The sequence below is a fragment of the Ochotona curzoniae genome, unplaced genomic scaffold (genome assembly GCF_017591425.1).
Source record: "Ochotona curzoniae isolate NIBS_2020 unplaced genomic scaffold, NIBS_Ocur_1.0 scaffold_2683, whole genome shotgun sequence".
Taxonomy (NCBI): domain Eukaryota; kingdom Metazoa; phylum Chordata; class Mammalia; order Lagomorpha; family Ochotonidae; genus Ochotona; species Ochotona curzoniae.
In genome coordinates, this window is record NW_024467100.1 from 4,071,590 (window position 1) to 4,215,768 (window position 144,179).

General features: G+C 40.7%; 1 protein-coding gene and 1 pseudogene across 1 annotated transcript; one reads left to right on the forward strand and one right to left on the reverse strand.

The window, feature by feature from the left end:
- Positions 1-42,354: 42,354 nt before the first annotated feature.
- Positions 42,355-45,087, reverse strand: LOC121171531 (annotated as a pseudogene).
- A 6,976-nt stretch (positions 45,088-52,063) lies between these two features.
- RGS5 (regulator of G protein signaling 5) lies at positions 52,064-107,326 on the forward strand. The gene is made up of 5 exons (XM_041003361.1): positions 52,064-52,188; positions 81,646-81,753; positions 89,097-89,158; positions 97,196-97,362; positions 102,429-107,326. The coding sequence occupies exons 1-5, from the start codon at positions 52,145-52,147 to the stop codon at positions 102,588-102,590; spliced, it is 543 nt and encodes a 180-aa protein (XP_040859295.1). The 5' UTR covers positions 52,064-52,144; the 3' UTR covers positions 102,591-107,326.
- The last annotated feature ends 36,853 nt before the right edge of the window (positions 107,327-144,179 follow it).

Here is a 144,179-nt window from a genome sequence, read left to right on the forward strand (position 1 = left end):
ATTCAAACCCCAAGGTTGTAAGTGACATTGGAAGAAAACATACTGACTACAGGCATAATTTGCCTCAATGTAGACTAAAGGTTGAGCCCTAGCTCTGCTGGGAACCCAAGGGTTGGTGGGAACGCTGCAGCTGAGGGCCAGCAGCTTGAGCCTGGGCCCCCCAGGGAGCACTGTCTTTTAAGATGCCACTGGGATCAGTTAATGAGACCAGTCTAAGGTCTGCAGGTCATGTCTGAAAGAGGAAACAACAAAATCTTCATGGGAAAATGATGCAAAAATGAAAATAACAGGAATATGCAAGGATAATCTAGGACCATAGGGAGGTTATAAGAATCATCTGGAAAAGAGAAAAAAAAAATAGTGTGGGGGTAGAAATAATGGAAAAAATTAAAAGAGAGACTGGATTAGAAGCTTGGTTGCAGCTGTGTTGAAAGAATCCCTTAAGTGTGTCGCCGTGTTTCTGAACCTCAGTTTCCTCATGAGAAGGATTACTCTCAGCTGCATTCTGGGGGTCAGTTTCCAGTGCTGGAAGTTTGTGTTGCCAATTCTAAGTAGCTTCCTTCAGTCAAAACCCAAAGCATAGACAGGTTGCATCCTGGATGAGTTGGAAGTACTGATGCTGAAATAGAAAAGAGGATCCTGTTTGCCATTCAGTCTCTAACTCATCCACTTCAGCTCTCACCTCTGATCCGTCGGCAATGCCAGTGATGTTAGACACTCAGAGGAGATTCCTCGCTGACTGCGAACACCTTTGTAATCTTACATTTCCTAAGCACCAGTGTCCCTCCTATGAGTTTTCTACTTGCCCAGACAGAAATCAGCATTCTTCCTTTAGGCTTTCCATAGTCCATGTATTACTCTCTAACCACTTCTTTAGTTATCTTAATTAGGTTTGACAAGAATGTAAGTGTCTTAATGAAAGAAAATGCATCTTGATCACCTGGTATTCTCAAGTTCTAAAACCGCACTTTCTACAAAAAGAAATGCTAAAAAACAAAAACAAAAACAAACAAACGAAAAACAACGTAGTAAATGGGACAAACAATGAATATCAAATGTTGAAAATACATTTTAGAATATTAAAACAAAAAGCAACATGACTGGCAGCAGATTACTTTCTAGGACTTTTCTAAATCTGAAATTGATATACCCATTGATCCATCTAACCAATTAGTTTTCTAAATATCAACGTGATCTAGTGATTATGATTGTCCCATCTGTTTCCTCAGAGTCTGTCACTTCCTTCTTATACTCACAGGCCTGCTTCTCTCTGCTACTGACTTTGGGTGTAATTTAGATGAGAAATTTAAATAGTTGGAGAACTAGTATGTTCATTTTAGAGCACCCTGATGTACAAAGCCTGCAGAAATGAAGGGTTGCTTCAACACTTTCATCCTATAAGTATAAAATTTACCCTCTATCTTTATTAGGGAACTATTACCAAAGATGTGTTCACTCCAAGGAGTTTTAGCCGGTAATTTAAAAACTCCCCATATTCCAAGTATCCATTTTGAGCCTTACCAGTCATAGTCATGCTGTGTTTTAGTCACATTTGAGATTTCCATCTCAACAAAATGGTGTATTTGTGCAATTCAGAATTATAGAACCCTGAATTTGCTATGGTTTCCTCACTTTTACAGATGAGTGCATTTTACTAGGGTGCAGCTACAGTGATTTATTCATAATCACACATACAGTTAGTGGTGAATCCAAAACTGAAATCCACAGCTGGTACAAAATAGACGTTTTCTTCAAACAGTTCCAGTGTAGACTAAAACTCTGATTCTGCAGATCACATGTACGCTTTATGATTTTCTCCATAAAACCCTCAGCAAAACACAAATGTACAACTGGGAGCCACAGTTAATTCTCTAGCACTTGTATCACAGATTTTGTTTCGGGTTAGCTCCTGATCCCTAGAAGAAAGTAGAACTCTGAAAAAACCGGGGTCATCAGACAGATGCACTTGGATGCAGGGAGCAGAAATGCAGAGAACAGCTGGAAAGCATGTAAGTAAGTCTGTGCTCTGGACAAAAGCTTGTGATCTATTAGGTGTGAATTGAGAGCAATTTGGAAAGAAAATCTTGGCCAACCCAGCTGAGAAATATTGAACTAAAGACACTTGAAAACACATATTTAATTTGGCCCTGCAAGAGGCCCTGTAACAGGGTTGAAAAGACAAAGTACACATAGAAAATATTTACAATTCACATTATTCAAAAAAAGTCCCATTTAGAGGCTGACCCAGTGGTTAATTCACCATTTGGAATACCTACATCCCATAACATCAGGTTGCCTGGCTAAATCCCTGGCGCTTAATGTTTCCTATCCAATTTCCTGCTAGCGTACACTGGAAATGGAGCAGATGGTGGCTCCAGTGTTGAGTTGCTGCCATTCATATGAGAGATGCAGATTGTTTATAGACATGGTTTCAGGCTAGCTCAGTCCTAATTAGAGAGAACTAATAGATAGAAAATCTCTCTCTCCATCTTTCTCTCTGCCTCTAACTCTAAAGTGAGAAAAAAAGTAAACAAAAATTTGAAAAGTAGGACTCATGTGCAATAGATGCACAACTCTCAAAAACTCAACAGTCAAAATGAATAGTATAATTAAAGAGGTAAAATATGTGAAAAGATATATATATATATTCATCAAAAAGAATATACCAGTGCATAACAGATACATGAAAAATGTTCAACATCATCAGGAAATGAGATTATTCCTGAAACGAGATACCATTATGCATCACTAGATATGCTCTGATCCAAGAGGCATGCACTATCAAATGTTGGTAAGGAGAAACTAGATTTCTCAAGCATTGCTCATGGGAATGCGAAAGAGTACAGCTGTCCTTAAAAATAATTGTCAAGTTTCTTAGAAAACTAAATATATACATCACACAAACCCCAACAATCATGTTCTTGGGCATTGATCTTAGAAAAATAAAGACATATGCTCACACAAGAACATGTCTGTGACTATCTGTAAGACAGATTTATTTGCATTAGCCAAAATATTGGACATAACTCAAGTATCTTTTAGTGGGTTAAAGTGTAAATAAAAGGCAGCACAGTTACAGCATGAAAATTAATGAGTGATTGATTCATGAAACAACTTGGATGGATCTCAAAGAATTACGCTGTGTGAGGCAAAGTCAGTATCTGGGGCTCCATACTGTCTAATTCCATTTATGCAACATTGTCAAAGAGAAAAAGTGAAGGAGCTGGAAACAGTTCCTGCTGAAGGCTAGAAGAGAGATGGCTGAAACATTACAGGGAAATCAGGGTATCTGGGTGACAGTTACAAATCTAGACTCCATTAGCATATGGATATCATTAACACCACAGAATTAGATGACACCACTTTGGAATGGTTAAAGATAGAAAGATGAAAAGTCCATGAACCAACCCCTGGCTTCTAACATATTATTGCTTTAAAAATGAAAAAAGTTACAAATACATCTTACATGATACATTTGTAAAATCCTTAAAGGCAAAGCAAATCTTCTATTAACTGTTTCCTGGATCCTTTAAGTACTGAAACTATACCAAGAAGCCAATGGTTTTCAGAGAGAAAACTTCCTAATTCAAGAAATACGGTAGCTATAACATTTCACAGGTGACAAAAGATGGACTTTATTTTGTGCATGCTTCTGCTGTCCTATATGAGGACCTTCAAAAAATTAAAAGAAAAAGGAACTAAGCAATAAAAGTATTTTTAAAAATAAAGAATTTGGGAGCCTAGCAGCTAAAGTCTCCGCCCTTGCAAGTGCCACGGTCCCATATGGGTGCAAATTTGTGTCTAGGCAGCCCCGCTTCCCATCCAGCTTCCTGCCTGTCATCTGGGAAAAGAGCCGAAGATGGCCCAAAACCTTGGAACCCTACACCCACCTGGAAGACTCAGAAGAAGCCTCTGCTTCCTGGCTTCAGATCAACTCAGCTCAGTCACTTGGGAAGTGAATCGTTGGATGGAAAATCTTCCTCTTGTCTCTCCTCCTCCCTGTATATCTGATTTTCCAATAAAAATAAATAAATCACATATATGTGTATATATATGTTATTTTTTAATGTAAGTTCCATAAAATTTCAGGCACTTTCATAAATGATGACACATGTTTCAATCTATCTATAAAGAACTGAAGGTTCTGGGAATTTTCCCATGCCAATGCAGGTATTTTTTTTATGTGAACTAAAGAAGTGGGTGGCTTTTCAGTTAACTTTTTTTTTTTTTTCACTTTGCTTGAAAGTTAGAGACAGAGCAATAGATGGAGAGAAATTTTCTATGCATTAGTTCTTTCCAAAATATTCTCTACAATCGGGATTGGTCTAGACCAAAGCCATGAATACAAATTTAATCTACAGATGGAGCCAAATTATGGCTCTAAGATGATAACCACCGGTTTCCCATCAGAACTCCCACAAAATTAATGAGAGGGGTAAGAAGAGATGTTGTCAACTGTGTAGTGAGGCGTCTTCATACTAAAGCTATGGACAACTCTCTGAAAAACCTTTCTTAGGCAGCAGATATTATCATTGTTTGGCCTTCCAGAAATTCAACAAATACTATGCCTTCAATATTTTCAACAAGCCTATGACCTGTCTGCTCCTGCTGTGGCTGGACCACTTGCAGTTCTTGGTAGCTGCTGTTGAACTTGTGTTTGTCTTCAGATGTATGCTGGTCAAAGTATGTTTCCTCTCCCATTTTTTTCAAGGAAACACTTGAGCCGTGATCCCATCTCTTTCAGATTTGGATTGAAGGCGCAGAAGAATCTGCAGATCTTGGCACATCAGTATTGGCACCGATAGGGTACAATATTTGCTTCAGTTTAATTTTTCAGTCACAATTGTGCAAATTGAACCAATTGAGATATTTATGGTTTGGGCTGTTGTTTCTGCTGTGAATTGCAGATACTTTTCAATCAGGAGACAAACAAAATTAATTATTTTCCCTGCGAACTGATGTGAATATTCCATTGTCCTGTGTTTTGTCTTAAAATTGTTCTCATCCATCCTTAGACTAGTGTATTAACTTGTAAACTGAAAGTCTTTTGGCATGCTGTCTCATAAATTATTCATCAAATATCAGTGCTTGCATCACACTTCCACTCATGTTTTACCATAAGTTTATGCTTATTCTTGCTTCAATTTTTATCAGGACCCATGATTCTCTAGTAGGAGGAGATCATTTCAAGCCGATCATCCATCATGCCACAACTTAGATTCTAAGCAGACATATTGTAAAAACTAAGTAATGTTATTTTGGTGCCAAAAATTAAAATTCTGATACAATTTTTTATAATACACATTTGCAATGAGCTTTCAGAAGATTCTTCCTATAAATGTATTTAAGAAAATAATGGAAAATCCAATATTTATGTTACTAGGAAATATTCAGCATTAAGTCTTTCCTCTTTATATTTTAAGCTTAATCAGACCAGGGACAGTGTCTATCTAATTATTTGTATACTTTCTTCCACTTAGCAAGGTTTCATAGTACTTGGAACATTTAGGATTGTTACAAACCCAGAAATACTCAAATTTTACCTTCATGAAGAATTTGCTTGTTAATAACTAAGACCTGGAAAGAATGCATCTATATTTTGTCCATGCCTGGTTCTTTTTCCTTTTATGGATGGAATTTTAAATATCGTAACTGAAATGTTTGCAGAACATTAAACATGATTTATTCTTGCCTTCTCTAGCAATCCTCTTTCACTGAATTACTGACTCAACAGAGCTTAGCTGATACTGGCAGTTTTCTAACACTAATAATATGTTCTATTTTCAAAGCCCCGCTACCAAGAGCTTTAAAAAAAAAAAAGTGAAGTAAAAAAAAAAATAAGACATTTGCTTTCTGAAGGCCAAATCTTGAGACTTCACCCTGTTATCAACCCTGGAAAAACTTTCTGTATTCCCAGCACACCTGCCTTCAGATGCTTTCTTTAGTAGAAGTTTGGAGCACATGCATTTTGTTTGTAGAGACATGGTCTTAATATCAAAAACATAATAACTCCATTACCATGTTTGTCACATGTCCCATCATTTACTGTCTCATTGGTTCCATGGAAACATTTGAGATGGTATTCATGAACAGGTTCAGAATATTTGATGGTTAAAGACCAAGAACCTCAATATAAATATTCTTTGCAAATTTATCTTTAATTCTCTTGTTTTGTTTTTTGCATTCATTTACTGTAATTATAATGATTGCATCCAAAAGCTCAAATTATTCACCTGTGTTTCTCTGTTGTATAAGTTCTAGGTCATTGGCAGATACCTGTGACATGCTAGAACCTACGTCATGTTTGTGAAAGAGTTAAGACAAGTTTGCAGGAGTCCAAGAATCATCTCTGGGGGACCTGAGAGAAGAGAGAGGAGCACTTACGTAAAAAGGAAAATAATAGCTATCATCTATTAAAACCTGTGGTGTTAGCTTGTCAGGTGCAAAGCAGCAAAGAAACTGACTGCCTCCATGGCAGTTACCCTGAACCTTCTTTTGCAGAATAGAAGAATATATGACTTTTTAAAAGATATTTCTGAGATTCTTCACGTAGCAAGCAACACAAATTAAAGTAGTGCTGAAAACTTACTAATCTAGAAGCTATCACCATGGCATAAGTGGAACATGATGAAGACATAAACTAAGTTTCCAGAAGTAGAAACTCCTCCCATAGGAGAGACACTTCCATTCTTCTCCCTATGGGTGAATCTTTCATGCGTCTCCCTCCCCACCCATATATTCCAATTTAGACAACAAGGGTAGATATTTTAAAATTTGAGAGTCTCATGTCCTGTGAAAGTAACCTTGTTTAAGGCAAGTTTATTCAATTCAGTGACAACATCCGCATATTTCTCTTCTTACAATCTGTATTGTCTGTCCGCGCCTTGTTTAATCATAGTGGGCCAGGCTTTCTTATCCTTTCCTCAATCATGAAGCAGGAAATCAAAGCAGTTGTTTCTAGTTGACAGAGATAGATCATTTTTCAGCTTCCCTCTCGCGAGGTGAATGAGTAAACTAGACCCGCCTTTACCCACTGATGGATGTCCATGCCTACATGCAAGGTGACATGCTCAGTCGTGGCAGGTTGGTCCAGGCACAATGTCATATTCATATTTAACAAGAAGCTTTGTATTTTGTGTTCAACTGAACAGCCATCGATAGGGCTGTTTGTTTCTGCATTCTCTATCTCTTTCCGTGCCTATTAGGATCAGATCATAAGGAGAACAGGAGTTAGCATTTAAGATTCCAAGAGAAACACCAGTGGAGTGAAAAGTTAAGAACTCATATTCACAAAACTGCTTTTCCAGGGAAATGCCTTGTAGTTGATACTTTAAGAATAATCTGCTTCCCACTTACTGAGTGCTCAGAACCAGGAAGTCAGTCTCTATGAGCTTACAATCCTTATCTCTTAATAAGCATGGGGATGGCTCATTGTATTTCATTCACACCCCAGATAGATATATGCAATAGCTAGAGCTAAGGAAGAGGCAAAGCCAGAGGCAAGTCGGGAACTCTCTCCAGGTCTCCCAGTTGACTCTCACGGACTCAACTGCTTGAGCCCTCGCTGCTGCTTTCTTCAATCTGCATTGCCAGAAGCTGGAGTCAGATCGAGCCAGGAATCCAACCCAGGTCCTCCAGTGTGGGATGTGGGCTCTTCATAGGCTAAATTCTGCCCCCCCCCCGGAAATTAATTTTAGATGAGGGTGAAGCTATTTCTTATCTGTCTTCAGATTTATGTGAGAATATATACCAGGACAGATAAGTTTGGGTTTTTTTAATCGTTCCATCTTGAATGATGATCAAAGCCCCTTCTAGGCTTCCAGGAACACTCTGATGGCGTGTCAGAGAGCATTAATGTAAAAGCTTAAAGATAAACAGCAGAGATCCTTGATCCCTGTGCCTGGCCATCAGCCCGTGAAGAACATTGAAGGTGAGGTCGAGCCATGCTCTGTAAACCATATTAAAACCAAAGCAGATCTGACTCCCTTTATGTTCTGGGGGCCTGTTGGCCTCACTCAGATCTAATAAAGAATACAATTTTATCTCTGTTCTTACTAACACTGTCACTTTCTATAAAAAGGGAAGGAATATGACCAAGAAGAAAGTGAGACCAGGAAAGCTGTGTGTCTAACTCACTCACTGTATCTAAAGTTTGTTTTTTGTGGAAGAAACAGACAAGACCTGTAGAGGTTGATTTGTGCACAGAGTTGTAGGGCAGGCTAATTATGGTGTAGGAAAAACAGAAAGCATGTGTGATGACTGAAAGGACATTCATTGACTGTCTACCCTGTGCCATAGGTGCTAAGTCCTTGGGACTTCGCATTAAAACTTGCTCCCTACCCACCCTCCAGAGCAATAAAGTATTGATGATGATAGAAAAAAAACTCTGTAGAAGATATATTAGGATAACTACGAGGGAGCCTCAGATCATTTCAGAGCAGGCATCATTTTTCTCAGAAAGCAGAGTCAGAAAAGCTCTATTAAAAATGTATGTGTGTGCAGTACTATATATCAAGAAATCAGTTGTATTTTTGTGCAAAAATGTTTTGAAATCCAAGCATTGTAGGTATAAATAGATAAAATCTTCTTCAGTAAAACTGCAGCATAATATCCCTAACTAAAGAAACACAAATAGGTGATGTGAAAATGTTTTTAGTAAAGTTACATGAAATTTATTTAACTGTGCTTGTCTGACAGTCAATCTTATTAGTTACCGATTACATATTCCATTGAAAGAAGACAGCAGATCACCAGGCCTGAAGGTCTAAGAATGCCATACAGAATGGCCGAGAAGACCTATAAAAGCTCACCAGTTCACTAACTGGATCAAGAGTCACATTTCGTTAAAAAATGCTTTCTTGAACGTATCTAGATGACTACTTAATGCATGATAGAAAAATTTTCTAAATTTTGAGAAATTTGTCACTACAGTAAATCCCAGTGGGATCAGCACTAGAGTCATGGTAAACTTTTCGCAGACAAGCAGGACTGGTTACAATATGGCCCTGTAAAAAGAGCTATTCACGCTGTGACCTAAGTTGTTATTAATGCTTAGGTATGCTTGTTCACCAATAGCTGCTTTGTTTTTACCTGAAGGACAAGCTGAGAGCATAATGTGAGCCGGTTATGTGGAGAAGGCAATTATCACACTTCAACTCAGCAGAACATAGAATTTGTGTTAAAGTACCTTTTATTGAGCACACACAATGAAGCCAATGCTATTTAAAGTGCCTTAGATAATTATGTAGTTAATCCTAACAACAAGCTTTTGAATTATCTGTGTTGTACAGACACATTATGATGAAGGCTTTCTGGTTCATTCGAAGAGCTAAAATAATATACCAATCTGACATGGATAATAAGTATTGAAGCTAGGATTTACTTTTGTGTTCTCAACAGTGATGCAATAAACATCATGTCAAGCGTTCAAGAAGGTATAATAAGAAAACAGCTTTTGTTTCGTATTTCTAGGATCTTGCAGCATGCTTAGGGAACCTAACATTTGTGATAGCATCAGTGCTAAAGTATAGGAAAAATTCTAAAGTTGTGTAATGAACAAAAAGAGGTCCCTGGCATGGGTTCTTGGAGAAGGGAGTTTTATGGAACTTTAAAACTTTTATCTGTAAGTAATGAGGGAAACAAAATTCTGAGTTTGTGCTGCACACAGAGCTAAGAGGGAGGATAATGCTGCAAAAAGAGAAGTTGGTAAAAACAATGGGGCCACAAGCTCGCATTCAAGGAACAGAATGGAAAAATTCTAAAGTTGCAACAAAGCTTTCTGCCTCTCAAGATTTCTCAGTGGATGACATATTTTTCATTGTTAACATTTTCAGAAGATCTACTCAGCTGAGAATATTCAACAATGTCATCCAAGGCTTTATTGCTCAGTTCTTCTTTTTCCAGTGCTCATCTCTCATATTGACCAGGGAGTTGGCAGTTTGGGAGAAGAAAGTAAGATCAACGGGAATAGGGCAAGAGAAAAAGAGGCAGAGCTCTGTGCTCTGTGTATCTTTCATAGGTCCAGGCCTTGTCCAGCATCCGTGGGGTCTGGGACGCTGCACCCTGCGAGGTCCCTGCCATTGGACTTGTAAACGAGCTGCTACGATGAAGGTTTTTGGGGAAAATTAAACCCTTTGAATGATTCTGTATGTGGCTGAGTTCTGTGATTCATACCTGAGCAAGGCTTCAATCTTGCTTTCATTGATTGCTGTTTCCAGTGAATAGGTTTGGTGGTTTATTCCTGCTTGGTTCCCAGTGAGTCAACAACCAGAATTGTGGACAAATTATCTTGATCATTTTCTGAGAACTTTAATTTGCTTTATTTTTCACTTGTTGCAAATGTCATTGTTTCTGCTGATAGTGTTTTTAAAAATCACTTTAAGACTTGTAGCTTTTTTGTCTCCTTCAAGCATGGGAGCTGTCTTAACATAAGCTTCAAGAGGCTGGGAGCAACATGTTTGGTAAACTTTACTGGCTTAAATACTTTTAACAATCGTTCCTAAGTGAGAGTAACCTGATGAATTGTAAGAATGTCGTGAAGCAGCAAGGGACATGGAGAGTGGTTTACTTACTGAAGTAACTTCTCGAAAAGAAACGTGGATCACAATTTAGAGGCTTCTATGTTCTCCGTCCAGCTCTTCTGTTACAGTAGCAATGCCATGGTCAAGATGGGCATGGACTTACTTTCCTGACTTTGGAGACTTCAAGCTGCTTTTGGTAAATGCTCCTGACAATAGCATTTGTTGTCTTGGGGTAGGTCTCAAATCAACAACCACTGTTAAGAATGGTACACTGATAATGTTAGCTCCCAGTTGTGGCATACCTCACAGGCCAAAACTGTATGAAATCCTGCACGTAAGTTATTGTACTGATGCTTAGCAGAATGGTAAAGGAACCATTTTAGCTCCATTTTATTTTAGAGGATTTAAGTACATTAAGCAAATTATATATCCAGGGTCCAGACTTTCATAAAATTCTAAGGATCACGTCCTGGCCCCTGCAGTAGTCACTGCTTGCCATAGCAGTGTGTGTGTGTGTACCCAGATGCCACCTTCTATGTAAAGAAGATACCATATAAATGTTTTTCTGCTCGTTGAAGTATAGAATGTTTGCTATCACAGAATAGAACCATTGCTATTCATAGAACACTGCAGCTGACTATAGAAGCAGCCTTTACTTTCTTGGTGTATGAGTTTATTTTTTTAATTAAAAAAATTTTAATACAGTTTAATGCACACCCATGTGGCTCTCTGGTTAGGGTGGGGAGGGTCAGGGTGTGGAGGAAAGTGTGGGATAAATGTTTCAGTTCTTTTTTTCTCCTATAATCCTCAGGGGGGGAAGGGTAGAGGGCAGCTCCTTGCTGTCATACTGCATCAGTACCTGGGGATTGGACGATGTTTTAGTGGGTGCCATGGCCCAGCCTGTCACAGTCGTCCTTTGCCTGGACACTTGCAGGCAAATACTGCAGCCTAACCCAGCCAGGCATATCTCTCAGTTTCAGCTATTACGTGCAGTGGGTGATGCTATTTAGCTCAACCAAGGTCTCCCAGGTGGGCAGGTGCCTTGTCATAACAAAGACATGTCCTCTGATTTCCCCCCATTTAAACCACTCTGTTTCAGCTCCCTTACCTACCTGTGAGTACAGTGGCTTATTCCATGAAAACCCCAGAAGTCATTCCTCCCTGTCAAACATACCCTTATCCACTCCCGCTCCAATAATCCCCTGACCCACTTCCCTCACAATGCAGCTTGGAGGCCTAGGAGGCATGTCACAGCCTGGGCTCCCAAACTTCCTCACATATCATTACAAAAGAATAATAGAATAGGCAACTATGTTGACACACTGGTATAAGTAACACAGATTTGCTATTAATCAGATTCAGAATGCACACCAGCTACTGGCTGCTTTTCTCCCAACAGTATAAACTTAGCTACAAGGCAGCCTAGGCAGTTGCATATATGTAGGGCATTTTCACTTCACTTTCCACACATATACATTTTTGAAAGCACAAACCAAACCATGTCTCTACTATCTTCAGAAAAGTTTAGTATTTCCTATGGAAATATAGTAAACAATAAATTCTTCAACTTTTCATCAACATTCCCCTACTGTGCTGTTCAACCTATTTCATTACGTAGTCTCTTGCATTCCTAGTTTTGTACATAGTAGACTAGCACCAATCTCATGGATGCACATGGCGTTTCTCAGCTGTGCACCTCTTCTCTTGCTGTCCCTTCTGCCTAAAATTTTCTACCAGTGCTGATGCAAACATTTATGATAGAATCTGCTTTTTCATGCTCTAATTCTACACAGAATTCAATTATGGTGTGTTTGAAATTCTGCCTGAGAGTATAATATTCATTTGCATGTGTCTGTTTTTGTACTTCTCTTTCTCCTGTGTTTCTTTCCAGAACAAGAACATCTGGTTCATTTTACATACCCGGTGTCTTGCATCATGCTTAATATGTACTCATAAGATATGGTTAAGCTGAATGAAACAGCTACTACTGTGTATCTATTTCTGTACCTACTCCAGTCATGTGTAGAAGGTACTTATGCCATGAAACAACAAAAATGCAATTGTGTTCCAATATTTTGAAGAGCATCCCTTCCTCATTCCCACATTCTGGTAATCGGCAAAAACCAGGGCTGGGGAAGGGCCTGGTGGATGTTATTGGGGCTCTTCTCTATGAGTGTTCACACCCACTGGTACACATAAGGACTGGGTCGGTGGTAGATGGGTTGGGCTACTTGCAGTACCTGTCAGTTTGTGTGAAAGGTGGGCTGAGGGTGAAACTGACTAGGCAACTGCATTCACCATTATGTGCATTGGCTGGTGCAGGTGAGGAACCAAATAGGACTTTATGCTATCTGGCACACACAAGAGTCAGGTCTGAGGTCATCCCAGGCGAGGTTTCTTGGAGGACCCCCTAACTAGACTGCTGGACTCCAACTCTGGCCACAGGGAAAAATCACAAAATGTGTGATCTGGCCTTGAAGTGCATACACAGGTTCACATGGCTGACATGACAACAAACTCATCTAGGCCAGAAGAGGATATCAAGCACCTTGTCAGAGGATGGAAAACAGAACAGGATGAACCATAATCCTGGCCAAACTTTATAGTAAAAATGTTTTTGGATCTGTGAATGCACTAAGGCAGATTAGGTAAATCAATAGACCTTGGAAATGTTGCCTTAACTCTAGAGCAATAAAACTGACAACATCTTAGAAATCTCAAAACCACTCAACACTCAAATAACATCCTCGTAACATTCTTCCCCAAGGAATCACCTATCCTATCCCCCATCCCTGGTGCTCAGTTCACAGCAAGGAACAGTCCCCTCCCATTCCCAACTTGTCTTCCAACAGATATGGAAGAAAAGAAAAGAAAATTGAAACATTTATGCCACCCACCTTCCTCCATATCTTGATAATCCGCACCCTAATCAGAGGCCCACATGGACATACATCCATCTCAACTACATAAAAATATTAAAAATAAAATTAAAAATTAAAAAAAAGCATGCCATGTTTTATTCATTATCTGTCTTTATGAAACCACTAATTCAGATGTTTGGGTCAAAACTTCTACAGAACTCTTCTGTACATGTGAAATCAAACTTTTACAGTCACTACATTCCCAGAAGGATCTTCCATGTAATGAAGTCCAATTCTATGTCTCATTTCTTTTAACCCAGAAACAAACTGTGGAGTATGGAGAAGTAGACTGAGATGAATACCCTATGAACAATTTACATAGCTTAGTCTTCAGCATAGAATACTTGTGCGGTATTCACAGTCATTCATTCTCCTAACAGTGACTGAGCATTGCCAGGAGGTCAACCAACATGCAACATCAATCATAACCACTGGCTGACTCTGTGGGTCTAGTGAAAATATTGGATCCTTCTTTAGTCCAACTCCCTTGACTTATTTTTATACATGAATGTCCATTTGCGTCAATGTTTCCTCACAAAGGAGACATGTGAGAAAGGAATGGTCGTGCCTCAGTCTGGTCAGCTTGTTCATTTCAATCATTTTGACTTAACAAGTGAATTGAATCAACAATTTAGTCATTTGTTTTAGGTTACATAGCTGGTCTGGAATTCAGATAATGTGAGAATATTTGTGTCTGGTTATGTATGCATGACCCAAATGTTTCTGGAAGGATATAGTAAATTATTAAAACTTTAATCTAAAACATATGGTGAAAGAACAACTTTGTGATAAGAAGATATTTTAATACTGGTTCTATAGAAAATGGAGGTACTTCTAGAGAGGGACAACATAACTATACTGGAATAGTTTGATGCAAGGAGAATAAATGCCCTGGCCTTATTTAAATTAGCAGATAAGGTATTTCCAAGTAAAGCTAAAGAAATACACATTCCTTCATTCAGTAAGTCTTCATTGAGGTCTATTCTGTATTACAGATACTGTTCTAGGACCCAGGAATAATGTAGTTATCAACAAAGATTCCTGCTATCTATTAATTTATATCCTAGAATGATAAGAGAGTAAACTCGTAAATACTTAATACATAATACGTATTAGAGAAGAAAAATAAAGTCTGGTAAGGGGCAACAGAGATAAGTCAGCAAATAGATATAGTTTCAGAGAGTGGCCAAGGATCTTTCACTTCATGTAAAAGAAATAGATTACATAATAATCTTAGAAAACTGTACTAAGTGAAGAAAGCATGAAGTATAAAGAGTGGATGAGCATATTTGGCAGGCATGAGCAACAGGAAGGTCATGGGTCTGGAGCACTAAGACCATATGCAAAATCAGACAAGGGGATGATCCGCCACTAATCAGACATTCCAGGAGCAGTTTCTATTTAGTCAAGATAATATTATGCAGAGTTAAGTGTATTCAGTCCTGGAGCTATCATCTCAAATAAGGTACCAAATCTCCTCTTCATCTCCTCTGAAGATTTTTTTCATCCCCGCTAGGCAACACCCTGATCCCTGCAGCACAAAACCCAGTATTTCCCAGTATAAAAGAGTTCCACTCATTCTAGAACTTCATATTAACAGAATCATAGAGTATGTATTTGGTGGGGTAACTGTTTGCATGCTTGTAAGAGTCATTCAGATCTTTTCAAGGATGAGTAATCTATCTATTCCAGCTGATTAACTAGCAGTACCACGTATGAACATGCCACAGCTATTTGTTTCCCTGCTTGCCATTCATTTGCATTGTTCCTACTTTCTGATACTTACAACTAAAGCTACTATTATGTATATATCATTAAGCTGGAACAGCTTTTTAAAATATTTAGGTATTTGAAATAAGTCACAGAGAGAGGAAGATCCTCCTTTACTGGTTTTCTCTTAAGATGGCCTCCTTGGCTGGGGCTGGGCCAGACTGAAATCAGAAGTCAGGTGTCTCCACTGTCTCACATGGGCGGCAGGGCCCATCTTCTACTGTTCTTCTCAGGCCATTAAGAAGAAGCTGGATGAAACTGCAGCAGCCACAACTTGAACTTGTGTCTATATGGGATGCCAGCATCACAAGTCACAGCTTTGCAGGCTATACCATGATGCCAGCCGCATGCTGACACGCCTTTGTATATTCTTGTGATGGATGCTTAGAGAGGAATTGCTGGGACATACAGCCAATGTATTTTTCTGAAACAGAATATCTAAAGAGTTTTCCAAAGCGATTGCATCACTTCGCAGTTTTTTCGGCAGCACATGATTTTTGGTTCTTTCACATAAACCGCATTTGGTATTGTCCTGTTCATTTCATTTCATTTTTAGCAAATGTAGTGGGGAGAGGGAACTATGCCATTGTGAGTTTAATGAGCATTTTTCTGACATCTAATGATGTTGAACCCTGCTTGAAGTCCTTGTTGGTCATTTTGTGTGATTGTGAATAGTTTATGTAGTGGTTTCAATCATTGTGTTACTAAGAGTTGCTTGTATGTTCTGCCGGCAAGAAGATAAAAAGTTTTAATTTATGATTTTGTAATGGTGAAAGGAAACCTTCAGAAGGTTTTGAGGAATGGTATTTAGCCTGTTAAAACACCCATGTTTCAAGTTGAAGTTCATTTCCTGGCTCTTGTTCCTAACCACTTTCCTGACAGTGTATAACCTGGGAGGCAGAGGGGATAGCTCAAGTAATTGAGTTCCTGGCATTGTATGGGAGAACTAGACTACATTCCTAGCTCCTGGCAGTGGCCTTGGCCCAATTCTGGTCACTGTGGCATTTAGGGAATGAACCAACAAACGAAACCTTTTGTCTCACTGTGTCTCTATTTCTCTTTCCCAAATCTTTTTTTTTTTTTCAAGAAGAATTGAAGAATTGAAATCATTCTATATAAAAGCTTCCCAAAACAAAGCAAAAGGAAACACCTCACCACTAGTTTTACAGAACTAGCAACAATGTAATAGAAATAATGAGAAATATACTTATTAAAAAGTGAGATTATTGCTCATGAATGTAGGTACAAAAATCCTGAAAGAAATATTGTAAAACAAAATCACCAAAATTTCAAATGTAAAAATATGTCACTATCATTTTAAGAATGTAAGATTAAGTCATAAAAATCAATGATAATATATCTTAAGATAATAAAGGAGAAACATGATCTCAATATATAGATATTAATTTGAAAAATCAATACCTCCAGACTAAAATGTAGAAAAATAATAAACAACAGCTTCAAAAACCAGACAGCTGATAGTATTCTTTCTTTTGAAGATCTGAAACAAGGCAGTAATGTTTGCTCTTGTCATCATATTTATCACATATTATATTTGAGATCTGTGTCAACAGCGGCTTCAGAAAGAAAAATAAAGATTTTAGGAATAGGAAATGAATACCTATTGGTCAACCACTGAAAATGTTTATTTTAATATATCACAGTAGATTGCACAAAGATCTCCAAAGTGTTTTGCTCTCACTGGGAGTTTTCGAAGCAATGACATATCTTGTCTATTAATTATCTATGGAGGGCAATTCTATTTAGTGACCGTTTAATAAATAACAGGATATTTACATCCATTAAAAATATCTCAGGGCCCGGTGCGGTGGCGCAAGTGGTTAAAGGTCCTCGCCTTGCACGCCTGGGATCCCATATGGGCGCAGGTTCTAATCCCAGCAGCCCCGCTTCCCTTCCAGCTCCCTGCCTGTGGCCCGGGAAGGCAGTCGAGGACGGCCCAAAGCTTTGGGAACCTGCACCCACGTGGGAGACCCGGAAGAGGCTCCTGGCTTCGGATCGGCATAGTATCGGCCCGTTGCGCTCACTTGGGGAGTGAATCATCGGACGGAAGATCTTCCTCTCTGTCTCTCCTCTGTGTATATCCGCCTTTCCAATTAAAAAAATAATAATAAAAATAAATCTTTAAAAAAAAATAAAAAATATCTCCTATTACTGACCATTTGCTAATGGTAAAGAAAAATGGCTTGGAAAAAAGTTGCTATGGGAAAAAAAAAAGACTTCACAGAAATCATTTCACCTAGTAATCAAAGTTAATGTCGTTAATAAAGACCACATAATGGAACAAAGTTAATGTCACCAACCATGTGCCTCCTAATGTGATGCATTAAGGACAAAATATCATCCACATGGTGTTCCTGTTCAAGATTCAGAAGCTTAATTTATTGATGAGGAAATAGTAAAGAAATATATCAGAATAAATGACATTCTAAAATACGACCTGTATTCTCCTAAAATGTCAAGGATTTTTAGGAATGACAGAAGTAGAGTCAAGAGAAGGAATAAAGAAACGGAGTACAGAGAGGGAGAGACAAGATGGTGGAATAGGGTGAGAACACATTGAAACAGATGGAGAATTATTAGCCAGGGTGAAGCAGAGAGGCTGTGATCCTGGGGAATGAGAGAAGACACGCCAGCACAGATGGACACCTGTGGACATGGGGAAGCAGCAGAGACAGCAGAGCCATGTTGCAGGGATCAGATGCCCCAACAGTTGCCAGTGATTGATAATCACCGGTGGCCAGGTGGGAAGGAAAGTTCAGGAGGTGAACCTAGACTCACAACTGTCCATCTTACTGATTTACTTGCTTCCATCAGGAGCAGAAGCAGAGTGGCAGAGACCAAGCAGGCTTGACATTCTGCATTGGTCCCACAGGGAAAACAGTATTAACTTGGCACCCGACATGTTCCACACAAAATAAGTCTGTGTGGGTGCCAGGTTTTTGACCAGCAGGCCCAGACCTCCAGCAGTGCCACAATGGATGTCATTTTGTGTACTGATGGAAAGACTCATTGAAGGAACCACAGTGACCCTGTGCAGGCACTGAGCCAGGAGAAAAGTCACTTCAAGCTCAATGCATTGTATTGGTCTCACAGGGAAAATAGTACTAACTTGACATCCTATGGGTTCAATCCAAAATAGGTGTGGGTGACTCTCAGACCTAATGGCCAGCAAGTTCCAGTGGGACTGACACTACTGACAACCAACGATTTAACACAGATACTGTCTCCCTAATCCCAAGCACTCCTTGAACTTGGAGTTGGAGAAAGACTGTGCAGGCAACAGTGTGGCCATAGCACAGAATCAGAGAGGGTGGAGAGTGGTGAGGCAGGAGCTGGGACTACAGAGACCATGATGAAAGCTTAGCACAAGAGCCTGGGACTGAAACTCACTGGAGGGGGTCGCACAAGTGACTTGCAAACAAAGAACTGGGTACTGAACATAATCAGGAAAATTGACCTGTATACCTATGGATAGCACAGCTTAGAAACTGTCCCTAAGGAGAGGAATCTGCTCATCAGAATAGCAATGACTAAGAGTGAAAGAAGAGGCAAAGGTACAAGCAATGTTACTGATGTCTCCACTTGTGCAAAGGGGGTGGGGGGAAGTCCTTGTCCACCTCAGAGTTAACTGATAAAGACATTGAGGAAATCAGGATAAATAATTTTTAAAATGTGTTACAAAGCTTCTTAACAACAATGAGAAGCACATACAGGAGTTTAAGGAATTTAAGAAATGTGTTATGTAGGACATAACAGCAATGAATCAAATGAAAGCAGATATATTAGAAATCAAGAACACAATAGAGCAAAATAAAAAATTTGGTAGAAAGCCTCAATAATTGAATGAGTGAGGCAGAGGAAGGAATCGCAGAATTAGAAGACATTTCCCTTAACAATGGGGAAACAATCAAAAAACTGCACATGGAATACTGAAAGTATTCAAGAATTAAGAGATACTACTAAAAGCCCAAATATGAGTTATGGGAGTTCCAGAAGTTACAGAAAGGGAAGCCACATATAAAATGTATTCAATGAACTAATAAAGGAAAACTTCCCAAATATGGAGAAACAATTGGGAAATGAAATACAGGAGGGGCACAGAACTCCGAACAGGGTTGGCCAAAAGCGATTTTCACTACCATGTGATAAACAAGCTCTCTTCAACTTAACACATGGAAAAGATCATGTGTTAACATGTGTTACACACATGTGAAAAATCAATTAACATTTAGAGAAGCCCCAATAAGACTCACTGCTAACCTATCAGATGAAACTCTGCAAGCCAGAAGAGAATGGAGTGACATATTCTATATTCTAAAAGGAAAAAAATAGCTCAGAATAACGTACCCAGCAAAGCTTTCCTTTATCTTTGAAAATGAAATAAAATTCTTCCACAGTAAAGGAAAGCTCAAAGACTTCATCTTTTCCACACCTGCCCTACAAATCATACTTAAAGATGTTCCCATTGACAGAGAAAAGTAATAGTAGCTACAAAACCAAAGGCAAACATAGAGAACATCTCAATAAAATAGCAAAAAAAGACTAAATCAAACAGTGAACAACCCATTGTTAGAATGACAGGACCAAATTACTACCTGTCCACATTAATCTTGCGTGTAAATTGCTTACACTCATCAACCAAGCCTCATAGATTAGTGGACTGGATCCGAAAACAAAACTCATCTATCTGTTGCCTGTAGGAGATGCAGCTCATCAACAAAGACATGTGGGAACTGAAGTGAAACAATGGGAAAAGATATTCCAGGTTAATGAAAAGAAAAACAAGCTGTTGGAGCCTTTTTTATATCATTTAATATAGACTTTGACATGAATGATATTAAAAGAGATGAACTAGGACACCACATAAGGATCAAAGGATCCATTCAGCAAGAAGAGATCACCTCACTAGTTCCCTAGGATATTTTCTTTTTCATCTCTGATTTTACTTGGCTTTTCCATCTTGCTTTTCTTTATTAGTCTGGCTTAATGTTTGTTTTCCAAATCTTTAAAAATGGCTCTTGTTGCAATCTGTAGTTTTTTAGTTTCAATTCCATATTTTTGCTGTGATTTTTTTTCATCATTTCTTGCTCCTTTCATTTTTTCTTTTTATTAGATCATTTATTTGAAATATTTCAATTTTGTGTAAGAAACTAATATGAATGTCCCTCTCAATACTGTTTTTGCTGCATCTCATGGGTTTTAGTGTTTTTGTTTTTTAATTTTCATTTTTCAAAAATGTTTTTATCACTTTATCATACAGTAGCACCATTTTCTTCGAGAAGGCTTTTGATTTTCTTTTTCATTTCTTCAGTGACATATTGGTTATTTAGTAGCATGTTATTTAACTTCATGTTGTAAGTTTTTGATTTATCTTCCCATTGTTATATTTGTTTTATTGCTTTTCATTTAAGGAGATGTACAGTAACTGTAATAGAGACTGCCATATCCAGATGTAAAGATGCATTGCAGTATGCATCTCTACTCCTTAATAAAAGGAGGATTCCCAATAAAACTGTTAAATATACTTTGAAAATTGGATACTAGGCTTTCTACCATTGTTTATAACTACAATGTCAATGTACACTTAAAAAGCAGAATATTGGAATTGTGTGTGTGTAGCTGAAGGATTATTTTTATTGCAACAACATGGGGGAAAAAGATCAGCACGTCCAGATGCACACAGGGGACATGACAGCCAGCTCATCTAGCCCGGAAGAGACTCGCGTATCTCATCAGAAGATGGAAAGCAGAGCATGTTGGACAACTCTCCTCGCCAAGCTTTGCAGCATGTTCCTAGGCCTGTGGACGTGGTCAGCCAATACACCTTGAAAAGATGTTCTCAACTCTGGTACAACAAAACTGATGATGTATCAGAACTGTCAAAACCGCTCAAGGAGTACCATTGAAGCACACTTCCCCCCATCCCATCAGGGTCTCTAAGGCACCATCAAATGACTGTCCGCCATTGCTGGGTGCTGGTGTAGTTTGACAGCAAAAAGTAACCCTACTCCCCACCCTATTCTACCTGCAGACATAATAGGAGGAAAAAAATTGAAAAAAACCTATCCCCCTCAATTTCCACCATGTTTTGACCTGCCCCACCTTAATTGGGGACCCACAACTATGTAAACAATGCCAAAAATAAAATATATAAAAGAGGAAAAACATTATGGTTATGAGTAGACATTATTGAATTAAAATCAGCCTATCCCCTGACTGAAGAGGCAGGCTTCAGTCCCTGGCATGGTTTTGGTTTATAGACACTGAGTACCCTTGTTATGGACTTCCATTCTCCCAAGGATCAACTTATTAGAAGAACATGCAAACTCAAAATCATAGCCAATATTACATCTGGCTTCACTGAATGCAAGGGACTTGGATGCAATAACTTGGATAACCAGAAATGTATCAGAGTCTCCATATTTTCAAGGTCCAGGAAATTTCACCAAGTGTGAGCACAAGTAAAGAGATACCAAGGTGTGTATCTATACTCTGAGCAAACAAACAATTCAGAAAAATGTGCTTTAACTATTAGAAAAATGGATCAATCTCTATCTCACAGCTTTCCAGAGGAAAAAAAAAATCTGTCAAAAAATGGTGGGGTTGCATCTTAACTCAAATGAAGCAGCCATCTGATTTAGTACCTACACAGTTGTCCTTGCAATTTGCAGAAACGTTTCTACATCAGGGGACACGGTTGAAGATAAAAAAAAAAAAATAATTCTTTATGGACAAGTACTTGGTTGGGTATTGTTACTCCTGTTTATTTTCCCTCTGATTATGCCCTTAAACAGGAAAACTGTATTTTTTAGGTTTTAGCAACTACTGTAGTTGTGAAAGAGCTCAACTTTTGCACTTGTTCATTAATAAGGAAAGATGACTAAAGCCCCAATTCTTACCTATAAGAGAAGAAACTTCTGATTTAGCCAGTGTTTGGCGTTACCTATTGTTCCTTCCTGGTGCACTGGATAAGAGAGCCCTCATAAGCATTTATGGTGCTGGGAACTGTGGACAAGGGTATGGACCAAAGGAAACAATACCAAGTAAGTTCAGCTTGTGCCCTACCACACAAATCACATTCCTTCAGGCCTACCCTGGCCTTGTGCAAACTGTGGCTCAAAAATAGACCGAAAGTTTATTCCAGGGACATTGTTTGGTTTCCTATTGTTAAATCCTCAGACAAAATATTTTTTTCACAGGAGATTACAAAAGCTGAAGTTCTCCTGGAGTTACTCCTACAAAACCAAGTTCCTCTCTTGTGTCCTCTAACCTGAACAAAGGCTTCATTAGTGCACAAACTTCAGCAAGTCAGTTATGACTTTCAAATCTATTTTCTTGCCTATAAAATGGAAGCAATGCCAGTAACAACTGCTTTATTATTGCCACAGGTTTGTGCAGCTCAAAGTACAAAGCATTTTATAAATTTTTCAATTGCTTATGCAAATGCACAGGATTACTTTTTGTAATTATTTTTGCTTTTTAAATGATTTTATATAGTTGATTAGGATGATAAAGATTAAGAGCTAAGGAAGGTAGATGAAATCACCATTTCCACATTTTCTTTTTTCCTTCCTATATCTGGGGGAAGTGGGGAGACAAGGAGAGAAGCCACACCCAGCCTCTCAAACACCTCTGTACCCTGGGATGGAGGACAACCATCCAGCACCACTCCAGAGTCCCTGATGTGGGGCATGCTCTGAGAGTCCTGCTCAAAAGGTTTTGATAATTCAACAATTGTGAATTACCACCGATCTCCAAGCACTACTCACAGCCCCTCTAGCGGGTTCTCCCCCTCCGTCCCTGGTCTCATGTGTGCTGGTTGGGTGCTGTAGTCCCTCTGGCATGGTCTGACCTCTCCTTGACATTTGACAGTGGGTGCTCTAGCCTGTCCAGGCAAGGCCCACCACCAATTCCAATTCACACTGGTGGGGGTTACAGCCTAGTTCAGCCCAGCCAGCCCCAGTACTGGCCTTCACATGAACAGGTTTGTGTTATGGCCCAACCCGGCCTGACCCACACTCCATGCTGGTGCTAAGATTTGCCAGTGGGTGGTATTAACTGGCCCAGCCCGGTATACCCCAAACCTGAGCCAAAGGTATGTCAATGGATACTATTCCTGTGGCCTGGTCTTGGCTGCCTCCCTATCGTGATACTTAGTCCCAACAGAGGAGTTCCCCAAGCTCCTCCATCAGAAACTCTCCCAATGCCAGATCTCATGTCCATCATTGGGTCCGTGGGTCAGCCCTACTTAGTCCACCTTCTGTCCTAGCAAAAAGATTGACCTTTCCTGACTGGCATTCACCCATTCTGATTTTTACTGTTGGTATTACGCCAAGACAAGCCTGTCCATACTAAGATATAGCTCACATATGGCTCAGCAGGCGCAGAGACCTAGCCCAGTCCATTCTACACCCACCATGGTTCTCATGAGTACCAGTCAGTGCTGGAGTCTAGCCATACCAGTCCCCATCCACCCTTGTGCCAAGGGACACTGCAGCCATGTCCAGAACAGACAGCAGCCCTCACTCTGACCCTCATACTCACCAGTTAGAACCACAGCGCAGCTAGGGTATCCCCTTTGCTCCCAAGCCAGGTATGTTTCCAGCTGTAGATCTCGTGCATGCCAGTAGTGGCTCTGACCCAGATTGGCATAATCCCTCACCTGTCTTGGCCTTTGCCTTTGGATGTTGTAGCTGGACTGACCAGACCTTCCCCAAGTCCCAACTTTCACTGGTGAATGCTAGAACCTGACCCTGCTCAGTCTGCTCCTATCCCTGGCTCATGCATGACACCAGTAGGTGTCATAGCCTAGCCCAGCATCACCTGTGCTTTAGCCTGGTTTCTGTACTTGCCAGCAAGCTAAGGTTTGCTCAGCCCTTCCTGGTCTGCCCCCTTCCAAAACCAACCTACACATTTGTACAAACTGGCATGGAAGAAAATGGTTTATGTATGGAGAAAATTATAAATAATTTAAGCTGGTAGAATATGTGTCGGGTATACACATCTTTACTAGATTAAGAAAAAAGGAACATAATCTTGACTTGGATGGCCTTGTGGATATGAGTTCTCCTGCCAAATATTCTGGATTATAACTGGAAATAAGTTCATTTGGTGGATTAACTGAACTTTGGGCTATGTATAAAGAGCTGGGCATGTAAATTTGTCCTTGGTTTGATGTAGAAGCAGAAAGTTAAAAGTTTGGAGATACAGCAATGTTGAGGTGGATTTACCATTTGTGACCTACACACTCACCAACTCCTGTACTGTATTCTTGCAAACAGTCCAGAGAGCAAGTCCTTTCTTCAGACATGCAGAAACTTATTAACAGACAAGCACTAGTGCTCCTATAGTTAGGCTATAGTCATTCTCTGATATGTCATTAAGATGGTGGAAGGACACACTGACATTTTGATTTATATAAAAGGGAAATCTTCACTTTGTCGCTCATTTCAATAAAGAATCTTTGTCTTATACCCAATTCAGAGTCCCAGTCTTTCAATTGAAGAGGAGGTCAGAACTCCTTTAGAAGTTTCTCTGTGGTCATTTCACATGTAAATACTGTAAAAATTATCCCATGTTTGCCATAAGGGACTTTGTGGCTGTTGAATAAAATTGTGAGATCTATAGGGACAAGGAAAAAGGATAATTCAGTTATTGCAGGTATTACTAAACATTGCCTTTTGAGACTCTATTTGCCATTTTCACCCACTAGTCAAACTGACTAGTCAGGTAACGTGTGATTTTTGTCAAGTATATCATTTGACCCACATCATCATCATGTCTTCTGGTACCTGAATCTAAATATTTAAAAGAGATATTGGCAACCGGCAGACATCCCACGTGCGCCCTCTGACCCATTATAATGATCATTATGAAAGGAATAGCCAGTTGAAACCCGTGCAGTGAAGTCTCCCTTGTCTACCAGGATAGGAAACCACAAATCATACTGGATTTCCTAGGGAACTGCAGGAATTCTCAACATCATCAATGACTTGAAAGATACAGGGATATTAACAGCTACTTCTTTCTCATTTAGCTTAAATAATCGGATCATTACTCCAACTGTAATTGCCACTCTCAATGTAATGTCTTCACTAAAGTGAATCAATACAGCTCTTAGGATCCTTATCCTTAACTTAATTCCATCTGCAAAATCCTCTTTTACTATGTAAGGTGACATGCTCACAAACTCCAGGATTTAAGATCTGGTCATTTTTCAGAAGGAAATGATCATTATTCAAACTGCCTCAAGACCATTGCATTAATTTGTAGTTTTACATAGAGTTGTCCATCTAAAAGTACCATGTGGGTTATATTTGAAAGTCACCATAGGGACCAGCACTGTGGGGCAATAGGTTAAACCACTATATTACACCAGAATCTTAGGTTGGAGTGTCAGGTGAAGTCCTCTAGCCACTCTACTTCCAACCTAGCTCCCTGCTGATGTTCCTCGGGAAGCAGAGGAGGATGGCCCATTTGCCTGGGGGTTCTTGCCTCTCACATGGGAGATGTGGAAGGAGTTCATGGTTCTGGCTGTGGTCCAGCCCAGCCACAGCCATTTTACCCTTTGGAGATTCAGCCAGCACATGAAAAGTGCTTTCTTTCCATCTCTCCCTCATTCTGTCACTCTACATTGGAGGAATAAATAAAAATAAATACATTGAGCAAAAGTAAACTAAATAGATTTTTAAAAACTCACCATAAAGAGTAAAAGAGGTAAACTATTTATGAATGTCAAGGGCCTAAAGGAGAGGAAAAGAAGAAATATTGCAGATTGAAGGATTGATAAAAATACAATGGCTATATGCAACACACACTATTGGATAACAGTATGTTATCAACATTGATTTCTTCATTGGGAGGATTAGGTGATGGTAAAACAGAAAAGAGTCTTTATTTTGGGTGACTTCATGTGGGGAAACACCTACAATGACAGGCCATAATTTTGGAAAGAAAGGATGAAAGGAGAGAGAAAGAGAACAAACTTGGAAGAATGATAATTAGAAAACCTGAAAGTAGGTGGGGGAAATCCCTTGAATTGTACTGTATCACAATTTTTTACAGGATCAAAACTATTTCAAATAGGATTATATTAAGTAAAAACTACAATGAAATACATTTACACATTATAAAAATATAGGGCTCAGAGCAATGGCTTACTGCCTAAATTCTCACATTGTAAATGCTGGGATCCCATATGGGCACTGGTTTATATCTTGGCTGCTCTTTTCCCCATTCATCTCCCTGCTTATGGCCTCAGAAAGCAGTAGAAGATGACTTCTGATCCAGATCTCTGTTTGTGTCTTGGGAAAACAGTCGACGACAGCCCAAATCTTGGAATCCTGCATCTGCATGCGAGATCCAGAAGAAACTCCTGGCTCCTGGCTTCCGATTGACTCAGCTCCAGTCATTGCAGCCATTTGAGACATGAACCTGCAGAGAGAGGATCTTTCTATCTCTCCTTCTACACATAAAAATCTGATCTACATTTTCAATAAAATAAATCTTTAAGGAAATAATAAACTCATCTTGCTGATAGAAGTTAATATTCCTACAGATTACATGAATAGCAAAAATATTTAAAAAGGATATTATAAACATTTATACAAACATACTTGATAGTTTTCATACAATAATTTCCTTAAATACAACTTACTCAAGCAGACAGAAGAATAAGTAAAAAATCTGAATAGTCTGACATCCACTGAAATGATGTTATTTAAAATTTTCCTATAAAGAAAGCTCCTAGCCTGGATAATTTAGGGAGCAAATTCTTTCTGACATTAAAAAAGATAATAGCACTGGGTTGCTGAAAATAGAAAAAGAGGGAACATTTTGCAGCTCATTTTAGCAAGCTAGTATAACCTTGATTACAAAGGACAGTATCGAAAAGTACAATCATAGACTAACTTCTGTCAGCAGCAGAGAGTCTTTGGAATTTAGCAAATGAAGTCCAGCAATATGTAAAATTAGGTATGTTTCCTTATCGCTAGGACTAACATAGGTTTTCAAACATGATTTAATCCTTAAAAACACAACCCATTTAGAGCACATGGTTGAGAGAAAGAGAAGGGAAAAAAATGCTCATTTCAATAGACACAGAAGATAATTTAAAAAGAAAAATACTTCCTAGAACTCTATAGAAAAGGATATACAGCCTAATAAAGAAAAGAACAGAATAAGTAAGCAATTCACAAAAGACCAACTAATCAATGTACACTTGTAATGGTGCTCAGCTACATTGTTATCAGAAATTTAAAATCTTTGTATAACGTTGCTATGCGACTAATAAGACAGTTAAAGTGATAAACAATCAACAAATAGTATCGGTTAGATAGTAGATCAATTAAAAACTTTGTAAATAGCTAGGGGGAGTGCTGGTTGTTATAGATATTCTGGAAAAATGACAATATCTACCAATCCTAGGTATTTACACACCTGATATACAAGCCCCCAAATTCCCCTGGGAGCATATTTATCAGCAGCCCCAAAATAGTGAAAATCCCAGATGTTCATCAACAATATGATGGAAAAACGAACTGGGTTACAGTTACAGATTTACGGTAATGATTCTGAAGCTCATTGCTCTAAGAACCTCTTTGCTGGGGCCAACATTGTGATGCAATAGGTTAAGTTATCAACTTTTAATTCCACATCCCATATGAGCACTGGTTCAAGACTCACATACACCACTTGCAATTCAGCTCCCTGCCAATGCATCTGAAAATACCCTGAAGATGCCCCAAGTATTTTGGGCCCCTGCAACCATCACAGGAGACCCAGATGAGCTCCTGATTCCTGTCTTCTGCTTGGCCCAGCCCTGGACATTGAGGCCATTTGAGGAATGTACTGGGGGATGGAAGAATTCATTGTCTTTTCTTCTCTCTCTCTCTTTCTGTAACTCTTCTTTCCAAACTAAATTGAATAAATCTTTAAAAAGAACTTCTTTATTAACAATTACTGCAGCATTCAAGAAGCTATTGTTTGTGATTTGGATTTCTTAACATTTATTCCATTGAAACCTAAAATGAGAAACATTTCAGAAACAGGAATATATGAACATCATCATGTAAGACATAGCTGCTGGAAAACTGTTACACATTTATGAGAAAATGACAATGAAGAAATAATATTGGCAGCTTAATATTATCAGCTCACTGTGCTGGTCTCTCACCACACAGTTTAGTTTTGCTGATTCGTTTTAAGTCTTATGCAAATGGTACAATACAGTATCCAGTAAAGCTAAACTGTGTGATGAGAGATCAGAATAGGAGAGTGCTCTGAGAATGGAGAACAAAGTCTCATCCAGTGCTTTCTTAGTGTTCTCCCTGTGTGTTGGTTACATAGGTGTGTTCAGTTTATGAAAATTCACAAAGCTGCACACTTATAATACTTTTGTGCACGTGCACATTACATTTTAATGAAGCAATTACAAAAAGTGCAATAAGAATTTAGTGAGCTTGTAATTCCTTTATTTCACCCATAGATGTAATTTCTTTTTTTTTAAGATTTATTTTATTTTGATCGCAAAGTCAGATATATATATCTAGAGGAGGAGAGACAGAGATAAATATCTTCCATCCGAAGATTCACTCCCCAGGTGACCACAAGGGCCGGTGCTGCACTGATTCGAAGCCAGGAGCTCTTGTGGGTCTCCCACATGGGTGCAAGGTCCCAAGGCTTTGGGCTGTTCTTGACTGCTTTCCCAAGCCACAAACGGGGAGCTGGATGAGAAGCAGGGCTGCCGGTATTAAAACTGGTGCCCACATGGGATCCTGTCACATTCAAGGGGAGGACTTTAGTCACTAGGCCACAGCGCTGGATCCGAGATGTAATTTCTTTGAGTATGAGAATCCCAGACTCCCAGCAACAAGCTTCACTGCAGCCCAGTCTTCTCTCCTTCACTACAACAAACACTGCTATGGTTGCGGAAGAATCACCGTAGTCTGCCCCATGGTCTCCAGCTGTTTTCCAGTTACATCTTCTCTATTACTACCTTTGCCCTCTTTGTGGGTGAGCAGTTGTTAGGAAGTGCTAGGAAAACCAAGAGGCAATTGTCACTCACCAGAATCCCATTCCTAAATTGTATGTCTCACCATCTCTTCTCTAAACAATGTTACCTTGGGCAAACATTCTTAACTTTTTTTTAATATTAATGTCTACTTTGGAATTTTGGAGAAGCCTAAAAGACAGTGAGAAAGAGAGAGAGGGAGAGAGACAGATGTTCCATCCACTGTTTCATCTAGCAAATGGGTACAATGGCCAGGAGCTGAGTTGATTCAAAGCCAGGAGCCAGGAGCTTCTTCCAGCTCTCTCACATGGATGCAGGGTCCCAAGACCTTGGATCATTATCCACTGCTTTCCCATGCCAGAAGCAGAGAGCTGAATTGGAAGTGGAGCAGCCAGGATTAGAACCAGCACTCATATAGGATGTTAGTGTCACTGGTAGAGGTTAAGCCTACTCTGCCACAGTGCTGCCCCCCACCTCATGGCTTGTGCTAAGTCTCCCTCATTAAACCTTTGTTACCTTTTGTATATGAAAATGCCAATTATCTTTCAAAATGAAGTGTACAATTTTGTATTTTCACAAGTAGTAAATGAGTATTCTCTTTGCTCTGCCTCCTTACCAGCATTCGCCGTTTTCTATGTTCTAGATTTTTAGAGGTCTCTCCTTATTTTATTTGGCATTTCCCCCTAATGATATTTGATGATGAGCATCTTTTCATATGCTTATTCCCCATCTGTATGGCTTCTCTGGTGAGGCGTGTGTTCAAATAGTTTTCTCAATTTTGGAATAGGGTATGTGTCTTCCTGTCATTGAATTTTAAGAGTTACATAGGTTGTTGCATACATAGATTGTTCTGCTAGAAAAGAGAATCAAGAATAATGTCCAGAATTATTCTATGTCTATTCTATTTCATGGAATCTGCAGGCAAAGTACTTCAAGTGCACAACAGTGATGCCATTGGAGTTTGTGAAACTCACTGTAATATGAATATCTGGAGACTCAGTTGACAAAGCCCATCAGAATATATTTCAAATTGAATTTCCTTAGAATATTTTTAAAATGAACTTTATCCACATTTGTGGGGGGGGGGTCAGCTGAGAACTCTAAATTATGCTCCTGAGGAAACCTCTAAAGCTATCTGCAAAATATTTGATACTTCTTAGTTCTCACTTGGTAATACCTTTCATGAGTCTAGTGCTACAATCATCATTTTTATACGCAACACAATTGTTATGATTGTTTACCACGATCGTGGAAAACCTCCTCAAAGGATTTTGCTGCCACATTATAAATCTCTATTGTGTTATTTTTCAAATTAGTCTGCTATGAACAGTATGTAATGAATTCCTGACAAGGCAAAATGTTTTAAGCATAGATTAATGGCTCTTAATTAATTGTTTGTTCCACAAGACAGTGAAGGAAATGTGTGAAAATGAGGGTCCATCAGGTTTGTCAGTCTTGACTTGTCACTTTTCACTTGATTCAAATTCCCGGAGCTAAGAAGTTTCACCAGATCCCTCAAGCTGCAGGAGTTAGAGTTCTAGTGATGTCTGTCTGACTCTTGGCTCAACTTTGAAAGTCTTCAGGACACCTTTCTCCTATCTCCCATTGAACTTGCTCAGCATTGGACGAGGGTAAGTAAGGTGGCTTTGGAGAACCATTCCTGACTCCCACATTAGCACAGTTAAAGCTCTAAGACATTCTGGTGGAAGAACTGCTTACTTTTAATGACTGTTCCTGGACTTATTTGCCAAAAAACTCACCAACTCCTTACAGATCTAGTGCGCCACTGACCACACGTTTGCAAATATTCATTGACAGCAGACAGTAAGGAGGTCATTATTACTTGACTTCTATCCTGAGTTCCAGTTAACTTTCTTTAAAGAAGCTTAGAAGTCTGCATATGAGTGTATATATAAATTCTAAAATATAACTTGGGTATAAACCAGATGTCCAGCAGTAGTCTTTTTGGAAAAAGAAGGGAAATAGACTGAGTAAAGGAGCAGAGTGGGTTTCAATTTACTTCAAAGACCTTACACTTCCTCACTTTACTCCTATAATAAATGATTTTGAATTTACAGGGTGGGATACATACAGCACTTACAACGAACAGCATAGATAAATATGAATCATTATGAATCGTTTTCATTCGTAATCCATGTGTAGCATTTTTCATAACACTCATTTATCATAAGCTTTTTAAGTGCATGCATGCACTTCAAGTTTTTGAGTGTTAAGATGGGCATATATTTAAATCCAGCCTCCATGAACTTTAGAAACTATCTTCACATATGTATGTGTGTATGTAGTAAAATGTAGAAGATTATCTGGATACAAGCTAAACATATCATAAAGATTTTCTTGATAATGTGAGGAGACACATATAGCAGAGAGCAAAAGAAAATTGAATCTTATATGGAGTTATTTATTTAAAAACCATAAAGCGATGGAGAAGCTGGAAAAGAGAAAATTCAAGTCATCATTGATTCTGTCATGAGTGCTTGCGTTTTTGATGGACCACTCATTGCACTCAACGAGCACCGTCAAAAAGTCAGTCTTCAAGAATGAAGAGTAATAGCAATGAAAGGGTTAAAAATCAAAACTGGTTATACTAAATAGGGGAGGAATATATGAAGACAGAATATGAAGGGAACTTTTAAAAATATTTTGGCTGTGAAAGAAAGGAGAATTACCATAATGGCCATGGTAGGAGGTAAGTTGGGAGTTCTCCAAGAGCCTGTGGTTCTATGATGACTGAGATTGAGCCAGAAGAGAGAGGTGATGAGAGGGAATGCAGGGGGTGGTCCTTAAAGGAGCAAGACCTGTTGCTTGTTTGGTGAGAGGAGATACAAGAGGGCTCCAAAAAGTGCATGAAAAATCCATATTGTACACAAGTTAAGCATTGATTTCAAAGGTCTATTGAACCAAAATATTGAACTTCTTTTAATTCAATTTAAAATGAATGTTTTTGAGACACCTTTATAAGTGTCACCTATATATGTAGATAAAAATGTGAAGTTAAGGATCAGCATTGTGGTGTAGCAAGTTAATTTGCCACCTGCTGTCCTGGCATTTCTCGTGGGTACCAGTATCTGTTCCTGCTGCTACACAGCTCCCTGGTAATGTGCCCAGGAAAGCAGTGGAAGATGGCTGGAGTACTTGCACACTTGTATTTGTGTGGCTGACTTGGATGAAGCTCCTGACTACCGTCTCTTGGCTTCAGGTTGGCTTAGCCCTGTGGTCATTTGGGAGGGAAACCAGCAGCTAGATCTTTCTTTCCCTTTTCCTCTGTCTCTTTGCCTTTGATATAAATACATACATCTTTTTAAAGGGGAGAGGAGAAAGGATTTTTGAAAAATCCAAGTTCCTGATTCATCTTCAAAAAAATAAGTTGCAAACATTTGAGGGTGTAGTTATTTTAGTAAGTGGGCAAATGATAGGGGAACCTGGTAGAAAGACTGGCAAAGATCAAAAACCCGTCCAAGTGGCTGATCATGAATTCAACATGAAGCCTAACTCCTCCACATGGAAACTTGTGTGTCTCTCTTCCAATAAGTTTAACTGCTTGGTAAAATGAGACTTCAGTTTTATCATGAGAACACATAGGGGAAACAGGTGTCCAGGATATCAAAAATGCTTCCCAAAGAGTAAATATACTTCAGTTTCATGGAATCTAACTTGGAAAAGTAGGTAAGCAGACACAGATTGGACTTCAAGGTTTCTGAGAAGGTATAGTTCAGAAGATTGATTACAATGATGGGATTATGATCATGGGATCAAAGGGTGTTTTAGTGGAGTTATTTGATCAGTCCATATTGAAGAACAGGAAAAACAAAGCTTAGATTTGAAGTAGGAAAATTTCTGATAATGACAAAATCCTGAGTGAGTCTTCGCCTGAGTAAAGCAGAGCTAGCTACAAATGAGCCATTCTGATTTTTTTTTTTTTAATTGAAGGTAGGGTTTTTGAGTAGGGGATGTTGATTAAAGTTTCCTTCTGGATAATAGATGTCATGCTGAATAGAAAAGTGTCAACCTGCAGCTGATGTTCTGAGGGAAGAGGAGGAAAAGTTGGAAGAAAGTCAATTTGGTTTTGTATAGCTTCGAACATGGGTGAACTAAATAAAGAATTCTGTTTTTCCTGCATGACAGGAAGGATATCAGGGTGTATGCTTTCCGGGCTGATCCACCAGCCATGTGATGCCATCAGACTTCTTTTATCTTTCCTTTAAGCAATCTCTGTTTTCTGTTTTTTTTGCCTTCCCACTTGCAGCTTCACATTGCCAAGATGAAGCACCAAGGCAACACTGCATGCACTTGGATGGGAAAGAACAAGGACAAAATCAGAGAACCAGCTGAAATGAACTGTTTTTCAAGTGAATTCCTATAAATAATTCCCAGTAATTCCTGCTTTCATCATATTAGTCAAAACCATGAGACTTGACTAATTTTAGCAGCAAATACAAATGGTTTTTAAAGTCAGGATATATTTTTGCTCCATAAAGAAGATTTTTCTGCTTTGGAAACAAAGAGAATAAGTAATATATAAGCAATTAGTTATATCTTCCATGTATTATATCCAGGAGATGTAAGTCTTTTTTGAAATTAATTAATTATTTAATTTGAGAAACATAGAGATCAAGAGAAAGAAAGGAAGAGAGGAGAGAATTTCCTATCTGTTCATTCTTGAAATGGCTGCAACAGCCAAGGTGGGGCAAGGCCAAAGGTCAGAGCCAAGAATACCATCTGGGTCCCCCAGACAGTTGTCAGGAGTCTGAGGACTTGGACCACTGTCTTTTACCTTTCCAGGAACAGTAGCAGGATCTGAATTGGAAGCGCAGTAGCCTGGATTGAGACCCACACTCTAATACGGGTTGATGGTATTGCTCCAGTCCCCTGCACCACAATGCTATCTGCCCTCCCCACTCCAACTTTTAAAAGAGCAATATATTTGAAAGGCAGAGTACAGAAAGAAAGAGACAAAGGAGATATATAAACAAAGTAGATAAATTAGTTTCTTGAAAAAAAAAGGAGACTTATTCTTGTAGAAATAATTATGGATGATATATACCGAGTGGGAAGGCTAAATTATCTCCTGATCCTGAAAGCCACACATTATTATATTAAAATAGAAAAACAAATAATAAAATGTCCTCTAACTTGAGGTACAGATTTCAGTGAAATCCAGGATTGGGTAGGCATTTTAAGAATCTAAAGACAAGGAGAGGCTCTGGGTTCCTGGCTTTGGATCGGCTCAGCTCCAGCTGTTGCGGTCACTTGGGGAGTGAATCAATGGACAGAAGATCTTCCTCGCTGTCTCTCCTCCTCTCTGTATATCTGACTTTCCAATAAAATAATTAAAAGAAAAACTAAAGATAAGGGGAGAGAAGAGATTGGTTCAGAACCATGTGAGGTTCACCACTCGTTGGTGAGACTTTGCTTCAGGAGGTCGATGAGCTCAACAGGAGAATACTGGTGCGGTCCATAATCATATTTCAGAGGACTGTGGGCATTTCTATGGGCATTTCTATGTGACTGTGGTCTGGATGCTGAGACTAGTGAGTTGGTGGCTCCAGGACAGTTGTCTCCTCCAGTTCCACACAGACCTGAACGAGACAAGAGGTAGCCTGCCCCCCAGGACTAACCTGGGACAAGCTTCTGAGTGTCAGGGTGTGCCATGCCCAGCATTGTTGGATCCTGCCCAGAGCACAGGCTCAAGAGAGGGAGCAAGGGGCTGGCCATCAGCCAGCGTTCCACTCCTCAAGCCGGGCACTTAGAGGCTTTGTCCATTTAGAAGTGCCTCTTCTCTTTTTAAACTTATTTACATGAAGTGAGAATTTTCACAATACAGATGGAGAGTTATAGTGATAGCTCTCAGCCTGCCTGCCCTCCTGCCTGTGTTCCGCAGCCACCTCCCCCTTCATTCTTCTTTTTTGAAGTGGTTACACTGGCATGTTTCCATTTCACTTCGCAATGGCACGGTTAACCCTCCATTAGGTAAAGATTTCAAGGAGATAAGAAAAATTTCTCCTCAAGGGTATATGTACAGGCTGTAAACAATGATCCAATCTCAGCGTGTTATTCTCATTCATATAGATGACATTTTCTTGTATTCGGCATTAACTACTACAGATCAGGAAAAACATGATAATCCTCTTTTTGACTGGTTTATTTCATTAAGCCTAATGATTTCCATTCACATCCACTTTGTTGCAAAAGACAGGAATTCATTCTCTTTTATGGCTGAGTAGTATTTCATAACGTCTGTATTGCCACACTTTCTTTATCCAGTCATCCAAAGTGTATCTTCTCTCAATCATATTAAGGCAACATTCTTGGCTAGTACTATGATATATGGAGGTATTGCCATGTATTTATCTCACATTTTTTTATAACAGAGGTTTCTTCATACAGGCACTCTATCATATGCACTTTGGGAGACCCAAAGACAAACATGTTATCTGGAAGCTTAACATTTGCTAAGGTAATAAGACATATGTAGCTGATGTCCCAGGACATCGGAAACCAAAGGGAGCTGAGAAATCACCCATTCAACTCCTTCATGCAGTTACAGAGACCAAAATGAAGTGGAAAAAAGCATTTGGGAAGGAGATGAAAATTATGACAGTAAAGAATAATCCTCAAAGCAAACAATTGTATTTGTTTTATGGAAAGGAGATTAAATTTACTAAGAAAGATAGAAAATGACTTTGTTTTGAACATGACCTTCAGGGCTACAGTGGCTAATATTTGGAGTGAGAACATGGACTCACAGAATGTTCTTCCAGCAGAAACTATTTGTCAGGGTGGACACTGTTCTCCAGGGAACAGGGCATGCTTTTCAACAGCTACTAGTGACCTTCAAGATAAACACTGTGTTAGGGTCATTATATCTGAAACTCAGCTCTTACAGAACAGTGTGACCCATGTTCCTTGTAGAGACAAAGCAAGCCTTCTTTGTTTGTTTCTTCCAGAGGCAAAAAAGTATTGAGGCTGATCCCAATGCCACCCTACTCTGAGTTAGCACATGTGGTGAGATAAATCTGCAATTTCCATAAGAACCATCTTGTGTTACAGCACACTGATGTTTGGATACAGAAATGTCATTCCCCAACGAGAATTCCAGTTACCAAAATATTTAGTGATTTAATAGAATACGAGTTTTCCAGTAGGAATTCTCCCACAAGCCAAATGGAAAGAGTGGGAATCCTTCTGAAGCCACTGGGACTTGTCTGCCTCATTAGTTAAGACATCTAGGACTACCAAAGAAGCATGGCCCTATTAGTCCCTTCACCAGGAATTTTCTCAAACTTGTAACTCCTCAGACTTTGCTAGATTAGAGTTATCTCATCAACTAACTGGAACTTGGAGTAAGGCTCGTCCCTCTTGCTCCTGACACAGTTCCTGATTCCGAGTGGCCTTAGCATGGGTATTCCATATGCAGGAGGCAGAGTTAAATAGGTCAGTCTTTTCACCCCTCTCTCCAGGTTCCAGTCAAGACACAAACGTAAGAACTGGGTGTGCATCTCTACTCCTGAATAAAAGATGAATCCCCAATGAAACTGTTATTATAGCTTGACAATAGCATGCTGGACTCTCTGCCATTGTCTATATCTTCAATGTCATGATACACTTAAATAACAGAATGATGAAATTGTGACTGTTGTTGAAGGGCTATGCTATTGGTGTAATGTATGGGAAAACAGTGTGGGGAGGGTCATTGAAGAGGGTGGGAGGGGAAATCCCTGAGCCTATGGAACTGTATTACGAAACATAAAAATTAAAAAAAGAGAAAGAAAGAAGGAAGGGAAGAGAGAAAGAGAGAAGGAGAGAAAGAAAGAAAGAAAGAAAGAAAGAAAGAAAGAAAGAAAGAAAGAAAGAAAGAAAGAAAGAAAGAAAGAAAGAGGAAAGGAGGGAGGAAAAGGGGGTAAGGAGAGAAAGAAGGAAACAAGAAATGAATGAAGGAAGGAAGGAAGGAAGGAAGGAAAAAAAGCCACGTGAAGAAAAAAAAAAAATATTCCATGCCCCCTGTAGAGCCTGGAGCAATTGGTATGGAAACTCATTCTCATGTAGTCTGTGAATTCAGAAAAGAATCCTAGAGAGAATACCGGAAGAGGAATCAGTGTCATGAACAACTTTAAAATATAAGTTAACTTTAATAGCGGAAGTCACTTTGCTACACATTTCAGGAATCTTGTTTTCTTCAAGCTGTTCTTGTTTTTTTTTTTTTGTTGTTACATTGTATTATGTGACACAGTTGCTAAAAAGTTCGAATGATTTTCCTAGTGTCAGTCAAAAGTGGACGGAATGGTGCTTAAACTGAGATATCTCTGTATCTTCAGTGTGTATTCATAACTTCTTAAAAAGTCACTGAAACTCTTTAAAACCAGTGTTTTTCAAAACTTCAAGTTTACTCCATTAGACTAGAACAAACATGGTTATTTGAAAGAAGTGAAAGTACTAGGAATGAAGTTTATAGCCATTAATTTTAATCTCATTTTAAAAACAAATAAAATCCTAACAGCTAAATTCAAAATTAAAGTGCTAAAAAATAGCATCAAAAGAATCATGCAGAATACTACTCAGAACTTTCTAAAGAAGAAAATGAAGTTAACAGAAATCGAATGTAGTGTTCAAAATTGTCAACAAGAAGCCCTAAAGAATAGAGACAAACAGGCACAGAACTGATGGGGAACATCTGAGAACTTCTGAAACTGAAGAAAGACATTAGGTCTCATATTGAAGACATTAGGTCCTCAAGTTCAAGGGGGATCAGGAGGAGGGCTTCTCTCATACCCATTATCTCAAAAATGAATGAAAATCCTACCCATTCCCAGAGATTTCTCACAACACAGCAACCATGGAGACCTAATTTACATCAGTAGCAACAAACCTGAAAACAATAAAGCATCTCCAGAGTGGTCAGTGAAAAAAACACTGCAAACTGAAAGTCTGTCCTTTTCTTTTTTTTTTAAAGATTTATTTTTATTATTTTTTTATTGGAAAGGCGGATATACAGAGAGGAGAGACAGAGAGGAAGATCTTCCCTCCGATGATTCACTCCCCAAGTGAGCGCAATGGCCAATGCTATGCCGATCCGAAGCCAGGAGCCTCTTCCGGTCTCCCACGTGGGTGCAGGGTCCCAAAGCTTTGGGCCGTCCTCGACTGCTTTCCCAGGCCACAGGCAGGGAGCTGGATGGGAAGCGGGGCTGCCGGGATTAGAACCGACGCCCATATGGGATCCCGGGCGTGCAAGGCGAGGACCCTAACCACTTGCGCCACCGTGCCGGGCCCAAGTCTGTCCTGTTTTTAAATACAGGATTTGCAAAGTCTACCCTATCATTTATGGGGGATAGAGAAAAATACATAACTATTAGAATATTAACACTCAGTTAATATGCATGTCATAAACACTGCATGATATTTGCCGAATAGACTGTATACTTTCTAAATGAATAAAGTGTAATCAAAAGAATAAATGTAATATTCAGTTATAAAAAAGGAATGAAATTCTATGATTTGGAGCAAAATATTTAGAAGTACAAGACATTATGTTGAGTGAAGTAAGCCAGACACTGAAATACAGTTACTGCATATTTGCTTTTATATGTGGGAGCTAAACTTAAAAAAAGAAAGAAAAAGAAAATGCTTCTGTGTATCAATTCTGCTGTAAATAAAGTATTTTGCAAACTTTGTCCTAAATCTTTGTCAAACAAGCTGATAGAAATAATGTTATACAGTAGTTATAATGATTTGTGTTATTTTAAAACCTACTTTGAGTGAAATTGAATGATTATCTTTGATTGTTATTTATAACCCTTTCTTATTTTCATGCTGGACTGTGGGCTTTTTATTTTTTATTGTTGAATTTTTATTTAGTGGAGCTACTAAACTTTTGATTATAATGCAGATTAAAATACGCTCTCTCACATTTTGAAAATAAGCACAAAGGAAAAAAGAAAGAATACACAAACCAATTTAAGCAGAAGGCTCAAAAGAAAGTGTAATCAGCCCAAAATATGATTGTGATGGTAGCCTTGAGTATATTTGGGGTCACAACAAATGAAAAAAGCCTCTGTTAGGGTATACACAATGTGAGATTTGGAGCATGAAGAAATGCGTTATTATAACGAAGCGAAATGGATCCAGAAATGATGAGAATAGGCAATTACTAATCAAAAAATTAAGGTAGAAATGTTATTACACAATGTCTAGATATTCAGAGCAAAATTTTCTGAAAGGTGCAATGATAGCTACTATATACACATCAAACATTTGCAAAGTGCTGCGAACACTTGCAGCCATACAGCAGTGCAGCGTCACCACATACAAAGCAAGCATCACTTCCTTCCATTGCCAGAAGAAACGTTTAAACATTCATGTCATACTGAGAAATGTGAGAAATGTTAACATGTATCCATCAGGAGCTCACATATGGACATAGTGATTTGAATAAATGAATAATTACAATTGTCCAGCTCTGAAAAAGTATAAAAATATACTTTTCTTCTTATATAAGGCATATTTACGACTAGTGGTTATTAAATAACAAGGTTTAAAATCTGTAGATCAAGCACAAGCATCAGGCACATCATCTAAAGCATAACTTGAAACCTTCACCCCAAAAGTAGTGTCTCGTTGCAAGTTTCGGCTCTATCCTAACTCCACTTTCCTGCTGATGAGCGTTCTGGGGACACCAGGGGATAACTTGCTAGTTGGTGACCCGGTCACCAACATGGGTCACTGGCTAAACTCCCAGCTTCTGGTTTAATCTGGCCCAGTGTTGATTATTGCAGGCAGATTTTCCTCTGCCTCTTTCTTTCTTTCCAATAAGTGTAATAAATATAAACCCACAAGTTTAGAATTGCCTTAAAACTTTCAAAAGTAAGATATGAAATTAAAATTCCATACTTCCAAGAATGGATTGAAAGCATATTCTGGTGACCATCATTAAACATGTAGACTATTAGAAGATAATTGATGACTTCAAATGACAGAAAAGTTTAATATAAAGTATCAACCAGCCTAAAATATAAATTAGGGTAACCGCTACAGAAGCAGAAGACAGGATAGAGTGAATGTGCTGGCAAGAAGTCATAAAGAACCTAACAAAAGACTAATTTTTACACTCACACAAAAATACTCTTTGACAAGGCTAACAAGTAAAAGAAACTTTTGAAAAGACTAGTAAAGGCTAAAAATTAAAAGAAAAAAACGGCAATAGAATTAAAAAGAAATAAAAGCACAAAGTATTTTTTGTTTTTTGAAAATCAGGCAATACACAATAGATCTGGAGATTAATGAAATGGAAAATTTTGGGGTGGGAAATCACTTTCAAGTGCCATAACTGACCCAAGCAAACAAAATTAAATTCAATTTGTAGACAATAATGAAACTAAAATGGTAATATAAAACATACTCTGAAGAAAAAAAAAATGCCAGACCAAATAGTTTCCTAGTTTTAATTTATTGAACTTGAAAAACATTTTATTTATTATTCATTTATGTATAACACAGACAGAGAGACAGAGATACAGATGTGCAGAATACTTCCATCTGATGGCTCACTCCCTAAATGTCCACCTGAGCCAGGAAAGAAACCCAAAGCTGGTCACCCAATTCAGGTATTTCACATGTGTGACAAAAACCAGTCACTTGAGCTATTCCTGCAGTTTTACCAGTTTCAATTAGCAGACAGTTGGAGTCAGGAGAGAAACACAGTTCAAAATTAAACCCAGGTGTTGCAAGGCAGGGACATGCACATCTTGACTGGACACACATTTGCCCCAGTGAGAATTCATTTTGAACGAGGGTAATGCTTTTCCTATCTACTCCAAGATCAGGATAGGACATAGATAGAGCTAAATGGGTTTTCTGTCATCTTTGAACACAGACACACACACACACACACACACACACACACACACACACACACACACACACACACACAGAAAGAGTTTCTATCTTCTGGTTCACTCCCCTAAATGCCTACAAGAATTGAGTCCAACCAGGTCCAGAGCAGGAAACCAGAAATCAACCCCCTCTTCCTGGAGCAAAAAATTACATCCAGGTTTTCTTTGTGGGTGCTGGGGACCCAGCTAATCCAGTCACCACCTATCACTTCTGAGAGTGCACATTAGTGGGAATCTGGTATCTGGAGCAGAGTCAGGATTTGAATCAGACCCCTCAATATGTGTCCCAAGTGGTGTCTTATGTGCTGCAGAAAATGTCCATCCCTCAAATGTACGCTTTTTGAATTAATCTTATTTTATTTTTTATTATATATGTACATTTAATTTTATACAGCTCCATAGGCTCTTGGATTTCCCCATCCCACTGCCCCAAATCCCCTCCCTGCACTGATTTCCCCTATATTATTACAATAGTACAGTCTTTCAAAAATAGTCATAAGTCCACATTGTAGGTATGGACAATGGGAGAGTGGCCAACATCCTGTTGTCAACTTATATATTTAGCAGTTTCATTGGGAGTTCATCTTAAATTTGGAAGTAGAGATGCACACTGAATTCTATATTCACAACTCAGTATGATTCTATTACACAGATCTTCTAGATGACTATATGTACATTCATGGCTACCTATCTATCTATTGATCTTGTATTTTGCATGAATATTGCCTTATATCAAAGAAAATGTATGATATTTGTTCTTTTGGAATTGGCTTATTTCACTGAGCATAAAGGTCTCTAGTTGAGACCCTTTTATTGCAAGTGGTAGAATTTCATTCTTTTAAAGGGATGAGTAATATTCCGTAGAGTAGATGTACCACAGTTTCCTTATCCACTCTTCTTTCAATGGGCATCTGGATTGTTTCTGTGTCTTTTGCAGATTGTGCTTCTGCAAATACAGGAGCACAGGTCACTTTCTCATATGTAGATTTTATCATTTTTTGGGAAGGGTGATCCAATGGACTTGATTGATGGTGACATGACAAGGTAGGGCTTCTGAAGACCCTCTCCTTCTTCAGGGGATTTGGGGTGGACACTGTGAAGAGAATGGATTCTCAGTGTGGTGAGGGCTGAGTGGGCGCAGGGACTCCCCAGCAGCCTTACTCTTCAGCTAGTGCTCTTGCTGAGGTTGGTGGTTGCAGGGGCTCTTACTCCTGGGAGCCCAGGTGCGCCATAAGTTCCACCACTCTGTTGCCGTAGCCAAATTCATTGTCATACCAGGAGAGGAGCTTGACAAAGCAGTCATGAGGGCAATGCCAGCCCCAGCATCCAAGTTAGAGGAATGGGTGTCACTGTTAAAGTCACAGGAAGCAACTCGTTCCTCTGTGTAGCCCAGGATGCCCTTCAGGGGGTCCTTCGACATCTGCTTCACCATATTCTCTATGTCATCATACTTAGTAGCTTTCTCTAGGTGGCAGGTCATGTCCACAACTGACATGTTGCAGGTGGGCATGCAGAAGGCCTTGCCAGTGAGCTTCCTGTTAGCTTGGGATAAGCTTGTCTACGGCCTTGGTGGTGCCAGTTGAGGCGTGGGATAATGTTCTGGGCAACCCCATGGTCATCATGCCACAGCTTCCTAGAGGGGCCATCTATGGTCTTGTGGGTGGCAATGATAGCATGCACTGTGGTCATTAGTCTTTTCACAAGTTGTCATGAATGACTTTGGCTAGGGGGCCTGAACAGCTGGTGGTGCAGGAGGCGTTGCTGACAATCTTGAGAGTTTTCATAGTTCTCAAGGTTCATGCCCATCACAAATATGGGGACATTGGCAGAGAGAGGCAGAAATGATGACCCTCTTGGCCCCACCCTTCAAGTGAGCCCCAGCCTTCTCCATGGTGGTGAAGAGACTAGTGGACTCAACCACACACTAGGCAACACAATCACCCCCTTCACTGTTGGTGGGATCTTGCTCCTGGAAGATGGTAACAGCTTTCCCATTGATGACAAGCTTGCAGTTCTTGTCCTTGACCATGCTGTAGAACTTGCCATGGGTGGAATCATACTAGAACATGCAGACCTTGTAGTTGAGGTCAACAAATGGATCATTGATGGCCACAATGTCCACTTTGCCAGAGTTGAAAGCAGCCCTAGTGACTGAGCGTCCTTCACTCTGATCTTCACCATCCTGTCACAGGGCTGCATAGACACTGCAGGAGATGCAGGGGCTGTCAGTCCAACTTGAAGTAGAAAACTGAGTTGTTATCCTTACCACACACACTCTTAGGTCTGTTTCTGGGCTCTTCTACTATACCAGTATATTATTTAATCATGGTCCTGTTTTTGTATTTATTTTTCATTATATTTGAAAAGCAGAGAGAGGGAGCAGAGAGAATCTCATTCTCTAATTTATTCTGCAAATTGAGCACACTATATTGAGCCAAACAGAAGATGGGAGCTAGGGACTGAGTCTTCCACATGAGTGGTCGACTTCAATGAGTTGATCATCACCACTTGCCTCCTAGAGCGTGCAGTAGCAAGAAGCGGATCAGGAAGCAGAAGACCCAGAACCCAAACCATGCATTCTCATGCTTGACCGGGGTGTCTCAAGCAGAGTCTTAAGGATGTTGAACACCTGACCTGCATAGTTTTAACTATGTAGCATCAGAGGCATGTTTAATGTGAGGGGTCTCATACTAAGTCACTCTTCTACCAGGTGAACTTTGGCGCCAAATTGGTTTAATTTCACAGAAAGTTAGAATTTTTATTAGGATTGTATTAAATTCGTAAATGAATTTAGGAAAAACAGATATATTTCTAAAGTTGAGCCAAGCCATTCAAGGGCAGGCATGTGTCTCTATCTGAGCATATCTGTGTTTGCCAGGAATATTTACATTTCTTTCCTTTTATTGCTTTTGTGCATATCTTGTTACATATATTCTTACATATGTGATTTGCTTGGAATTTTTGCTAACATTATATCCTCTAATTGATTTCTTGCTATGTGCATAAGACCATACTGAAATTTTTATTGCTGAAGTTAATTTTAAAATTCATTCTCTAGAATATCTGAAGTATGTTATCATGCATTCTTCACGAGATTTATTTTTCCCTATTATCACCAATTCTTAGACCTTGAATTCATTTCTCTTTATTATGTTATTTAATACTTCTAGCATAATACTGAAATGGACATGTTTTTCTTTCTCCTGATACTGGTAAACTTTTTTTTCTGTTTTTTTCCTCTTTAAATATTGCATTGATTTCATTGATTTAAAAAAAAAAAGAGTTATTTATTTTTATTGAAATGGCAGACCCACGGAGAGGAGAGACAGAGAGAGATCTTCAGTCCATCGGTTCACTCCCCGAATGGTCTGATCATAGAGTTGGAGCTGAGCTAATCCAAAGCTTGGAGCTAGCAGCCTCCTGTAGACCTCCCACATAGGTGTAGGTTCCCAAGGTTTTGAGTCATCCTCTACTGCTTTCTTAGGCCTCAAATAGGGAACTGGATGGGAAGTGGAATGGCCAGGACAGGAACGGGGCACCCACATGGGATGCTGGCACTCATTAGGTAGAGGATTAGCAGATTGAGTCATCATGCACACCCCTAAATATCACAATGGCTTTAACACAAAATATGTATTTTTTTTCTTAAATGTTTTTATAGTCATCCCAAAAAAGTAAATTATTCTTAATTTCTTATCAGTTATGTAAGTTAGCACAGGCTTTTTAAGTAGCCATGACAAAAATATTAATTTTCTATTTAAATCTACTAGTATAATATTAATGAGTTACCTAGTATTAAAGTCTTTCATTCCTGCAGTAAATACTGTTACTACAGTGTTACTCTGTTAATGTTGATTATGACTGCTAATATTTAGTGTTCTGGTTCTTACATTTCTAAATGATATTTGCCTAATTTTCTTCTTTATTGTCTTCATCATGTTTACCTGTTAATACTAAACATAAATGATAAATAGAATTTAGAAAGTTTTCCTTCCTTTTCAATGAACTGGAAAATTCACAGAGCATTGTTGCTATCTACGCGTCGGAAGATTGACTTTCCCTGGGTAGTAAACTTGCATTGCCCTTACTTTCATCATATTTTTCTATAAAAATTGAACTGCCTGAATTTTCTCACTTCAGTGGTGTCTATTATAACCATCTGTAGTTCATTTGAAAATTATTCATTTCATCTATGCTTTTAAATTTGTGCAGGGGCCCAGTGTCTCAGTGGCTAAATCCTCAGTTAGCAGGCGCCATGGTCCCATATGGGCACTAGTTCATGTCCTAGGTGTTCCATTTCCCATCCCTGCTTGTGGCCTGAGAACGCGGTGGAGAATGGCCCAAGGCCTTGGAACCCTGCAACCGCATGGGAGACCCAGAAGAAGCTCCTAGATCCTGGCTTCAGATAAGCTCAATTCTGTTTGTTGCAGACAGAAGATCTTTGTATCTTCTTTTCCTGGTAAATCTGATCTACTTTTCCAATAAAAATAAATTAAATATGATGAAGCTCTTTGGGCTAACCTACTGCCTGTGACACTGGCATCCTAAATGAGCTCCTGTTGGGACTTGGCTCTTCCAGTTTCAATTCAGCTCCCTGCTGATGCGATGGCTCTAGCACCCGTGTAGGAGACTCATTGGAAGTTCTTGGGTCCTGGCTTGTTCTGACTCAATCCCAGCCATTGCTGCTGTTTCTGGTGTGAACCACTGATGGGAAATCCTATTTATATTCATTAACATATGTTACAGATTTGGCCTCAGTCCTTCACAGCATTATATAGTTACATTGTATTTTGTTGTTGTTATATATGGAATGTGTGTTCTTCTGATATTTATATTTAAGAGGGCTTGCTTATAATGTTCTTTGAGAGATTATTTTTGTTCATAAATCTTTGTTCTCCAGTTTTCAATTATTATATAATTTATCTGGTTTTATTCAATGGTTTGTTAGTTTTCTCCTTTCTTGCATTTTGTTTAATTACTATATAAATAATCCTTCATATCAATAGGGAAAAGTCAAACAGCATAATAGTAGGATTGATTAAACATGAAAGCATACATTTAATGGAAGAAAATTTTAATAGCGAATATGAATACATGTTTAAATTTATACGAAATTATAGTGGTACAAATTAATGACATGACTTCTTTTTTTTTTTGCCTGTTACTAACAAAAATTAAAGTCTAGAAAATGTTTTATACAAGAAAAAGCAACTGGGAAATAATGCTTTCATTCATTTCTGTTGTGAGTTGTCATGGTTTGAATAGTTGTCCTTAATACTCATGTGGAATTTTAAAGCCCAGAGGCTTAGGTTAACAGTATTGACAGGTGGAAACTGATCCAATAATGATGTTTGCAGGTGGAGCCTTACACAAGTGATTGTGTTAGAGGGAGTTATCACAGTGGAGCCTAGATTGAATCCTAATGGTCTAATACGAGAAAAAAAGACTCAACTCTTGGTTCTTGGTCTGGAAAACTGAACCTCCAAACAATGAGCCAAAACAAATCTCTTTCTTTTATCAAGTTAGACTGCCTGAGATGTTTTATTACAGTGATGAAAAGTTTACTGCTCAACTCTACATGAGTCTGATGACTTTATAACTTTGTCATAGAAGATCTCATGATTTAGCAATTCCAGTTTATGAACTACTTCATGGAGAAGTTGGTCCAGGAGACATATATGGAAAACAAGTTTAAGTAGTTTTGGCAGAAGCAAAAAATTGTGAATGAACTAAATGTTCATCATTGAGTCTACTGAGAAGTGCAATTGTATTTGCAGGTGATAGAAATTAAAAAACATAAATTGGGCCCAGCACAAAAGTGAAGTGGTTAAAGTCCTCGCCTTGTACACGCCGGGATCCCATATGGGCACTGGTTCTAATCTCGGCGGTCCTACTTCCAATCCAACTCCCTGCTTGTGGGCTTGGAAAGCAGTGGAGGATGGCCCAAAGCCTTGGGACCCTGCACCCATATAGGAGACCTGGAGGAACTCTGTTTTCCTGGCTTCGGATTGGCTCAGCTGCAGTCGTTGCACTCACTTGGATAGTGAACCATCGAACAGAAGATCTTCCTCTCTGTATATCTGCCTTTCCAATAAAAATAAATAAATCTTTAAAAAAGCATAAACCAAAGATACAGAGTAGGCTCTCTAACTCACCAAGACAACACTCAAGAAGTTTATGCTCACTAGGACTCCTCTTTGGTCTGGAACTGTTTACTATATCTTGACAATAGGATGCTGGACTCTGCCATTGTCCATGCCCGCAATGATGGACATATGACTGTGTATGAAGAACTATACTATAGTAATGATATAGGGGAATTCAGTGAGGGGGGAGGGAGTTGGGGAGGAGATGGGGGAAATCCCAGGGCCTATGGAACTGTATCATAAAATTATAATAATAATAAAAAAAGTAAATAATTAAAAAGTTCATCCTTTTTTGGAAAACCACAATGTTCCCTCATTTAAAAAATAATAACAATAATAATAATAATATTTACCTCATGATTGCATTGTGAGAATTTGTAAATATGCAACTGTACATAATTATAAATAAATACGTGAGTATATGAATAGTGGTTTAAAATGTTCTCAGAATACAGGAAATGTTCTATAGTGTTAGCTATTGTTTTAAGATCAGAATTTTAAAAATTATTAGTTTTATACAAAAAGGTAAGATTCAGATCATAGTATTCATACAAATCAAGATAGGTATAATTATTAGATCTTTTATGAATCTGTTGTTTTAGACTATTTGTGCTACTATAACATGATATCTGAAGCTGGCTGGCTGATTTTCAAATAATTTGTTTTTTGTAGATCTGAAGGCTGGGGCATCCAAGACCAAGGATCCAGCAGGTGCTGTGTCTGATGAAGCCTGCCCTCGCTGCCCTCTATTTAAAAGATGAATCTTTGTGCTGAGCCCTCACACAGCGGAAGGGCAGGGGCGGGTTAGTGGAGGTGAATGCTGTGTCCTCATGCAGGAGAGTGGAAGATAACGAACTCACCTCAAGCCCCTTGATAGGGGCTGAATTCCATTCCCCAGTACTCCGCCCTCACGGATCAATTACAACCCAAATATCCTGCTTCTTACCACTATCACATTGATGGTGATTAAGTTTCTTTCTTTTTTTTTTTTTTAAAGGTTTAGTTATTATTATTACAAAGTCAGAAATACAGAAAGGAGGAGAGACAGAGAGGAAGATCTTCTGTCTGATGATTCACTCCCCACGTGACTGCAACAGTTAGAGCTGCGTCAGTCCAAAGCCAGGAGCCAGGAGCTCTTCTGGGTCTCCAACGTGGGCGCAGGGTCCCAAGGCTTTGGGTCGTCCTCCACTGCTTTCCCAGGCCACAAGCATGGAGCTGGATGGGAAGAGTGGCTGGGATTAGAATCGGCGCCCATATGAGATCCCAGCGCATGCAAGGCGAGGACTTTAACCATTACGTTATCGCACTGAGCCTGGTGATTAAGTTTCAACACATGAATGATGATATTTAAAATTATCTGGAAGACCACTCACACAAACCTTAACAAGAGCTGAGTATGATGAAAGTGGGAAAAGAATGGAAATAAAGAGCAGCCATTTAAAAAAGCTTTTGTTTCATCTGTCGCCTATTCATTTCTTTAAGAGAAATGATTGTAAGCGAACAATAATATAACGTACAAACTTGTATATAGTTTGAAACATTTGTCAGAAAGAAAGAAGGGAAGATGTGAGGCTGTTTCCTGCGTGTGCTTCTCGCTGGCGTGGGGTGAAGCACTCGGAAACGATCAGGGAGATGATTAGTGAGTAAACACCTGTTCCATGTTGGCTAATTTGTCTTGGAGGTCCTCAGCAGGTAAGTTACAGAGTGCATCTTGATAAATACATTGCTAATCATAGTGGAGGAAATATATTAATGATTTGTTTAAGAAACTGAGTTTAAAAAGAGTCAAAGCAGATGCGTGTGCAAGAGACCATTTCATTTGATAAAGAGTCTGTCTCCATAGCTAGCTAACTCCTGCCTTGTCTGTACTGGTACTTTGGAGTCCTGACTCGGTGGGATTCTCCAGGACACAAAGGTCCCTCTTGAGAGCAGCCTCATAAGTCTTCCTCTGTGTTCTTAGTTACCCCTCTACCCTTCTTTTTGCCCTCTGTGAAGAGGTGGAAATCACTCAGGTGTGGTGGCGGTTATCCTGTTTGCTCTTGCAGCTTTCCCCCATTTTTTTTTAAATACATTTTAGAGGTATGTGGAAGGCAAAGAAAAATGTTAGATGTAAAATTTATTTCATAAGGGTGTGTTCTGTTCATACTGGGTTAAACACATGGCATGGAAATCTACCTGCTAATTATTCATGTTGTAGAGCAGAGCCCTAGGGGTTGTCACCTCCCATAGCTACACCTTCATTCCCGTTGAAATTAACCTCTCAATTTGTCCTCCTGCCATCCCACCATTTTACTTTTTCCTTCTAGAATGTGCTCTTTGTACATCTCTCTGGCTAGCTCATCCTTAGGAAGCTAAAATGTGTTAGATTTAATATTTATTTCTGTTGAAGTTTCCATTTTTAGTCTTAGAGCATCCTTTTAGGATAATTTTAATTGATGCAAAGTCCTTCACATGAACTCTTCTGCAACAATCAGAAATCTGCTTTGATTTTTCAGCCCTGAGCAAGACAGCCACTTTCATTGTCTGCATTGAATGTAGCTGTTTTGTGTTTTTGGGTATCAAACACTGGCTTGGGCTTTTATCCAAGGTCTTCTTTGCCAGATTTATATTCTCACTATTAGATTCAGTAGTCAATAACAGCATTTATGTCTCAAAAGAAACATGATGAATTGATGTTCTGAGGTTTACATAACAATAAAAGACAAAGCCTGAACTGCTGTATTTAAAGCAAAATATATTTATAAGTGTATTCTCCATCAACCTAACATTATGCTTGCTACTAGGAGTGTAAAAGTGAAGAATGAGAAACAACGAGGCTTTGAATACTTTTTATTATTATGTATCCGAAAGATGGAAAGGCAGACACAGAGACAGGCAGAGCGCCCATCTTCTGACTCACTCTCCAAATGCCACAATAGCCAGTTTGGGCCAGGGACAAAGCTGACAGCCAAGAATGGAATCCATGTCTCCCATGTGGGTGCCAACAAGACTGATTGCTGGGACCATCACTGCCGCCTCCCTAGGCATGCAGACCAAGGAACGCACTAGCAGGACGCTCAAATGAGGAACTAAAGCTCTATTTTTTAAAAAAATTTATTTATTTTCATTGGAAAGGTAGACTTACAGAGAAAAGTATAAACAGCAAGATCTTCCATCTGCTGGTTTGCTCCTCCGATGGCTGCTAGAGCTGGAACTAAGCCAATAAAAGCCAGGAGCTAAGAACTTTGCTCAAGTCTCCCACGAAGGTGCAGGGTCTCAAAGGCTTTGGGCCATTTCCCACCTCCTGATCAGGTCATAAGCAGGGAGATGGGTGGGAAATGGAGCAGCCGGATGCAGATCTGTGCCTGTTTGAGATGTTGGTGCTTTGAGATGGAGGATTAGCCAGTTAAACCAATCACACCAGACACAGGGAGCTAAAATGCAGAAATGAACACAGGCACTGCCATGTGGAACACAGGTGTCTTGGTTACTGGGATAAATGCCTACCCCCTCAGGTGGCTTGTTTTATAACCTATAATAAGAAATGCAGTTTACCTAATGACCCTGCGCATGTGCAAACACATATCTATATGACTAAAGGTAAAATTTTAGAAAATGATCTATTTTGTATGTACTTGTACTTGGAGTATTTGTCCATTTTATTTACATAATTGCAAACATTGGCTCATAATATGTTGAATTAACCCCTGAAGCTCATACCTGTTCTTGACTGACAGTTTGAATCAAAGAGTGTATGGGGAAAGGGTCATTTAAAGACAAATGTTTTCAAATAACAAGGAAATTATGGGAATGATTTTAAATTCTAAATGCAGACGTTTTCTCACACCTTATTCAATGCTACGTATCCTGAGCATGGAATCTTATATTAACATTTAAGTATCAATTTACCAGCACTCCAGTCCCCCTAGGATGAGACATAACTTAGGCAGAGATACTCCGTGAATGATAATGACAGGATACAAGAAAAAAGTTGCTGAGGAAGGGAAGACAAGCATAGCCTAGATGGATGTGAGAATGAAAGGATGGGATGTGGATCCCAGGAATAGCCTAACTTAGCCATCAAAGTAAAAAATAACCAGAAGACCACTTACAGAATTGAAAAGGTTTGTGGATCATACCTTATGGCTAGACTCATCTGTTATTTTCCCTCTTTCACCATGCTTGAACTTTATTAAGGTTTTAATGGATGACCTTGCAGGTCTTTTCCTAATACCTTCACACATACAGAAATTCATAAACCTTACTCCTACGTGTTTTGATTTATGTGAGCAGTCATTTCTTTACTCAGCTCCAGAACGTCATGCTGGCTGCTCCTTGGAGGCTCAAGGCATCCGGGGCTGTCTACACCTCTCCCTCCCATTGTTTCCATATAACATGTTCTTGGGTCATGAGAGCAGGGGTCGCTCTTTGAATCCCTAACACCCAGTAGGTGTCTGGTACAAGGTAGGTACTCACATACGCATTGTATAAATCCCGTTTCCTCCCCCCGCAAAAGTCTTTGATGTTTTAGAGTTTTTTTCCAACTCTTCCTTGTGGCTGGTCTCAGATTAGGACTTCCAACATGATTGAGCTGTCCTGGACAATGCAGCAACAGCAGGCAGTGATAAGCAGTTGAAAGCCTGATGTTCCAGCTGGGACTGCAACAGGGGAAGATTCCAGCCTCCCTCTTATGCCCCAAACAGTGGCTCTGCAGCCTGCAATTTCCTGCCTGGCTCTGGATTGGTCCAGAAGGGACAGCCTGCTGGGAAAGATCCTCTATATATTTGTGAGACAGTTTTAAAGTTTCCAGAGACTTGTTCTGCTGTTAAGAAGTTGTGCTCAAAGCCGAGGAGCCAAGACACTTGCCAAAATGTGCAAAGGACTTGCAGCTTTGCCCCACTCATGCCTGGAAAGGTGAGAATAAAGTTATTTTGGTTTAAAAGATGCAGAGAGCGCTCCGGGGAGCATGCCAGCGTCAGTAGAAGCTGTTTAGTTTGTAGCTAAACTGAAGTGAAACAGGTGCATTTTGTCTGTAGCCTGGGAATTGTCTGTTTTTGTTTTACAACAGAGAATTTGAAAGATTTGAGCTGAGGACTGACACAATATGGGATATTTAATACACATTTTCTTCAAGGAGATGCTTTCTAGCTGCTTATTCAGAGTGGAATACAAATACATCATTAAGAATGTAGATTCCAACATCAAACTGTCTGGGTTTGACTCCTGGCTCCCCTGTTTTTTGTACATGTGGTTCGGAACAATTTATCTGAACTCTCTGTATCTCAGATTTCTTTTTTTAACTGCAAGGTGGAAATATTAAGAGTGTATGTCAATACCAGCTGGTTAAAGATCAAATAAATTCTTGTAAACAAAATGCCCAGAATAGTGTCTGGCACAGAGTAGAGCTAAATAAATATTAGCTGATGTACAGGGAATAGGAAGAGAGGACAGGTTTGCACTGTCAGAAAATTTCTCATTGTTTCTTGTTACCATGACCTCATTAGATAAAAGGACGGTGGGACCTAGGGTTATTTTTATCTAGCATTCTAAGAATCATTCTACAATGAGCAACACTTTTGTGACTCCCTGGTTGTCTTCAGGTTGGTCAGTGTTGTGGACAATGAAAAAGAAAGAATAAATATCTGATTTGTGAGAAATTCATTATCTGATGCACAGAACTGAAAGCGTTTCTCTCCCTGTTAGAAACTGATTGATTTGATTCCATTTGATTTGATCTCTTCTTGCTAAAAAAATAAATGAAAGTGAGCCTTGCCCAGTCTGTTTCTATCGCTAAGCAATGACTGTCCTCATCTAAGAGAGCTGTGTTGTTTAGTGATCCTCATGTTTTCCGTCCTTTTAGAAACTCGGGTTTCTTTTTGATGATGTCTCTCCTAGAAAAAAAATCCTAGGATGTTTTTCAGGAGCTACTGTTGTAATTGTTTCTAATGACACTGTTGGTGACTAAAAAGGAAGCCTGTGAGGGACCTTATTCCTTCCTGTCAAAAGCATAAATCATTTTGATTTTTTTTGTTTTTCCTTTATTCGAGAGCAGATATAGACATACCTGCATCTATGTGTAGGTCTAAGTATGTAAGGTGAGAGCACTCCCATCTACAGGTTCATTCCCCAGATGTTCAGAATGGCCAGAGGCTGGGCATTGCCGGAGACAGCAAGCAGGAAGCCAGCTGCTGTGCCATGATTACCATGCCCTACCAATGTATGCATTGGCAGTACATAGACTGAGACAGTAAAACTGGGAACTCAACCCAGGCACTGTCGTATGGGGTGCAGGTATCTCAACACCAAGACTAATTCTCATTCCCGTACAAACCTGTGACTGGATTGTCCTTGGCCCAGCCTTGGGGACTAGCACTGGGTTTAATGCTGGGCTCTATATATTGATATTGCCCTATCCTTCCCTCTGAAAATTAGGGGTAGACGGAAACTAAAGAGAACTGGAAGTGACCTGAAGTTCTTTAAATAAGATGATGAATTCCTTTTTTCAGATTTGCAACCGTAAGAATCACAAATTGCTCAACCTTAATGGATGTTTTTGGTTCACTTGTCCACACACTCTCGTACAGTAGATAAATTCTACATTATTAATTGGCGTACAATTGGTTCTAGAATGATTCTAACATTAGTCTTCCCATAATTTTGTGGCTCTGTGACACCTGGTTTTGTATTTAGTGTGTAATTAATGAAAAAAGGCATGAGATTTTGGCAGGGTAACTAATTTTGCCCTTACAAATTCTTGTAAATATGCATAATGTTTACAGGGACATCTAAATGGAACATTCTTTCAATGACTATTATTATTATTTCATACCTGATTCACTATCAACCTCAATATTGAATTTTACGTATCTTTTAATGCACAGTCAATTCTTACTCTTCAGAATAAAGCCAATGTTTATGTGGGGTTTTAAAAGTGGTGATAGAGCAAGTTTTGGTGTGTGTGTTAACATGAATTGAACCTTTTAATTTTCTGTAAAGTGATAATGTCCTGCAATTATTGAATGTGATTATCTTTTACATTAACCGCTACCATATTTTGTATTACAATAGAACCTAGGAACTTTTTTTTTTTAGAGAAAGGGAAGTGTGATGTTGTGACACTGCCACAGTATACCAATAGAAGGAACAAAAAGTACTCGAATGTTCTCAAGCCTGATTCTATGTTTCCACGCTAGTTCTCAACTCTCTCGCTTGCACAGGTTCCTAACCTGTTCAGTTCTTCTCTCAGATCTCCAAAAGGAATATGGAATGCTTCAGTGCTTAAAGAGATTCCAACAACCACATAGAAAACATTAGGGCAGCATGCATGCATTAGAAAGCAAATGTGTTTCGAATGCAAAGCTCAACTAAAGAGTTCAATTAGAACTTTAAAAAGAAAGACTTAACAAGTTTTTATTTAAAAGGAGAGAAGAAAAAGAGAGAGAGAGAGATCTTCCATTTGCTGGTCACTCCCCTGATGGCCACAATGGTTTGAGCTGAGCAGACCCAAAGCCAAGAGCCTGGAACTTCTTCCAGGCCTCACACATGTAGAGGCCCAAAAACTTGGTCCATCTTCTGTAGCTTTTCCTGGCACATGAGCGGAGAGCTGTATCAGAAGTAGAGCAGAGGGGATTCAAAATAGTACTCCTGTGGGAGCCCACACAGCAGGTAGAGATTTAATCTCCTATGCCATCGTGCTGGCCCCAAATTACAATCTTTACATTACATTAGAAATAGAATTCAGTTATCAAAAATATGGCTAACATACTGTCATTGAGCACAAGGAAAGTACGTTGGTTAGGAGGAAGAGCAGAGCATCCCTGAGCAAGCTATTTCTTCCTAAGGCCCTCAAATGAAATAAGCAAACTTTGGTTTAGTCATTCTCTAATGATCCTTTCTAGTTCTAACACGGTATGAATGAAGTGCAAGATACTCGGGTTTCAGGGAGAGATGTCACAAAGGGGAATTTTTCCTCATTTTTTTTCCTATGAAAGTTTCAAGGCAGAAAATATTTCAACCATGAACGCCAACAAAGATCTAACCCTGGACTGGAACCTCTGAGTGGAAACAAACCACTCAGTGATTCTAACACTGGTTTACAGGAAAGCGTAGTTTAGTTCTTGCAAGGGGGAACTTCAATATTCTTTCGCTAATGTCTAGGGAAACATTATGTTAGCATCAGCTTTGGCATAGTTACAGATCCTTGTCTTTATTTATTTAGATTTTTAGGACTATTTTTCATTACAATTCAAACTAGTTCTCATTTTTTAAAATATTCATGAAGACCAATAATTTAGACGTTTAAGGATAACTGGTCGCCTCCATGCAAGTACCACAGAGCTTGGGTTTCTGGTTGGAGGCACAAAATGAAAGTGTTGAGTCAACGGAACACCTTATTTTTACATGTGTGTTTCAATTTTAAATTTCAAGATTCTGTTTAAAATAGATTTTATTTTCAGTGTCCTTGAAATTTCATTAGGCGAGTTGAATGCTTGGGTACATATTGCTTTTTTGGGAAAAGTTAGAAGTAGTCTCAAATTTTAAAAAATACATTATGATTCCCTAAAAGTTTTTCCACATGATATCCAGCACCCAGTGTGGTGGTTCTATTTTTGTTCATGGGTGTTGACTAGTTTTAGTACCAGGTTCCTAATCTGGAATAAACTAACAAAGGCAGTTAAAGCAGTACTAAGACTCAGCTGCTGACAGTGCGTGTCAGCGGTTTAATAGCAAAGTGTCACAAGCCCCGTGCTGCTGTTGGTGTCTGGAGTAGGTCTGGCTCTGCTTAGGACTGTTAAGGCTGCTAAGGGTATAACATGTTTAATCTACAGTTTATTTGTGGTTTTCCGGTCTGTAAATATTTATGAAAGCTGAGGACTTCAGGGATTATAGAAAGCAAATGTGAAAGATAATCTTTATGATGTATTACATTTGTTTTTTAAATATTTTTATCTGAAAATGTCTCCTTAACGTTCAAACTCCCCTGCCACCCTGCTCACGAGTATTCTCTAACTTAAGTGGATCAGTTGTGGACAATCTGAGTAGAAACTAAACAAGGTCAATAATCAGCCCAACTTCTTTTCAAAATTGTTAAATCTTTGGAAACAGAATGGACCAAGGTTCCTGAGTCTATCATTTGGTCCATTGCAGAGAACAGATAAACGGCAAATGAATTAAAGACTGTGTGATGAGCAACTGGAACCAGCAATGGTTCAATCAGAATGAATACAGCTGACGCTAAACATGAGCATAGATCGTTGGCTGAGGCTCTAGCTGGAGGCTTGCTGGAAATAAGCGGGGATTTAAGGCTCAGTATCATAGTCCAGCATCTGAAACACTTTCAGTGTAATATTATGGTGTTAAGAAAGTAAGTGAGCTAAATGATAAAATTTAAAGGAGGGTAACTATGAAAATCTTTTGGGTTCTTTATTGCTTATTTCTCTGGGTTACTTTTCAGATCTGTGTCTGTGACACCTACAACTGACAGTGTTTGCCCTGTTCCCAAGGAAATGATAGAGCAGTTTGGGAAGTAAGCAAGAGGGGGAAAAAATGAACATTCGGTATTGCCATCCTCTATGATGAAATAAATGCATGGAATGATAAGACTGGAGTGACAAGAAATATATGATCTGGGAGAGTGACTGGGGCTCAACAGGCTTTTGGTAGTGAAGCCAGGCATTGGAAGATGTTGTCAAGATTGATGCTTGAACTGAGTCCTCTGGGACAGAGGAGTTAGAAGAGGAGAGATAAGGAAGAGATTCTTGGCCAAGGAAATAGGTCTGCATGTGTGAAGACAGGGAGGTGAGAGAGAAGTCTGGCTGTGGTTAAGACTTCTAAGTGGATCTCCCTGAACTCAAAACCTCTGAGTTTTCAACCACAGTTGATCTACTGGGTTGTCAGTCTTACCTAAGGTCCCCAGGGGGACTTTCCAGCGCCCATCCACTCCCCACTGAGAGCCCTGCAGAGATTTGTTCAGGGGAGAGAATATTTCCACCCATTGCCTAAAGAATTCAGTTAGAGAAGATAATTTGTCTGGCACGTGTTAGTACCTAGTAAATATCCCTCCAGGAGAGTGCATGAATTAACTCAGAGCAAGCGGGGACAGGACTGTTTGCAGCCATGGTCTTCACTTCCCAAGGGACTTGAGAAGAACCTTACTGGCAATGACCTTGCAGGCCACAAAAAAAAGAGGGATTCCTGCTGGGAGGGTGGGGAACTGTGGCTTAGGAGACGGAAGGCTCAAAGAGAACAAGCCAGGATTATTTCGATTTCATCAGTAAAATTTTAGTAAAGAGGTCAAGTCTTTGGTTTCTCCTGGCGATAACCACCCTTGGCTATTGCCATAGCACAGGAAACCTTACTATTTGTCACGTATTTATTGTGGGATCCTCTCCAAAGAGTCGCATTCCATGTTCTAACAGGATGCCTATTTTGGTTCTTTCATCCAGTCTGCCTATGTTTAATCACTGCTTAATATCAGTTTAAAAAAACTTCTAAATCCCAGACACTTGCCTTTGTAAGGGTCCCTGAAAGGTTATCTGATTTGTTTCTCCTTGTACATACTGGCATGGGTTCGATGGAGTCTAAGGAGGTTGATTATTTATGTTTCTGGGGCCAGGGTTAATGACTTCTGTCTGTTTCTCCGAAAGGACGGTCCAGGAGCTGCGTTTTAATGAACTCAGTCGGGATCAGTCATTGCTAACAGGAACCAGAGTACAGCTTGAGGCCAGAAGATAAGGGGTCCCTATAACAGGTCCCTATCTCTCTCATCCTTTGAGGTTCTAATCAGCTCTCAGATAACACTGGATCTGCACTGTGTTTGAAAGGTCACAGAGCTAAAGAATGAAAGCCCGATTGTTTCTGACTGCTTGAGAAAGTTATCCCAAAAATGACACATTTTAAGGTTACAAAAGAAAATGCAAAGCAAGGAAAGACGGAAGTTAAGAGGCTGTCTCCTGACTTGACATCTGCATCAACTAGCCTCTGCCGCTTTCTGACAGTGACCTGGCAGTCGCAAAGTGGCTACAGCTTCCTTGCCTCCTCTGCAAATGAGGATATTTATCTCACAGGATAAATTGCCATAAGAAAGAAATGAATGAGCTGGTATTTTTAAAGCATTTATTCATTTTTATTGGAAAGGCAGATTTACAGAGAGAAGGAGAGAAAGAAAGATCTTCCGTCTGCTGATTTATTCCCGTACTAGCCCAACAGCTGGAGATCCGTAGCCAGGAGCCAGGAGCTTCTTCCGGGTCTCTGACATGGGTGCAGGATCCCAAGGCTTTGGGCAGTCCTTCACAGCCCTCCCAGGCCACAAGCAGGGAGATGAATGAAAAATGGAGCAGCTGGGGTAGGAACCAGCTCCCTGTGGGATCCTGGCATGTGAAAGTCAAGGGCTTTATCTACTAGGCTACTGCGCTGGACTCGGATCTGATTTTTAATAGCCAGTGCTCTGTTGAACAGGTTTTTCTCCATCCTTCTTTGTAGATAATCAAGAAAATATCATTTAAGTTGTTGCCAAAGCCTTGAATAAAACTTTTTTTTTTGGTCCCTCATCATTGTAACACATCATCATTTCTAAGAAATAGTCTTGATTTATAATATAGTCTAGGAGATTTTTAACCATTTCACTTGATCTTAGCCAAAAGGCCAAGAAGTGATTTTTTAAAAACCATTTTCACCATGGATCTCTCAATATGAAAAGTTTAGAAAACAATGCCTGCTCAACAAAACAGTAGAATATACACTGAAGGTTGAGATTGTACTTAGAAATTGGCAGTTTCTTATTTCCAGTAACTAGCCCAATAGGCATTCAGATATCCCCAATGGTCTGTTTGTCATTGAAGCATTTGAATCAAGATCCAAACAGCTTTGCTGGAATTGCATGAGAGGCTTTTGAATCTCACTAAGTAGGTTTCCTTTTTTTTTTTCCCTCTTTAGAATTTGTAGAGCACAGGATTGTGTATGTGTGTGTGTGTGTGTGCGTGTGTGTGCGTGTGTGTGCGTGTGTGTGTGTGTGTGTGTGTGTGTGTGCGTGTGTGTGTTTATTCAGAGACTAACACAGAAATCTCTCACATGTTATTCATTCCCCAAATAACTTCAAAAGCCAGGGCTGAATTAGGCGGAAGCCAGGAATTCCATCTCAGTCTCCCCAACACGGATGACAGGGACTCAAGCATTTGAACCATTCTCTCCTGCTTTCCCAGGTCCCTTAGAAAGAAGCTGGATGAAAAAGAAAGCAGTCAGCACTCAGAGGTCGCACGCTGGTGGTAGACTGGTCTGTTTGTGCCATGACACAAGCACTACACAGCTCGTTTAGACACGGTTATCAGAAACATTTTAAATGTGTAAGAGGAATCCTAGCATCGTAAACTATAAGCTTATTTTAGATTAATTTGTTTGTTTGAAAGGCAAAGTTATAGAAAGAGAAAGGGAAACCAAAGAGAGAGACCTTCCACCTGCTAGTTCACTTCCCAAACCACAATCAATGCTGGGCCAGACCTAAGCCAGAAGCTTCGTCTGAGTCCCCCACACGGATACAATGGCTCAATTCTTTGGGCCACTTCCTGTTGCTTTCCCAGTCACATTAGCAGGGAACTGGATCTGAAGTGGAACAACCAGGGATTGAACTGGTTCCTGGAATTGCAGACAGCTGTTTAATACTCTGTGTCGCAGTGATGGCCTCCTGCCATCCTGTTATCTTAGCCTCTACTAAATAACTTAGGATCAAGTATGAGCCAGTTTTTCCTCTGAGTATAATGCTCAGGCCATCCTCTGCTGCCTCACAGGAAACTGGATTGGAAGTGAAGTAGTGGCAGCTTAACCCACTGCACTACAGTACACAGCTATTACTGTCTTTTTAATAGTGCTTGAGCAATTCCATGAAACTGAGTTTTCCTGTTTCTACCACTGAATTATTCTGAATTTAAACACGCTGTGTTTTAGGAAAAGATTCGGTTTTCGTTGTAATGGACATCTTATTCACACCGCATCAGAAGGCCAGGAAACAAACTTCTGGGAGTAGATAAAGGCAGTAAGTGATTAAAGATGGGCAGTTATATTTTTACCACGTCTGATATCAATGGGCTTAATTAAAAAGCTCAACATATTTTTTAAAGGATTATTCTGTTCAGTGTTTCTAAACTCTACCAGGACAGATTTCGTTTGGCCGATCATGTTTTTCAGGCACAAAGAACAGTGTTTTCTTTGGAATATAGCCAACAATGAGTAAATGATATTGTTTTGAAGGAATTTGATCATCCAGTAGGCACAAACCGAGTCTATATTATTCCTGGTATTGTGTGGATGCCATGGTAAATTGTGGAACAAACCTCTTGTTCTTAGCCAGGTTGGAGGCTAGTGGCAAGCGGGAGACAGCCTTTACGCCCACTGCAGTGAGTTCTCCAGTTGGTTTTGATTCTCACATTTCACGATTTTTTTTTTTTTTACTTATAGAAATGAGCAAACTTCATGTATTTCTGAGAATACAATATTTTTCATCCTAATTGCCCTCCTTCTCTATCTTCCTTCCTTTCTATCTTTCCTTAAATTTTTGCAATGACACACTATAAATTTACGAGAGCCTCGTATTTATTTGAAAGATTCACGGAAAGACCGTGAAAAGTGCATATTCACCCGCAGTGACCAGAAATGTTCACTTCGGTAAATTTCACCCAACAGGTGAGGTAAACGTTGGCCTCAGCGCCTTGAGTGGGTGAATAAGATAGAATCTACCAGTTTCTGATTCTAGTAGTATGCAACTAGATGACTTTCCTTGCAGTTAATCTAGTTCTTTCTTGTCTCAAGAGCATGGATTCTTTGACTCAGGGAGGAAAAAAATAATTAAATCCAGGACACAAGCATATCTGGGTTTGGAATTGTAGCACCATTGACTACTTTGACATTATGGCATGCCATTTTCCAATCCATGGGAGAGTGGACCCCCTCCAACCTCCCTGAGGTAGAATTGTGTTTTTCTTTAGCAGTGAAAGGTTTTTCCTTTCTTCAGGCTGAGATTGGGTGAGTCAGATTTCCTAGGCCCCTATGCAACTCCAAAATTTTTATCCCCCAGCTGGGAGGGTCCTTGAGTGCTAACAATTCCTGGAAGTGCCACGAAGATTGCTTCTGGCTGCATGAAATCCTGTCAGGCATATAGATGCATAGCAACTGTAATTTCAAGCCAGAGCATAAACATATGGCTTGCCTCTAGTTCAGGCATTAGAAATTGGGTCTTTCTGAGAAAATCTGTTGGTGTGGGCAACCTAATTACAGGAAGCATGTGTTATCGGCACAGCCAGTGCACATGTGTCTTTAAGCCTTGCCACAGAGCTCTCGGAAGGTCTCAATTGTCCATTTCTCAGCAAGGTGTCCTAGTTACCAGCGATGCACAGGTGGAATAACTTAAACTGGTGTTTCTTTTTCTCACCTTCAAAGGAAAAATTTCAGTGTTTCAAGGATTCAGCTAAGGAGCTTTTGAATATTTTGAAAGGGTAGATACTTAAGGATTGCATTAGCTTCATGAATAGCAAATGAGACTCAGACCATTATTCTATATTCTCCATGTATCCCTTGCCAACCCCCCCCTCCCCAAACACTTCTCAAAACAGCACGTAGCCCATCTGGACAGATTCTCACTTGGAGTCTTAATATTCTAAATTCTAGAAGGATGCTAGAAATAGGCATTTTGCATTAGAGTCAGAGGAAGAAATGCAACAAAAAATAGAGTGTTTATTAAAATGTAAAGTGCTCTACTGTGCAAATGTTTATTATTAGTAGTAGAGTGTGTGGAGCTGTTTAAGTCAAGCTACCTCTTTTTGATATTTTCCTGTGAAGAACATCTGTTTCTTGATGAGGCACTTGTCTATGGAAAATTGAGAAATAAGCAAGATGTACTATTAAAATAAAGCTTCCTGCATCTCCACGACTGGTTTTAAGCGACAGTTTATAAGAGTACCTGGGTCAATGGGAGTGTGGGACAAAATGGTTGGGACCACTTTGGACCAAGGACAGCACAGAAGACTTTCTTAAAGGTCTGGGGGTCTGAGGCTTCCTGGATTATAATTTTCTAGCATTGTAGAATTTGCTCTGACTTCCTTAAGTCTAAGATAAGTACATCATTTGAACACGCACATGCCTGCATGTGTTTTCACACTTACACACGTGTGGTTCTGACTGTTTTATGACTTGGAGAATAGGTGAATGCTTATTCAACTCAGAGATCTGTGCAAACTGAAGGTATAGCAGCACTTGTCTGGAACAAGCAAGTCCTCTTCTACAAAGATAAATGCAGACTGACACCTTTTTTACTTTATAGATAAGCACTTATTTGCTGCCTTGATGGCCTGCCTTTTTCAGTAAGGGAGAAAGAGAAACTTTTTTCCACATCATACAATTTGTCACTTCTGATACAGATGTGAGGAACTGTTCACGTGAAGAAATCCTGATTTTCTGCAGGCATCAGTGGGGCATCTGTCTTAGCCCTTTTGTGTGTGCACGCGTGTGTGTGCTTAGCACATCATACCTGAGGTTAGGTAATTTGCAGAAGGAAGAAGTTTATGTTGGCTCACTGTTTTTGATGCTGGCAACTTTGAGAGAAGGCCTCGTGCTGTGTTACGAAAGCCTGGTGAGGCAGCAGAGCGGCGCGTCCGGGAGGAGGGCGCAGAACACAAGGAGTGGTCAAGTTTATGACAATCTTCTGATGCACTTGATCTGTTCCTGTGCTAGGGATCCCTCTCACTGACTGAACAGCCTCTTAAAAGCTCCACGCTGTCAAGCCCTAGTGGCTAAAGTCCTTGCCCTGCATGAGTCGGGATGCCATATGAACTCCAGTTCTAATCCTGGGGTTCTAATCCCAGAGGCCCTGATTCCCATGCACTCCCTGCTTGTGGCCTGGGAAAGCAGTCAAGGACCGACCCAAAGCCTTGGGACCCTGTACCCATATGGGAGACCCAGAAGAAGCTCCTGCTTCCTAGCTTTGGATTACCACAGCTCTGGCCATTGTGGCCACTTGGGGAGTGAATCAGCAGAGAGAGGATCTTCCTCTCTGTCTCTCCTCCTCTCTGTATATCTCTCTTTCCAATAAAAATAAATGCATCTTAAAGCTCCATGCTATCTCTCAAAGCTCTGCATTCGGGACCAGGTTTCAACATGGTCTTGAAAAATTCAAAGTATGTATGAACCACAGCGGTGCTTTACAATTCAGTTCATTGCTGCCATTATCTATTTGGAGTTAGTGTCAGATCCCACAGGTTAAGGGTTCAGCACCACAAGCTTTCCTGCCCTTCAGGTACCAATTGCAAATCTAGTTATACATTACTGGCCGTATCCCCTTTCTCGGGTTCAGTAATGTGGTATAATGGCTCACAAATTTCAATGCAAAATTTACTAACATCTACTGTTTATACACATATATAAGCAATATATATATATGTATATATATATATATATATATATATATATATGTAAAGGGCATTTCACAGGCTGCAGAAGAAGTCAGTGCAGTGAAGTCTTTGGGGAGAGCAGCAGAGGTGACACAAGCTCATGACACAAACACAACTCCAGCATCTCCATGCGTGTTTGTCCATCAACCTGGAAATTCTGTGAGTTTCATCACATAGACATGATTGATGATTGACTCCATCTCCTGCATTCTCTCTTCCCCGGAAGGTGGAGTGGAGCTGGCAGTCTAATCATGGCTTAAACTTTCTGTTCATCAGCCTATGTGTAGGTGGGAGTCCACCACTTCACCCCTTTAGAAAATAAGTCACTCCTGTCATTTATGAATCCCTAAGGGATTTTGGACTCAGTGTTAAGAACTAAAAAAGTTACAAACCAAATGTTTTTTGTTTTAATTTATTTATTTTTATTGGAAAGGCAGCTGTACAGAGAGGAGGAGAGACAGAGAGGAAGATCTTCCTTCCGATGGTTCACTCCACAAGCGGCCGCAATGACTGGAGCTGTGCCAATCCGAAGCCAGGAGCCAGGACCTTCTTTCTGGGTCTCCCACATGGGTGCAGGGTGCCAAGGCTTTGGGTCAGTCCTTGACTGCTTTCCCAGGCCACAAGCAGGGAGCAGGATGGGAAGTGGGGCTGCCGGGATTAGAACTGGCACCCATATGGGATCCTGGCATGCAAGGCGAGGACTTTGACTACTATGCTATCGCGCCATGTCCACAAACCAAATGTTAGAATAAAAGATATTCCCATCACCTTGATTGCTCAGGAAATTAACAGAATATTATGAGGTTCACACCAAAAAACAGACTAATTCCTGACATAGTCTAATCCCTGTTTTCTAACCATGAACACATAATGGTCCCTTTTTCCAAAAGCCACCAGCATCATTCGCACTTTTCAGTTACATCCTGGGCCTTCCTAGCAGTGAATTCCCCACATAGTGACTGGGAGTCTCTTTCTTGTTCATAAACTGAACAACTCATTTCAACATTTTGTACATCAGAATAGGCAAGAGAAGCATGTCTGTAGCAGTCATAGGAATCAGCATGCTCACATCTCTTCATGTAGTGGTCAGGTAACTACCACCAGTAAGCACTGCTTGTTAGTTCCATTCACTTTCTCAACCTGGAAAGGAGTTATAATAACCATTGACCTGCCCTCAAGTACATATCAAATTTCCATGATGTTGTGCCCATATCTCGCCCCTCAATAGGTGAGGCTTCTGTAGCCTTTCTGCTTGACCACATGGACAAGCCATTGGCCACTGCCCATGCAAGAGTCAGTAAAAAATATATATATATGGCTTTTTATTATCTATCGATTCTTCCATGATTGCTAGGAAAGCAGCACCTCAGCCCTGTGGGCTGATCTGTTTTATCTTCTTTGATCTGGGTGTCAGGCAACTTTCTAATAGGGTCTGCTCCACTCACCTTGGAACTTCTTTTCCTAAACCAGGAAACCTTTTGTCAATTGAACCCCATTTATTGGTCACTGTGCATATAATAATAGAATCCAGAAGCTCTTCATGCAATTCTAGAGTCTGTTCTAGAGAAAGGAGGCTTCTAGCTCATTCCCTTGCATCCCCCTTGCAGTGGTCTTTAATTAACCACTTCCATTTTATCATGGAACTACTCTGGGGCACCATATTCCATTACACTGCTTCTTTGACATTGCCAAGACATGGTGGTATTTCAGAATGCAAGGGAAATTTTTGACCTTGAGGAGTAATACAGGCAGTTTCAGTTAATGCCCAATAGCAAGGTAATAATTACTCCTCAGTGGAAATTTTCTAGTCCAAAGTCCCCATGGTTGTGAGTTGGAGATATCCATAGGCTTTTGTTATAAACCCCAATCTAGGCTGCTCACAGGTGTGCTGGACACATAGGTTGTCCGTGCCAACAGCAAGCTTCATCTTACCAGTTTCCATCTGACTTACCCATTTAGCTTTGCTTAGAGGACAGATTTGCATGTGTTCTATTTCACACTACTCGGGAGAGAGAGCATTTCTCAGTCAGATACAAAGATAAGCCCCAAAGCATGAGATAGTAAAAGCGAAGTAATCACTTCGTATGGAGCCTGTGGAAATACTGCAGCTTATATAATCCTATCGATTCTATAATTTATGTTCTCTAATTCTGATTGTTGTCCAAGTTAGGACTTCTCCAATGAATTCTGATATCAGGTGAATGTGACTCCAGGAACAAGCAGTCCAGAAATGTTTCTTCTCCACTCTGTAATTGTTGTACCTGCTCATGCTCAAGAGACGTTGGATTCCCAGCAGAGCGTGAGCCCAGGGGTGATGGCCCCCTTTTCCATGTTTGTTCGGATTGAGTGAACCGACTTGCTCCAAGCCATTCCAGGTCCGGGTTGTTGTTGTGATCTTTGCTTTCTGGCTTTTTCCCTCTGAACTGGAGTAGATAGAGTGGGTTTTGGATCTTTCATGTTGGAGAATCAGGGCTGACCCCTTGAGTCATCCAACCTTTCATAATGTGTGTGTTAAGAGCCTTGTCATAGCCACATCAGTGTCCAAATTTACTTATTCCATTTCATTTTTTGAAAGATTTATTTATTTTTTATTGGAAAGGCAGATATACAGAGAGGAGGAGAGACGGAGAGAAGTATCCTCCGTCTGATGATTCACTCCCCAAGTGACTTCAACGGCCAGTGCTGCGCCAATCTGAAACCAGGAGCCAGGAGCTCTTCCAGGTCTCCCACGTGGGTGCAGGGTTCCAAGGCTTTGGGCCGTCCTTGACTGCTTTCCCAGGCCACAAGCAGGGAGCTGGATGGGAAGCTGGGCTGCCAGGGTACGAACCGACACCCATATGGGATCCCGGCACGTTCAAGGCGAGGACTTTAGCCACTAGGCCATGGCGCTGGGTTCTCCATTTCTTAATATTTGAAAGATTTCACCGTGTTTGAATACGTTCCTGATACATCTCATTTTTTCTCTCTATTTTGATCTGTCAGTGTCTCTCTGACTCAATTTCAGTAGCTGGCTAAACTTTTCCACCTTGTTTAGAGGAATCCCTTGACTGTCTCCCTCGCGTTTTCCAGTCTTCTTCTAAATAATCCCCTTTGTTGATTAACATCTGTAAGAACCATGAGAGGAAGGCACAGCAATAAATTCAATCAGGCTTCCCATTGCTGAATTTCACGGCCATGAAATGCTAGTGAGCAGCCACGCAGAAGGGGTTCCTTGCCCACAGCGCTTGTATGTCAGGGATCAAATCAGTATTTGTTGAGTAGTTATCACAATAGAGTCAATGGACATAGTCGGCATAGGAGCCACCTATTCACACGTGACCCACTTGACGTTCATAGGGGAAAGGGGGCAGCGCCCCTCTCAGTGCAATCAGTCACTGCAGTGGCGTTTCTCCAGTTGCACACGCTTCCTCCCTCAGCAACAGCCGGGTGTCCGTGTCGTCAGAGCCGCCCCCTCTGTTTGCAGTGAAATGTGCTTCAGTGTCAGCCTGGGATCTATTGGAAGAAATGTTCTGAAAACGGAGGACAGGGATCTCCAAAGTGTGATAACTTCATGCCCACGGCGTCAGCGCTTTCTTGATTTTGCCTTTGCAGTATGTTGACTGCCTTTTTGATCATCAGAGGTCTTTTTGGCATTTTCTGTTGCCTGAAGAATTGTTCCCCGTGCAGGGAGCTGGCTCAAACCTGAGAAGAAATTTCTTTCTCTCGAGGTGTTACACATAGCAAACATCACGTTTGCTTCTCAGCCTGTTGGCTAAGATCACGTGCAAGTTACAAACATTAAGGGATTGTGGGGTCAGCATGCTCACTCTTTGTTACATACTAATGAATGCATGCTTCATGGGATGGAGCTAGCATTGTTTTAAAAAGATTTATTTATTTTATTGGAAAGGCAGATGTACAGAAAGGAGGAGAGACAGAGAGGAAGATCTTCCGTCCAAAAATTCACCCCCCAAGTGACCACAACAGTCACCGCTGTGCCGATCCAGAGCTAGGAGCCAGGAACTTCTTTCTGGGTCTCCCACACAGGTGCAGGGTCCCAAGGCTTTGGACTGTCCTCGACTGCTTTCCCAGGCTATAAGCAGGGAGCTGGATGGGAAGCAGGGCCTCTGGGATTAGAACCAGCACCCTTATGGGATCCCAGCATGCTCAAAGCGAGAACCTTAACCATTACGCTATCGTGCCAGGCCTGGTGCTATCATTTTTAAACTCCCCTGGCACCACTGACCCTCGGTAACTGACTACAGCACAGCTACACTTGTCTGTGCCACGAGACTAGGTAGCCATATACTTCCTGTTATAGCTGACAGCAATGGAGGTTTTTCTCAGAAGCCTCATCTGAAAACTTCAAAACATTTTAGCTTCTTTTTTTTTTTTTTACTCCCCTCTAATATTTTATCCTGATCTACTAAGTATAGCTCAGCTTTTATCTCCCATTTTGGTCTTGACAGGCCCTGATGTTTATAATTATGCTGTGCTGTGAGTGCACATGGCTGCAGCTCCGGAAAAGAAAGTGGCATCCTCAGCCATCAACGCCACTTAGGTAGCACATTCTCCTAAATGGATGCTGCCTAAGAGCCTGAAGGAGGTGAGGGCACCGAAGACAAGTGACGATCGTGACAGTCTAGGAAGGAATTCCGAAGCACAGTTTGATCACACTGAGAGTCCCGGCAACAGTCTGAGAATAGAGGGATGAATTCTGCCTCTCAAATGGAATGAGCCTCCCCCCACCCCCTTCCTAATACAACCAGCTTAGAATCACTGATGGACCCGTGGTGTAGGGTACCAGACCAACCTCTTCACTTTTATGTAAGAGAAAAGAGATCCAAAATGTTTTCGGTAACTCATGCAGAGTAACATAGCTACTTAGCAAGGGAGCTAGCGCAAAGTCTTTGGATTTACTGGTCACATTACTCATACTTTTTATTCCTAATTTTATTTCTCAGTTTTGGCTATGTAATCCTAACTCTGTGTGTCTTTTAAACATATTTACTCTTCCACCAACACCATGTTTCAAAAGGCTTTGGTTGGGCTAGGCATTTGGTGCGGCACCAAGTCTACGGCTGGGATGCATCCATTCCATCCTGGAAGGCCTGGGTTTGAGTCCTGACTCTGCCTTGGATTTCAGCTTCCTGCTGCTATGCAGCCTGGGAGGAAGCAAATGGTAGTTCAACCACGTGGCTTCCAGCCGCCTGGGGAGGTGGTCAGGATTAAAGCTGTGCTGCCTAGATTTGGTCTGGCCCAGTCTTTATTGATATAGACAGTTGCGGAAAGAGCAAGCAGTTCTATGCTCTCTCTCCTCTCTCATTGCTCTGTGCATCCCTCTTTTACAAAGAAATTTTTTAAAAAGTACATGGTTTTTAGAATTTTCAAAAGTTTTGATTACTACATGGCAAGCTTTACAATTTTTTTTATTCTGATAATACTTACCAAGTACATATAACTGCTCATCAGAGTATCAGAACACCTTTAGAGAACAGCTTTTGCATAATAATTAGCAGGTCAAATATTAAAAATAAAGTGGTTTTGAATCCTATCCATGCCAAATATGAAGTGAATTTGAGGTGCTAACCCCCATATGTTTCAGCTGCAAGATGGCGTTGGTAGTCACAGCTCCTTCGCAGGCTTGTTGAAAATACTGAGTAAGGCTACACACTGTGTGTGTTGAGTGAACCATTTCGCTAGCTGGGGACTCTCTAGTTTCTTATAATGTGTACTTTTTTTTACTATTATTATCTTCGGATTGGGAGGTACTTGGAGCAGCCTCAGGATGGATCTAAAACAAAGAAATCGAAAACAGAAGCAACTGTCTTCATGCCCGAACAGCGCTGAATAGAAGTGTGACGATTAGTCAAATAAGGGGGCCTATGGCAAGGAGTTGGAGAGTGCCTGAGAGCGCTAGGGAAGAGAAGGGAGGCTCAGTGGCCACAACTGAACCCTCAAAAAGAATACCAGTGTTGTTGTCACAACAGGGTGGCCTGGAGGTTAAACTCTTTGCAGGCAGAAGTTTTCTGAACTCTGACCTTGTTTTTCGGGAATTTTTGGATGCTATCGGAGCAGAGAATCTGTTACTCTGACCTTACTAGACACTTTAATAGTTGCTCAAAAGTTCCTAGCCATCAGTTTGATTTAAAAATTATGAGTCACTCGCCTATGCCTGATTTACAGGGGATTATTTATATATTGCATATAAAAATGAAGCTCACATACATGTAAAATAATATACACAACAGCACTTAATCTTTAGTTTGGGTTTTGGGGTCTAAGAGAGAAGAATTGTTGGAATAAGTAGCTAGTTCAGGGAAGGGAGATTACATAACAAAAAAACTGAGATGAAGATCATTCAGCAAAGATTAAGATAACTGATATTATCTGTGAATGGAAACCATCACAACAGAATGAAACTCAAATAATCTGACTGGTTTTCTTTTTAAACATTCATTTATTTTTATTGAAAAGGCAGATATACAGGAAGGAGGAGAGACAGAAAGGAAGATCTTACATCCACTGATTTCTCTCCCCAAGCGGCCTCAATGGCGATAGCTGAGTCCGAAGTCAGGAGCCAGGAGCCTCTTCCAGGTCTCCCATGCGGGTGCAGGGTTCCGAGGCTTTGGGCCATCCTCCATTGCTTTCCCAGGCCACAATCCGGGAACTGGATGGGAATCATGGCCTCCAGGATTAGAAGCAGCGTTCATATGGTATTCCAGTGCGTGCAAGGAGAGGACTTTAGTGGACAGGCTATGGCACCGGGCCCAAATAATCTGATTGGTTTTAAGTCTCTCTTCTATAAACAAGAAAGTTCAGAAAGTAAACATTAAGTACAAGTGGATTAACTTTTATTGCTGCTGTTAACAGTGGCCACAAAGTTAGTGGCTTAACACCAATTTGTTTTCATGTGATTCTGAAGGTCAGAAATCAAATTGGGGTGGGGAGGCTGTATCCCCAAGGAAGGCTCTAGGAGGAAACCACTTTTTCCCTCTTCTTCTTCTTCTTCTTTTCTTTTTTTTTAAAGCTTTTGCCCTCCTCCTCCTCCTCCGTATTCTGCTGCAATGTTTATCTGTTTTTATTCAAAGACAGAACAACAGAGAGAGAGAACAGAAAGATCTTCTGTCTGCTGGCTTACTCCCCAAATGGCCTCCAAATGGCCAGAGCTCAGTTGATCCAAAGCCAGGAGCTTCATCCGGGTTTCTCACAAGGTCCCAGGAGCCCACTCGCTTGGGCCACCCTCTGCTGCTTTCCCAGGCACTTTAGCAAAGAGTTGTGTCCCAAGTGGAGTAGCTGGAACTCCAACTGGTGCCTGTCTGCCAGTGCTGCAGGCAGAGGATTAACCTCAAATCAGGGCGTGGGCCCCATGCTTGGCTCCTTAACATCTGGAGGTCATCTGCCTTCCACGCGGAGCCTGCTCCTTCATCCGCAAGGTGGAGCACCACATTTCCAGTGTGGCTTTCTGCTTCCATCCATGGGATTAAGCCTCTGACTCTGCGGTTCTGGTTCCATCGGGTCCATGTGAGATAATCCAGGATAATCTCACCTCAGGATTCTTAGCTTCCTCACATTTCCATCGTTGCCTCTGGCACACAGGTTCACACCTCCACACTCATCGCAGGGGTTAGCATGCAGGCCTCTTGGGAGGAGCACTGCTGAGAAGATGAGAGAATATAACGTTTGCCACATGACACACACCCCCTTCCTCTTTTGCATTTGCTTTTCGATCTTGCTAACTCCTCTTCTGGTTTATTCTAATTTCTTTGAAGAAATTACACAGAGAGAGAGAGAGGGAGAAATAGAGTGACCGGCCATCTGATCATTCACTCCCCCAAATGCCCGCAACCATCAGCACCGAGCCACAAGGAGCCAGCATCCAGGAGCTTCATCTAACAGGTGTCTCACTTGGATACCAGGGCTCAAAAGCTTGGGTTATATTTCATTGCTTCCCCAGATCCATTAGCAGAGAGCTAGAAAGGAAATGGTACAACCATGATTCAAACCGGCGCCTATATGGGAGGATGGTCTTGCACACAGTAACTTCATTTGTTATACCACAACTCTGGTGCCTTTTCTGTCACCTAAAGTGGAAATCTGTTGGTTTTATCAAAGGCTTAACTAGATCCTTTTTTTTATTGATAAGCTACTGCTTATCCTCTCCCCTGCCTCCTTCCTGTGGGGTGTCAGTAGCACTCTCTCCAGGTATCCTTTTGCAAGTTTTCAAGTCATTTTTTCCTTTTGGGGATGGTCTCTTGTATTAATGACAACCTGTATTATCAATATATAAAATTACATTCTGAATTGTCCAAGATGACACAGGTCTAAGTCTAGAGGGATGTGCTCAGCCCCAGGACTCTGGCTTGGCCTCTGTCTGCTGCTAATTGGGTAAGAACCTACTTGGTTCTTGAATTCAGTTCCCTTCCTAAGACCAGATCTCTACCTACGTAACTTCCATCTCAGTAACCACATGACTTAGGGTGTTTCCACTCCTCAGGTCTTGCTGTGTGAGAGCCAGGCAGGAAAGCGGGGACTGTTTTACGATCACTGGGGAAGATTTTCCAAGAGTGTGACCCTGCAGCGTATTCACATGCCAGGAAAACATCTTTGATATTTTGAGGAAACAAATTGAGAAAACGTGAATGCCCACAGGAAACTTTTGTAGGAAGCCCTGGGGAGCTGGGAGGAAGAGTAACGGAGGGCACAGCCTTTGGCATCCAAACCAGCAGCCCTACTCCTCTGGCACGGAGCGCTAAGCTGAGTCACCATGCGCACGTGTCAACCCTCTGGGAAGTTTCCCCTAGTGCTGCGTCAGGGAAACCCCATCCCTTCTTTCTCGGAATGCTCACAGAACTTTTTTCCTTCCTTAAAATTCCTTCTGCCTCTCAGCCTATTTTGCTCAAATTTCAACTTGATTGGATACTTAACTTTACTTGATCTCATTTTTCCTTCAAAAATTGCTTAGTTATTGAGGCCAGAGCACTGGTGTGGAGCAGTAGGTTAAGTGGACGTAGGGTCCCAAGCACTCGAGCCATCATCTATGCTTCCCAGACACATTCTAAAGGAGTTGGAAAGGAAGTGGAGCAGCCAGGACTTGAACCTGTACCCACATGGGATGCGGATGCCATAGGCGGCACCTTTATCCACAACCCACAGCACCAGCCCCTTTTATTAGTTTCTTAAAATATCTCCTTTGTATTTATGCAGAAGCTGACAGATGGTAGGGTTCTGTTTCGTCTGACAAATAAGCAAACACACAAAAATGCGTGAATCAATACCTAAATCTTTAAAGTACACATCTTGGGACTATGACCCACTGGTACAACATTTGTAATTGATTTCTGTGCTTCAAAGACACTGTTCATAGTCCTCATGGTTTTACTTAGAAAAATCTTTTAGGAATTGGGCAAGGGTAAATATTTTTGCTCAAATGTTTGATTACTGGAGATCATGCGTTTGCATCTACCACATACATGCATTGGAGCACATGTTGTCATAGGGAGAGTGGTTGTACTAAGTCATGTACGAGATGTTATTGGATATTTGGAACACAGCGAATGTGCTTCTTTTTGTGCTCCTGCTATCACTGGCATACTTCACAACCTTCTACATTTGTTTCCTTGGTGCTCTATCACTTGAGTTCAAGGTAGGGGGTATGTAGAATAAGAAACGTTCAGTCCAGAAAGTCCTCCTTAATTGAAAGCAGAAGGCCCTGAAGATGCTCAGTGGGTGACACGTACTGCTCGGAGACGCTCCCATGGGAATCCTTTCTGACCCCTCCACCTTCAGAACTCAAAATAAACCCACATGTCTGTTTTCCTCAACTTGAGGACCATTTTCCCACCATTCATGATGTGGCTTTCAAAATGAATTGCCAAGAGTCCAGCAAGCCTGCCAACAATATTTTGAATAAGATGGGGAATGAAAGGTCAAGAGGAAATAAACTCCTTCTGTCCTGTCCGGCTTGTCCCTCCACTGTCTCCTCCGTTACCCCCAATAACCTACTCCGCATGATGAGTGTGTCAGGGACAGGCCATAAAAGCATGGGAAATATTTCAATTTCCATGGGAATCTTTGAGCAAGGAGTGGCTACTCTTGGGAAAAGCAATACTCTTTAAAAAAATAAAATAAAAGGGAATTGTTTTCAAAAGGCTGATGTGATAGGGGTGCAGATATTGCGCAGGAGGACAGAAATAGCAAGGTGGATGGCACAGAGTCCAGGCCTGGGGGAAGGTAGTAAATTTAGATGGGCAGGGGAAAGAAGCACAGGGTTGACATATTTTCTAGGGAGAAAGAACAACATTTGTGACACATTAGCTCTTGGGAGTGAGGAAAATAAAGAATTGAATGTGGATCTGAGCACGTAAATTATATAAGATAGAAATACAAATTTGTGACTACAGACAAAAATGGGTTGTTGAGAAGGATGGTTGAGTGAGAAAGGAATATAAGGTACCCTTCACAGTTCTGGGGAAATCTCACAGTTTTGATTCTATGGTTCATCTACTGCAAGGGTTGATCATGATCATCTTAAAGTCTTTGTTTATTTTATCCCGAGGAGATAGGGAGGCTTTTCACCAAATCTGTTTCCTTCCTTCCCTCCTTCCTTCCTTCCTCTTCCCTTCCTTCTCCTCCCTCCCTCCCCTCCCCCCTCCCCCCCTCCCCTCCCCTCCCCTCCCCTCCCCTCCCCTCCCCTCCCCTCCCCTTCCCTTCCCTTCCCTTCCCTCCCCTCCCCTTCCTTTCCCTTCCCTTTCCTTTCATCGAAGACAAGAGAATTTGAATAACTTGTCCAATTTGAGCCAGCAAATCAAGTGCTGAGCTGACAATAGAATTCAGTTCTGTTACAAAACATAACAAAGATGTTATGCTTTTGTACTTTCTCCTGTTTCCAACTGTTATATTCTAAGTGGACAGCTATTTATTCCCACTGTGGCTTAGCTGTACATTTCCCCCTCATTAACACTATAGTAATAATAATAACAAAAACCTATCATCTGTAGAGTCATTGGAAATACTTCAGTTATATTATGTAAGTGTTTCATAATAGTAACTCATTCAATCATTAGAAGAGCCCTGTGTGGGTGAGGTACTGTTATCGACTCTATTTCACAAATCCGAAAAACCAAAGCAAGGTAAATTTTGAATATATTCCAGGATCACACATGTAACAAGAGGAATTTGATTTGACTTTAGCATTTATGTATCAATCAATGTGGTATCCTGTCACTTTCCTTCAAGGAGAAAGAGCTTACTTTTGGTATTGTATTATCTAGGTAAGCACCTGCTGCCTGCCCCCGTCCCTTCCCTCTCCCCGCTCCCCTCCGCTCCAAGTACCTCTCCAGGGACAGCTGTTCTGACCTGTATACTAGCTGTTCCACAGACTCTTCTGGTTATAGAACCTGAGATGGGATTTCTGCCACTGTTAGAAACGGGCCATTTTCTCTGCTGAATGTTATTTGTGACTGTAAAAAAGGAATATACCTTTGGAAAATATCTCATGAAGTCATGTAAACATATTTAGGTGATCAGACTAGCTTGTTGCTAGTCTTCTTTTGGTATACTACTGGAAACTTTCTGCACTATTAGAAGCGTCATAGTATTTATTGTAGCTATTGCCTTGGCTCCATCACAATTATGGATAGGAAGTTCTCCGGGACTGACTCTCATAATTTAAGCAATCTGTGCGTTTGTGTGTGTGCCTCTTCTCAAGGTGCTCATTTATCCATTATTTTAAAAGAAATAACTGTTTTAAAGAGATGCATTGTATCCATGATTTTAAATAGCTACACTGTATCCATGATTTTAAGTAGATACATTGTTATTTATATTCCTGTTGGAATCTCCGTAGAACCTCAGAGGCGCACCAGAGGTCTGTGGTTGGAGTGTGGGTATCATCTTGAGTGAGGCTGGGGTTCTGACACTTGCGTTCAGATCTCATCGTGGACATTGATGCCTGCCCCCTGCGGCGGTTCTGTCATTCCCACGAGGTCCTGTCAAAGTGTGCGAAGGCAAGAGAAGTAAGGGTTTCATTCATTACAAGTAAAAGAGGTCTACAGACCTCTAGACCACAAGCCCTCTTGATCATGTCTCAAAAAGCAGTCTGTTCTCTGGGAGGAAGCCAGAGTGTATCTCTTCTCAGAGTTTGGGGTCTGAGAAGACTAAGATGCTGCTTTTAATTACCATCAGTGTGTGTTCCTGGAAAACCATTTGTCACGTGGAAGAAAGTGCCGATGCCTGGCTGCATCTGTAAAGAACGTTAGAGACCTGCATGCAGGAAGATGTGAATTGATGCCTTAGGGAGGTGGCAGCTATAGAAGTTATTTTTACTGCCTGGAAGAGTTGCTGCAGTTCCCCTGTTTGCTATGAGAAGCGATGCCTGCCTAACGATGGTGGAGTCATTGAATGTCCCTTGACCTCAGGTGTTCTTCCACATTTATCCGTGTGAGGGGTATGAGGCGACAGAGTGTGTTTCTCCCAAGGTGGTTGAGGAAGAGGAGGCACCGACAAATGGGAGGATACTTTTTGAGCTACACAGTGGTAACCTTACACATGATCAGCCTTGGACCAGCAGTAAGCGAATAGAGAGGAATGTGAAAGTAGACCTTTCCACCCTGAGTTGAAGTCAATCTGGGTCTCATTTTCGTTTGGTTTCATTCATTAAAACACAGAGAGACCCCCATGGCTGGTTTACAAACTAGCAACAACAGAAGCTGAGCGCTGGGACACCAAGGCAGGTGCATTAGCTGGGTGCAGTGACTTCCGGCACCATCGGTGCCTCCAGGATCTGTGTGGAGAGAAAGCTGGAATCAGGAGGCAGAGGCAGGGGTCAAACCCAGGTATTTTGATGTGGTATTCCTCACTTTCATTATCTGATACTTGTTTTTGTCATCCGATGCCTTCCCGGCTTTCCCCTGTCTTCTCCAGTGTGTGTTCACAGGGACAGCTGAAGTAAGAGTTTACAAACAAGAATCGAAATAATTGTATTTCAGAGAATTTCCTGCAAGGAAGTATGAGACCTAGAAGGCTATAACAGATGAATTTGTTTTATTTGGTGTCATTTTGAATTTTTCAAAAACAATTATTTCTTTGAAAGTCAGAAAGAGGGACAGACTGTGAGGTCTTAATGCCCATTGATCCATTCTTTAGCATTCATTAGCATGGACAAGACACGAATGAGTCCCCATAAGGACACCTGCAGGACCCGTGGCAGGTGTGCCTGCCGTACTTCACACTGGCCCCATATTTGACATCAATTGTATCTTTTTCATAGTTTCAAGTGGATTATTATGTAATTAATCTTTCATGAGCAAAGGCCTAAAGCACTACCAGAGAAGGATTTGCTCGCAATTGGAAACAGCTGTTGTTTCTGGAGTCTTATGTCACAGTAGTAATTATAATACCGAGCATTCTTCAGTATTTTTTTCATCCATCCTTTGGACCACCGAGAAGTATTTCATATTCATTAACCGCAGAGTCATTTTCCATAATATATAGTATGCTCTTTAACCAGATAAGAAACTGAATATGTATGTTTTTAGTGTCATTGTCACTTTCCATCAATAGAGTGTTCTTTCAGATTCTGTAATAACAGAAGCAATAAACAGATTTTGCTTGACTCCACCCTGAGGTAGGCCAATTCAGGAACAAGGTAAAGGCCAAGGTGATGTATTCTTTCTTTCCCCCGCTGCCTTCCCGCTGCCCTAGAGGGTCAACCTTGATTCAGAGATCATGTCCAGAGGATTCTGCCGAGCAGCTCGGCCCAGGTCTTCCAGGACACGTCCGTACACTCCACGGAGGGCTTCTGAAATCGCTTGGTGCCTTTGTCTCTGCACTTCTGACTCACTCCTTCCCACGGCCAGCAGGGGTCACCTGCAACACGGATTTCAGTGTTGGTAATTCACATTGCACGGTCTTCTGGAGGTGGGGCGGCGCGGGGAAAGGGGACGGGGAGACACAGTGCTTTGGGGGAAGCCCACCCAGTGCTCTCCAGGTTCCTCCCTCTCTTGCTTATGGCATACCTGCAGTCTACAGCTAATCCGCCCGGGACTGTCAGTTCTTCCAGCCTTCCTGTCAGACCACGCCTCAGACCTCCTCCCGTTTCTCTCAAATCCTGAGAAAGGATGGCCTCGTTTCTGATCCTTTTCAAATTGTTAATGTTTGCAATTAGCTTCAATGAGCCTCACGCTTCTCCGTATGAAGTGCGTCTTAAGCGATGCGAGGAGCTGGCTGAGTTCATGTAGTCACTCTGCCTCTCCCCAGCTAACCAAATTAGGGCTGTCCTTGGCCACCCCCCCCCGCAAGATGCCACCTACCCCACATCAAAACACAATGTCACTAATAGCTTTTCTGTTGACCTGATTCATTCATTCACTCTCTCACATAGGAACTATTTATCGAGTGCCAGGTCTTGGGTGAAGTACTGAGGGCTGAACTGTAGCCAAAGTTAATAGGCACCTGCTTTGTGCACCTGCTACGAGAATGGGAGAAAGAAACAATAACCAAACATTTATCACGCATGTAATTTTCACATCGTAAGGGATCCAAAAGTGCAAAGATTACTGGGGATGCGAGGTCCCGACGGTAGGGGGCAGTGTTTAGAACACCTCCGTGTCTCCTACCCGTCGTCTGCGCTGGGATCCTGGTGCTTTTCTGCCCACTCCAACCACGCTTGGGGAGAAAGCTGCTGAATGGCTTACATCCGCAAATACATACAGATCTGTCGTACACTCAGTTGTTTCTGAATTCTGTGGCAAAGAAAGTCATTGTAACCCCGTGAAACTTTCTATGTATAGGTGGTTCTCCATATATTTTGCCTGGATATAATTGTATTTCTAGAAATCCAACCATGTTTCTGTGTTGGTAGTTGCTTGTGCTGGTTTCCATGCCAGCTCATCCTCAGGTCATAACTTTTACATGTTCAAAGATGTACATTGAACATGTGGTTTGAGCCTCAGCGATTTGTCAGTTCTTCAGACTTTGAAATATCACTCTTTTACAAGGCTGCTCATTAAACTTCATGGGGTAATTGGTGCAAAGGTTTCTGAAATCCATGCGTTTTTCCCGCAAGGCACAGAACTGCAATACTGCTGATCATTTTTGTGGATGATTTCGCCCTCCTGTTTAAGTCAAATGAAGCCACAGGAGGAAGCATTTTCCGAAGCTCTGACTTCCCTGTCTACATGCCAAGAACAGACACGAGGAAGACAGCGGCCTAGTGTCCCGTGTTCTCTGCGTGCTCCAAGGAAGTGCAGTCTGATGTTCTGTAAGCAGTGTTCTCAATAATGGTTGAGTCTAGATCAACCCCACAGCAACACACTGCGAGCAGTGACAAAGTGGTACTAGGGTTCTGATTCATGTGGCTTTTCAAAGCTTTGCGAGATGCCTGGAGAATCTAACCAATGTTTGTCAACAGTGCCCTGGGGGAACCACATCCTGCAATAGTGAAAGAAATGTTCGAAACCCACGGAGCTGAGAAGATGCTGTCGCCTTACCTGCATCTTTCACCCTCTGAGGCCCAATCTGCTGCAGGCTGGGTGCTGCACGGGCCCTTCTCCACCCAGAAGGAAGCCTGGGAGCTGCCATCACGCAGCGTGGCTCTCTGGTCTCTCAGCCACGCTCGCGCACACTCCAACAGCACAAACTGCCTCTGTATCCTCTCCAATACCCTGTGCCCATCCTGGTCTCTGTCCAGTAGGCCCAGTCTTTTCCTCTCCACCGGACTGGTCACTCCCTTGTTTGACACTAGCCTCCTGAGAAGTACCTCTCACACACGTGTGCCCCTCCAGCAGTCCCTGGCTTGTCTCTGGCCCTGCTCCTTGTGGCTACTTCTAAGCCTACCATCCTGCGGAGTCCACATGGACCTCCTGGCGCTTCAAATATGGACGATGAGGAAACTAGGAAGGAAAAAATGAATGCATTTTCATTTTCAAACATACCTGTTTCTTTATCCTAATGACCCCTTACTATCCAACTTGCAACTAATAGCCACAAACACAATTCTTTCTTTTAGAAAAGACTATGGCTCAAGTGGGGCTACAGGGGATAAGTAAAAAGTAGGTTTGGGAGGCGGGGAATATATAAATAAAATCAAAAGCACTCAAAATGAGACGTTTATTAGATAGTGTTCATCCAACTGTATGTTGACACCTGCTGCATGTGGGTGGGAAGTGTGGGGCAAATGGAGTCGGGAGGAAGGGCATTGTGGATGAAGTTCGGCGTGACCTGTGGACAGTCTGCCCTACTGGGAAGACGAATGGTGCATCTTTAACTGTAGTACTAGCCTTTCGCCAGCAGAGGGCAGGCAAGCTATTACGTGCATTTTCTCCCCACTGGATGTTTTTGTACTTCAGATACATTTAATTGACCATTCTTCAGAGTTAGGAGCTGTGACAGGCACAGCGATCTTTGTTAGTAACATTGTGGACAGTTTTTTCGATATTCTAGTTTGGTACTCAAATCTAAAAGAATATGGGTCTTGTTTAGCGGGGGCTGGGGGAAATGATTGTGCAGTTTAAATGTTGAAAAAGGAGTAATACATGCTAAATCCCGGGCCAAGTGACTCACAGACGTTATCATATTTAATCATCACCAAAGTCTTAGGGTGTTGTGGTTCGTTAGTCTCAGTTTTTATGCTGACAATGAAGGCACCTGCTGAGTCTTAGGCCTCCTAGAGTGTCCTGTAAGCTCACTCACGGGAAGGCAGCCAGTTTCTGCCTTATTGCTGTGCTTGGAGTGTGGGATCCGTGCTGGCTTTAGTCCTGGAGAGAAATGGAAGCAGAAGTGGGAACACCGTGTGCAGGTGACTAATTGTAAACCCTTGTTCAGGATATTTACTGTATTATAGAAAAAGATAGGATTGTTGCATATGTTTGCAGTTTCTGAAAAGTGTATCACAGATTTCCTTCACGTTTTATCCCTAATACCCATGGCTGCTAATTTGGGATATTGTATTTGCTTAAGTTTCCTCTTTACAGTCTCTCTGGAAATAAATGGAGAAAGTGAGTTTACAAAATCCTCCCACCCGAGCTCTCTGCAAACTTGGGTTTTGTTTCGTATCAACCAGGGGGTTAAATGTTAGCAGAGCTGCAAGAAACAAAATGAGGGTATTTTTAGTTCAAGTTGGCAACTCTTTTTTTTTTCCATGTTTGCTATGTTGCCAAGCATTGGGCCAAGGACAAGGGTGAAAATTTTCGAGACTCCATTTCTTATTGGAGTTTAGTAGCCAGCCTGGAAGGCAAAAACATCCAGCATGAACTTTAATAGAACACCCTAAAGTCGAGTACCAGGGTGGGAGGAAGGCTGGAACTCTGAGTTTCCCCATCTACAACAGCTTACGCTGTAGCTTTAGCGGTTGAGGTTTGCACGGTGCTTCTACATTCAGAACCGCAGTCAAGTGATGCAGGATCAGAAAGGGGCTTCGAAGCTGAGCAGAGATGCAGCTGCATTTTATGGCCGAGCAGTATCCAGAATTCAGATCATATCTACTCACTAAGTCAATGTGGTATCACAGGTGCGTTAGCAACCAACATCCCTTGCCCGAAGGTTTCCTGTGTGGGAGGCACTGCAGCTTCTGCACTGTGGGACAATGGCAGAAGGCTGGAAAAGAAGACCGTTAGAAAGCTACATCAGCAAGTAGAATGATTTGATGTTGTAATCACCAAGGGCTGAGCAAACCACCAAGGTCGTTCTATTGTTTCGTGGCTAAGGGAACTGACATTTGACAGTCAATAATGATCACTGTTTACTATATAGTATGTGGCATCTATAAAACGAAGAAAAAGCATAAAACAGTTACTAAGATGGGGGCAGAATTGGTGAACGCTAAGTGGACGTGTCCCGGTTACTGGGTTAACATTTTCCCACCACAGCACATGTCTGTCTGTGATACAGGTGGAAACACCTCCCAGCAGTCTAAATGCCTGTGTGGTCTTCTCATTATCCCGTACTTCTCTTCTCTCAGGGCCAAGGAGATTAAGATTAAGTTGGGAATTCTGCTGCAGAAGCCAGACTCGGCTGATCTTGTCATCCCTTACAACGAGAAGCCTGAGAAGCCAGCCAAGGCCCAGAGGTGAGTCACAAATTCACAGCCTATTTCCCTCCAGAGGGTGGCTGATTTTCAAGTGCAATGACTCTTGAGGCCCTAGACCCCACAAGGAAGTGCTTTGTCAATAAACATTTTTGAACGTCCGTATGATTTTACTATTCCACGTCTGGAGCATCATCCTCAATACCGGTTGAATAACAAGAAAAAAAAACCCCACAAGACAGAATTTTGCGTTGTTTCTGGGAAGGTGGGTCGTACTGTAAAAGGGTTCTGGCCAGCTCCTCAGTCATTTACCATACCACGTGATCAGCAGACCGTATTGTTGCCTACTGCCCTCGGTTAGGAAAGCAGCTCTCTGTCATTCGTGGGGAGCGTGGCCTGTTCGGACCATCCAAGGTTGTGATTTCCGCAGGGAGATGCAGTTGAGAATATCTCACTTGCAGATATGAAGAGTAAGGCATGCTCTTTATAGCTTTATGTCCAGGGTCACCTCACATCCAGGTCAACAAGGAACAGAAGGCTGTGATGGGCAGGCATTGTGACTGAGGCAACCACAAGAGAGGATGATGACTGCTTGGCCGGGTGGGATGAGAACATCCCACAGCAGGGTGCTGGTTCGAGTGCTGCCTGCTCCACTTCTAATCCACCTGCTTACTAATGCATCTGGGAGTAAAAAATTAGGACTCAGCTACTTAAGTCCTGGTCACAGACGGGGGAGACACAAAGGGGGTTCCTGGCGCCTGAACATGGCTGCCTCAGCGCTGGCTATCATGATTTCTCCATAAACAGACACAAACGGTCTCTCTCCCTCTCTCTTTCTCTCAATCTGTCTTTCAAAGAGATAACTGATTCTTAAGGGAGAAGTGACTACTGGACCAGCAGTTTTCATCTAATGCATGTAAAGTAGTTTTGCCAGTCCATTCACTAATATTCTAGATTGTTTCTGCAGTCCTTCCTCTCTCTCGTCCCTGGAGACCCTGTAATTCTAAAGAAACGAAGTGTTAGGGTCATGAATTCAACTCCTGCAGTTTATACCACCCCTCCTCTCACCGAACTGGTCACTGGTAACATTACTTATAACATTCTCATGTTTGTGTTGGTTCCATCAAATCCCTGCATTGTCATGGTCTTAATACACATACATCATCTTCCTACCCCACCTTTAAAACATATTATTCATTTGAGAGATAAGAGAGAAGGAGAAATGAAGAGTGGGGTGGAGAGAAAGAGAAAGAGAGAGAGAGAGAAAGCTTGCATCTGCTGGCTCCAAAAGCTTTCAAAGACCAGGGTTGGGTCAGGTGGAAGTGGGGGTGCTGGGACTTAATCCAGATCTTGCCTGTGGATGAAAGGGGCAGAATTATTTAAGTCTTGACCATCTCCTCCCAGGGTGTACAACAGCAGGAAACTGGAATGCAGTGGAGCTGCACTCCAACATAGACAAGGGGAGATGGGGTCTGAATGTGCAAATGGACGCCCACTCCCACCTTTCCTTTAAAAATACTTAGGAAAGAAAAGGGAAAGAGGAGAAACCTTATATGTTCAAACTCTTTCACTTTGATCCTTAAAAAGATCTCGGAAGTGTGGTAAACACTGAGGAGTCTCTTGAAGCCTTCATTTCTCTTTTAGCCTGTGTAGAAAGTTGAACAACCCTCCTGCGACCAAATGACCTTCAACTTAATATAATTGGGTTGGTTGGGAAATAGAGAGATGGGTCATGCCTTTTTAAAAACTCTTTTGCCATCAACCTAAGTGGATATTTCCATTCTCTTGCTTTCATGACTTCAAAGTGATCTCAAACCGGAAGTGAGGCATAATTGAGTTTTCTCCATTTAAAAAGAGGAAGCTAATTCAATGTGGAACAGCAGACACCGAGCACTCCTGGGGAAGCGAACCATATTTCAGAGCAGTTGCAGATCAAACAGTCTGTTTTGAAGCAAACAATGTGATGGTTATTGATCTGCTTGAGTTAACTTAAAAAAAGAAACCACGATAATACTACATTTCCTGCTTCGATTCCTGGCTTGACCGCCACACGTGGACACTTGAACTGTTTGGCTTAACAAGATTCAGAGAAAATCTGGGAGAAAACCTGGGGCTGACATTTCGTGGACGACTTGCCTCTCTCTTCTGCCATCTCTTTTCTCCTTTGAGAAGTTTGAATGCTTTTTGGAAAAATCTTCTGTGTTTCTATTGAATTTTTACCAGTGAACACTAAAAGTGATTCTCAGCCTCTTTCAAACCTGTCAACCTCATCCCACCTCCTCAGGTGTGGCAAATTTCTGTGAGCTTTTTTTTTTTTTTTTTTACTTGACAGCAAAATATTGTCTTCTGCCTACAGTTGATCCATCATTTTTGCCTCCACTTTAAAATCTCTCTGCAATTTTTTAAAACAAAATATGTCATCCTCCTCCTGGGGACAAAATAAACCTTATTTTTACTGAAGGTATTTTTAAGCCCTCTCATCTTCTTTGGATTATTGGACATCAGATTCCTATCTCAAAGAGTAGCTTTCTGTTTTTTTTTTTTTAATATGATTTAAAATTTTTCATTTGGTAGAAAAATCTGATGCTTAAGAAAGAGAGAGAGAGAGAGAGAGAGAGAGAAAGTTTCTTATGTGCCCAAGCCAGCTTCTGTTGCTATTTTGGTATCCCCATTGCTTTTTTTCTTTAGCCTTTCAAACAAGGAATAGACAAGACCCAGATTTCACAGTAAAATATTCTCCCAGTCCTTTCTCCCTTCTGCTTCCAGCTTTGTTCTCTTACTTTCCTTGTTAACTCTAGGAAATTCACACAAACAGAAAGTGGAGAGGCCAGTTGCTCGCTTTGATTGATTGAAAGTACCCATATGTCTTGAGGTATTACACGATACCCTATAAAAATGAACAGTAGTAAAGTTAATAGAAAATCTAGAAAATTAAATAGAGGAGGGGAAAGACATGTTTAGATATGTGATAGGACTGTGTACATTTCAAATCAAACCACAGTAAATAAAAACCAGGACCAAACAAAAACCAAGCACTGATGCTTAGAGAGGTTGAAATACTCTTCTGTGGTTAGACCTAGTGTCAGCGTTGCCAAAAGCATGGTGATGGTTTGTGAAACTGACCACTGGAATCCAAGTTTGAGGAGGCAAGTGCTTGGCACAGCAATCCAGCATGCTGCTACGATACGTGCAGCAGGTAATGGAAGTAGCGAGGTTTCAGTCTTGATTTTTCTTGACTTTACCTCGTACTCTGGGAGGCAACAGGTGATGGCTCCAGTCCCTAGATCCTTCCTACTCACCTAGGAGATCCAGACTGACTTGCAGGCTCCTGGCTTTGGACTGGCCCAGTCCTGGCTGTCCTAGTCTTTAAGGGGAAGGAATTAGAAGATAGGAGCTCCCTCTTCTCTTCTCTCCCAATTTTTTACCCTTCAAATATATATGATGACATTTTAAAATATATAAAAATAATGTCATTATATAAAATGTCATTATGTAAAAATAATGACATTTAAAAATATATATATTTATATATTTAAAATATATAGAATATTTCAAAATGTCATTATTTTTAATGGTACAATACGATAGGATCTGGGATTTCCCTTCCCCATTCCTCAAATCCCTTCCCCTGCACTGATTTTCCCTATGGTTTTACAATACTATATAGTCCTTTTTAAGCAGTCCTAAGTCCATCATTCTGCTATTTAAGTGTTTCCTGACATTATAGATATGGACAATGGCAGAGAGTCCAGCATCCTATTGTCAAGATATAGTAAACAGTTTCATTGGGAGTCCATCTTTGATCTGGAAGTAGAGATGCATACTGCATTGTATCATCACATCTGGATGTGGTAGTCTCCATTTCACAGTTACTGTACATCCCCTTAATTGAAAAGCCACAAATCAAAATCAACAACAGGAAGAAAAACAGAAATTCACAACACCATGAAGTTAAATAACATGCTACCTGAACGGCTTATGAGATCATTTGTAGCTTTCCATAACCAGGTTAACCTGAACAAAATGAAGTGCTGTTTGTTTCCTTATCAACCTGATATCTATTGTGTGTGTGTGTGTGTGTGTGTGTGTGTGTGTGTGTGTGTGTGTGTGTGTTTGGGTTGATGCAGAGGAAGACATGGAAGAGGATGGGATAGAATGGCTGATGCTTCCCATGAGTCACAAGCGACACATTTAGGTGGAGGGTAGATCATTGCCACGTGGGAGACTCAGTGACTCAAGGTAGTGACAGTGCAGAGAGAGCACGCTTGCAGATGGAATGGTCACTTCCTGAGCTGGGGGGCAGTACAGTGAGCGTCGTCAACCATGGACTTAATCATCTCCATCAATTTTATTCTAACTTTCACTTAAACTAGCTTTCTCTCTCCCCCCCTTCACATTCACATAGAAAAACCACTCGCCGTCAGTGCTCAGCTATGACCTTATGAGCATTCAGATCTACATCTATTTAGTTTCCAAAGAAGTCACACTTTCTGAGGACTGGCAGATTCTAAGACTAAGGACAGAATGAACCTTTGTTTCCGCCTAGGCTGATAGTCACAACCCCAGGATCCATGCTGTAGGGGAAGTATCCTGCTTAACTTACGTCAGTTTGGGTCAGCTTCACCTCCACATGGGATTTGCCCATGTCCTTTGAAAAACTGAATCTTGACTGCAATGTGCTGTTGATATTGATGATTAGCTTGCCTTGAACAAGCATCAGGAACAAATTGGATCTGGTAACCTAAGTTTGATATATCTACTGTGTCATTTTTTCTTCCTGGCCCCTCTGTAGTAGTTTGAAGAAATGAGGAGTGAGGAGGTGGTTTTTTTAAAAGGGTCTGGCGCCATAGCATAGCCGTTACAGTCTTCACCTTGAACGTGCCGGGATCCCATGTGGGCACTGATTCTAATTCTGGTAGCCCTGCTTACCATCCACAAGCTCCCTGCTGGTGGCCTGGGAAAGCAGTCGAGGACAGCCCAAAGCCTTGGGACCCTGCACCTGTGTGGGAGACCTGGAAGAAGCTCCTGGCTCCTGGCTTCAAATTAGAGCAGCTCCAACCATTGCGGCTGCTTGGGGGGTGAATCAGTGTATGCAAGATCTTCCTCTCTGCCTCTCCTCTCCTCTGTATATCTTACTTTCCAATAAAAATAAATAAATCTTTTTAAAAGGAAAATAATATGATTTTTTAAAGGAGAATATTTGTAAAAAAAAAAAATGGAATAGTCATGGAGCGAACCAAGCCCTTCCTTTTCTGAATCAGTTTCTTTTAGCCGATAGTTCAGTGCCTGGTAGCTCCCGACAACCATTTATGGGCACTGATTGTGTGCACACTACTGAGTCCCTGGTAATGGAACATTAAAACACTTAAGGCTTTATCTAAAAGTATGTATGTGTGAAGCAGAATGGCCATTGGGAAGGACCTACTGTATAAGGTAAAACAGAAAAAAGAGTTATTGATTGCTAGAAAAACAGATCCTTTTCTCATTAAAAATAGAGTAATATAGTGGGCAAAGCTTCCCGCTGCTATGCCAGCTTCTCATATGAGCTTCAGTTTGTGTCTCAACTGCTCCACTTCTGGCCCAGCTCCCCACTCACGGCCTGGGTAAAAGAACAGAAGTTGACCCAAATGATTGGCTGCTTCCATGTGGGAGACTAGCTCCTGGCTTTGGCCTGGCTCTGTCTTGGTTGCTGCAGCTGTCAGGCAGTTGATGAAAGATCCCCATGTGCCTCTCCCACTCTCTCTGTATTTCCTATTTCCAACTCTCAAATAAATAAATCTTTTAAAGAAATAAGCATAAGACGGACATGCTGGGGATACATTTCATCCCCTGTTGATGCCATTTCTCCTTCCTGTGCTCCGAGGAAAAGGGGGCAAGGGAAGGTAGCTCAATTGGTACAACGGAATTTCCAAGGAATTTCTATGTTTGTAGTCGAGGATGCCCATGTTTCCAGCAAGGAAACCAGAAAAAAAAATTATCTTGCCAGGGCTAGTATCTCACTTTGGCCAATGTGTGACTTTCAGTGAAGGAGCGTGTCTATAGAACTCAGAATTGGCAACCGTTCTGTAGTAAGGACTAGAGAAATGAGGGGATTATTCACAGTACTTTAGGCAAACAGTCCACTGACTGCTGGACTCCTTACATAAATAAAGTGAATTGATTTACATAGTGACATAAATAAAGTAAGGCTGAATCTGAGCCTGGGACAAAAACAAAAATGAGAAGCACAATAAGCAGTTGTCTAGTCAACCTCGGCTGCTAATATAAATAATGCAAATAGTATAAATATTATTTTATATGAACTGGAAGCAGGAATATTCCTGGACTGTCTGAGACATTAATAAACAATCTAAGAGCTAATGAAATTCTGATATGGGAAAACATTCCCCTTGGCCTTAATATTCTAATGAATGCCTTGTCAGTCTGTTTTGACTCGATAGGAACACACATCATAATGCAAAAGTTCAAGCGGGGTGAGCCTGGGAGGACGCAGTCAGCCATTTTTGCCAGACAACAACCATTCCACTTGAGACATCCTGCTGTGCCAGAAAGATCTGTGGTTCAAATGAAATAGCCACAGGGTTTCTGCATATATAAAAGTTAAAATAAAAACAACCTAAGGGGAAATGATCTAGTGGCTCTTACCTTCCTCTCTCTGAGTCAGCGTCTCAAGTATTTGTGTAAAACATTTCTATTTAGGATATATTATGCACATTTTTTGCTCACCAAAAATATGCACTTGTACTTGCCTAGACACATATAATCCTGTCCTAATTGGGCAGGAAATAATTAAAATATATATATATATATATATATACATGTGACCATATGTGTGTGTATATATATATATATATATATGTAAACACATTTCCTACATAAGGCAAAATGACACACATACCTTCTTCCACTCAGACTAATCAGATGGCCTTGGGCTGTGAATATGGAACTCAATGTCATCTGCTGATTAAATCAAATGGTTTAGCATAGCGTCGGTGAGTCATGATTGAACATGAGTTCAATCCCTGTAATGGGAAAACTGGATTTCATTAAGTTATATTTGGAAAAATGACCACAATTGGAGCCACTCTCAGAGGATATAAAAGAATATCAAGACACTGTTTCATGACAAGTAGACGGTTTCTAGAACAGAACAGATTGAACCCAATTATACAGGAACTGATGAAGATATGTGATATAGATGTAAGGAAACAAACACAGTTCAACACAACATAGTTGTAAGAAAAAAAATAAGTCAACCATCCTTGCTCTGAGCCTGGGTCCTTGGCTGTCTTGTTTAGATCTGTGATAAACAGGGCCAAGTCGTTCTTGGTGTATGCGCTAACTCTCTGTGTCATCAACCTCTTCTTTCCTTATTCTTTATTCAGACCCTCGCTGGATGAGGCCCTGCAGTGGCGTGATTCTCTGGACAAACTCCTCCAGAACAATTGTAAGTCTGCCCTGTTTCTTAATAGAACACGAGGGAGGGAGAGACACACAAAACACTCTAAGAGTTGTCACGTCTTTCTTCCCGAATGTTGTTGTTTCTTCCAGTTTTCAGTGATCTTAACAAAGAAAGGATATTATGAAATGTGGTTATCCGAATCACAGAAGAGGGAGGGCAACATATTGTGGAGAGCGAGAAAACAAGGAGTCCTGAAGACTTATCTTGTAGATTGTGTTTCTAACCACCCCAGTCGTTTGGGTGAGCCAGGAGAAGCAGTTTGAGTTGTATGCTTTCTGAATGTTCTCACCAACAAAAAAGAAAAAAGAAGCTACTTTTCTTGGATCAGCTAGGAAAATCAGTTGTGATAGAATTGGGCATACCAGTGTAAAGATCACTGGGCAAGTCATAAGTAGTGCATCCTAGTACAAATTGTTCACACTTGCTCTTGTCACTTGACATACATATTTATCTCCTCCTATTATGAGGAATTCAGTACAAAAAGACTACAGCAAAACTCAATTTTTGTCTCACATGAAAGAAGAATTTCCATGCAGACAATTTCAGTGTGCCTAGCAAGATTTATTTAAGAGAGCAGGAGAGGTTGGTCTTCTGTCGTAGTGACAGAAGGGAGTTGCAAGAGAGGAAAGACATGAGAAAATGGTGTAAGTGGTGTCATTTAGGCACCATCTCAGGGAAGAAGGCAAATGAATTAAAGGGGAGAGGGGAGCCCATTCACAACGGGCAGAACTCCTACCTACGTCCTTCCCAACAGGGTGAGACTGGCCACCCCTCCTCCCATTTTTACAAGAGATTTCAAAATCAGGTACCATCTCTTTGCTTTGATCATCACCACAACTCAGATGGGGACTGACGGTGCCCTTCGAAGGACAAAATGGGGAAGAAACAAGACTGTATTTTCAAAAAGTAGCTTCTCTAGGGACCAGAGACCCTGTCTACCTAGTGGCCCAGTGAACTCCTCCCACTCCAGCTTTTGTCTTCTCTTTGAAGAGCAATTCTTTTACGTCTTCATCCAAGACATGGCCAAGTTGTTGACTAGTCGGGAGCTCTTTTCCAAGCTAATAGCAATGTATCAATGAGCCCTACTTGCCTTTGCCCTATGATAGAACTCTTAGTGTTCACCAAGACTTAAAGTACCAAGTTTATCATGATCAAGCTATACAATGATAACAATGTAGCTGGTTGTGATTCAGTTTAAAATGCTTAGTCCTTCTTTCTCCATCTTCACAATCTGAATGAAATGTGAAAGCTGCTAGTGTGTTGGTGAAAACAAGCACTTCGGGGTCCTTCACGGGGCCATCATGATTAATGGGCACAAAGTCAGTAACAAAGAATACATGTTGAATCGCTAGACAAAACAGCAAAACCTCTCATTTGCGATTCAAACATTCTCCCTCTCTCAGTTGTTTATTTGAAAGTCAGAGTACCTCAGAGATACACAGAGGTCTTCAGTCTTACAGTTCTTCCGACAGCAAGAGATGGGGCAGGCCAAGGCAAGGAGCCTAAAACACAACGCAGGCCTTTATGGACGGAAGTAACCCAACTACCTCAGCCATCAATCTCACTTCCCAGAGTGTGCATTAGGAGGAAAACAGAAGTTCAAGAATTTGAACTCAAGCATTCTTTCCAATACTGGATGTGGGTTTCTCAAGTAGGTTCTTGTGCCAGTTGCTGTGCCAAATACCAGCCTCTGCTTGAGCATATTGGAGATCACTCAAATATATGCACACCAACGAGTTTGCATATGTCATAGGCAAGCACAGTGTATGAGTCAAAATATTTTAAATTGTATGTCACATATACTTCTAAATTATATGTGTGTACATAGTGAGTATATGTGTGTTTGTGTGTATAAATATGCATATGTATATAATCATCAGATTTACATAATTATCCTCTTACATAAGGAATATATTTTGGTGGCACCTGCCAGCATGTGTGTGGACTGGACAGTAGGGCTGGTTGGGTTGAACTAGGCTTCAATGCCCATTGACATGTACGAGAGCTAAATGGGATGTGGGACAGACTGGACAAGTCTGCGGTACATACTGGCAAACATGGTAACCAGGGTAGAGGGTAGGCCTGGTGGGGGTTATGAGGAGGCGTCCCAACTAGGCTGCAGCTCCCACTGGTTTGTGTGAGGGCTGAGCGTGAAGTGGACAGGATCAGGCTGGACTGCAACACCCATTGGTTCAAGTGGAAGACAGGGCTGGAAACAGAACTGATCCAGCGATTGAAATGAGAAGCATGTGCATAAGCCCTGTACTGGCAAGCACATACAAAAATCAGGTCTGGGATCACCTCAGACGAAGTTTCTTTGGAGATCCCTCCAACTGAACTGCTGATCTCAGAACCTCAGCCATGAAGAGACTATGTCAGCCAGTGAATTCTGAATAGATTTCATCGTGCTTGGAACGGCAAGATTGGCAGCAATTCAGAACTGTTGAACTATCAAATTTGCTTGAGCAGGACCCTTGGAGCATGCCCCACATCGGGGACCTGGGATGGGTGGGAGGTTAGGTGGGGTTTCTCCCTTTGCTTTTCCTCTTACCCCAGATACAGAAAAAAAGAAAAAAAGATATTCATGTGGAAAAAAGGGGGGGAGGGTGAGAAGGGGGTAAATATTATATTCTTAAAGCTGTGTCTATGTATTAAATGAAATCCTTCTTTAAAATAATAATAATAATAAAAAGAAAGAAAATGAATCTATTTTTATTTAATATATATTTGGGAAATTAGTTTCTCTAAAGCAACACATAGAAAAGCTTTTGATAACTACACTGTCAGTTCTTTCCTTGAAACAGACATGTTTCCATTTAAACTAGTCCAAGTATAAAAAACAATTGATGTTAGGGATGCAGAGGTGTCAGAGAGCAGAGGAGGTCGTGCCCTGCAGGAGGCAAAGCCGTGGGTTAAAGACAGTTCACCTCCAGTTCGATTGGTCAGTTCTCCTTCTCCCTGGATGCACATTATCTTTCTTCTTCCCTCATTCTATTGCTGTCTCTTCCTAACCAAATCTCTTTGTTCCTAGAGAATAAATGGAATAATAAATGAGCCCCCAAATCCTATCCCAGAATTATAAAGCTGAAGGAAGAAGATTTGAGCCATGACCTCAAACATCAGATACTGTGCATCACAAATAACTGGAAGTTAAATTGATGGCTTTTTATGAGATGTTCTTATTTAAGTCGGTGCAAACTAATATTCTGTAAATCAGGTAATGAAGAATGACATGGCTGAGTAATATATGCATTTAAAACTTCAAATACAGGGGCTAGCATTGCGACAGCAGGAGAAGTTTTCTTTGTTGGCAACCCGTGTTGGAGTCCTGTTTCATTTTGTAGCTGACCTACTTCCAGAATAGTTTCCTGCTAATGCATTGAGCTATCAGTAGAAGATGGCCCAAGTGCTTTAGTCTCTGCTGCCCACATGGGAGACTCAGATGGGATTACCAGCTGCAGGATGGGGTCTAGGTGCAGCTTGAGCCAATGTGGCCATTTGGGAAGTAACCCAGTAAATTAGAAGCTCTCACTTCCTTGCTCTAACTACAAAATGTACAATAAAGTTTAAGTCCTCTTTTAGTCTCTTCTTGAATGTTTGCTGTGATCGGTTTTTAAACATTTAAACTTGGAGAATGGCATTTTTGTTGATTTACAAGCAATATTTTGCCTCCTTTCACTGTAATGTAGGATGTTGACTCTTAAAGTTGATACAATTCCCCAAGTCATGCTGAAATCCACTTTTTTCTTAATTTTTCTTGAGTAGGCATGAAATTGGCTCAGCCCCTAAAAACCCAAAGCAGTTAAAATGAAACCAAATCTCTTTTTCAATGATTAGGGGACCTATTTTCTTCAGTTTAAAAATAAGTTTTGATCATACAATATATTAGAATCTTGACATGTTTTCCTTTCAGGCCTATAGGAAGAGCCATCTGTTTTCATTTGGTAGGTCCATGGGGCGTATATTCCATATATTGTCCTTTGAACACAGAAATAAATTACATGCAAGAATTTATGAGACAGAGACATTAAATAATTTCCAGATTTGACCATTTTTAAGGGTAGAGGAAAATAACCTTTGGTCCAGTACCAGCAAGGGGTTACATGGATCTCCTTTCCCAGAAGTCCTGAAAGGTCAGAACATTTTCTGAGCTAACACTGGAGATTTTAATTCTTCCATGGGGAATAAAGCATCTTGGATCCAGGCCCAGTTTTAATCCCCATCTTTGCATTCCCTTTTTTGCTTCTTTCTCCTTGGTTGCCAAATTTTTCTTTCTCTTTTTTGGCTCTTACTTGATAATGCTTTCCTCTTTGAAAGTTGCAGTTTCTTTCAAGAAAGTGTTACAGAGAGAGAAGGAGTCCCCTTCGCCCCTATTCCCCCCAACTCCTCCCCACCCCACAGATCATTTGTCCTCTTCCTCACAGCTCCGCTGGCCCCAGGGGCTGGTACTAAGCCAGATTGAAGCACTTGGGCCATCTTCTGTTGCTTTTCCATTAGCAGGGAAATGGATCGAAAGTGCAGATGCTAGGACTGAAATCCTATATGAATGCCAGTGTTGCAAGCAGCAATTCTATTGGCTACACTACAACACCTGAGCCTAATAGTGTTTTAATTTTATTTTTTAATTGTTTGTATTATTTTCCATGACACAGTTTTTTAGGCATAGGGATTTTTCCCTCTCCCTCCCCTTCCTCCCTCCCCAATCTCACCTCCTACCATCTCCTGCCACTATTTCCTGACTACAGTAGTATAGTTCTTCAGCAATAGTTCCAAATCTGACATTCTGCTATTCCAGTGCATCATAGTATTACAGGTATAGACAAAGCAAAAAGTCTGGTATTGTCAGAGATATTTAACTGTTTTACTGGGAGTCCTCCTTTTATTTGGGAGTAGAGATGCCCACTGCAATGTATCTACTTCCTGGTATGCTAGTCTACCTTACACAATTCAGCTATGAACATATATGTATATGTTTGTTCACATAGAAATCTATGTGTTGTATCTTTTCCATAAATGTTGCTTTGTATCAGAGAGAACAATTCCTTTGGAAATTGACTTATTTCACTAACATAATTGTTGGGACCATTTTGTTGCAAATGGTAAAATTTGCGTTCTTTTAAATAGCTATGTAGTATTCCATGGAGTAGATAACGGCCAGTTTCTTTATCCATTCACCTTATATTCCCAGGTTACAGCTGTCACTCTATGAAAGATATTCAAAAATTTGATAAAAAAATGTGTTTTGTGAAGAACTATGCATGAATTATTCACAACTTTTTTTGAACTAAAATAAACTTATCTTTTTAATTCCTTGCGATTATTTAAAAATACCTATCTACTTATATGAAAGTTTCAGGAGAAAGCAAGAGGCAAACAGAGAGAAATCCTCCATTTACTGATTCACTCACCAAATGGCCATAACAGCAGGAGCTATACCAGGCTGAAGCCAAGAATCAGAACTTCCTCTAGATCTTCCATATGAGTGATAGGGACCCAAACCTCTGGGTTATCGTCCGGTACTTTTGCAGGCCAGTAGCAGGGACCTGGATCAGAACTGGGGCAGCCAGGTAACAAATCAGTTCCCACATGGGCTACAGGTACTTCAGCTCAGCAAGGAGGAACATGGTGGTTCATGAGTGATGTTTTCCAGAGCTCTCCTGGTGTGTGGTGGGCAGGAGAATGGTGGTAGAGCGAAGGAGACATGTGTGGTTTTGGCAAAATACACATCTATACTCTGATTTGGACCCAAGAAAATCTCCTCAGGAATCATGGGAATTCAATCGAGATTTCTGTGTAATGGCAGGAGTGCGAGCACTTAGAATATCGTACGCTGTTTTCTCAGGCACAGCAGCACAAAGCTGCAGCATTTCAGCCTAACCTGTGGCCCAAAATATCAACTTGCAAAAAAAATTTTTTTAAAGCAATTCCTCCAGTTAGTTCTTCTAGAGAAAATTCTTTATCATACCTACCATTGTTCTTAGATTAGGTGTTGATCAATTAGAAAATGTTAAATACAAGGAAAGAAGATTAAATTACGAATTGTCTCTTTTGGATCCTGCATGACGATGACCCTAACACAAACTAAATACCATTTGGCTATTTTTGTCTTTATAGTTAAATATCATTGTAGGCGTACCATGAAGAGCATAAAAGCAGTGAAACAGTATTTATCTCTGGTTTAATCTTCACATGTATTTTCTACTTATTGCATGAGATCCAGGTGGCCACTGACTGTAAGGTTAGTCTAGAATAAGGGACAGAGAGAAATATTCAAGGAAGGGAAACACATTGAAATTAGGTCAAAGGAAAGGAATTTGGAACATGAGTAAGTTCTCTAAGCAAAACTCACGGACTGCAGAAATATTTCCCGGAAGGAACAACACAGATCCAAGATGCCATCAGTCCTGCCTTCTGCCACTGGAGGCGAAGTGACCAGCCAGCAATGCTTACGATTTCGATGGACCGTGTACAAAACAACTTGTTCTCCCTCTTTCCTTTACAAACCCTTTCTTTTCTTAGATGATAGATGTGGAGTAATACACGCTTTTTACAGATTAAGTATAAGAAATTATATATAATCAGGCCTGGCATGGTAGCCTAGCACCTTAAAATCCTCGCCTTGACCGCACAAGGATCCCATATGGGTGCCAGTTCTAATCCCAGCGGTCCTGCTTCCCTTCCAGCTCCCTGCCTGTGGCCTGGGAAAGCAGTCGAGGACGGCCCAAAGCCTTGGGACCCTGCACCCATGTGGGAGAACTCAGAAGAGGCTCCTGGCTCCTGGTTTCAGATTGGCTCAGCTCTGGCTGTTGCAGCCACTTGGGGAGTGAATTAATGGATGCAAAATCTTCTCTGTCTTCTCTCTCTCTCTCTCTATATATATATGTATGATTTTGCAGTAAATAAATCTTAAAAAAAAGAAATTATATATGATCAGTATGTATAACTTCATGTGATGGGTTCATTAGCCCCTTTCTGTTTTCCCTTCAGGTCTCAAGTTGAACGTTCCCTCATCCTCTTTCTTAATCCTACAATGAAATTAGGACCCCTTTTCCTCCATGATTTTATGACAGTCTTTGAATTAGCTTTTCCTTCGTTGTGCATAGGTAAAACTTTGCTTCTTCATCTTCCTCTGCTTCCTCGAGAATCCACAAACTCTTTCAGGGTAGAACCATCTGTTTTTCTTTTTATAGCGCCTGAAACATGGCAGTTTTCAAAAAATCGTTTGTGAAAGGAAATAAAAAGGCCTGTCTACAATGTGTGCATGAGTCTCAACATTAATGCTGCTCACACAGACCATGCAAATTGGACAGATATTTTTCCCTCTTGGGTGGCGAGTGTTCAGAGAGGTGTTAATGCTGAAGGTGTTACTTGGCTCTGCAAACAGCTAAACGTTCATCACCTAAGTATATTCAGGGGATTTGGAAGTCAGTGTGGCAAATCCTCAATCCAGTGCCAGGTCTCTCTGATTCTTCATGAGGACCAGGGCTGCATCGCTGGGTTCTCAGCCATCTTCCTATATCTCTGTCCCATCCCTCTTTTGCTAGAATAAAGGCGAGCGTGGAGTGCAGTCCTTAATAAAGTTATAGTTTGTCAGAGAAGGACACTGGCAAGCCTCTTCCTGTTCTTTCATGAGCATGGCATTAGTACTGGCCTATGTTTTTCTCTCTGTACAAATGTAGTCGAAATTCTGTTCTAATAAGCTGAATCCTTGCACCTGTTGGGAAGCAGTTTATGCAAATTGACAGATGCATGGCTCTTGAGTCAGACTGCCTGGGTTTGAATGGCAGCTTCTACAGCAGTTGGTAATCTATGGGCAGGTTATTTGATCTTTTTAATCTCATTTACAGTGTGGAATATTCATACCAACGTCCCTCTTAGCTTTGCAGAAGTTTCGCATTTGGTTAATGTTTCTAAACGAAATTGCTGAAATACACTTGACAGTAAGCAGTCTGAGACTATGATACAGGATGTAGTGTTTGTTAAATCAAAACATTTTCTCAAATCTCTTTTCTTCCCGGCTAGATGGACTTGCCAGTTTCAAGAGTTTCCTGAAGTCTGAATTCAGCGAGGAAAACCTGGAGTTCTGGATTGCCTGTGAAGAGTACAAGAAGATCAAGTCCCCTGCTAAGATGGCTGAGAAGGCCAGGCAGATTTACGAGGAATTCATCCAGACGGAGGCTCCTAAGGAGGTTGGTCCTGGTGGGTCGGGGGGTGAGTGTGGTTAACTGAGGCTCAGCTTGGCCGGTCTGCAGGAAAGGTGGACATCTGCGATAAAGGCCAACGTGTGGCCCTGACAGCTGCTCCTCTGAGCACTTACTAAGTACAAAGCAAGTGTGAATTTGAATCTGTTCAGACCACACACTCACTAGAAGGGTGTCGCTCCACCGCTGCTAACCTTCACATGAGAAGGACACCTACGTGTTCTGGAATGTACTATTGATTCTCCTTGATGGTAGTTTCTTTCTTCAAAAGAAAAGAGAATAAGGCAAACTATTTTGTACAGTTGTTGTGAAGATTAAACAGAGTGAATTTACACATGTGCTTCTGTGTCTGTATTAACAATGCCTTTAAATTCCTCTACTCCCCTCTCCCTTCTCTGTTCTTTTTTTTTTTAAGGATATATTTATTTTTTGAAAGGCAGAATTGTAAAAGGTTTTCTTGTGGGGAACACACACCCACAGATAGAGAGAATGAGAGAGAGAGAAAGAGAGAGAGAGAGAGAGAGGAGAGAGAGGAGAGAGAGGAGATTGGACCATCCTTTGCTGCTTTCCCAGGTGCATTTGCAGGGTGCTGGATCCAAAGTGGAGCAGCTGAGACTCAAACCAGTATCCGTGTGGAAAGCAGCATCACAGTGACTTACCCCGCCATGGCACAGCTCTGCCCCCCGCCCCCTGCTCTCCTCTTACTTCTCATTACTGGTCTCTGCTACTTACAGTTCAGTTGGGGCAGCAAGAGCTCTAGTATGAAAAATAAGATATTATAAGAGAGTAGTGCTAAATATATTCGAGTGAATGTCCCATGGATTCACTTAAAGGGCAGCTATGTTGACATCAAAAAGTCTTGGGAGTCATTAGCAGCTCCTTTCTTGGACTGGAGTGCCATGGGATGGTAGAATGCAGAAGAGCCATAGCAAGACATAGTCCTCACGTTTTAGTTAGATCACCCTGATTCCACACTGTTCCCTTGAATCTGATCTGCATCTGAACGTTTCATCAAGGTTTGGAGTCAAAGTGCAAATGGAATCTGAACAAGCCCTGTGGGTAGGCATTAATCTACTTAAATCCAGAGAACCCACAATATCCCTTCCTTCCCACAAGTCTGATGGACTGTGGAACTTCTACCATTAGATACCTAGTCCAATGGCTGAGAGTTACCCCCAGCTCTTTTGAAACAGTAAATATATTTTAGTGGATACTGTATACCTTGAAACCAGCAAATATATATGGTCCCTCCAGGAATTAGAGAATAGAACTTAGGCATGTGGGAGTGTGCAGGTTGGTGCCTGAAGTCAAAATCATGAATATGAGAATAGTCTTAACGTGGAACTAGATTTAGTCATTCTGTGGACGTTCAGTATAGCATTCTCTCTGGATCTTCATACACCTCAACCTCCCAGCCCCAGCACATGTCAGCTTTTCTTTACGTGTGATGACCTCAAGCTTACCAATCCTTTCTCCTGGAAAAGTGCCTATGTTAACAAGTATAATGTTAATTATATGCTAATTTAGTATTAAGTTGGACACTCATTTCCTATTTTATGCTGATTCCAATTCCTTTTTTTAAAAGACTTTCTTTTTATTGAAAAGTCAGATTTGCAAAGAGAAGAAAGAAAGAGCCTCCATCCACTGTTTCACTTTCCTAGTGACCACAATGGCCAGAGCTGAGCTGATTCAAAACCAGGAGACAGGAACAGCCTTGGTCTCTGTTCTAAATTGTCTATACTCGTGGAGAGGTATAATAGTGTATGTAAGACCTTCCAATGCAGGTAGGCCAAGGTGATGTGCCTGAACTTGCCATTGTGATTCCTGCTCATTGCATGTAAGTATTAAGTAGATGTTTGTTAGGTAAATGGGTACAAATATCTAACTCCAGATCATCCTATATATATATGTGTGACTTTGGCCAAGTCTTCAATCAAATTTTTATAATCCTTGGTTCTGTTAATTTTATGTTCCATATGTCAGAATTCAATAAATGTGCCTCTGCAGTGTGTCTAAGAAATTTTCCAGCTTCTGTGTCAATCTAAACATTTACCATTTCATTTCAATGATATTGACTTATGCAGTAAACTGATCTAGGAACCTAAGGGCTTTTTTTCCCCCCTCTTTGAGTATTTATATCAGCTCTTCAACACAAAAAGACTGACTGAGAGAGAAAGTTAGAAGGACTGCAGGGCTGGTGTGATGGCTCAGTTGGCTGGTCCTCCGCTCGCAAGCACTGGTATCCAGTTCTTGTTCTAGCTGTCCTTCTTTTCATCCAGATCCTTGCTTGTGACCTGGGAAAGTGGCAGAGGATGGCTCTGGGGTCTTGGGACCCTATGCCCACATGGGAGGTTCCTGCCTTCAGGTTGGCTTATTACAGGGTGCGAGCGAGATCACACTAGACATATCTAAGGTTTTTTTTAAGGAGTCTTTATTAATCAAGCTTGGTGGTAACAGAACATACTAAAACAACAGATCACAGGTCCAATCAAAGCAGTATACTGGGACCATGCTCAGGGGATTACCTGTCCTGGATCAGCCAAGAGTCAAGGTGCCAGAGTAACTAAATACCTGAGAAGAAAGAGAGAGAGTGAACCTCCGTTTCTCGGGCCTTTGAAAGGGGCGTGTGAGGAGAGTGGTTACACAACAATGCAATACCGTCCCCTCTCAGTTGATAGGTGAGTCACAGGTGGGCAGGAGTGAATACCTACGTTTTGTGAGTTAAGGAGTTAATTGGCGCTCATTGGGAGGGGCAGGAACAGGAACTGGCCTTGTAGCTAAAAAGACTAATTGAACTCATCTGTGTCCAATATCCCAGCCGAACTAGGACGTGGGGGAAGAGTATACAAGGAGAGCTGAAGGAGCAATCACTGGCTGCACTCCATAACATTCCCCACTTCTCTTCACTTGATCTTAGCCAAAACACCTGAGTCAAATCATTGACTCAGTCACGAATAACAGGCTCAGGTGTAACCATTACAGCCATTCAGGGGGTGAACCAGCAGATGGAGTATCTTTTTCTCTCTGTTTATTTTTCTCTGTGTAGGTCTGCTTGTCCAACAGAAATAAGAGAATCTTTTATAAGATAAAAAGATTCCGGACTGTGAGTCATAAAAGGAAAAATGGGCACATGTAGTTAAACAAGCAGATCATTTATTCCTTGCACATTAATATTTGGTCATACTGAAAGACAATGAAATAATATTTTCCTGTTTCAGCAAACAGATGCATAAGTACCAGAATGATTCATTAGAAGAGGCTGTTATTTCTTGGTGTGCACTATTAGAGGACTTTAAAAAGTTACGTTAGTAGATATTTACAATTATTTTGGAAATATCATCAGTTGTAGTAAAGCTGCCTAACTAGCTTAGTATATAACAATATCTACAATAAGAGAAACAAAACACATTGTTTTCATCTAAGGGGAAGAAAATTGGACTTGACCATAGAAAAGTCCTTGTGGCAGTCTCACCTTTGCCCCACCCTATCTGTTTCTGGGCCGGACCTCAGTCTGACCAAGGCAAGGCAGACATTGGACTCCATCACCTCTGAGGCTGTTCCACTCTACCTGCCTAAGGCTCATGCTCAGGGCTTTCAAAGATGGTTCAGGCTGGCCCGGAACTCTGCAGTCATGCCTTTCTTTGTGACCCTATAATGCAGTGACAGGAGTGGAGCATGTTCCCCATTGGAATGCCTTGGTTTGAGTTCCAGTCCCAGGTCTGCATTGCACCTGCTGACTGACACACAGCCTACAAGGCAATGGAGCATGGCTCAAGAAATTCGTTCTGTGCCAGTTGAACTCCCAGTCTATGAGTGCAGCCCCAGTCCTGTCCCAGCTCCAATCGTTGTGGTTGTTTACAGAATGAATGAGCAGATGAGCGCATTCTGTGTGTGTGTGTGTGTGTCTTTGCCTCTCACACCAATCTGTTTTTAAAACCCAGCTGTTTGAATGTTATCTGAACCAAATAACTCCTTTCAATAAGAGCTTAGGAGAGAAGTGAAGCATCTTCTAATGTTCTGATGCAAAATACTTGCTTCATTTGGATTCTCTTTCTTTCTGTTTCAGAGTTGGACTGCTTCACAATTGTGAAAGCATATGGTGTAGAGTATATGTATTTCTCCTGAAGGGTAGTCAAGAAAATGCATACAGGCTGTACCCAGCCAACTCCAGGGAAGCCATTAACCTAGATCCTGATATAATGAGATCCTTGGGGATTGTGCCAGGCAGTAGCCCAGTACTCAGGACTCAGAAGCCACACTCGCTTCCAACACAGATTGAAAGCTCAGCTACTGCAGACACATTTTTGGGCCTCTGAGCTTTATGCCTGCCTCTAAGGACTTTGAGTGGAACACATAGCATTTCCCATGCCCCAGCTAAGAAATACACGGGATGGTATCAACTCCATAGAGTTGTAACATTAAAGAATGTCATCCTTTAAAGTCCTCAGCCAGGCATCTGGCATAGACTAAACACTCAATAAATACGAACATCTGCTAACCTCCATATTATTTTTTGAACTATTGTTTCTGCAATTAGATAAAAGGTCATGGATGGTGTCTGTATCTTTTGCTGCCTTTCCATTCCCTTCACTAGACACAAAACCAAATGCAAGGGTAGAAAAAGAGTGGAATCAGGCATCATTACACTTGGACTCAAAATCTAATTCCTGGGTTCAGAGTCATTTATTAGCTCTCTGACCACATAACTTTCTGCGCACGTGGGAGTGTGCGTGCATGTGTGTATGTGTGTGTGCATGTGTGCACACACTCACAAAGGCAGCGTTATTCTTAAAGCAGTCAGGATTAAATAAGATACGTATGAATTTCTGGCAGAAGTTTTGATACTTGGTGGGTATCTAATGTTGGCAATTTTAATCTGAGTCATTTATTTATTGGAGTATCAGTTGCTTCCCCAGATTTCCCATAAAACAGACGTGTCATTTCTCACCGTGAATTTCCTCCACGTACGTTACCAGCGAGAATTTCTGCTCGCCCCTACTCCCTTGTCAAAGTCTGCTGTCCGTGACTCAGTGAGCCTGTCTCCTGCTCCACAGGTGAATATCGACCACTTCACTAAAGACATCACGATGAAGAACCTGGTGGAACCTTCGCTGAGCAGCTTTGATGTGGCCCAGAAAAGAATCCATGCTCTGATGGAAAAGGATTCCCTGCCTCGCTTTGTGCGCTCTGAGTTTTATCAGGAGCTTATCAAGTAGTAACTTGGTGGTCAGGCTCTGAAAGTCAGCCAGTGGGTTAGTGCCTCCGTCATCACCCCAGGTTGCCCCCTAATCCTGTATCTTTCCATAGTAGCTTTGCTTGAAGATAACTAAGAAGAAACTTCCCAAGAAGTGTTGCTTATGTTTCCCACCTTGTGTTGGATGTTTGCCCATGGTGCTCATGCTCTGTTGTTCCTGCCCCATTGTTAATTAAACTCTATACAAGTTTGAAGGTGAAGCACAGAAAAACCGTGTCTGAGGCAGAGAAATGCTTATCACAAACATGCTATCTTTGGGTTTAGCATTAAATCTCCACCTACAACGGTTTTAAAAAAGAATGGGGATGAGGGATGATCACCTGATTCGGAATGTTACTTCTGCCCCCGGGAGACCACCCTCTGATTATTTCTGGAGTAACCTTACTTAAGTTTTAAGCAAATTCAGTATTTAAAATATAATCTTTCCATTAAAACATCTTCATGTTGGCTTGGGCATTAGGATAAGAGTTATAAGAATGAATCTAAATGCAAATTCATGTTGATTGTAATCATTTTACCTCCTACCCTTATGTCCCTGTTTAAGTCCCCAAGCTGTTTTCAAAACCAATGACCTGAGACCAGCATGACAAATGTATCTTTGCCCCAGAGTATGTAGGCCAAAGTTTTATTTGTCGTATTTGAAAGCTCGTAAGTATAAAATCCACAGATTTCTAATTCCCATGATGTAAAATGAAAGTATCCACAGAAGTGTTCATAACCTTGATTATAGTAATATATAAAAAAGGGAAAATCTCATCAAGCTTAAAATGACTAACTATTCCATGAGTCTGTCATCTTTTTTTCCATAATGAGCGTTCCTTTCAAAGTACAAAATCTCTTGGGAAAAGTTACTGAGGCTCTGTGTAGAGGCTTTTTAAGTGAGAGAGTTTTAGAGTCCTGCTTTTGCAGAATAATAACTTTTAGCAACACCATCTTCCCTCACTATTTTGCTTCACGCAATATTAATTTGTACTTACAGAAAAAAGTGCATATTCCTGATATACCTTATGCACAACTCATTATAAGTCACATTATTTTCTTAGTAGGTTTTAGCCTTTAATTCCTTATTTCATGATTGTAAGTCTTAGAAACTGTTAATTATCTTTAGCACATTAGGTTAAGGTAGTGATTTACAAAACTTAGTCCTATATAGAATTAAACTAAGCCATGTGTAAAAGTAATCAAGGTTAGGATACAGGGTGATTCAAGAAGAAAGAAGAGGTATTTTAAAGGACTAATAAAATTCCACAATATCAAAGTAGAAGACAAGATTGTCTAGTCTTGAATTTCCTTTTATTATTTTTTTTAAGTTTACATATGTAGTTCATGTATTCAGTTATATCCTAACAATATCAGAAGTAAAACATTTATGTTACTCTTTTCTTTTTGGGGGGCAGGGCTCACACTGATTTTAGTCTATTTGTGATTTCAAAAGATAACACTCCCTTCCTGAATACTTGCCATTTCACACTACGAAAGCAGATCCAAGTGACTGGGTATGCTGCCAACTGTGGCGGGAGGTGGTCCAAGAGACTCCACCACTGTAAGCACAAAAATGTTCCTGCCACTTCTGTTTGTGTGAGGTGGATAAAGAACTCAGACACAAACCCTCCAGGGTACACTCTGCCTCACCTTTTCAGCCTCTGTCTATTGTGGCCCAAATTAGTAAAAACAAACAAACAAAAAAACACAAATGTTCCAATTTTTCATTTGTATTCGAGCCAGAAATGATAGAAACCTTAGAATCCATATCAATTATTTTTTTTTCTTGAATGCCAAAGCATTTTCAAGGGAGAAAAATAAACTTAAAAGTCAAGTATTCACATGATTTGAAATACTTGTATATTTGAAGAGCATTAAGTGGATACATATCTTCAGAGAGTAGATGATACAAAGACTCCAGCTGCTCCTCCCCACATTGGCTGCATACCCCAGGTAACTGTGCAGACCTGTCCGTGGAGGAGGACCTCCCTTCACCTTCATGGGAGCTGGATGCAGGAGACCAAGTTCAGGAAGGCATCATGAGGGAGGACAGGACCGTGAGGCTACAAAAAGAATGAAAGAAGGGACATCCTCCAGGGGGTGGCATTCTGCCTACCTTCATCTGTAGCATTTATCTCTATCTACCACCCATACTTTCAAATTTAAAGAAATATACACGCCCATAATTACAAGCTCTTCCAACATGAGAAGTCAATCAAGAAATCAAAAGGAATAGAATCCTTCTAGACCCAAATTAGAAAGCAATTATATTAAAATTACCCAAGGGATTTCTTTGAAAGTTTTTCTTTGAAACATACAAACAATGAAACAAACTGATATTGCTAGTAGTTTCCATAGCAACACAAAGAAAATACCATTCTTTTCATTCTGGGAAACTAGAAAATTTGGGAAAGACCTTTCCGGGAAAAAAAAAAGTATATAACTTCTATTTATGACTCTCCTTCCCTTGTCTTGCCTCCTCTCTTCTTTCCCTTGACTCAATGGCCTGGGAAAGTATGAAGGGTTATGCAAGAGCCCTGGGCTGCTTGCATGTTCCTTCCCTGTGAAAATGTAATTATCGTTGTAAGTGGACTTGGGAGACAGAGGTGTTGGAACCAAATTGTGGTCCAAGGAAATGGGAGTCTATACGCTTCTCACTCTTGAGAGTTTTAGCCCACGATCTAAAACAGAACCTAAGTTTTTCTGCCTCGGTTTCATCTAGTAGGGGTCGGGCTCAAATGAAAATCTGAAATAGACCAGGACAAAGAGAGAGAGTAGCACCTCTGGGGAGAAAGAATAGGTTATGGCCCCTGTGTGCCTGCCACAGCAATGCTTGTTCAAGCAGTGTTTCTGCACCCCTTGCCTCCCTACTCCCACACACAGAAAATTTTTTCCTCCCACATGCCACTTTTTGAAATACAGAATTGAGGCATTGCAGGAACGTTGCTTTCAAAACAGCAAAGTCAATTCATATGGAAACATTTTGTGTTTCCTTCCCTAGATGCTGTTAGGTTCTGAGTAAATTTCAGTTTTTAACACATAAAAGAAATAACTTGGTGAAAAATAATGCTTTTTTATTTGCAATCTGCAAAAGCATGCATTTTACTTGCTTGATGTGGTTGTTTTTTAACACCAAATCTATTTGAATAGGACAAAACTGTGAATTTTTCCAAAAAATAAGTGTCTAGAAGTTTCAAGATAAGTTTGAGCATTCACAAATAAGTAGCTAAATAAGCAAGCATTACCCTCTCACACACTGCAATCTTATCACAAATTTGAAGGGTTGAGATTCTTTGGAAAGCACAGTTAGAGTTCAGGGAAATGATTTTTTTATTCCTGACACTGTTTCTGCTAGCAGGTCATTTTCCCAGTTTTTGTGGAATTTGTTGGGAAGAAAGTGGGTCATGAGAAAGCAGGGAGGTTAGGGGAGAAGTGGGAAGAAGCAAGTAAGTGCTCAGAGCTGTGAAACTAATTCACTCACTAGGGGATATTTAAGAGCAGCTCAGCCTGGTTGGAAATCACACTTCCTCATGTTCTTCCAGACTTGCAAGATGTCTCTTGACTCGCAGTGCAGCTGGATGGAAAAATATTATCTCAGTGACCTAGAAAGCCTAGAGAAAAGGACATGGAAGAACCATCTGATCTCCTCACTGGGCTTGAATATGCAGGAAGCAGAGAAGGAACACCTCCAAACCCAAGTGCTGGGAAACTCTGTGGGTTTTGGACATGAAGTCTAGGTGCATGTTAGCCAGTTCCAGCTGATCTGCTGGTTGCCTTCTCTAGGTTTGTGCCTTCTTCACTGTATTAGGCAAACACATTTTTTTTAAATTGTTCCCAGTGGAAGGCTCTTTGGTTAACCATTCAGTATCTGCGGCTTTTGTTAAGTTCACATCTCACTGGCTTCTTCAGCAAAGCAGACCATAATTTACCCAAAAAAGAATTTCCCAGAATTAGTTAATCATCCTAGAAGTGAAAAGGTCAACTCTTCCCATTGAGGAGATGTGCATGGCTTTGAACAGAAATGCACAGCAGAGTGACAGGCAGGGAAAAAAAAACCTGGGATATTATTCTCAACTTACAGTTCAATAATAATCTTACTTTTCTAATATAGTAGCTACAAGTCAACCAGTTAACATTTACAACTAGTTAATTAAGTCTTTCCAAGTTCTCTCACCTAAGGTATTTCTTCCCCCTTCTTCTGTACCTCCCCTTTTCCTCTCCCCTGAAGTAGGCAATATTTACAATGGTTGAGTCTAATTATCATTCAAATATTCTAAATATCAATCAAATAATTACAATGAGCACACTGAAAGCATTTAACTTTCTAAGAAGGAAAATGTAAAGATTAAAGCATCAAAACAGAGAAAAAGAGAGAAATGTGAGAATTTGCTAGTGGAGAACAGTAATCAAGTTAACTTTTACTGGAGTTTCTTTTTGTGCTATACAGGATCAGAATTTGGGGAAACAACTTGTTGGTAATACTACAACTTACCATTTGCTATCAGAAGACACAGCAAGCAGAAATGAAAGGTCTGTGAATCCATTCGTCTGCATTTATTCCATAACTACTAAAGTCAGAAATAATGTATTCATCTTCTGATTTTTGTATTCAATACATTTGTACTATGCAACTCACCCTTCTTGATAAATAAAGCACCAAATATGGATCTGTAATCGTGATCACATGTTACATTAAATATATATCCATATCACTCTGTAATAGCCTCATATGAGTCCTTCTTCTTGACACCCAAGTGTTTTTAACATGCAGCTTCATATGAAGTTCAAAATGCTTCTCATACCAGGTAAATCTGTTGAGAGGATCTTTGGTTGGTGCTGATTTTAGCAGAACTTGACGTGCAAAACTCAGGAAAGAAGATGCAAAGTGGCCATTTTCAAGCCTGGCTTCGGGTGACAATAACTCACTTTTGGGAACTTACTGAATACATTTGGATCCTACAATATTCAACAAGGATGGTAGGTAATTCCTTTCTCTTCCTGCACTGATGAGAGATTGTACTTTAGATTTGCTACTAGGATTATTTAGGCAAGGCATTTGGATTATACAAGTAGTAGGAAGCTTACATACAGAGAGAAGTACAAACAGGTACAGATTTACAGTGAGAAACAACCCTAAGAGTCCATGTGATAGACATACATAGGCTTGGACAGGCTGTCAAGCATTTAGCACAGTAGTTAACATACAAATTAGAATGCTTTTATCCCACACTAAAGCATCTAGGTGAACATGTTGACCCTGTGCTGTCCTGCCAGCTGACACCCGAGGAAGCAGCGGGTTCTTGGCGTTTCCAGCTTCCGTCTCCTGCCAGCCCAGCAATGTCAGGTGTCTGGAGTAGACCACTGGGTGAAACATCTCTCTGTCTTTTTGTCTTTCAAATAAATGGAATTTCCTTCTATGAGATGTTTCTTAGTTTGCTATTCCCATAAAGTGCGGCAATATTTAATATAGATACATTACTCCTGAATTATCTAAATACATCTTACTCTCTTTAGTTTCATTACTGAGTTTCCACCAACAAGCACTACCAGAGCAAAGATCCCTGACAGTTCCCCATCTACTTACTATGCAAGTTCCACGGTCAAATGGAACTTAAGAGATTGCCTAGATTGCCCCTTCCAACAGAGAAACCTTATGTGGTTCCAAGGTACGAGCACTACTGTCTCTGACTTAAGGACAGTTGCTAAATGAACCCACTCTACCATCTCTCGGCTGGGTAGGCCACACTCTCCAAGCATTAAGATCACTAAAGCACATTTGCTAGTTTTACATGTTCCAAATTCAGCAAAAATTTGAACATCATTATGGTCACAAAGCATTTTTTGGAATATATTGATTTTTTTTTTCCCAGATGACTTGCTAACTTCCCTACAGCATTCTGAATTCATCTCATCTGGCACTCCCCATATGTTTCCACATTTCATCAAATCCTGGATTTTAGTATTATAGTATGTTAAAATAAAAAGAGATAAGGCTAACCATTTTATGAAAAATAATGCATGAAAAGCAAAGTGAGGAACATGCAGTTTTCTCAGCATTGGCAGGCATGTTCCATTGCCAGATAGCCAGATCTCTGTTAAGGTTCCATGTGGGCCTCTTGCAATGATACAACTGCCTAAGCCTCTTGCTTCAAGTGCCATGAGTCCACGTGGGCACCCATTCATGTCCCAGCTGCTCCACTTCCAATTCAGTTACCTGTTAATGGTCTGGGAGAAACAGTGAAAGATAGTCCAATTGCTTGGGCTCCTGCACCTATGTGAGAGACCAAAAAGAAGTTCCTGGCTTGGGGCTGGCCCAACCCTAGTCTTGCAGCTATCTAGGGATTGAACCAGTAGATGGGAGATATCTCTGACCCTTCCTTTGTGCCTGTAATTCTGACTTCAATGAAATAAATCTATTAAAAAGAAAAAAAAGCACCAACTAAAAAGAAAGTTCCACGTCTAAGTCACAGCCTCTGCCAGATAATGCTGCTTATCACAGGCCTGCTGAGAGTGTACGCTTATCGATCAATGAAGCCTTACGGATGCCTTGAAACAGCAATGTCTTGTGACTACTGTTGGAAAGAACTTCCTGTGACACAAGAGAGAAACAGATGCCTGCCTGGTCTGGATTGCTCATGGGCAAAGCCTCTTTGCTTCCGAGCAGAATTCGTGGAAAGCATTAAGGACAGAGTGGAACTGGAGCCTCAAGACCTTAATTAAACAGCATGAGGGAGATGGATGCCCCGATATCTTTCTTAACCGAATATTTATTTTGATTGTTTCTTAATTTGGCAATGAAACTTCAGCTTTGTTCTTACTTAGCTTTCTCTATAATTTGACAATAAGCAGGGAGAAAAGTGTCTTTTGTCCCTGAATGAAAATTCACTCATCCTGTTTTCCAAGATCCTCCTTGCCCAAGAGGCCCACCCCTGCAGAAAGGACACAATTGAAACCTGGAGAACAAAGGGGGCACTTGGTAGCCATCATCAGACACAAAGATGCACTCCTATATCCTAAAAGATTATTGTACTTAAGATCCATTCTTACAATGAAACTTTAATAATGAAATGGAGGCTCATTAAGGTAAAAGGATTTGCCCAAAACTACACACCTGGAGAATGTCATGATTCTATGGATTATCAGATTCCTAATGTAGAACAGCATTTCTTTAGAAAACACTTCGTGTTTTGCCACAATCAAGTCTGTAGTAACATAATAACAGGTGGTCTTAGAGTTGATGTCAAAGATCTCTAACAGAGAAATGGGAGGGTTGGCTTAGAAAAACCCTGTATTACACAAATAGACTCCTCTCTCTTAACTCTGTAATAATTTTCGTAACTACATACCATCAGGGACTGAAAAAACACTTCTTTAAGTGTGAACTATCCTATCAGCTATCCCTACTTTGATGCAATCCCAATAGTATAATAGATTTATTTCGTAAAATTCTCCCTGAAGACAGCCAGAGGGTTAGGTGTTCTGATGGACAAGAATGATATGAAGGAGGGAGAGAGAGAGAGATCTGTTTCATGCCATGATATTTCTTGATTTGATAGACAATGTGCTATATATGGCTCCATTCTCTGAAAGCATCAGAAATAAACATCTTTGTATGGGCACAGAACACTGCTCCATCCGTATGTGACTAAAGCAATTATGCTGCATCCCTTCAGTTTTTTTCTGGGATTTGGAGAGCCAAAGTAATTGTGAAATTTGCTAATTATCCATTGCAAATTACTACTGACAATTATCTCATTTTCTTAGGTATTATCCATTATTGAAAAGTTTTCCCTTTAGCAAAATTCTCCAAAAAAAAAAAAAAGGGGGGGGGGAGGCCATACAGATCTCTTAAAAAATCAGTCTGGGCTTCGGCGCAATAGTGTAGCCGCTGAAGTCCTTGCCTTGAACGTGCTGGAATCCATATGGTCGCCGGTTCTAATCCCGGCAGCCCCACTTCCCACCCAGCTCCCTGCTTCTGGCCTGGAAAAACGGGTGAGGATGACCCAAAACCTTGGGAATCTGCAACTGCTTGGGAGACTCAGAAGAAGCTCCTGGCTCCTGATTTAGTATTGACTCAGCTCCAGCCGTTGCAGCAGCTTGGAGAGTAAGCCATCAGATGGAAGATCTTCCTCTCTGTCTCTCCTCCTCTTTTTATATCTGACTTCCCAATAAAAAATAAATCTTTAATAAAAAGATCAGTCTGAATTATAAAACACTGCTGTACTTCAAGAATTTTTATTGCCATCTTCTAATAGCATCCTGAACCTTCAGCCTGATGCACAGAGGCCTCTAAACCACCCAGAGAAGTACTGGTGTTTGCACAATTTTAAGTGCATCATGCTTCCTCATATTCTAGACCTTTCACTGCATTCTGCAAATTTCACTTGGATCACATCTACACAGGCTTTAAACAGTAGCAACCAGATACCCTCTTCAAGAAAACGTCTTTCCCAGTTCACCAGGTACAATGAATAGAAACAGAGACCACCTTCTAACTTGGTATGCCTCTAATAATATGTCCCTGACAGTTATATAGGGTAACTGTGTGATACAGTTAAAGGATATCCTTTTAAGATCTCACATTTTAGCTTTTGAAATATTTGGACATGAATTTCCAGATATCAAACTCTCCTTAAATTGCTGGGCAAATAGGCCAAGAGAGGAAATGGAAATTCCTGTGGAAAGAAAAAAAAATATTCCTTCCACATCTCTATGTTGTCCAGCATCATAAATAACAAGATAGAGGCAGTGGGGGAGGAGGATGAGACTGATACCAAGGCAACTGTGAGGCTGGTGAGACTATAGATAAACTTGGACCCCTCTCTGTAAATTACCATCTACCCTATCTGTTTCAAATTAGCTATGCCTTGAATGTTATTGGTTCTGAGACTTCGTTCCTTTCTGGAAAAGCAGGTCAAACATGTGTCAGGGTCTTTACCCTGCACATCACCAGCCAATTTTCTAACTCTTAAAAAGTGGAAAAAATAAATGCACTATTCTTGAGGATGTCTTGGTAGATAGCATTTGATTTTTTTCCAGTAATACATTTCTGTTTCACTTTAGGAGGTAAGCAGGAGTACAAGGCTAATCATACTCCTTTGAAACTGCACTTTATTCTTCTTAAAAGGTTTAATGGCAGTTAGCAATTGCATGACTCTCATCTGGCCCTGTCTTCCCAGACTAGTCTTCTAGAATGACTCAATACAGAGAGAAGCAAAGTGTATGTATTTTTAGCTTGTGTAAGAGACTTTCTATTTTATTAATCAGTAACCTACAAAGTGACTGCATCTGAGGATAAAGATAATTGAGACCCAGTGATGCCATTTATTTAATATCTTAGCTCCTCAAGACAGACAACAGATTGAAAAGACATCTCAAAGATACAGATGGCATGTTTGATAAAATCTAAACCTATGACTCTTTGAACTATTGGCAGATAAATCAGCAAAACATTGAGTGTTGGTAATATTAAGCTTTTTGAAATGACTTTTATAGTTAAACCTTTGATTCCCTCTAGTTGACAGGATTACCTGACTTAGAGACAGACTATGAATCATAAATTAGGCTTTTCCTTTATACGATCTTGGGTAACACAAATAACCCTGGCCCCCCTTTTTTTGTTATCTACAGAAATAGAACAATCCAGATTATTTTTATATAAAATGGGTGCTAAGGAGTACATGAAATGAGACTGGTTTTTTAGATCTGCATCCAGGCAATTGGCTTCCTTTCATTTTGCTCCTAGCATGAATCATTAGGAGACAATCAGAGAAAATAAGTACATCTTTAGGCATTCCCAGGAGAGAAATCAATGACATGCCATTGTTTCTACAACGCCTTCTCCTTTCCTCAGTTCCTAACTGAGCTTAAAAGACCAGGGCTAGGTCTTCAACCTTAGCGTACTCTTGTGTTATGGAAACATTGAGGATAATTAAACCAACTTATGCAGATTCATGAGCAGTTAACTGGCCTACCAGCCATTTACATGGATTCTTTGGACTATTCAGCAATCCTAGCCTAGTTTTCCCTTGTTTTACTTCAGCTGATCATCACCATAATGAAGTTATAAAGTTATTTGTGAAGTTATGCAAAATAAAAAAAAAATCTCTATTTCACCCATTAAATATTTGGAATTCAGAGAGTCTGCAGGACTTGGCAAGACTACACAATTGGTATCAGTAGAGCCGAGCCTAACGGAAGGGTCTTTTGGCTTTATTTTGGGTGCTCTCTTGTGGTGTGTTGCTCCTAAACTCATCACCACAGCATCTTTGCAGGGTTGGCGACATAGAGGGTGGACTCCGAATGATATATGCATACTTTATATTGAAGATCCTTGGCATGAAGTGTGCATGCATAAAAATACAAGTGTTTTCCTTTTTAAATCTTTCTCATTGAAGGGTTGACATGAATAGGTCCACAGTTCATCCAACTGGATATGAAAAAGAGAAGGGCATAGGAGCACAAGCATAGATACTGTTTGCAGCCCTGGTTTAGGGCTGTTTGATCTCAGATTACAGTATCTATGCTGTTATCTTTTGTTTCCATTCCAACTCTGAAGCTCTTGGCCACCATTTAATGTTGTGCTCCTGTGTCCCCTTATGGCAGCCTGGTGTTGACTTGTTCTGTCATGATCATATTCTTTTTGTATGTGTGTTAATGACTCCTACAGATCGATGTGTCCTGAATTTCCAAAATGTTTCTACGCCTGGCATTGCATTAACTTCCCACATTCCAGTTTCTCTTCCTTCGGAGTCTTTGTAACATCTCAGATTTCCAAAATTCCACTTCAGGAGATGTTAATATCATCTATTCTTGCAACATTTCCTATCTTTTCTTAAATCTATTTTCCCCTATCTTTTGATTCCTTTTCATTATTTCCTTTTGGTTTGTAGAGGTTCATTCTTACTCCATATTAGCTTGCTTATATTCTTGCGCAATACCATTCCAGAAGTTTCACACATATGATTTTATGATATGAAGATTTTAACCCCTCTTTTCTCAAATCGAAGAAAGACTCAAGGAAGTGAGGGATGCTGGCATATTCACGACAGTTGAAGTGTGCCAAGCTGACATAGGGGAAGATATTAGCACCCACCTCTTCTTTTCCTTTCTCTTCCCTCCCTCAACCTCCTTTCTCTTCCTTTTCAAACTTCATACCACGTTGTTTTACTCTGAGAACGGCCTGGATTTTCTCTTTGACTTTTTCAGAGGCATAAGATTTCCATGTTTAGGGTACCTCTTCTGTTTACCCCACCTTCCCTCACATACACTTTTCATCAATATGCCACACCTTCAAATTTTCATGGAAGCCTACACACCTTCAAATCCACTCATATCAACCACCATGTTCCCTGAGGTACACATTCCTGGACCCTGAGGAATTTGCATATCCTCAGAACCCCAGGGAATAACAGGAAAGGTGAATAATAACCAGAAATTAGATTTTTTTTTCCAAAACCAGTTTGCATTTCAAACAATCTATTCAATTTTTTCCATAAGTACATTTGTCAAACTCTGTGTTCTGGTTTCAAGTTTAGAGAATATGATTTTTTGCAGCTAAGTTGTAACTCAGCCCAGAAGACCAGCTTTATGTAACCTTAGTTATGATAGCAAATCAGCAGCTACACAAACACATATTCTTCAGCTTCAAGAGACAGCTAAATCTTCTAGGTCCTGAGAGGTCACTAGAGCAAATCATATTATGCTTAAAAAGGAAACGTTCTTCTAGAAGGACTGTACTATTGTAATAATATAAGGGGAATCAATGTGTGTGTGTTGGGGGGTGGGGAGGGGGGATAGAGAGAATGGAAAGGGAATCTCTAAGTCTATGGGACTATACCATGAAAAAAGTTAATAATATGGGGAGAAACAGTGGGGGATGGGGAGAGTGGGAGAGGAAATCCTTGAGCCTGTGGAACTGTATCATGAAAAAAAAAAAAAAAGAAAAAAGAAGAAGAGGAGGAAGAAGAAGAACAAGAAGAAGAGGAGAAGAAAGTGGCAGTCCAACAGAATAAACCTGAAGATTCCTAGCTGATCCTCGCGGATACTACTGTGGAGGCATCTCTGCCAGCACTTAGCAAAGTCCGTTGCTCTCTGCTTCTCTGCACTTGAATATTTTGTCCACATCTGACTGCAGCACTCACCATAATTGTGCAATATGTACAGTGATGCTGACTCTTAACAATGTGCTGTATCCTATCATAGTTAGGAATACAGGCACAAAACAAATCCTAATTTCTGTTCTCTGAGTAGCTTAGGTCTGTTTATGCAGAACTGTATGGTATACTATCGTATGCTTTCATTATATAGGGGAACTCAATATGTAGGTGGAGGGAATTTTTTTTTTTTTTTTTTTTTTTTTTTTTTTTTTTTTATTATTGTTGCTTACATTGTATTGTGTAGTACAGTTTCATAGGCGCTGGGGATTCCCCCCACCCCTCCCATACCCCTCCCCCCATGGTGGATTCCTCCACCTTGTTGCATAACCATAGTTCAAGTTCGGTTGAGATTCATTGCTTGCAGACACATGCCTAGCATAAAGTTCAGCGTCTTATTGTCCAGATAAGTTCAGTGGCCTCTTGGGGAGACCTTCTATGGTCTGAAAATAGGTCTAACAGAGTAAAGATCCAGTCAGTTAAAAGCCCCAACGAGGCCACAGTATCAATATACAACATTATGGAATTAATTGACATAGTATTGGGTAAACAATATGTTAAAAATAATGCAAGTTCCCTTCTTCGAAACATCTGGGTTGAGACAGTATCAATGACAGGTTCAAAAAAAAAAAAAAATAACAAACAACCAAACAAAAAATTACAGGTTAAATCAAGGCAAACATGTGGTATCTAATCTTTTGGGATTCGCTCATTTCCCTTAGCATTATAGTTTCCAGTTGTACCCATTTAGCCACAAAGAACTGCATTTTGTTTTTTTTAATAGCTGAGTAGTATTCCATGGAGTAGATGAACCAAAGCTTTCTTATCCAATCTTCTGCTGATGGGCATTTCGGTTGCTTCCATGTTTTTGCAATTACTGATTGTGCTGCAATGAACATAGGGATGCATGTTGGTTTGTCGTAAAACAGGTGTTTTGGATATATTCCTAGGAGTGCTATTGCTGGGTCATATGGTATGCAGATTTTGAGTTGTTTGAGTGTTCTCCAGACTGATTTCCATAAAGGCTGTACCAATTTGCAGCTCCACCAGCAGTGGAGTAGGGTTCCCTTTTCCCCGCATCCTCGCCAGCAAGCGTCGTTGGTGTTCTTGTTTATGTGGGCCAATCTTACTGGTGTTAGGTGGTACCTCATCGATGTTTTAATTTGGATTTCCCTTATTGCTAGGGAGCTGGAACATTTTTTCATATGTTTGTTTGCCATTTGGACTTGTTCCTTTGTGAAATGTTTGCCCATTTCCCGTGCCCATTTCTTGAGTGGCTTGTTTGTTTTGGTTTTTTGGTTGTTTTGAAGTTCTTTATATATCCTGGAAATTAGCCCCCTATCGCCTATATCGTGTGCAAAGATCTTCTCCCACTCTGTGGGTTGCTTTTTTACTTTGTTGATTGTTTCCCTTGCTGTACAGAAGCTTCTTAGTTTGATGAGGTCCCATTTGTTTATTCTGTTCTCAACTGCTATTGCTTTTGGTGTCCTTCTTAGAAAGTCGGGACCTACTCCTAGGTCTTGCAGGGTATTTCCTACATTTTCTTGCAAGAGTTTGAAGGTTTCTGGATGTAGGTTTAGGTCTTTTATCCATGTAGATTGGATCTTAGTGTATGGTGATAGATGTGGGTCTATTTTTTTGTTTCTACAGGCTATCAGCCAGTTGTCCCAACAACATTTACCAAAGAGGCCTTCCCACTTGCTTGAGCTGTCATTGGTCTTTTTGTCAAAGATTAATTGGCTGTATTTGTGTGGGTTCCCTTTTGGTGCTTCTATTCTATTCCATTGATCTTCCTTTCTGTCTTTGTGCCAGTACCAGGCTGTTTTGATAACCACTGCTCTATAGTATGTCCAGAGGTCCGGGATTGTGATTCCCCCTGCTGACTTCTTATTTTTCAGGATGGTTCTAGCTATTCGTGGTTTTTTGTGCTTCCAGATGAACTTTTGAATCATTGTATCCAGTTCCGTGAAGAATGTTTTGGGCAATTTGATTGGAATTGCATTGAAAATGTATATTGCTTGTGGTAGTATAGACATTTTAATGATATTGATTTTGCCTATCCAGGAGCACGGGATGTTATTCCATCTTTTGAGGTTTTGTTCAATTTCCTTTTTAAATAGTTTGTAGTTTTCTTCGAATAGGTCTCCTACGCTTTTGGTTAGATTTATTCCCAAATACTTCATACTTCTCTCTGCTATTTTGAATGGTATCCTGTTGGTTAGATCTTCTTCCATCTTGGTGTTATTTGCGTACACTATGGCTGTTGATTTTCGTTCGTTAATTTTGTACCCCGCCACTCTGCCAAACTCTCGTATAAGTTCTAGCAGTTTCTGTATTGAGTCTCCTGGTTTTTCTATGTATAGGATTATGTCATCTGCATATAGTGAAAGCTTGACTTCTTCGTTTCCTATACGTATGCCTTTGATTTCTTTTTCTTGTCTTATGGCCTCTGCAAGTACCTCTAGGACTATGTTGAATAGCAGTGGTGATAGCGGGCACCCTTGTCTTGTTCCAGATCTCAGTGGGAAGGGTTCTAGCTTTTCTCCATTCAGTATGATACTGGCGTTGGGTTTTTCATAAATTGCTTTGATTATGTTGTGGATTTTCCCATCTATGCCTACTTTGGCTAGAGTTTTTAGCATGAAGAGGTGTTGGATTTTGTCGAAAGCTTTTTCTGCATCTATTGAAACTATTATGTGGTTCTTGTTTTGCTGTTTTTGGATATGGTTTATAACATTTATGGATTTCCGAATGTTGAACCATCCCTGCATCCCAGGGATGAATCCTACTTGATCCGGATGAATGATCTGTCTGATGATTTTTTGAATTCTATTGGCTAGGATTTTGTTGAGAATTTTAGCATCAATGTTCATCAGAGAAATAGGTCTGTAGTTTTCCTTCTCTGATGGTTCTCTGTCCGGTTTTGGGATTAAGGTGATGTTGGCTTCATAGAATGAGTTTGGGAGGGTTGCTTCCTCCTCTATTGTTTTGAAGAGCTTGTAGAGGATTGGGGTTAGTTCTGTTCGGAATGTTTTGTAGAATTCTGTAGTGAAGCCGTCTGGGCCTGGGCTTTTTTTCGTTGGGAGATCCTTGATGACTGTTTCAATCTCTACCTCGGTTATGGGTTTATTTAATTCTGCAGTTGCCTCCGGACTGAGTTTTGGTAAGTGGTGGGAGTCCAAGAACTTTTCTATTTCTTGGTGGTCCTCAAATTTGTGGGAGTACAGTTCTTTGTAGTAATTTCTAATTATTTTCTTAATGATTGCAGTGTCTGTTGTTATGTTGCCTTTTTCATCTTTAATGCTATTAATTCTCACTTTCTCTTGTTTTTTTTTGGTCAATCGGGCCAGTGGAGTGTCTATTTTGTTTATTTTCTCAAAAAACCAACTTTTTGATTTGTTGATTTTATGTATAGTTTTTTTGATTTCTATTTGGTTTATCTCCTCCCTTGTTTTGATGATTTCTTGTTTCCTATTGTGCGTGGGACTCTTCTGCTGCTGTTTTTCCAGATCCTGGAGGTGTGAGGTTAGTTCCTGTATTTGGCGTCTTTCTTGGGCCTTGACATGCGCTCCGATTGCGATGAATCTACCTCGTAGCACTGCTTTGGCGGTGTCCCACAAGTTTTGGAATGTTGTATCAGAGTTTTCATTGGTTTCCATAAATTTTTTGATCTCATCTTTGATTTCTTCTCTGACCCAATGTTCGTTTAATAGCATATTGTTCAATTTCCAAGAGTGCGTATACTTCTTGGGGAGTTTTGAGTTGTTGATTTCCAGTTTCATCCCATGGTGGTCTGAGAGGGTACATGGTATGATACTAATGTTTTGGAAGTTGTTTAGATTCGCTTTATGTCCTATCATGTGGTCGATTCTGGAGAAGGTGCCATGCACCGCTGAGAAGAATGTATAGTCTGTGGCCTTAGGATAAAAAGTTCTATATATGTCTACTAAGTCCAGTTGTTCTATTGTTTGTGTGAGCTCTGTTGTTTCTTTGTTGAGTTTTTGTTTCGTAGACCGGTCCATTGTTGTTAGAGGTGTGTTGAGATCGCCTACAAGAATTGTGCGGGTGTCTATGTCTTCCCTTAAGTCTGTAAGTAATTGCTTTACGTAACTAGGTGCATTAAGATTCGGTGCATAAACATTAATGATGGTGATTGCTTCTTGATGGATCATTCCTTTCACCAGTATAAAATGGCCTTCCCTGTCTCTTTTGATGTTAGTTAGAATGAAATCTATCTCGTCTGAAATTAGGATAGCTACCCCAGCTTTTTTTTCTCGTCCATTAGCGTGAAATATCTTTTTCCATCCCTTCACTTTCAGTTTCTTTGCATCCTTTCTGGTTAGATGCGTTTCTTGTAGGCAACAGATGGTTGGGTCTTGTTTGATGATCCATTCTATTAATCTCTGTCTTTTGATTGGTGAATTTAGACCATTTGTGTTGAGAGTTAAAATTGAGAGGTTGCAATTTTGCCCTGCCATGTGTTTGTGTTGTGTATGTGTTGTTGCCTATGTAGTTGTCTTGTTTGTGCGGCCTTTAGTTTGGAGACCTTCTTATTTGCCAACTTTGTTTGTGATTTGCCTCCTTTTTGTCCGGGACTAGCGCATTTCTAAGGAGACTTTGCAGGGCTGGTTTTGTGTAGACATATTCTTCTAGTTTTTCTTTGCTATTGAAGTATCTGATTTCGTTCTCAAATACAAATGAGATCTTTGCTGGGTAGATTATTTTTGGTTGACAGTTGTTTTGTTTCAGGACTTGGAAGATCTTTGTCCATTCTCTCCTTGCTTGTAGGGTCTCTTCGGAGAAGTCAGCAGTAATTCTGATGGGTTTTCCCCTGTATGTGATCTTTTCTCTACTTCGTACTTGTCTCAGGATTCCTTCTTTGTCTTCATTGGAGTAGAACTTGAGCACCGTGTGTCTGGGTGAAGATCTCTTTGGATCATGTCTGTTGGGAGTTCTCTGTCCATCCTGTATGCGGGGTGGATTCGTGTTCCAAGTGTTTTGGAAGTTTTCCTGTATAATTTCATCAAGCACTGCTTGCATCCCAGATTCTCTTTCTACTCCCTCGGGGAGGCCGATGATCCGAATATTCAATTTTCTAAGGTAATCCTTCATCTCTTGCATCATTTTATTAGTTTTGCTGAGGTTTGTCTCTAGCTGTTTAATTCGCTGGGCACTTTCATTTTGTGTGTCTTCTGTTTCAGAGATCCTTTCCTCTGCCGCATTTATTCTGTTGATGAGGCTTTCAATTTTATTCTCTTGGGCATCCAGTTTGGTTTTGATTTGTTGTATTTCGGTGATTATGCGGTTCTGGTAGTCTTCCAGCTTTGTGTCCACGTCTCTGAGAAATTTTAGCATTATTTTCATCAATTCCTTTGCTGGTAACACGTCCATGTCTTCATCTCGCATCGCCGATATTGATAATGGCTTTTGGCCCATGTTTGGTGGGGTGCTGGCTCTTTCATCTGGAGCACAGCTCTTTCTAGTGGTTTTTCCCATTGCGTTGGTGTATTCTGGTAAGGCAAATGGACCCGTGTGTTGAGGGGCTGTCAGGTGCTTTCCTGTAGAGATTGGAGCCTGCAAGCGTGGTGTTGCCGGGCGTGGTAATTTTCAAGGCACCGTTGGTGCGTTCTCAGGGCCCGGGGCTGTAGAGCACCACCTTGGGGGCCCAGTGGATTCCAGGCACACTCTGGGCACCTCTTCTACAGGTGTGCCACCGCAGGGCGTGGAGGGATGGAGGCGCTCTCTGGGCGCGCCCCCTGCACGGGAATCCACAGGACGTAGAAGGTTTTATGTGCTTTCTCCCTGCGTTCTCCTTGTCAGGGACTGCAGGGTTTTTCAGAGCCCGCCTGGTGTGTCTCCCACACACAAGACTGTGGTTGAGGCACTTTCTGGGCGTGGCTCTTGTGCAGTGATTCCACCACTCGTGGTGTGTGTGTGGCTCCTCCTCACAGGACCGTAGAGGAGGTGTGACCCAGGCGCCCTGTTAAAATAACTTCTCAGCGGGATCGCACAGTGCCAGTGTGGCACAGGAGATTTCAGAGCTCTCCCGGTGTGTCGCCTACACTCAGGACTGCGGGGTGGGAGGCGAGGAATGGACAGTTCACACTATGGGAGTGGCATCTGCGTGTCAGGGACACACAGCGCTACACTTCCCAGTTCAGCACCCTCCTGACTCCTGCGCTACGGAGGCGGCTGCTGCAGGCGGGACCGCCTAGCCCAGCCCGGCGCGGCGCTCAGAGTCCTCCTGGTGCTGTCGCCCACCCACAGGGTTTCAGGGTGTCGGGGATTCCAGACTCCCACCAGCAGCCTCCGCGCGCTGAGATGCACTGGCCCACTTAGCGCAGGAAGATCTGAGGCGCTTTCCCGGGACCTTTTCAGCCACCAACACGCACCGCTGTTCCCAAGGCACAGACCTGACAGTTTCAGGTTGCGCCCCTTGTGTTCTCAGAGGCTGGAGCCTCAGCAGGGGGTGGGGAATGCGGAGGCTGCCACGTTAATCCCCAGCTCACCAAAGTCCGGCTGCTGCAGTCTGCTTCTGCTGTTGTTGAAGAATTCCGCCGGCGACGATCCCTCCGATTTCCCTGTCTCCAAGCTGGCCGCGTCTCCCGTCAGGCCGCTCTCAAAGGTGACTCAGCAGGTCTGGAGTGGGATGTCGGCTTCTCTACCTTTGCCCTGCTCCGTTCTCGTTGTTCTTCCGAGTTGTGTGGAACTTTTTGGCTCCACACTGTCCCAGGGAGTTTCACGGACCTCTCCCTACGGTTTCCTGCCGCTCCTCTTCGCTGCCTCTGCAGCACTCTAACCTTCTCTCACTGAACTCTCCCTCATAGCCTTTCTCCTACGTCGGCCATCTTCCCTCAATCAGGTGGAGGGAATTTAGGGAAGGAGTCAGGAAAATCCAAGAGGCTATTGAACTCTATTATAAAATAATAACAATAACATGGATTAAAGAAACAGTATATTTTGCTAACATATGAAGTCACTTTTGCTTTTCATTTTATCTTTATTGCTTTCTATATCTTAAATTTTCTTTACAAACCCAAAGTATGAAGATTTTTCATATTTTGTTCTCTAGAACTCTTACAGCTTTTATGGTCTGTTTTGTGTAGACATCAAAGTTCATTCTTTTCCCATAGTGATTGACACGCAGTTTCCCAAGCAGCATTCATTGAAAATACTTTCCTTTTGTAATGAATTTATTTGCTATATCTGTAAAACAAAAGCTTATACAAAGATCAGCTCTAAACTGACCAAGGACTTTAATTTACACCCAGAAACCAACATATTATTAGAGGAAAGCATAGGAAGTACTCCATAAGATATAGACTTAAAAAATCACCAAATGCACAGGCAGTCAAAGCCAACATAGACAAATGGAATTACTTCAAACCAAGAAGCTTCTGAACAGCAAAGGAAAGGATCAACAAGGTGAAGAGGGAACCACAGAATGGGAGAAAATCTCTTCAAACTACACAGCAGATAGGGGACTAATATCCATGATTTACTCAATGACAGCAAACCAAACAACCCTGTGAAGAAATGGGTGCAGGAAATGAGCAGGCATTTTTAAAAGAACAATTTACATGGCTAATAGACATATAAGACAATGTTCAGCTGCCTAGCTATTAGGAAAATGCAAATAAAACCACACTTGGGCTCCATGTAACTCTAGTGAGATTGGCCTACAAAGAAATCAACCAACAGCATCTACTGGCAAGGTGGAGAAAAACATACTCTCCTTCACTGATGCTGGGACGTAGACTAGTACAACTACTATGGAAGTCAGTGTGGCGTGTGCTCAGACAACTGAGAATTTGTCTGCCATATGACCCGGGTATCCCACTCCTGGGAAAGTATTCAAAAGAAGTGAAATCTGCATTTATGAGAAGGTCATGTCCAATCCTGTGACTAGCAGCATAATCCACAATAACAAAGACCCAGATGCCCCTCGAAAGAGGAATGAATAAAGAAGCTGTGGTACGTCTACTCCATGGAATACTACTTGGCCATTAAAGAGTAAAATGCTGCCATTTGCAAAAATAGGATCCTAATTAGAGATCATTATGCTAGTGAAAAATATATATGTTCTCTCTGGTATAACAAAACCTTCATGCAAAAATACAAAACAAAGGTGTACATTTTTATAGATGAACTGTATAATGGGGACTAACATGTCAAGAAGTGAAGTTATATTGTAGCATGTATCTCTAATCCCAAATAAAAGGAGGACCCTCAATGAATCAGTTAGATATACCTTAACAACATGATATTGGATTTTCTACCATTGCCTATACCTACAATGCTATGAAACACTTAAATAGCAACATGGTAAACTCGCATTACTAAAGGACAATATTATCATGATAATATGGGGGGGAAATGGCAAGAGGGGCATGGAGAGGGTGACAGTGGAGGAGGGAGAGGATTCCCTTAACTCACCAAACTGTATCATGCAAAAAACTAATAACAATTTAAAACATCTCTAACTATAGAAATTTGTATATATTTATTAATTTGTTAATTCTAATTTGAGCAATCTGTGTATACTACTCCACCAAAGGTGCCATTGTGCCCTGCTCGGTAATTTACAAATCATTCCTGAAACTAGAAAAAAAAATCCTTTAACATTGTTGAGTGAGGAGCTGGGATCTCAATTCAGGATTCATATGCGAGCAGCTGGAACCCAATTACTTGAGGTATCACCACTGCCACCCATGGTCTGTACAGATGGGAAACTGTAGTCAGGAACCAGCGCCAAGAAACATCATCTGATGTAGAAGAATGGCATTGTCACCAGTAAATTGACATCTCTGCAATAGTGAGTCCTCCAAGCCATTAACAGGGGAATTCAAAAGCACTTGTATCGCTTTTCTTTAATGTCTTTCAGAATGTCTTCTAATTTTCAATAAGGGTGCTACTGGACTTAGAATAAATTTTGTCCCAATTATCCTTGTGTGGGACTTGGTATATAGCCAAACAGCAACCTGCACTTTCCATCCAGCTCCCTGTTTGTGGCCTGGGAAATCAGTGGAGGATGGTCCAAAGCCTCAGGACCCTGCACCTGCATCAGAGAACTGGAAGAAGCTCTGGTCTCCTGGCTTCAGATCAACTCAGCTCCAGCCTTAACCATCTTAAGAGGGAACCAGCAGATGGAACTTTCTTTCTGCCTGTTCTCTCTGTAAACCTGCCTTTCCAATAAAATGAATAGCTGAATCCTTTTTAAAAGATATGCTAATTCTGGGCTTCCATAGATGCTACTTAGGAATAATTTATCTATAATTCCTTATTTTATTATAAATAATGCTCACTTCTGTCAAATAAATTTTATATTAATTGTTCTGGTGAGATTTTTAAAAGCTCTGTTAACATCTTAGATTGCAAAAAGTTGAAATTGCTTACGTGATTTTGTTGCTAACAAAAACTCCAATGGGTCCTGATGTTTCATTTTATTGTTTTACAGGTGTGTGTGTTTTTTTTTAAGGTGAGGTTACAGAGAGAGAAACAAAGAGAGAGAGAACGAGAAGAGGTCCACCTGCTGGTTTGTATCTACATGCTCACATCTCCTGATACTGGAACAGGTGGAAGCCAGAAAGCAGCAAACTCAATCTTCAGCTTCTATGTGGATGGCAGGGAAGCAATCCCTTGGGCTAGCACCTGCTGTTTCTGAAGGTGGACGCTAACAAGACACTGTGAGAGGGAGCAGAGCTGGCACTTGAACCCAGGCACTTCAATATACAATACAAGCATCCCATGTGTCATCTTAGCTGCCGGGACAAACGTCTGCCTTTGATGCGTCACTTTAAATACGGGGAACCACAGCAGGTTGATGAGAAACAAAATGAAATCAAAACCTAAGCCTATTTTGGTATAAAATATTTTTGAAATGCAGGCATAGTCTTTCATAATATGTAATTCCCATGAGAACCCTTTGTATATTACATTTGATTTTTTCTGATAATTTTGCAACTATTTTTACCAGCATATTTTTGAAATTTTTCCTGTCATTATCCTTGCTTGGTTTTAGTGTCAGGTTATCCTGACCTCATAAATTAATTGATACATTTATTCTTTTCCTTTCCTTTTTTTCTCTTATTATTTAAATTTTATTGAAATACAATTAGTTATGCTAACAAAAATATAATTAATGGAAATTTTACTGACAGCCGAGACATTTGCTGGCATATTGACTTTCTTTTATATAGGCTTGCTGGAGGCTTTTTTTAGAAAAGAAATTTGTCCTCCTCTTTTAAAATCCATCCATGCTTTTACTTGAGAGGTATAGAGACAGAGAGCTACTAATCGTTCTTTTACTCCCCAAATGCTCTCAACTGCTCAAGTCCAAAGCTGGAAACTGGGGAATCATTTAAGGTCCCCCACGTGAGTAACAGGAACGCAACCAGTTGAGAAATCACCATTGCCTACCAGCGTCTGTATGGGCAGGAAGCAGCAATCAGGAACCAAAAGTTGAACTCAGGCACACACATGTGGGATGCAAGCGTCTTCATTGGTTTCTTACCTGCTTGGCAATAACATTTGTCCCCATGTTCCATGCTGTAAGTTACATCAGGAATATCTGTGAATTGTAGCCGTCTACAGACTTTGTTGTATAGCTCACCCATTGTGCTTTCAAACACAATGTGCCAACTTTGTGTTCATCATCCCAATGCTACATGGGCTCCACCCTGTTCAGCTCACACTCCGCGCGGTGGCTTGGCTTTCTTCTGCCAGCCCTGTGGGCTGTTCTCTTGTGCACAGAACATTTCAGGTTTTACTGAGGACTTTGTAAGACTACTTTTACAGATTCAGAAGGCTTCTTTGGGACAATTCTCATCCCTGGTATCAAGGTAGGAATCCATAATTTTGCTTCCACTCATCTCTGAAAACATTCTATTCTGTTCTGATTCTGCTTTTCAGAACCTCAGTTTAGAAAAACGCTCTTAAGCAGAAAGCTGGGATGAAACTGGAGGACAATTTGTGTGTTTTTGCTTTCTCCAGGATCACAGGACCACAAGGATTGAAAATTTTTGCCTTATATATTTTATCCTGTTTTATGTTTCCAGAAGGAAGGGAGAAAAATCGGGTATTTGCAATTCCAGAGTATTGTAAATTAGAAAACCCCTTGTAATGTGAAAAATTTCATTAAGTTTTCTTAAAGTTGCATACAATAGAGTTCAATCTTTGGGTTGCATTGCTTCAGGATTTTTTAAATTGCACATATTAATGGGATCCTACACCACTTTTTATGTGTGTACAATGTAGAACTTTATATCAAGATAAATACATATTACTCCCTCAAACACTTAACATTTTTTATGGTGAAAACATCAAAATCCTTTTTATTTTCAGAAAAAGATAAATGATACATTATATAGTTACTGTGCTGTTCAGTAGTGTCCCCGGATGTCCTACTCATATCTAGGGATTAATGAAAGCTATCAACATTTTCCCATCTCTCTCTCTTTGGAGAATCTGATAACCACCGTGTTTTCAACCTCCACGAATTGAAGTATTCAGGTTCCACCTAGAAATGAGCTCATGTGGTATTTGTCCTGTGTGTTGTTGGCTTATTTCACTTAGCCTACTGACTTCCAGATCTGTCTATGATGCTGCGAATGACAAGATGTCATCTGATATGTGTGAGTAACAGCCCATTGTGTGTATGTATCACATTTTCTTTTTCAGCAGAAGCAAATTTAGATTGTTTCCATTTCTGGAATAAACAGGGAGTACGGATGTGTGTTTGATAAATGGATTTCATTTCCCTTAGAGATATACCCAAGAGTAGGGTAACTAGATCATATGCGAGTTCTATTTTAACTTTCTGAGGAATAGCCATGCTGTTTTGCATAATGGCTCTCCTAATTTACATTTCCACCAACAGTGTGCAAGTGTTCCTCCCTCCTTCCACATCTTCACCAACAAATACCTTTTTCTTTTTTTAAGATAATAGTCTTCCAGGTTCTCTGTGTTCTTGATTTTAGTATTCCCCTGGTAATTGATAAACATGCATTTTTAAATTTATCTGTTGACCATTTGCACGTCTTCCTTTGAGAAATGTCTGTTTAGGCCTATGGCCTGTTTTTAATTGGATTAGTTAGTTTTACTATTGAGTTACGTTCTTTATATCCTGGATGTTAACCCTTTGCCACATGCATAACTAGCAAATATTTTATCCATTCTGCAGTTTGCCTTTCCACTTTGCTGATTGCTTTGTTTGCTGTGCAAAAACTCTAGTTTCATAGAAATTCTACTTATTTATATTCCTTTTTTTATTTTCTGTGAATTTGAGCTCAAATCTAGAAAACAGCTGCAAATCTCAATGTCTGAAAGTGTTTTATGTATTTTCTGTAATAGTTTAAAAGCTTTGAATCTCATTTCTTTCATTGATTTTTATGCATGGTATGTCTATAATTTCATTCATATGCATGTGGGTATTTAATTTCTTCAGTCCCAGTTATTTAAGACAATCATTTTTATAATAAATACTCTTAGCACCTTTATCAAGGATCATTTGCCTAGCTGTTAAGGCTCACTTCTGGAATCTCTATTCTGGTTTTTGTTTTCATTGTCATTCATCAGAACACTTTAAAAATTGTTTTCTTTGAAATGTTTGTACAATATTCATGGGAATGCAAATTAGCGTAACCACTGTGGAAAATAGTGTAGTGACTTCCTAAAAAATTAGAAATAAACTTTCATATGGTCCAATATCCTACTGCTGGGCGTATTCCCTAGAGTCTTGACCACAATGAATGAAAGAAATACTTGCACCACCATGTTTTACGGGAGCACCTTTCATTTTAGCCAAAGTTTGAAATGAACCAAGATGTTCATCATGAGAAGAACGGATAAACAAAGTGTGGTATGCATATATAATGTGATATTGTTCAGCTATCCCTTCCCCCTTAAAAAAAAATTCTACCATTTGCAGCGGAATGAACTCAACTGGAGGACATTATATTGCGTAAACTGAGTCAGACCCAGAAAACAAATGCCACATGTTCTCTTAAAAAAAAAAAATTAAAAATGGGCCTGGTGTGATGGCCTAGCAGCTAAAGTCCTAGCCTTGAATGTGCCAGGATCCCATATGGGCGCTGGTTCTAATCCCTGCAGCTCCAATTACTATCCAGTTCCCTGCTTGTGGCCTGGGAAAGCAGTCAAGGACAGCCCAAAGCCTTGGGACCCTATACTCTCATGGGAAACCTCGAGGAAGTTCCTGGCTCCTGGCTTTGGATTGGTGCAGCACCGGCCATTGTGGTCACTTGGGAAGTGAATCATCAGACGGAAGATCTTCCTCTCTGCCTCTCCTCCTCTCTGTATATATGACTTTGCAATAAAAATAAATAAAATTTTTATAAAATATCAAAAACTAAGAAAAAGAAATGTGTGTGCTGTTATACTGCTGCAAATATAGATTTGTAAAGCTCTGTTCTGTACCTTTGTCAAAATAATGGTTAGGGCCCTCATGTTTATAATGACCAGTTGATTACAATTTATCGGACATGAGTATTGTTATTATTTATAGCTGTTGCCTGTATCTCCATTAAACTGATGTATTTTTGCTTTCTACTTGTTAAATTTGTTATCAAGTAGTAGCCTTTGGCTGTAATGTGAATCTAAAATATATAATCATTTAACAAGTCAAAAAAAAGAAAGAAAAGAAGGGCCCAGCACAGTGCCTGGTTGCTGGAGACCTCGCCCTGTGTGCTCTGAGATCCCATATGGGTGACGGTTCTGGTCCTGGCAGTCCCACTTCTGATCCAGCTCCCTGCTCGTAGCCTGGGAAAGCAGTCGAGGATGGCCCAGAACCTCAGGACTCTGCACCCTCTTAGGACACCTGGGGGAAGCTCCTGGCTTCTGGCTTCGGATCGGCTCAGCTCTAGCCATTGCAGCTGCTTGGGGAGAGAACCAGCGGAGGAAGGCTCATCTTCTCTGTCTCACCTCCTCTCTGTATATCCGACTTTTCAATAAAATGAAATAGAGCTTTTTTAAAAAAGAAAAGGATAAAGGAAGGAAGAGTGGAGAATAGGAAAGCCAGTGATTTCCTAGAATTGTATGTACAAGTCACACTGAAACTGTTAAGTGCGAAATAAAAAGTAAAGTTAAAATTAAAAACATGTATATCTTTTCATTTAAATTTCATCCATTGTAGGCTCAGAAATAATTTGTTTAATTTCTGTCGCTCCAACTTTTTTTTCTTATTGAATGCTAGTTTTATTGCACCCTGATAAGAAAAGGTATTCAATATTACTTCCATTCTTTCAAATTTGCTGAAATCTGATTTGTGAATTGCATTTGAATTATCCTGGAAGTAAATGCTTCATGTATTGTTGATAGGAATATTATTCTGCAGTTGTTGGATGGAAAGTTCTGTAGGTGTCTTTTAGGTCCAATTGCTCTAGAGAAAAATTTAGCTGTGCTGTTTGTTTGATAGTTTTCCCTGAAAATGGTCTGTATTTGCCTCTTTATGTTCATTAGCATTGTCTTTATGTATATCTGTGTTGCAGTATTGAGTGTATAGCTTTGTGTTACTTCCTCTTGCTTGATGGTCTTCTGTTTAATTCCATCACTAACGGCTTCTATCATGTTTTCAATTACAACCAGTGTACCTCCCATCTGGAGGGTTTCTGCTTCATTTTGTTTAATTACTTTCATCTCTTTGTTGTATCACTCAGTTACAATATTGAGTTTTTTGTTTGTGTGTTCTTTGAGTTATATTAAATGTCCTTACAAGGGGTATGTTGAAATCTTGCCCTTAGCATTTAGAAATCTTACTTCCTGGATGGCTGGCTTCTGGCTCTAACTAAGGTGCTCTTTACATGAGGTCATAGTTCCCATGAAAAGTTCTTGACATTTGTTAGTGTATGGCATCATCTGCACATCGAAAGATTACTTGTAATAATCTGGTTTTGTTTGTGGCTGTCCTTCTAGAAATGTTAAGCAGTAATGTTTATCTAATTCTGCGTACCTTTCTTTGATTTCACTCTACATTGTAACCTAAGTTGAGCCTTTCTTCAAGTCTGCTTTTGACATTTTTTTGTAGTGATTCAGGCCTATAATATTTTCCAAGCTCAAACTTGCCCTGATTCTGTAATGGTTATTTTGTTTAGTGGAGGGAGTTACTTAGAAGAGCATAATGCATCGTGATTGTTGCAGGGTGCGAGAGAGATCACATCAAACAAGTCTAAGGTTATTAAGGAGTCTTTTTAAACCACGCTTGGTGATAACAGGGCCCACAAGAAATAACAAATTACAAGTTCATATGGCAGTCTAATCAATCATAACCCCAAGAGGGAGAAATGGTCATTACCCTCAAGTCCATACATTAAGCTGAAGACCTATGTCCCAGCTTTCCCAAGAATATAAGTTATCCTAAGAGACATGCAGTGAATAACCTGGAGACACTCACGAAGCTGCAGACATTCACTTTTCCCTGGATTCTCTGCCCACATTCCACTACTGCTACGTCTCAAATCTCCCGGAACTCCTAATAGTACACAAGTTAGAAATCCAAAGCATCTTAGCCTTGCTATCTTCACTGTCCCACCCAAGCCGCCCCCTCTGAGGATCCAGGTGATGATAGGTGAGCATCACAGGTGAGAAGGAGGGAACACGTAGGTGGTGTGGTCAGGGGAGGAGTGGCTTCCAAGCCCATGATCCTGAGCTAGTTGCCAATCTTACCACACCTACAAGCTTCTTCCTGGGTCGGTGGTAGGTTTAGACTCCTTTTCCTATGTCTACCAATGTCACGGTGCTAGAACACATCCAGAGCTCGCACCACCAAGACCAGCACAGGCTGGAGATGGGACCAAAGCTCTCCTGCCATGGACTGTCTGTTGTAGAGATGGCTGGTGACTGAGATCTCACTGACTGATGTTGCAATTACCAGCCACTGGTAATACAGGCTGGGCCTAAGGTAGCTCACTCAGGACAATGTGAGCTTTACCATGTACTGGGTCAGACCCAAAAGTCCTGTCTGCAAGCCCTGACCTGAGGAAAGCGATCACCAGGTCCTATACAGTCATGGTAGTACATCCCAGGCCCACACAGGGCTGATGAGGACACACAACAAGGCCAGTCTATGTCACCAGATTGTGGTTCTGCCTGACACTGGAGCAAGTTCACTAGAACACATCTATGAGCAGACATCATTAGCATGTACCAAGCACTGTGTTGTACTAGCCCAGCACTTAGTCCCAAGGCCCAGTCTTTTTTTAAATTTTTTTTAAAAGATTTATTTTTATTATTTTATTTTTATTGGAAAGGTGGATATACAGAGAGGAGAGACAGAGAGGAAGATCTTCCGTCCGATGATTCACTCCCCAAGTGAGCGCAACGGGCCGATACTATGCCGATCCGAAGCCAGGAGCCTCTTCCGGGTCTCCCACGCGGGTGCAGGGTCCCAAAGCTTTGGGCCGTCCTCGACTGCTTTCCCAGGCCACAGGCAGGGAGCTGGAAGGGAAGCGGGGCTGCCGGGATAGAACCGGCGCCCATATGGGATCCCGGGCGTGCAAGGCGAGGACGTTAACCACTTGCGCCACTGTGCCGGGCCCCCAAGGCCCAGTCTTATGGCCCTTTGTTGGCTGCCCCAGGTTGGAGCAGGGTGATCAAGACAGCCTCACTCTGGCTGCCCAGAGTGGTACCAGGCAGGACTCAAATCTGAGTCTACAATCTCTGGTCCCTATATAGTCTCAGGAGTTTCGGACCAGATATCACCCAATGCCAGCACCGACACAAGACAAAATGAATCTGACCTACTGGAGCACAAGTCTCCACCAGATGCTGGGAAAGTCTTAAGGCTCGGTCTAAGCCTTGCCAGCAGCATGGAGAACCTTGGGTTTTATGAGGCACTGGATCTCAACACAGGAGGCTGGCTCTGAGAGGTAACCAGAATGCCCTGCTCATCCATCATCTCAGTTCCCTCACACTTCATGAGTTTCAGGAGCATTTCATTATCAGCTGTTTCTTCAAATTATATCTCGACTCTGCTATGTTACCAATTTTTACCTTTCATCTGGTCATCTGGACCATTCCATCAATATTCAAATATGAAAGACAGGGGGTGGAGGATTTGCTGGCACAGGGGCTTTGCAGGCTAATCCTTTGCCTGCAGTACCAGCAACCCATTTGGGCACCAGTTCAAGTCCTTGATGCTCCACTTCCAATCCAGCTTCCTGCTTAGAACCTTGGATGGCATTGGAGGATGACTCAAGTCTTGGCCTCTTTCACCCACATGGGATACCCAGAAGAAGCTGCTGGCTTCTGGCTTCAGAAAGGCTCAGCCTCAGCCTTTGTAGCTATTTGAAAAGTGAACCAATGGATGGAGGATTACTCTGTCCGTTTTTAGTCTCTGTAAATTGTTCTTTCCAATAAAAATAAATACATCTTAAAAAAAAAAAAACACTTTAAGGCACATCTTCCTTGGTCCAAAGCAGCAATACCAGAAATCCCAAATGCACTGGGCACAGATGAGGACACTGCCTCCCGTCAGAGTGCTGGTGCTGCTTGCTCTGTGCTGCAGATCCCTGATCACGCACCTGCAAAGGAAGAAGAAAAATGTTCCGAGGAATAGTTCCTTGCCACCAAATGAACCACTGGATGAAATCTCTGTCTCTCTCTTCCCTCCAAATAAATAAATCTTCTCTTTCTTTGAGCTCTGACTTCTTCAAGGTATGACATAACATGAAAACAGCATGGTCAGTCCTCACAAACTCCTTTTAGTTCTTTTTTTGAAGCAGCTCCAGTCAAGTTTTCATCTTAACAGCTCCACTGAAATCATCCTTGCCAACATCACACCCTGATTCCCACTTGCCCACATCTAACAGCGAGTCCCTAGTCAAAGTCAGCACCTTTAATAAATCAATCCCCTTATTTACTTAGCTTTGGGATCATATTACTGTTTGTGTTTCTTGCTATTCACTGCTCAAGGTCCTTTCGCCTTGATTGTCCAAATTTTGAATGACAGTGCTCCAGTGCTCCATTCTTGCATTTCCTCTCTTCCTTGTGTGATTTTTTTTTAAAGATTTATTTATTCTTTTATTGCAAAGTCAAATATAAAGAAAGGAGGAGAGACAGAGAGGAAGATCTTGCATTCCATGATTCACTTCCCAAGTGACTGCAACGGCTGGTGCTGCGATAATCTGAAGCCAGGAGCCAGGACTTCTTCCAGGTCTCCCACACGGGTGCAGGGTCCCAAGTCTTTGTGCTGTCCTCGGTTGCTTTCCCAGGCCACAAGCAGGGAGCTGGATGGAAAGCAGAGCTGCCAGGATTAGAACCAGCGCCCATATGAGATGCTGGCGCATTCAAGGCAAGGACTTTTGCTGCTAGGCCATCGCGCTGGGACTGGATTTCCTCTTTTCCTTATGTGATTATAATACATTCACATGACTTTAAATAAAATCTATGAACAACTGCAAAAAGTTTTACCTCCAATCCATGAGAGAATCTTCAAAAGTTCACAAAGAAAGGAGCATTGTTAAGAATTTATACTTAGAGTTAACAATCTTGATGCTAAAATAAACTAATCTGTTAATTCCTTTCCCATAATTTTTTGAATCTTTCCTATTTGAACAACTCTTTTTGGTATGTCTCTTGTATAATATAACACATATCTCAAACTTTAAAATTCTTTTGAAATTAACTTACATGGTTTTAAAATTTTTATCTAGTGCTGTGAGAATATTAGGATTGATTTTAATCTCTCACTCAAATTTGGACATTTGATGGCCCCAGCATGATTTATTGATTATTCTGTCTTTTCCCATTAATCTGAATGGACTAGTATCTTATTCTCATGTTTCTGTATGTTAACAGTTCTATTTATATGGCATAACTTAATTCTTTTTGTCCTGTGTGGGTACTATGCTGCCTTAATTATTATAGTTTATTATGTATTTTACTAATATAAAGATGTGTATTCATTTTATGTTTGATGCATATGCTGGTGTCTTCAACCTTATAATCACTGTTGACTGTATGAGAATCATAATATACCTTTCTTTAAAATACACAAATTCAATTATAGATATTCAAGTTATATTCACTTATACTGAGCTTATGTATATTATTATTCAAACTTCACTGGCTCTATATTTAAGGGGATGCATAACCGAAGTGTAGCAGAAATTAATTTGTTCCTAGGTGGAAACAGAGAGAAATATGACTTCATGCATGGAGTGCAAGGATGGACTGGCAGCCCAATGGCTGATAACATCTTACATTGCTGGGAGACATTTCAGTGGCAGCATGATGGAATTGAGAAAGTTCACAAAAGTCACCCATTGTAAGACTGGAGGGGAGAACAGTGGGAAGGGGAGGAATCTTGAGGAGGGGGAAGGGAGATCCTGGTGCCTATTAAACTGTCATAAAACAAAAAAAAAACCAATAAATTTAAAACATCTTGATACCTTAGAAAAAGAATAAAAATGGTGACACACTGAAAAAATACATATGAACGGTTGCCAATTTAATTGTTTTAAAATATGTAGCAGAATTTCTCATTGAGAGGAAAACTTATTATATATTTGTAACAACCCAAACACAGGGGTGCACAAAAAGTGGTTATTAGTAAAGAAATATTCTTTGTTGGAATCAAGACTATAATTTCATATTTTTTCAAGACAAAAGCAAGTGCTTAACAGAAGTTAATAAATTAAGATCATGACAAACCAATTATTCCATTTACATCAATTTATTCAAATACATGCAAAATTATTCCTATTAAAAGCAAGGCAGTGCTTTTGATGGCAGGAGAACCCATCTAACCTCAAAGAGATGAAAGAAAATACAAAACAGTGAGAGAATGGTGTGACTGTGTGACTAACTCATGCATCATGTAGGCTATCATTAAAAAACAGTGTTATAACTAGAATGACAGTGCTTTTCCTTTCTTAATGACACAGACGTAATGATACATCTTACAGACTGCCAATCTAGACTTGCTGAAATAAGATAACCAAATATCGATATCTTCTAGACAGTTTCTTTTTTTCATTTTTTGCTTAGACACATAGGGAGGGTTGAGTGAGCTGGGAGGTGAGATCAGATCAAGACATTCCAGGTGGCATGTGACCCACACCTGAGTTCAGGTGCTGAGAGCGACGTGCTAACACGCACTCCGCAAGGCAGTGTGGATGGCTCATGTGATGTCATTACTGCTGATAAGAGAGGCCTATATTGTGTTACGGCTCCTGGCTCTGGTCTAGCCTCGCCAGATGCGTGAGCATTTGAGGTATGAATCATAAGACTGAAAATCTCTCTTTCTCTCTCATTCTGCCTCTCAAACTAATCAATTACTAAAAGAAGTAAATTGGCTATTCTAAGCCTCATCTTCTTCCACATAAGTGTTGAAAGCGGCCTATCAATTTTGAGTAAAAAAATTAAAAACATTGAGTGGTTGAGATTGCATTAAATAATTTTATTTAGGTTATATATATTATTTTGATATTGCAAGCTCTTTTCAAAAATATGATATAGCTCTCCATTTTGGAAGATCATCTTAGTATATTTCAGTACATTGTAATAATCCTCTATAGAAAGTCCACAAATATAAATAATGGGATCTATGTATATAAATATGATTGGATTTAATCCCCCTAAGGTATGTTGAAGTACCTGTGAATGCAGCTTTGTAAATAGGTTGTTTCTACATTCAATCATGTTCTACTGTGTCACACTCAGAGTAGCCCCCACATCACTGATGTCCTTACGAGACAGAGACACAGGAAAAGGCAGCCATGTGAAGTTACAGAAATTGTAGTTAAGCCATGGAAAGGAAGGAAATGTCTAGGGCTCCCAGGATATTTAAGGATCCAAAAGCAACCCTCCATGAAGGTTTAGGCAGGGACACGCCCTCCCAATACCTTTACCTGAAGACCTTGATCTTCCAATACGTAGCCTCAAGAACTACTGGAGAAACTCCATTAGTGCTATTTTATTACAGTAGTCCTGGAAAACTAAAGCATACCTTTGCTAGATTTATTCTTACAAACTACTTTCCTTGCTATTTTAAATGCTACTGTTCTTAAAAGTCCACTGATCTAACGTGTTTACCTCCTTAACAATGCAGAAATTCTTTTCAGTTTTCTGTAGATGATTAGATCAACCACGTGTATTTTTAGTATTTTCACTGTTGTAGTCATTATGTCTTCCTTTGCTGATTGTGGTCTGTTAGGACTTTCAATATAATATTTAATTAACTCAATGGCAGGAGATACATTTGTCTCTTTTTTATTTAGAATAATTTTGTGAATTATTTTAGTAATCAAACACTCAAGAATTTGGTTTGTTATATTACTGTTACAAAGCCAAACATTTCATTTTTGTATCTGTATGATATAATTGGTCTCTATTTGGTTAGCTTCTGATTTTATTTTTATGATCCCCTTCTTTTATTTGTGATCTATCTGGCTCTCCATTTTGATGTGCGGGATTGGATGTTTGGCTCATTGTTTTTTTTGGGTTATTTCTTATTGCAAACATTTTAAGCATAAATATGCCAAGTGCTTCTTAGTTCAATTATGTAAGTTTTGTTACATAATATTACCATAACATTTAATTCCAAGTAGATGATATACTTTAGCTATAGTTTTGCATTTGACTGTTTAGAAGTATGGCCATAAACTACCGAGCATATTTTTCATTCTTTTGTTACTTAATTGTAAGTAGTTTTTGTAAAAAATAATCCACTGACATTTGAGGAATCACCTAATAACCCCACATATGCTAAATATTTGTAGAATTTCCAACGTGAGTTGAAAAGAATATGTGTTTTCCAGTTCTTGTCCTTAATGTTAATTTTTATCAATATTGAAATATGTAATTTGCTATATTTAGATCATGCAAATAATGCCTTTTGGTTTGTGTGATTCATCAAATACAAGAGAAGAGGCAGTCAGCTATGAATCACTTATATAGTATAAGCTCTCTTGTTGAGAACAATTACACAGTGTGGAAGAAGGGTCAGAAAGCCATATGGAATAACCCAAGGCATCCCCAAATAGCCAGGAGATGAACAGTCACATCCTAGACTAAAGCAAAGCAAGCCTTGTGTTCATCCATTGCTTTTGACGCAGAGAATTTGCAGATCCTGTCATACAGTGTAGATTCTGAACAGAGCGATGGTTCAGAGCTTGCAGTAATATCATCACACTGAGTGATAAAATATTGAGATTGCTAGGATCCAGTATCATTGACACGGAAGACAACCAAAGACAAACCATCTTAAAACTCTGAATACAATTTCTCCCACATCAAACTTAAGTTCCTATGCTACGCCTTCAGCGAATATAACCCAAGAAACAACACAACATGGATCGTACATCTGCTAGGGTAGGAACGTTGAAAGCGCTGGATATCTAAAAATAAAACTACATCATAGTTAGAAAGACTGTTTAATTTAAGTTCATGTGCCATTTTTCCATTTTTTCCTTATGTTTTTATAGCGTTATTTATCACTAAGACTTTCATTCATTTGAAATTTACACTAGCATATGGTCCGCCCACTTTTTTTTCCCATATGGCCATCCATTTGTCTCCAAGTCATTCATTTAATAATCAATTTTTTTATACTCATTTTAGACACTGCCCTCTGTCATATATAACACTGGTTTCAAACACATAGAATTAAAAACCATGTCAGATGTTTCTTCTCAGTCTCATCCTTCCGGTGTCCCTCCTCCAGGGTTTCTCATGTCAGTGAATATCACCATTAATTACTCAGTTACTCAGACCAAATCCTCAGATGCACACCTTACTTCTGTCTGAATTCCACATTTTATTCGTTCTGTAAATTCTATTATAATACACTCAAAAATACTTGCACTCTTTACCACCTATCATTACTCCCAGTTTTCTCTTCAAGCCACTACTATCTTCTGAACTCCCTCAATAGCCTCGTCAGCATCCCTGGTCCTCTTTGCAGTCATTTTATTAAGTCATCATTTATATTACTCAAACTGCAGCCAACATGATTTTCTAAAAACGTAATTCAAGTCAGATTGCTAATGGTTCCTGGCTCTTTTTGTCCCACTCTTTCCCTACTTAGTAATCTGTGTTTCCTTAAACATTCCATTTTGTTTTCTCTCTAAGGTGTTGCACTTGCTATGTTTTTAAACTACTTTTTTTTTTTGTCAGACAGTCACATGGGTCATATTCTTAGGTCATTTTGTTCTGTTTCAACCATGTTTTTCTTTTCTTTTCTCCTTGTTTTTAAAAGATGTATGCTGTTTTTATTTGAAGAGCAGAGTTAGAGAAGGAAACATACCCAAGGCAGAGAGACAGAAACAGAGAGAAAGTGGGTGGGAGAGAGAGAGAGAGAGAGATCTTCCATCCACCCATTCTGTTCTCAAATAGTTGTAATGGCCAGAACTTGAGCTCATCCAAACACAGGGGACAGGAGCTTCTTCCAAGTCTCCCCCATGATTCAGGGATCCAAGGATTTACACCATCCTCCTCTGCTTTCTCAAGCCATAAGCATGGAGAAGGCAGTTCTGGAAGTGGAGCAGGCAGGTCTAGAATCAGTGCCATATGGGATGCTGGCGCCACAGGTAGAAGCTTAGCCTATTGTGCTACAGCGGCACCCCACCCCTTCTGCAAATTTATTTTACAAGCCTCTTTTTAGATACATCTCTCCTTAATACCATAGCTAAAGGGTGACCATTGTCAGCTTCTATTCGTTTTTTCCTGCTTACATGAAATTGTGTTGCATATATGTGTTGCTGTTCTATTAGCTACAAATTCAGTTAGCTGTTTGTGTGTATCTGTGTATGTGTGGTGTGTTTGTTTCATATTTTTTCCAACTGGTACCCAAGGATATTTTAAAACATGGTACTAAACATTATGTCAAAATCCAAATATAACACCTTTGATATTCTCTGATATACCATCCAAAAAAAAAAATCTATCCACAAAAGGAGCATGAGATCTGTTCATTATGACTTGTTTGTAAAATCCAGGCTTTCTTCCAATCATGATTACTTCTTTCATTGCAAGGTCTTATTAAGTTATCTGCTTAATTTACTTCTTAAAATTCTTTGAGGATTAATATTAAGCTCATTAGTTTCTTACATGAGCAAAACATCTTTTTCTTTCATTTTGGTAATATAAAATGTGAAAATATTCGGTTTTTGGTATCTTTCCCATTCTGTTTAATTTTTGAATAACTACCATCCATAATTGTCATATTTTCAATATTCTATAATTTCCTTGAGCAACAAGACTTAAACTAATTGGGCAGTACAAAATTAACACAAAGCAAGCATCACATAAGAATAGCAAAAGCAGATGTAATTTTCAGGTGTGAAGATAATTGTCACATCAGTATTGGTGGCATGTTTCAAAGGCCATAACTCCATTTATTCCCAAATGTCTAAAACACCTCCTTGAGCCCTGATTTCATGCTCACCGTGACATCTTCTGATTATTACACAGCTTCCAAAATTGGCCTTAAATTTGTTTGGAAAATATCTCCAAATGATAGGTAAGATCTTGAAAGTATGTGTTGACCAAATGAGAGGAATCTTCTCTCCTCAGAAATGAGAGAGCAGATATAGAAAGAGAGGGAAAATATTCTCTTCTCAGGAATTAAAGAGTACAGAGTACAGGTGCTCAGTGGCTAAATCCTTGTCTTGCAATCACTGGGATCTCATACGGGTGCCGACTTGTGTACCAACTGCTCCACTTCCATTCTTGCTTGTGGCCTGGGAAGGCAATCAAGAACAACCCAAGCCCTTGGAACCCCGTAATCATGTGGGAGAACCAGAAGAAGTTCCTAACTCCTAGCTTCAGATCAGCTCAGCTCCAGCTGTTGTGGCCACGTGGGGAGTGAGTCAGTGGACAGATCTTTCTTTAGGGTTCAAGATTTCCCTACCCCCTCCCCAAACTCCCACCACCCAAGTGATTTTCCCCACATTATTACAATAGTAAAGTCCTTCACAAACAATCATAAGTCCATCAGTTTGTCATTTAAGTATGCCCTGACATTGCTGGTACAGACAATGTCAGTCCAGTATCCCAATGACTGGATATGTCCAACAGTTTCATTGGGAGTCCATCTTTGATTTGGAAGTAGGGGTACATATTGCATTATATCTTCACATCTGAGCACTGATTCACTCACCAAATGTCCCCCAAAAGCTAAGGTGACCAGGTCAAAGCCAGGATTCCTGAACTCTGGGCATCCTACATGGAAGTTAGGCATCCAACCTTGGGCCATCTTCTGCTCTCTCCAAGGAAGTATGAGAAAGAAGCTGGATCAGAATAAAACGTTGAAATCTCAAGGAAACGCTCCAAGAGGGAGAGTGGGTACTGCAAGTGATGGCTTCACCTGCCCAGTGTCTGCCTCTTAGAAATATATTTTAATCAACTAAAAATCCTTATTGTCACTAACAAGTCTCCAGAGGCAAACTGCCTGAATTTATGGTAAGAGAAATAATTTTCTGTGCTCTGTCTCATAAAGCATCTGGATTTGAACACATGATACTTCTAATGCCATGATTTTGTTCATTTTACCAAATTGTATATCCTAAAATGATCCCATCCATGAGACACATTTTTAATATTTTCAAGCAAAAAATGGATTTAGTAGTATCTGCAAGTAGTTCGCATAGTCACTGGCAGGGCCAAAGAAATAAATTAGGCTGAGCTTCCATAAATAACTTCAATGTCACTTGCAAGCACTGCCCTACAAGAAGCTGTTATCCTACGTTTTCAAGGGCTGTGCAGACAAGCAATTACCGTGGCTGCTGGCTTTAGGAAAAGACAATATGTACTATAAACAGGAAGTTCTGAACTGAAAAAAAGAAAACCACTAATAAGGGTGCTAAATCCAGAGTTTGACCCACATGACCAGATTCTTGCCAGCAAGACGGCTGTCCTCCACTAGTTCTCTTTTTGGTTGGGACTAACACCATTCCATCGGATTAGTGGAAATCAACTCACATTCAGAAACATTGCTACATGTTTGGTCTATCTCTCCCTCTCTCCCTGCCTTTCAAACATATAAAAATAAAATTTAAAAATAAAACACACTACCAAGTGTTAATATAAAATAGAACATAATTATTTAGTTGTCCTCACCAGCAGAACTGAAAGACAATTGGTGAAGGGTTCAGCACCACTGTTACTGTCTTACGCCGGCACCTGCTGGTGCATCACCTGCTATGTCTCAGAAACACTTCACGGTGGGTATTCTTTGTTCACTAAATTGAAGAAGAAATGGAATCTCAGCAAATGAGTCGCCCAGAGTCATTAACAAGGCCATCTCTGCCTTTCCCTAGAATTTATTGATGCATCCTTTCTACTTGCACAACTTAGCAAACTTTGTCCTAGGTACATATAGCATCTTACAAGTCTACATTTTAAATACAAAATCAGAGCAAGTACAAGAATAAAAACATGTGAAACTATTCCCTATACCTCTTTCTGACTTCTACAAATGTTAGGCATTGTATAGGAAATGATGTGGGACTTTCCTCATGCAATGGTGACAACTTGGCAGGCTTTCATAATACCAGACTAATGCTCAACGCCACAGACACAAATTTGTAATTTATATCAATTCTAACCCAAGAAGGACTAAACGGAAACAAGGCTGCTGCACACCAAGATGGCCAAGCTTGGTTGGACCTCTGAAAGGGAGACTTGCTGACCTATTCATTGTTCCCTGTAAAATAGGCTCTCTGACAACCCCTTAACTGAATTTTGTCTAGTGTGCATTTGCCTGGACACTCAGCATGATCATTTAAACAATTCATTGTTGTCAATCTGTCACCAAATGGTTATCAAACACATTGTATCTCACTTTCTCACACTGGCGTTCTTATTCTCCAGTTTGACTTACCTTTCCTAAAATTCTGTCTTTGCAAACCTCTAAGGGATTAAATCAATCAAACCTTTTTTCCTTTCCAAATCTTCCTCCCTGTTTGTTTCCCTTCTATCTTATTTTTTTAATCTCTCTTTTTTCTCTCTCATTCTTTTGTCATTTCCTTGCTTTTTAAAAAATATGTATTTTATGTTGATTATCTTTACATAGTTTATTAGGGCACAAAGGGTCAAGGGCTATAGGAAAGTGGGTAAGACCATTGTTTCCACATTCATATATTTTTTCTGTATCTGGGGTAAGAGGGGAAGCAAAGGGAGAAACCCCACCCAGCCTCCCACCTACCCATCCCAGCTCCCCGATGTGGGTCATGTTCCAAGGGTCCTGATCAAGCAGTTTTGATAGTTCAACAGTTCTGAATTGCTGCCAATCTTGCTATTCAAAGCACTATGAAATCTCTTCAGAATCCACTGGCTGACATAGCCTCTTCATGTTTGGGATTCTGAGGTCAGCAGTTCAGTTGGAGGGATCCCCAAATAAACTTCATCTGAGGTGATTCCAGGCCTGATTCTTGAGTGTGCTTGCTAGTACAGGGTCTACCACAGTCCGTTGCCCCAATCAGCTTATGTATGTGCTGGTTGTTGCAATTGCTGGGTCAGTTCTGTTTCCAGCCCCCTGTTCCACACAAACCAATGGATGTTGCAGTCCAGTCCAATCCTGCCCACTTCACACTCTGCCCTCACACAAACCAGTGGGAGCTGCACCCTAGTCAGGGTGACTCCCCATAACCCCCACCAGACCTGCTTCCTGCTCTGGTTCCCATGCTTGCCATTATGTACCATAGACTTGTCCAGTCTGTCCCATATCCCATTTAGCTCTCATGCATGTCAGTGGGCATTGAAGCTTAGTTCAACCCAACCAGCCCTACTATCCAGCTCACACACATGCTGGCAGATGCTGTTCTGTCTAGCCACCCCTGCCCAAGTCCTGGTTTTCATGCTTTCCACTGGGAGTGGTAACCCAAGAGGGAGGTGCCCACTATTTCCCTACTAAGCCACTCCCAGATCATGTACTCTCCAGGTGGTTCTGGAGTTTAACTTGACAAAATTAGCTCCTGGGGCTAGCGTCTGCCAGCTGATGCTGTGGCAAAGCCCAACCCACTCTCACTCACTCTGATTTATGCTCATACCAGTAGGAACAGTCAACCCTGGCTGGCTTTTCCCTGGTCTAGCTCACATGACGCCCACAGATGTCGTAGCCCTGCCTGGTCTGGTCTGCCCCCACCCCAACTCACGCTTTCCAGTGAGAGTGGTGGTCCAGCAGGAGGGCCCTTCACATTCCCCCTATCAGCTTTGCTCCCTGCCTCCCTGGTTCTCATGTGTGCTGGTTGGGCACTGTGGCCAACTCTGGTACAGCTCATCTCATCTTGGCATTTGCCAGTGGGTGTTGTAGCCTGGCATAGCCTGGCCCACCCCTAATTCTAGCTGACGCTGAAGAGGGTTACAGTCTAGCCCAGCCCAGCAGTCATCCAATCCAAGTTGTAATGTGTACTGGTATGTGTTGAGACCATACCTGGCCCAACCCACACTATTCTGGTGCTCAGATTCGCCAGTGGGTGATGTGAACTGGTTCAGCCTGGTCTTTCCCAACCTATGCCAATGTATGCCAGTGGGTACCTTTCGCTGGCCTGGTCTGGACTGCTCTATATCATGGTTCTTGTGCTCATCTGCAGGGACTAGGTCCTGCCGTTGGGATTTCTTATCAGAACCTCTCCCTATGCCAGATCTTGGGCATACCAATGGGTCTATGGACCAACCCTACTTAGTCTACCTCCTGTCCTAGCAGGAACAGTGGCTTTTCCTGACTGACCTTCAATCCATTCCGGTTCTTACTGTTGGGTGTTTCATCTCATCCATATCCAGCTCCCACATGGCTCAGTAGGGGCACAAACCTAGCCTAGTCCATCCTACACCTATCCAAGTTCTCATGAGTACCAATGGTGCTGAAGTCTAGCCCAGCTCAGTATGCCAGCCCCTGTTCACACTTGTGCCAAGGGATACTGCAGCCATATCCAGACTAGAACGCAGCCCCTACTCTGGCCCCTGCACCCATGAGTGGTAACCCCAACCCAGCAAGGATGTAGTCTCATAGCTCCCCAACCAGGCCTATTCCCAGCCCTAGATTATGCATGTGCCAGTGGTTGCTCTGATCCAGTTGGCTTAGCCCCTCACATGTCTTGGCCTTTGCCTTTGATGCTGTGGCTTAGTATCCTTGGCTCATGCAGACAGTAGGTGTAAGAGCCTAGCTTGGCATGACCTGTGCTCCAGCCTGATTACTGTTCTTCCTTGTGAGTTAAGGTTTGCTCAGCCATTCCCAATCTGCCCCCTTCCAGTTGCAGCCTTGCTCACCCCATGTTTTAGGATGCACATTCGGGTGCTGCTGCCTTGACTTGCTCAGACTCTTGATTCCTTTACCCATGAGTGATGGCAAGTTTCATGGTCACACCTAGCTCTGCACATTACCACCCCAACTCGTGAGCTAACCAGTGGGACTTATATTTCCACAGGTGTGGGCCTCCCCTACAGAATCTACCCCCAGA

Bases quoted from the DNA above. Each gene is read 5' to 3' on its own strand.
- RGS5 (XM_041003361.1), top strand. From the start codon at position 52,145: ATGTGCAAAGGACTTGCAGCTTTGCCCCACTCATGCCTGGAAAG. The intron at 52,189-81,645 runs GTGAGAATAAAG...CTCTTCTCTCAG, and splicing joins CCCCACTCATGCCTGGAAAG to GGCCAAGGAGATTAAGATTA. The intron at 89,159-97,195 runs GTAAGTCTGCCC...CTTCCCGGCTAG, and splicing joins CAAACTCCTCCAGAACAATT to ATGGACTTGCCAGTTTCAAG.